Genomic DNA, 144179 nt, shown 5'->3' on the forward strand with positions numbered 1-144179 from the left:
ACTTTGGGTAGATTTTTCTTTATTTGGTAGTCTTCTCATCATAGGATTTGTATGCGTTAATAGTCTATTTATGTGTCTTCTGCTAGCGCTTTGTATTGTTTCATCAATAGTATCGATGTCAAGGTCGCGATGAATATCTGTGTTAGGTATGTACCAAGGTGCATTAGTTAAGGTCCTAAGTATTTATGAAAATAATGTTTCAATTCAATTGAGCAATGCTTTCTTTGACCAATTCTATGTGGAAATGATGCGTTTGCAAACGATGTTTTCGGCTATGAACAAATGTTGGAATCGAATGAAAAAGGAAAGAAACGCGAAATGATAAAAAAAATTCTTGGAAAATTTAAAATGAATGGTGCTTCATTGGAAAAATTCAAAGGTAATAAGAACATACACAAGATAAAGTTAGAATTCGAGTTTTTAGATTTATTTTGTTTATTTCTCATTTTTTCAGAAGTACACCACACAACAACTCATTCCAACTCTGATTTTGAAATCCTGTTGGAATTGGTGATCGATAATTTTGTCACTATAATGGTCAATGGAAATTTGCGTGTATCAGACCCTGCATATTATTTATCATATCAACTTTTTATGGAACATATGGACCAAATGAACACAAAAAAATAATTTAGTTTTGTTTTGATTTTTTGCAACATTTTGGTTTTCAGTTAATACAATAAAAACAATACTGTTTTTTCGTGAACACAAAATTCTAAATTTATTACGTTGTTTGTTTAGAATTTTTTTAGAAAAAAGTAAATTTTTTGGTTTTGAGGAAATTTGTTTATTGTTGCTATTTGTGAAAGCGTAGATATTTGTAAGTATTTGACTATAATCCTAAAAGTTAATGGAATACCACTATGACACATAGAAAACATTTTTTCAAAGGGGTGTTTTTCGAAAATTATAAAAAAAATTGCTTTCAAAAATTTTGAAGAAATAAAGTAAAATAAAAAAATTTCGAAAGCATGAAATTTTTTCAAAACCAAATTTTCCTCAAAAAGATAAAAGAAATTTCTTCGAAGAGGTGTTTTTCTAAAATTACAAAAAAAAAATTTCAAAAATTTTAAACAAATAAAATAAAATAAAACTTTTTCAAGGGTATGAAATTTTTTCAAAACAAAATTTTCTGAAAACCAAACAAAATTAAAAAAAAATGGTGTTTTCAAAGCATTTCATATTCCACTACTAATAGAGAATACATTTTTTCGAGGGGGTGTTTTTCAAAGCGAAAAAAAAAATCTTTTTTAACAAATCAATTTAAACTTTTACAAAAGTATGAAATTTTTTCAAGAACAAAATTTTCTCAAAAACGTTAAATTAAAAAAAAATAGTTTTTTCAAAATATTTAATTTTCAGCAATTAACTGAGAAGAAATTTGTTAGAGCGAAGTGTTTTTCAAAACTTCAAAAAACACTTTTTAACCAAAAAAAAAAATAAACCTTTTTTCAAAAACAACAGGAATGATAACATTGCCTAACAATTTCTGCACTTTTGCACAGTCTAAGAGGCATTGATACAGAGTGTATTTCCAAACATAGTTCAACACTACAAAAACCATGATTGACTTAGCGAAAGAGCAATTTTAGCTGGGAAAAATAAGGACGTCAATGACATAAATTCAGCTATTTTAGATCAAATACCTGGTACATAGTTGCGTATAAGTCAATGGACACTATTACTGATCAAGATGAGGTCGTAAATTATCCAACTGAATTCTTAAACTCACTCGATTTGCCAGGCTTACCACCTCATAATTTACGATTAAAAATTGGAGCACCGATTATTATGCTGCGCAATAGTAATGTGCCCCGACTTTGCAACGGTACCAGACTCGCTGTGAAGAAGCTAATGGGTAACGTTATCGAAGCAACAATTTTGAAAGGGAAGTACAAAGGAGAAGACATTTTGATACCCTGAATTCCACTGATTCCGACGGATTTACCATTCGATTTCAAACGTTTGCAGTTCCCTAGGACAGTCTCTACAAATGTGCGGTATTAATTTAGAATACCCAATTTTTTCTCATGGACAATTGTATGTAGCTTGCTCACGAGTTGGCAAACCATCGTCATTATTCACGCGAAAGATGAAAAAACCAAAAACGTTGTCTACCAAAAAGTGTTACAATAAAGTTCGAATGAAATTGTATCAAAGAATTTGCTTTGTTTCGTATTAATTTTATTCTCTTTCAGCAAATCATTGAATTTATCGTCTAGCGAAGCGGGCGAGGGTACGCTAGTAAAGATATAATTTTCAAAAATAAAATATTTTGTTTATGCGATTTTATTTAATTATTTCAGATTCATGCGGTCTATGGAACGTATCTATAGTTATAATATGGGACTAGTGCCCTTTTTTTATGCGATTTTATTACATTATTTCAGATTTATGCGGTTTTTAGCACTTTTGAAACGTATCTATAGTTTTACTATAGAACTAGTAGCTTTTTTATGCTGTTTCTTGCGGAAGGTATCTACCGCATAAAAACAGAATCTACTGTACTTTGAAAAACTCCATAGCCTACTTTATTTTCTAGTTTGGTTCCATCCGTGTAAAAATTTATTTTCACTTTTCTCCATGGTATTTGAGTTTGCCACTTCTCGCCGGGATGTTAGTCTTGAAGAGCCTGTCGAAGGTGAGTTTAGAAAAATAGTATCCGGGTCTTCCATAGCGTTATACTGTTAAGTCTAAACACTGAAGCGGCGGATTTAGAGCAGGCAAGTTGCCCTCGAACGCTTTATTAGGGGTGGTCCTTAAAGTGCCGGTGATGCATAAAAAAGGCAGTTTTTTTGGAACTTCCTCGACAGTTTAAAATAAATTGTCTTTTGATTTCATAGTAACCTATTGATGATGAATTCCTAGGACGAACTAACGTCAAAACCACAGAGAATTGACACAGAATTTTTTTTGACAATTTAAAGTTTTCCGCCTCTAATAAATTCTTTATTGTGTGTGTGTGTGTGCACAAATGCTTACTTATTTAATTTATTTTGCCTGCAATCCTCGCACTGTGTGTTGCCACTAACACTTCCAGCATGGCCTCTTAATGGCCCCCTCCCTTGCTTAAGAAATTCGAGTGTAAATTGATGTTTCCTTAATCGGATCCACCAGCAACTTTAGCCAAAGATATGTACGCACCACGCACCCCGTTGCACTCAACCCAATAAACTATTTTTAGTCATCAAACTTGTCGTAAAATGAATGAGAATGCATGTTCTCACTGATTGTATGTGAGTATGCGGAAATGGGAGCGTCGCCTACAATATTCCCAAGTACGCTACCCATGGTGGATGGATTTCATAAACGAAAGGAATGCTTTGAATGGGCCAGAATTCTATGGGTGTCAAAAAAATGTTCCATGTTCGTAACAATAATATTGCTTTCGGTGTGCGTACGTAGCTGCGAGCTGTTATGACGAGCCAGTCACTACCCGCCGCCAAGCGTGTTGTCTTTTAAATAATTTCAATACAGTTTCCAAATATCGGCCGCATTGCGTGCAGTGCTTTTGAGAACCATTTTATTTTTTTGGGCATCACAAAATAGAACTTTTGTTCAAGTTCGCTGCATTACGATTCGCCTCAGTAGTTCGCTAGGCGCTCGCCACTCGACGCTTGGTTTTTGCTGACTGTCACAGTGATTCTGTGGCCGAAATAAAGAATCGTTAGCCTTTGAGTGGCAGTTGGCGCGTGTTTTTGTGTGCGTTCGTATCGGATCGCGTAGCGCGCGTGTGTGTGATTTAGTTGGCAACGAAAATTAATTATGACACAGGGTCAGTGTGCAATAAGAACAAAAAAAAAAATGTTGCAATAATTGATAACCCACAGAACAGCAGTTGTGTGTGTGTAGCTGAGTGTATTGCACTCTTAGTTAAATATGTGTGATTAGGATTTGAAGTTTTCTAGAGTTCGTTTATTTAAAAATTCCACGGTTCGTGTTTCATAATTTTAAAAGTTTTCGTTTTCGGTGCGTTTCATTGAGAGAAAATTTATGTAAAAGTTTGAACTTAACCGTAAGATTTTCTCCATTGTGAAAACGTTTTTTTTTCGTTGTTATACAAGGGACTGTAACTTGCTTCGGGTGAATGGGAGAAGTTAAATATTTTGGCATTTATAATGAATACTTCTGTAGGAGGCTAGTTCCGAGGTCCCGGTGTTTTTCAGGTCCCGTAGTTTAATTCAAGCTAGTTTCGGGATAACGAACAATTTTAAATCTCGTGAACTTTTCCATTTCCAAGAAATTTGTTTTAATTTACTTGAGGTGCAAATTGATTTGAACTGAAAACTGCATCATAAATATTTGCACATAAATGAACTCATTCTGTCGAACTGAGTAAGCTTTTCTTTAAACATTTTTACCTATTTAAGCACTTAAATACATGGTCTTTCAAACGTTCACTCGAGTTTCGGTTCTATGCTACCGGAATGACCCGGATTTATATCCGGCCAAGAACTGTCACTTCAGCAGCATTTCCCGTGAATGTATGGGGAATCTTTATACTGATACAACAACAACAAGTGTTTTTCAAAAGTGGCACTACAACAATAAAAACAATGGTATATTTGGGCGGCCGCCGTGGCCGAATGGGTTGGTGCGTGACTACCATTCGGAATTCACAGTGTGCACGTAGGTTCGAATCTCGGTGAAACACCAAAATTAAGAAAAACATTTTTCTGATAGCGGTCGCCCCTCGGCAGGCAATGGCAAACCTCCGAGTGTATTTCTGCTATGAGAAAGCTCCTCATAAAAATATCTGCCTTTCGGAGTCGGCTTGAAACTGTAGGTCCCTCCATTTGTGGAACAACATCAAGACGCACACCACAAATAGGAGGAAGAGCTCGGCCAAACACCCGAAAAGGGTGTACGCGCCAATTATATATATATATATATTTCAGAAGTGACGTCTAGATGTTAGTAGGGAATAATTCCTAGACCTTTTTTTATGTTATCTTTGACATTTGTTAAGTAGACAGATGCACAATTTTAACCACCGACACTTAAACGATAGAACAACCCGTGAAAATTATTATGAAAATGGTCGATCTTTAAGCTGGGTTTTCACGCAAAATTCTCTTTAGTGATGAAGTTCATTTCACACTAGATAAATTTGTCAACAAGATCGCCGCATCTGGGTAAACGATAAACCTCGAGTAATTTCAGAAAAACCAATACATCCACTAAAATGTACTCTTTGGTGTTATTTTTGGTGCTGACTGGTGGAACCGTTTTTTGAAAACGAAGATGAAAATGAAAGAGCTGTTGTTGTCAATGTGCAACACTATAAATTTTTCCTGGCCTGAGCTTTAAGGAATAGACATAGACGATCTTTATTTTCAACAGGATGGAGCCACAAATCACAAAGCGCAGCAGAACATTGCATTATTGAGATCTAAGTTTCCTGGTCGATTAATTTCACGTAATGGTGACATAAACTGACAATCTGACCACGATCTAACTCTACTAGACTACTTTTTTTTTGTTTTCCTGAAAAGTAAATTCTATGTGCGTAAACCAACAACAATTTCAAAGCTGAAGTACAACATTCGGATCGAGATTGCTGAACTCAATGTGATAACGTGTGAGCGAGCCTTTGAAAATTTTAATTCTCGTATAACAGTCGGTAGGCGTGCGCTCATGGTGTACATTTAAATGATGTAATTTTACACATATCATTGTTAAGAGCCGGATTTTCAATAAAAATACGAAATTACTCGTACATGGGTTTTTAAATGAAATTGAAATAAGTTAAGAAGTGCTCAATTTGGTTCAGACCAAATTTTATATACCAGCGTACTTTTTAGTAAAATTTTATTTGAGCTGGCTGTAACCCAACATGAAAATTTTCTCATCTATGAAAATAATATTTCATGGCCGTTGACCGCGTGCCACCGAAGAAGCTGCTTGCACTGTTGAGTCTAATTTTCTTCAAGCGCGTTGTCAAAAGATGACCAGTTGAGCGAGAGAAGGCTTTCATGTAGAGATCATCCCTAATTAGTCTTGACAATGATCTGGTCGATACGTTCATTTCCCTGAACATGATTTTTTGCTTTCTAAGGAGATTTCTGCGAATTCTTTCTCGAACGGCTTTTATGGCTGGCTTGGTTCGAACCACGCCAAGAGCCCACTTCCTCTTCTGTCTGTCACTTCAGGCGTTTGGGAAAAACGATTGATCGTGCGGCTAACAAACATTCTCGAAATATTAAGTTTTTTCAGCAATTCGTAAATCTCACGTGGACTTTTACCACACTTTTGTAATGCAATCACTGCAATATGATTTTCCTTAGCTCAACACTCCATTGATAACAAGCGAAATTTGCCACGAAACTGAGAATAATTTATGAGTAGGCAATGCATTCGAACAAAAGCAAAACTAACGGAATCTTTGTCTACGAATTTGTTCTCGCCGATATGTATACATAGTATATCTATATCTGCCTTGACTTCTTTATTCTGCCGCATATAACAGTTTATCTTAAGTTTTATATATATCATATATAATTGGCGAGTACACCCTTTGTTTTGGGTGTTTGGCCGAGCTCCTCCTCCTATTTGTGGTGTGCGTCTTGATGTTGTTCCACAAATGGAGGGACCTACAGTTTCAAGCCGACTTCGAACGGCAGATATTTTTATGAGGAGCTTTTTCATGGCAGAAATACACTCGGAGGTTTGCCATTGCCTGCCGAGGGGCGCCCGCTAATAAAAAAATGTTTTTATTAATTTTGGTTTCACCGAGATTCGAACCAACCTTCTCTCTGTGAATTCCGAATGGTAATCACGCACCAACCCATTCGGCTACGGCGGCCGCTTAAGTTTTAGATGGTTTTATTTCATATTAAAAAAAGGTATGTCCTTAAAGATAACCCGAAAAATACCCGGGTTGAAATTTTTTTGCTGACATTTTATTCAAGTCAAAGTAAAATATATGTGAAAGTAATACAAAATTAAGAATCAATTTACTTTTGCTCGAAGTGACTTCCTTTTGCCTTTGCTATGGCCTGGAGACGGTCCAGAGCGAATCACAAGCTGCCGAATGTGACTTGCAAGTATTTTAGCCCACTCGCGGACAATGGCTATATTCAGCTCCTCGAGACTGGTGGATCTTTTATTTCGGACCTTGCTCTCCAAAGTGGCCTAAAGAGAATAATCCATCGGATTCGGGTCTGGTGAATTTGAGAGCCATTGTGTGGACGTTATGAAATTCGAAACGTTGTTTTTTAGCCATTATTGGTTCATTCGAGCTTTGTGAGACGGTGCCGAGGCCTGTTGAAACGTCCATGGTCTGCTACCGAAATGTTTGTCTGCCCACGGCTTCAAAGCAATCTCCAGAATACTTTCCCGATAATATGTCGCATTTACCTTGACGCCAGGCTCGATGAAAACGATTGGAGAGCGCCCATATACAGTTACAGCGGCCCAAACTATTACCTGTGGCGGGTGCTGCCTCCTGGTGGCCAATCGATGACTCAAATTATCGTATGAATGGTCGGTCAAATAAACCCTATCAATTTGGGAGTTTACGAATTGCTCAATTTGAGAAATTTTCTCGTTAGAAAACACAATGTTCGGAAATTGACCGCTTTCGGCCAAGCGTGTGTGTGAGAGCATGCGCCTTTTGGATCTTGTAAAGCTTGATTTTGAGATCATTTTTCAGTACGCGGCGGATGCTCCGGTCAGATATCTTCAGTTCTTTCGCCATTTGATTAGCACTTCATCGGGGATTTCCCTCAAGTCATTTCTTCACTTTTTGAACTATTTCATGTGACATTGCAGTCTTTTGATGACCACCTCCATGGAGCTTCGCGATGCCACCAGTATCATTGTAACGAGTAATCGTGCGATAAACAAAATCTTTATTTACTTTAAGGTGCTCGAGCTCACGAACAATCGCTGGTTTTGATTTTCCGCCAAATATAATGCAATCACACTATTGTGTTTGAAATCCATTACTGATTTTCTTTTCTCGCTTTTACTCCCGGCAAAATGCTTCCGCGCGTTTGTAAACAATACTCTGCACTGTCATTTAGCCAACAAACAGACAGCTGATACACGTGCATCAGCTGCGCGAGCGGTCTGAAGTTGTTTACACTTCGAGTGTCGGACCCTCTAATACTGATCAGGTTTGGGAATTTCCATAGATACTAAATAGGGACCTTGAAAACCCTTTGGGATTTCTACAACAAATTATTTCCCAAATCTTACCACTCTGTATAAATAAATCTGATATTAGGGATGGGCCAGTCAACCATTTCAACAAGATTACAGTACAAAATTTGTGCAGTATTTTTTATACAATATATAATATATATATACGAGTATATAATATTAAGAAATGAGTATTTTGGTATTTTAATTAGAGTGTACAACACAAAACAATAACAATGTTTCGGCATTGGATTTTGGGATAGAAGATAAAAATATACGTGTAATGGCGTTTGATGGCGTCTGATCTTGATTGATATTCGTCTTAGGGGTTTAGATGGCAGAAAAAATAAGCCGGTACGGTACACATAAAGACATAAAATTGAGAGGGGCTGCGCCAGAATTTATAATTTTAGTACTTGGAAATTTTCTCCCACCTTTGTTTTTTGAGAATGCAATTTTTTTTCATAAAAATTGCATTGATCGTTAAGTTCAGAAATGCACCTTAATTAATTAATATTTAATTGAACATAAATGAAGTGAAATTTCCCATGCAACACTATCAAATCTGTAGTTTATTATTCAGTCGACTGATGTTCTCAAAGCAAGCATAACCCAGGCCATTGCCCAAAATTCAGATAGATTTAGTTATCACAGTCACTGAACGTCCCGACTCAGTCGTTTGGTTTCTGCATATACAAAATGGCTTTGGTAGATAGATATATATATAAACACAAGTGAAGTAATACTCCTCTTGTCCACGATAGAGTTATCATAAGTGAGAGTGTTCAATGATCCTAGCTCTGGAATATGTGTATGTATGTACAGTGCCTCACTTCCAAATTCGGCTTTGGCATCCTCTAGGGTGTTTGGCCGAGCTCCTATTTGTGGTGGAGGGACCTACAGTTTTAAGCCGACTCCGAACGGAAGATATTTTTTATGAGGAGCTTTTTCATGGCAGAAATACACTCGGAGGTTTGCCATTGCCTGCCGAGGGGCGACTGCTATTAGAAAAATGTTTTTCTTAATTTTGGTGTTTCACCGAGATTCGAACCTACGCTCTCTCTGTGATTTCCGAATGGTAGTCACGCACCCATCCACCGGCTACGGCGGCCGCCGGTTCAGAATTAGTGGGCGGAAATGTGGTCGTTGAAACTGAGTGGTTAATGAGTGACTCCCATTCTATTAGTCACGGGTTCGATACCCACTATGGGCGTGAAGCGTCGAATGATTACAAATGTTCATTCTGATGAAACTTGAAAAATTTTCTCCATGAAAAACTTTCTCATAAAAGCCTCAAAACTGTAGATCCTCTATTTGTAGTAAACGATGGCACACACTAAAAATCGTTAGAAACTTAAAGTTGGATTGTGAATTGGACTTATTGTACGCTCTTGGCCGACGTTGGTTGTTAACTACTGTATAATTTATTAATTTTTTATAACATTTTTTAAATAACGTGCGAGAAAAAATTCCTCGAGAATTTAAATTTTCATCAAATTGCTTCCAGTACGTATACAAAATATGATGGAAAGAAAATTTGGTAGATCTGCCTAATTTGAGTTAAAAATTAACTTGTTTGTACATATGTATGTACGAGTATGTATATGTAGTTATAATGAACATGCCAATGCACTATAGGTCAAATGACTACTTCTTCTGTGCAAAATTAATTACAGCTAGAAAATCATCATATTCAAACCAAAACTAGTCAGCAATTCACTAGTAAGAATAAATCTTAAAAGAGAGAGGTTTAACCCATTACCGACCATAAATTAAAATTAAGCCTTTTGCACCAATTAATGTAAACGTGACAATTCATTTTTATTTTTAATCATAGAAAATATTATTAATTACTTGAATATAATTCATTTTGTAAGTTTAAATTAAATATGACATCTTCACTTTCATTAATTTCATTGTCTTGGTTGTTAAGATTAAATTTTTCGCAACGTAATAGTTCAGTTACTTCTGAAGGAAGTGTGGAACGTTTACGCTTTTGTAAGCTTCTATTTAAGAATAGTGTAGAAATTAATGGATCTAAAGTATCGGCAGCTCTATTAAATACGTGTAACAGGTTATTGGTGCGGTTGTTCTGCGAGCGTGATGCAATTTGTCAGCTTTACGAACTCAGTTCAATGGGCCGACAAAATGTTGCAGATTGCGGTGAGCGATTGTTCCAAATTAGTTTTCCCGACAAGAGCAGTAACCTTTATCGAATAGTAGCAAAAAGAGAGACATCACTGCTATTCGGCAAACCTGGTTCATCAAACGTTTGTTTAAATTGAGCTTGACCAGTGCTACTATCAAATCCATAGCTTAATAATAATTTAGAGCTTAAAAAATCCGTTCTCTCTTATTCCATTACTGCTTGGAAAACTTCTTTTTGCATCTCAACAATTCTTTCAGTCGTATGCTCTAAAATAGATTGCAACGAATCTTTTACAAGGGTCTCATTTACTTCTATACCCTGAGGTCGGCATTTGAATTTAGCGACTGTAATTTTAGAATAGTGTGGATAAATGTCGCAGTTTCTTAACTTATTTTCGCAGCGTATTGCGTTGTACTGCTGTTTTGAAAAATTATTTTCAAGAAGGAAAGCTGAAGCAGAAAGTAGAAAGTTATCGAGCGATCGAAGAAAGTTATCGAGCGTGCGCTGTATATATGTATATATTCATAAAATCTTTCAAGCCAGCTGTTGGCGCATCGTTTGGTAATTTCACACAATGTTAATAAGTTGGTTTGAAAAAAGAAAAAAATATTTTAGTACTTCGAAACTCCTACACACTTCAGAGTAGATATGCATTTAGTAAAATAAATTTGTTTACCTCTTCAATATATCCTAAGCTTAATAAAATCGTTTGATTAGTTTTTGCGAGAGGCGTTTTCGTTTATACAAGGTGACGTTTTGTGTTTGATTAACTTCTTTTTACTAAATCAATAAAAAAAACTATTTTGAGTGATGGAAATCTAAATTTTGATCTTTACGCATTCAATTCTTGTCTGCTTGTATACTGCAGCTGCCTAGTTCACAAGTGCCAAATATAATAGTCATACATATGACGCCATTTACAAAATTTCTAAATCCTCCGATAGCGTGATTAGTTTTGCCAGGTACCTTTACAGATCGCTTTACTCACAATGTTTCGGTATTTGATACTTCTCGCGGGCAACTTTGCCCGATTTCAAACTAGGCCAAAATGGGTGCAAAATGTGGTAATATCCACAATCTAAAACATCGCCACATAATTAAGGGAAGAATGGTATGCCTCCAAATTAGACTAGTACAAATTTAGTTCCATTTACTGCAGGGTATATACTTAAGTAATTTAAAAACATATAGACATTTAATAGCAAAACATATGTGAGTAGGGAGGTTTCCACATGAACTCAGCGAATGTTGGGCGCTCGCGCACTTGACAGCTTCTGTAAATGCCAAAATGCTTAAACTTAAAAGCGAAAATGTTCGCTCATTCCCTCCCATTCACCTGTAACGTAGAACTACGCGACAATACATACACAATTATACAATACAATAATTCCTAGCGGCGATAGCATTAGCCTTTGTGTTCACCCACTCCGTAGCTGTTCGTTGAGAGGCGTGCAATTGGCACACTAGTGACTGATTCCACAATATATTTATATACACACAACTACAAGCATATAAATGTATATGTGCATAAGGCGATATATTTTGAATATCGCACAAACAACCAAGATGTACGAGCACTGCTTTTGATTGTTGCCGCACATGTGCATCCTTCCACCGGGCTGTAATAATGTGCTTTGTGGATGCTGTTTCATAAATTTGCCGAGTAAAAGAGCGAGATACTGACAAGTGTACTTGTAACTGAACATTTTAACAGCGATGGATCTTTTTTCACTCTACGATTGGGTATGTACGAATAAAGCAAAGAAAAATGAATATTCATTGTCTATGTACGTATGTATATGAAAGTATGCTACGTTGCTGTTTTTAACTTTACAAATGGTGTTTTGATTATGTGAAAAGAATTAAAAAAAATGCTACCTGTTGTAAATCAGTAGTTCAAATTATCATATATTTATAAAAAATTCCAAGAAGAAACTCGATCGATTTGGCAGTGCCTCGCTAGAGCAGTATTTTGCCCTGATATTTCGCTGTACGGAAAAGTTATGAGAATCCCACTATAAAATATATTTTGTAAAATATAAAAAAATATTTCTCAAAATTTTTTAATAAAAAAATTGGTTTGAAAAGTATATTTGAACTTATCAAATTAAAAAAAAAAATGTTCAATAGAACCGACCACATTTTTAAACATTTCAAAGTTTTAAACATTGAATTAAATTATTAAAGTTAAAATAAAATGTTGTTTATTTTTTATTTACTCAAGCCTACAAATAAATACATTTTTTTTTTAATTTACGACAATATCCAAAATACCTGGGGTGACTTTCTGTAATTCGATAGTCGACACTCGTTTGCTCGATACTTTAATTCGATATCGAATGCGCGACGATCCCATTTTGGTTCCCATATTTCGATATTTGTACTATAGTTTTCATATTTTCGGAAGTATTTGAAAAGTTGTTTATAGCTGTCAAAAAGTGCATGAAAGCAATAAAAATTAAAAGTAAATATGTACAATTGGCGTTATTTTTTAATTTTGGAAGATTTTAATGAGGTTTTGCCTTCGTCGTCACTCGAAGAATTATCGGCGCTCGAGATTTGGCTCAAGTATTCGCAAACGAAAGTATCGTCTGCCTGAGAAGCCGCAGTAGAACAGCTAGGTCCGTCTGTATGGCAACCATATGAAGTTATGCCTGGTACTCCCGACATATGCTCGCTTATTTTGGCTGCGGCAACTATCCGTTCTTCCCGTTTTCTTCATGCTTTTCATGCGCTGGGTAAGCTTGCGTTTTGCATTGTATGTACTTGTAGTCAGTCCATAACTAGGGGTATTACAAGAATTTATTACCACAAATGAAAAATGTTTAAAAGTAATGGTAAGTGTTAATACAAACTTTCTGCCATTCTTTTGTTGGCTTCATGGGATGCCCGTTACTATTTAACAATTTCGTTAGCTTATCCCATAACTCTTTCTTCTTCGAACGGCCATTACCTGCAATCTGTAAGCTATTTTTAGCTAGTGAATCGTGCTTTTCCATTCCACCATTATCTTTAGTTGAGCAGCGTTTGTTTGTTGCAAATAACTATATAAAACTTAAAATTTAAAAAAGATTTAAATTTTTAACTTACATTTTGAAGAAAGCTGAGAAAATGAAAAACGAGAGCAAAGTGGTGTCGAGCTGTATCTATCGAACGTTCGATATAACGCTACGACATTTTTTGTTACTTCGAGTATCGTTTTTGCTCGATATCGAATTACAGAAAGCCACCCCTGGATCCCTTGACATGGAATCGATCATATGCATTAATATTTTAAGTTAAATGTAAATTTTATACAGACAGATATACGAAAGCGAAAAAGCGGTTAAGACCGGGGCAAAAGTATAACAGGAGGATGTGTTAGAAGGCGTGGGGAAGAAGTTGAGCAGCGCTCTCTTCAATGGAGAGTGTCGGATCTTCCAACTAGATTTCGCTCCAGCATATAAAGCAAAACCCACCCAGCAGTGGCTAAAAACAATATTCCTGGGTTCATAGTCGCAGGAGATTGGCCATCTGGAAGTCCAGATCTGAAACCATTGGACTATAGTTTGCTGTCAGAATTAGAGAACATGGCCTGTCGACGACTTGACAGAAATTTGGAGAGTTGTAACAATCTTTGGCTCAGCTTGTCAGAAATTCCTCTGTCCGGCGTGAGGAATTGTTTCGCTTGTCGCTGACCGATAGAATTTCGCCAGTGTTCAACGAACTTCTTCTCCTCGCACCTACAGAGAAGGTCGTTGATGTGGCTCTTTGTAAGTCCACAGAAAGGTTCAAGACTAATTAGATGGTCCGCTATTTAATTTTCCTCGTTTCTTTCGTGTCCAGGAACCCAACTTAATATAATGTGTTGAAGTTCCCTAGCATGTTAAGAAGATACAGGCAATCATGTACTATTTTTGAGGTGATTATAGTTAATAGAAGGGCTTTCAAAGCCGCCTGACTATTTCAAAGATTGTAAATGTGAATTCCTCTTATTTTTCTACGGAGACATTCCCTCTCACATATCTCGATGGCATGTATTTCTGCCTGGAAGATTGTTGCGTAGAGACCCATTGGAATCGGTTTTTTTTTGAAATTAGGCCCATTGATTCCCGCCCTTGTACTACCATCTTCTAATTTCGATCCATCAGTGTACCATATCTTGGATCCGCGTTTGAAGGTGATAGAACTATGTTTCCAGGCCGTACGTTCATTAATGAGTACTTGGAAGTTCCTGAAGAGAATGGGTTTGGGAGGTAATGTATCCAGGCTATAAAGAATAGGAGTATGTCGAAAGTCTTCTAAGATCTTCAGATCTCCTTTCATATCTCCATGTTTTAGATCGGAGATGCCTTTTATCTTAAAGCGCTCAAACGTGCTTCTTCTTCAATTAAAATGGGAGGCATTGCTCCTGGTATACCAACGCATTTACCGTCTTTCATTGCTATGGAAGCGTAGGTGACTATAGGTTTAACAACTGTAGTGAATGTCCTGTAAGTCATTCTTGGGCTGCGTCCAGTAACTTTCTCAAGATGAAAGTTCCAAGTGAGCGTTTTATCAAGGTTGATATCAAGAGGGTTCGCTTCTGTGGAGAGTTGAAGAGTAGATTCATTTAGGATAGGACATTTAATGTAGATGTTCCTTTTCCTAGTAAACGGCACTAGCGCAGTTTAAGATGGGCTAATAGAGAGCCTTTTGACGGTGCTCCATTTGCTTATTACATTGAAGGCTTGTTGCATGCGGTTAGAAATGGGCGCCTCATGCCAGCCTAATATGTATACTACCAGGTCATCAGCATAACATTGAGTGTGGAATTCTAGATTGTTTAGTTTATGGAGAAGTTCGTCTATTACTAGTGTCCACAGAAGAGTACTCCCCCTTGCGCGCAACCGCTTGTGGCCTCGATAGACTTTACTCTTCCTACTAATTCGGCACTGATCGTTCTGGATTCCAGCATCAAAATAATCCATCTTATGATGGGTTTAGGCACGTCATTTTGAGATAGGGCATTGTTGATTGCCTCATAGGTTGTATTATCGAAAGCTCCTGTTATGTCAATACGAGTAAAAGCGCAAATGCGATATGGTTTGATTCAATAGCTTTTTCAATAATAGCTGCAAGACTGTATGTTGCAGCCTTAGTAGATTTACCTTGTTCGTAGGCAAATTGAAGTTGATGCAGTGGGAAACTAACTAAGTTTCTCTCTCTTATGTGCTGATCCAAGATTTTTTCCATGATTTTGAGGAGCTAAGGCTAATCGGTCTGTATGTCTTAGGCAATTGTTCGGGGTTTTCCCTACCTCAGCCCAAGGTAGGTAGGCCTCGTAGGTATGTATCGTAGCAATAGGCTTGTTTTATATAGTCTGGACAAAGTAGGGACAATGTATTAGATTCCCTGTTACAGAAGACAAGGGAGTATCCCACCAGGTCGAGACGGTTTTTATGGTTATCGGGTACGCATTTTACCCGATTTGAGTAGAATAGCTTATTAGCCAGCTTGAGGCTCTCCTTGTCAATAGAAGTGATAAGTTCTACTAGGGAAATGAGTATCCAGTAAAAGATAACTGATTTCCTCTGGGTTTTTGGTATAACTATCATCTTTCAGGGTACATATCCCATTTGAGTGATCTTTTGATTGGGCTTTCTCGAGACGGATAGCATTCGGAAGGTCCGAAATCTTTCCACAATGATTCCTCCAAGAAGAATGATTGAGAAGGAGACTCAACTCCCTGTTTGCTTAGCTCTGTTCCATTGTCTTCTAGTTTCAATGGGAAGGCTTGAAAGCATTCTGTTCCACCAGTTTAATTAGGTATAACTCTACTCGCTAGCAGCGAATCTTATTCGATAATTCTCTTGAACAGAGCCCAGAGATAGCGAGCAGAGAAGTGGCGAATCGAAGACGTCTATTGTTAAAAAAGAAGCACGATCTGCAAAGACCCTGTTTATTTGTTCATAGAGGCATACGTTATCATGTACACCATTACCGTTTTCTTATAGTGCAGATGAAAACAAATACACTGAACACACTGTGCTCTCAGTGTAACCTCATATACGTTCCACAAAATGATTATAAATAAGCAAACGGTGCACGGAACTGCTTGGAACCGTGGCTGTGGCTGTCTCAGTATCGCTGCTATCGCTACCGCTGACAGCGCAACGCTTACAGCTTACCGCTCACAGCGGCAAAGTCAAGGAGTCAATATGATAGACAAACCAAATAAACGCATATATGTATGTGTATGTAAGCATATACATACATATACACATACATTCACATATTTAGTTCGCTCTAGCAGTGTGCCCCCAATGCGTGTTGCCTCCGCGCTTTCTACAACTCGGTGCTTCTCGGAGCGGTATAAGCTGCCGCGCTCGTTCAGTTGTCTACCCGCCTGCTTTTCCGCCGGCTTGCGCCTGTTTGTTGCGTGCCACCGCTGCTTTGATATTTACTTTCTTCATTCACTTGCAAAATTTCGATGTTCGCCTTACACAAGTTTGGGGCTTGTCCCATGTGGCAGTGTAGTTTATGATGTTGCTGCTACCGTTGCTGCTGATGTCGATGTCGGTGGCGGTGAATGAGTGCAATTTTTGTGTTTATTTATAATAAAACGTTCGCTTTCAATGGTCGCGTTGGCTGGTGGTGGTCGTTGATGCGTTCGCTTATCGTGTAGTACCTTCTAGTGACGTGACGTGACGCGACGACGTTGAACGGAATTGCAGTTAACTACAAAAACTGAAAACTAAAAACTGAATTGATAAAACGCAATTAGCAAAGAAAGCAGTTAAACTGAAATTAATTAAAAACAAAATTTTATTATAACCATTTAATTAAGTTGAGTGCGTTTTTTAAGTAATTAACTAATTGAGGAAATTATTGTATGTAGAAGTGGATTCGCCTCTTGTAGAAATTGTGTGTGATGTAAAAAATTGTGTTCATCGAATGCTCGTAATACTAAAATGCCAAAATTACATGTGAGTTGAAGCTTGAAATGTAGTTTGATGTAATATTTTTTAACAAAAATTGCTTGTTTTTAAGCGCCACTGACTTTTAAGTCATTTTATTATTCTACATATAATAGATAATGTTTTATTTATTCCTCGTAGATGCATTCGTTGTTTACTTCACATGTACATATACATACCTACATATGTACATATATGAAGGTAGAAACTTCTGAACTTATTGCATGCACATTAGAGTGCCTCACCAAAAAAAGTTTTTTTCCACTCAAATCGCAAAGTTTATTATTATTTAAGACTTCTGCCAAAATATTTCGGAAAATATTAAGTCTTACGTGAGCTGAGCGGGCTCGAAAATACCTCCAAAAATCGAATTTTTTACAAGTAATATTAGGTTTTAAACACATTTTGTTTTTAAATAACCCTTCAAAGAGGAGCTTAAGCTGAAAAGGTCTGTATAAAAATGTTTAAACATTTTATCAAGGGACATAAAATAATTTATTTTGAAGTTTTTTTGGAAGATATCGCACCCTAAATACAAAAGGGTCACAACTGAAAATGTACTTCTGCTCAAATATGAACGAGACGTTATCAATAAAACGGTCCGCGGATGACATATGGCAAAAATAAATTTTTTATTTTTTGGTAGGACTGTTATAAGCTTACATGATAAATTTCAGCGTGATATGTCACATAGTTTGTTTTCTGTGCTACTGTAAACAAGTCAAGCTCGAGTGTGGAAAATTTTGAGTTGTGACCCTTTTGTATTTAGGGTGCGATGTAGTATTTACAGGAATAACTAAACTAAATCTTAGCTGTTTTAGGCTTCGAGGGCATCATTCTTCTTATTTCTTAGCATGAAACTCTTGGGTAGACCACTGCTTCCAGACATCATTGGAAAGTTATTTTCTCACTCTTTTATTAACCCGTTTCAGTTTCTTTCGCAAATATCACTATTTTGATTTTGTAAAACTTTTATACATTTTTATGGAGAATTTAAGCTTAAACTATTTATCATCTAAAGTGATTGGAAAAAATATTTTAAAAACTAATTTTATTTATAAAAAACTCGATTTTCAAGTAGCTTTTAATGTTTTACCGATATATTTTTGCGGGTGCCTTAAAATATAATAAATTTACATGGAAAAAAATTTACTAAGTGTTTTTTGTATGGAGACTGACCCAACCTAATGCGTATAGAGAAATGAGGATCGTAAGGGAAAATATTTTTTCTTACAATTTTATGGTATTTGGTTTCATGTTTCCACATTTTTACGAGTTTCTGGGAAATATGTGGGTTGAAAACTTGAAATGATTTTTCAAATATGATGAAATGAAATTTCTGAATCGCTTTTAATTGTATACAATTGCGTTTTTAGGAAAATGTTAAATGTGTGCGAGTATTTCGGACATGAAATGTTTCTTTTTGTCTCGCCTACAGACAGTATCGGACAAATAAAAGAGGACACCTTAAAAATATGTTATTATTTGGACTATTATAGTAGAAGCATGAACGATGACAACATCCGTCCCTTAGATTGTTTGAGAGAAAGATTCTGCGGAAGATTTTTGGACCTTTGCATGTTGGCGACGGGTAGTATCGTAGGCGATGGAACAATGAGCTGTCGCCTTTAACCCCAGAAAAATTCTTCCAGATTGGGGAAATTTACTTTGGAAAAAATAAATCCGTTCGCGAAACTTATGGAGCGAAGTGTTGAAGAAGATGCTGAAATGTCGATTCGTAGTGGCTCTCAACTTGTTGGCCTTTGTTCTTCGTCACCGCTCCCACCAGTGGTTAACAGCCTCTCAGAGAGCATGGAATATATCCATTTTACAATGGTTTGATTAACTCCGTGTCGTTCGGCAGAACATATCGAGCCGAAAGTGTCATTATCAAAAGCCCCTCAATGTCCACGAACACGCCCATTGTGTATTCGTCAGCTTCATCAGCGATCCAGACGATGATCAGAAAGATCAGTCCTCTTCCAAAACTCGCCATTGGTTTCTTTGCAACAACGATATCTCCGGAGCATAGCTCTTTTAACATCGTGTGTTCGATCAACCTCGGCATGATAATACATACTCGCGGTCTCACATTCCCTTCACAATGTGTAGTATTTGTCCCCACGACAAAGCACCTAGACCACAGATACGCTTATGACATACCCATCGTTCTTGTATTAGTATTATGTGTGGGTTTGTTTGCAGTTTTACATGCCTACGGCACAGGAGAGCCGTAGACGCTTTGTAATGCTGCAGATTTATCTGTGTAAATATTCCTTCAGTCATGAGACTGAGTATATTTACGCTTTGTCCTCCACCTTATCCTGGATACGGCAATGGATTCGCCTCAGATGTAGGTGAGGACGGCATCCGTTCTTCGACTTCAGCACCTTGAGAGATCTAAGATCAATACCAGGTACCAGGTGGGAACCATCCTCCGAAGTGGTAGCGGATTTCTGAGTAGTGTACGAGTCGTGTCAAGGCCTTTGTTGTAAACACGGATGCGTGTGAGGAGTTCTGCTGAATTACAGGAAGGACCCGGAATGCAGACACTCACTCGTCCAGCCTTTCTTTGCTACTCTCAACAAGAATGAACTTACTGTTTTCGCAGGCTGGAATTTTTGCTATGTCCTTTTCCACATATTCTCGGGAAGAAGCTTTGGGACAGTGCACCTTTACAATGACGTCCCCCACGCTTTTACCCTGGAAAGTCGGCGCGGCTTTCGACTCACCGATAGCTTTCCAAAGATAGCTGTCAAGGTAGTCTTGTTGCCCTTTGGACAGTAGATCATCTTGTTTGTCGGTATGTATCTCTACCTTCATTGCCTTTGCTGCCACTCTCGCGAATGATTTGCCAGACGTTGACGGAAGAGTGTCATTCGACATTTTGCCTTGTCAGGTAAATGTTTATCAGCCTTGGATTGGGTCGAGGATGCCGGCATTTCCAAATTCCGTCTCTCGATTTTCCTCTTCTTTGCTTTTCTCCTCTTCCTGGTCGTTGGCACAGAACCCGTTTCGTTTCCGAAAGAGTGCAACCTTACAGAGGAATCCTCTGTTCTGCCACGCTTTCCCGTCTCCATTACAGGTGTCGAAGTTGACGGAGCTTGAGTATTTACCTTAGCTGATGCTTTGGCTTTCGTCGCCTTCTGTTTTCTTCGTTTGATCTGCCTTGCGGATAGACCAACACCTGCTTTCGTATCTCCAATAACTTCAGTCCTTTTACCGGTACTTACCTGATTCGCACCACGTTTAACCGTTGTCAAAGACTTACTCGGTACCAGAGATCCATCTGAGTCTACTGAGAGATTGTCCGCCATCTCCACATCGTCCACAACTTGCTCAGTTGCTTCGGATCGTTTCGGCGACGGTGTATCGCTCACACTCACTCGGCTCTCCATTGGCATAGCCAATGTGCCATGTTTCACCACACTTCGCTTCCTCCGGAACCCCAGTTCCGGTCATAGGGGGTGTGGGGTTCGGGCCTACACATCCGATGCCCGAGACGGGAGGATTTCCCGAAAGTGGGTTACCTCGTGCAGAAACATCCATCGTTAACCTCCACATAGTAGAAAAATGCATTTTATACCTCCTGCCAGGTTGTCGGTACGGTACTCTCCACATAGTACTTGGGGGGCCACCAATTCCACCGTTCCGCGGATGGGTGGATACCCAATTCCTATATGGAGCTGCCCTCTTAGTTCGTCATTTTGTCAATAACCTTTTCATATTCAAATATTTATAAGAAACCTTAAATCATCTTGTTTGTCTCAGACTCATCTGATAATCCTGTAGGCGCTACAAGGTTGTCCACCCTCACTCACCGATCGTACAAATATCATACCCAGAATTTTATCAACCATTTCTGGTACGCTGCCCTCAAAGGGGCTTTCGCGCACAAAAAAAAAAAAAAAAAACAAAAAAACGAAACTAAAAATGTTTATTGAACAAACAAAATTTAAATTTCTTCCATTTTTTCGAAAATATTTCCTATGCATCTGTTTGGATTTCTTTGACATATTAGTAAGAAGGCAAGGTGAGTTCCTTCGAAAGATGGCTCTTGATAAACGAATTGTTGGACTTATTTATTTATATCTTCGAAATCGGCGGGAAGTAGGTCGGAATTTGTCGCCATTAGAAAATACCTTGTCGTTTATAATTTATTATCTCTGATGTGCTTGAAATTCCCAACTTTCGATTTAAAATACGATATGTCACATACAATCATACCCATTTACAGCATTTCCTGAATTGTCGCCATATCCGGTTACGCAGATCGATTTGATTCAAAAGTATTTCATGAGTCTTAAATAAGCTAAGATAAGGAAAATCACTTTCCTACCAGCTTTAAGTGCATTTTAAGGGACCAGATTGTCAGAGTATATATTTTTGAATAAATTAACCCGAGTTAAGAGTTATACGGCCGCACCATTTGCAACAACAGAACTCTGTTGAAATACGCTTAGAGGTTAGGAAGTCTAACTGCTAGCAGACTTATCACAAAATATCCCTCAGATCTGCCTATCCTCAAGGAATAAAATGATCCATGCTAAGCTCGGCACACCCAACTTTAGTGGTGCTCCAATATGAAATACATTTACCAATACCCAATAAGAGATAATGGCGCGCATATTTTAACCAAATCCAATACGATAAATTCAGAACCTAGATATATGAATTTAGAATAGCGCGGCTTCCGCACATTTTTCTTTTTTCTCTATAAGCCCCGTTGATATTAAAAGAATTGTTAGATAGTGAATGCATTTAACTGCACGCACTTCGGTTAATTTTTTTAGCACCTTGAAGAGTAAGAGTGTTCTTTTTTACCTACCAAGCCCAATGAGGTTTAAATGCCGGCTAAGAAATTAATTATTTGGGATGATCCAGTTTGTTGTTTAAAATAATTTATCTATCAGCGATAAAGACGGAATTGGTAGGCTTCAGTGCAAGTAACAAATTAAATATATCTATGAGCTTTTTCCCTGATGTCAAAACTATTGTACTATTACAAATCTGCTTCTCAGCTCTACTGATTCTATGATACTATTCTATGAAAATCTTCGAAATTATCTAAGCTGGAATCAAATTACTTTGAGGTCTTATCTTTAAATATTATATTTGAGTAATTGTGAACCTCTAGTCGGAAAGGTTTTGTAACCATAGACTTAATAAATGCAATGAAAAATTAAATAAAAATGAAATGAAATGAACATAAAAATGAAATGAAAGTGAAATGAAAAGAAAATGAAATGAAATCAACTGAAATAAAATAAAAATGAAATGAAAATTAAATAAAATAAAATGAAATGGAATTAACCTCTGAACAGAATTGCAGCGGATGCTTTCCATTTCAATTCAATTTTTTCAAGATTTATCGGCAATTTTGTTCTTCGGCTCAAAATCGATTTTTTTTCATTATATAAGATTTTTTTTTTAAATGCTCATTACTTAGTCAAAAATGAACCGATTTTAATGATTGTGGAAGCGAAATGATCGTCATTACTTATACGAGCGACTTCACGTAAAAACATTTGCAGAACAGTAATTGAAAATCTTTTATTTTCCAAAAAACAAAAAGTGCGAAACAGGTTTTTTACTCAAAAATTCATTACTCAAAAACAACTCATTTTAGCTACTGGGCTTTCACCTCAATTGAAGTTTGAGGTGTCCTCTTGATTTGGAAAAAGTTATAAAAAAAATACACTTTTTGAAATATTAAATTTCGAAAAAATTTCAATTTTTTCTCTTTTTTGCTAAATAAAAAATGTTCAACTACTTTTTTGCAATTGTTTATACATTAAGTCGCTCGTGTAAGTAATGACGATCATTTTGAGCCCAGAATTATTAAAATCGGTTCTTTTTTGACTAAGTTATGGGCATTTAAAAAAATTTATTTCTTATATAATTAAAAAAAATCGATTTTGAGCCGAAAAACAAAATTGCCGATAACTCTTGAAAACATTTTTTTTCGGGCGAACAAAAAAATACGTGTCTCATTATTTTGACTAGAGAGCAACATATTTCAGTTACATCGAAATCGAAGAACATGACCCGAATAGCCCGGTTGAATTGAAATGGAAAGCATCAGCGGACAGCGGGAAACGGGTACTCGGTGTCAAAATTAAAATACATGTAATAGCATGAAATTGCATAGAATTGCGAGGGGAATTGCGGATTTGTTCTCGTCTGTTTTTTTACAGTGCGAAAATATAGGGTTTTTCAGTAAGAGCGCTTCAACTTTTGAACTTTTTTGAATAAAACACAAACGGTTTGACTTTTTTAACTATTTTTTTTTTTATTATCGAGTTTGAACATATACATTTAAGTATGAAATTCGATTTCTTTTGCATGACCACCGCGTGCACGTTTTACGAAGTCCAATCGTTGAACCCAATTTTCGACCACTCTTTTGCATAAATCGGCCGAAATTCCAGCAATTTCGCGTTCAATATTGGCTCTGAGCTCACAAATCGTCGCCGGTTTGTTACTGTAGACCAATGACTTCACATAACCCCAAAACGGGACGGCTTGTTAAATGGCCGTAATGCTCTTAAAGTAGCAGCAACAGAACGATTATTTTCATAAAAAATTTGCACGATTTGCAATCGTTGCTCAAGTGTGTAGCGTTCCATGATGAAATGTATACTAATGAAGTTTACAAATGACAAGCAAAAAATAAAAAATATTCCGTCGTTCGCCCTCCCTATCGGAAACAAGTTGAAGCGCACCTATTGAAAAACCCTATATTTAGATTCATTTCCATTTTCTGCGCCGGATTAGAGGCTCAGGGTTGCTTTACTGATCATATTATGACAATTTGTCTGTTTACAAGCTGCAGCAGGCAAATAACAAGCAAATAATATTCGATTTGCACAAGAAAACCCCCAAAATATCAATAAATTATAAAGAAGCTGATTTTTCTAATAATGTGCTTCAACGAGTTGCAAACGAAAAGATTTCACTACAAAATTAATTTTATTGCAACCACAAAATATCATCTGAAAACTGTTCCGCAATTGTGTTTAACCGACCGAATTTTCCGACGGAAACAGATCCGCTGTTCACCACCCATCAATACCAAATACCCGCTGCCTGCTCCAATTCTGTTTCGGGCCTAAAATGAAACGAAATGAAAATGAAAATTAAATGAAATAAAATCCTTTGTAAGCCGCTGCATTAGCATCATACCATTTAATTAAAAAATAAATAATTGGCGCTCACAGCCCCTTTGGGTGTTTGGCCGAGCTCCTCCTATTTGTGACGTGCTTGATGTCTTGCCTGTCTTGATATCGCTTCACAAATGGAGGCAAAAGGCTGACCCTATTAGAAACAACTTTTTCTATTATTTGGGGTTTCAGGCACGGAGATTCGAACCTGTGCACTTTTGAATGGTAGTCACGCACCAATCCATTCGGCTACAGCGGCTGCATTAATTACCTAGTTCATAATAAACAAATTTAATTCTGTTTGTGGATAAAATCACCAGTTTTGGACTAGTGCAAAAAGCAACTAAAAATTGATAAATGAAAGTTTCAAAAATATTATAAAATTTTTTTTCTTTAAATATTATATTTAAAAACAACAAAAATTCAAACAAGAAACATTCAAACAACAAAAATAAAAGTATAATATCTGTTTCTCATACAGCTCTAACCCTCCATTGGACACCTTTTTTTAGTTTCGGTTGAGCACCCGGGTCTGGCCGTTTTTTTGTCCTGTTCGAGGATCCTTTTTAAATGGTTATATCCATAAATCGATAGAAAATTAAATTTTAGAAACCTACTTGGAAACTCAAGTCGTTAGCTATAATAGAAATATGTTAAATTTTTGTCCAAAGTCGAAAAAGTCAGTCTGGCCAGAGCCGAGTGCCCAACGCAGGGCTAATTCGGAACTTTGCAACTGGTGCGCAATTCTAGTCTCTCTCAAACTAGTACGACTTCTTCCGTTAAATACCAGTTCATACACTAGAATATTTGCTCACTAGTTTGGCTTTTCACTGTATTGTCATTTTAACTGATGGCGTCTCAGGTTAAAGTTAAGCTAATTCGCATGTTTGCCGCATATTTTCAATAAAATTGTGTCAGATACACATAAACAAATGTCTTATAGCTTATCACTCCCTGAGCACTAGAAAACAATCACCTACATTCGAAAATTATCACTGCAAGTTGGAAGCCACTTTCTTTGTATTCTAAGGAGTGTCAACGCTTTCCGGTCTAATTTTATTTAAGGTTAATGAAAGTGGATTCGTTGCCTAAAAGATTGTGTTACATTGTTGTTGTGCCAGTGAATTTATGTATGTACATATTTGCCAAATGTACTCGTACAAAAAGTTTTTATACTTTCATTTTCACTCCCTCTCCTTTCGCTAACTACGTGCCTACCTGTTATTTTCGCAGTTGCCATGGATGCAGTTATTGGCTTTGGACGCTTCAGGGGTGGAATGCTTTTCAGCAGGTGGCGGATGACAAGTTCAAGGACGTTCGTTAGTTTAGTTATGGGTTACTTTCTTCTTTATCCTCATATATTCTAATTTCTGATATCGTAATCAATTTTCATGATTCCACACTGGCGCCACAAACTGTATTCTAGTTTTCTTTGGATTAATTGAATCTGGCAAAAGTGACACACAAATCCCACATTTCTTCTACTTGTCTTTGTTTTGTGAAACATTTTGTGCGTAGCACAAATTGCATTAGATACGAGTCGTAGGAAAACAATTTTGAAATTTGTAAAATTACATTAAATAAAGCACAAACACGCATTTTGAGGTATGTACACCTATACACTTGTGTTCACAATATTAGCAGCGGGACATATTACGTTTCCACAGCAGTTGACTCTACGTTACCGGAACGACTCGGATTTGTATCTGGCCAAGGACTGTCACTTCAGCAACCTTACCCGCACATTTTAATCCGAATTTTTAGGAAGATTTCGAGTATGCAATTTTATGGCCCATTGCATTTTGGTGGGGGCCTTTTTCATTTTATTAATTTTTTTGTTTTTATTATAGTTTAGTCTGCTACAATATCCAGACTGTGATTGAGCCAAAGTTGCGCGTGTCTCACGAGGCAGTTGAAGCTTTACGTCTGCAATGGGAGGTGGTTGGACTCCGACAATGGCATTCGAATGTCGAGAGTTTAGGAAGGTGATAAGAGGCTCCCGATGAATTCCGTTTTCAATAAGGGCGGGTAGATGTTGAAATCGTCAATCGTGGCGTTTGCTGTGTGGCGCGCAGCGCCGTCCTGCTGGAACCACATGTCGTCTAGGTCCATATGGTTCAATATGGGTCATAAAAAATTGGTTATCATCGTTGTGTAGCGCTCGCTGTTGACGGTGACCGCCTCACCAACGTCGTTTTCAAAAAAGTACGGATCAATGACGCCGCCGGCCCAAAATCCACACCAAACGGTAACTTTTTGAGGATTCATTATCACCTGGTGAGCCTCGTGTGGATTGGTGTCGTCCCATATACGGCAATTTTGTTTGTTAACACAGGTAGTCATCCAAAAATGCGCCTCGTGACTAAAGATGATTTTTCGCCCAAAACTGGGGTTCTCTTCCAAATGATTCGAAGCCCAGTCAGCGAACAAACGGCGTTGTCTATGGTCATCAACTTTGAGCTCCTGGATCAGTTGGATCTTGTACGGGTGTAGACCCAAGTCCCGACGCAAAATTCGACAAGTTGAAGTCTGCGAAAGGCCAAGTTCTTGTGCACGGCGAGGAATAGACTGCCTCGGGTTCTGCTGTACACTTTCACGGACCGCGGCAATGTTCTCGGGTGATCTTGCGTTCCTTGAACGTATGGGTGTTGGCTGATTGTTTACTAACCCGGTCGTCTCAAATTTGGCCACCAAACGTTGAAGAGTCGACTTTGAAGGGCCACCACGTCTACCGAAAAATGGGCGCAATGCGCGCAACGTTTGCGTTAATGAACACTCATTTTGATAATAAAGTTTTATCATGTGAACGTTGTGTTCAATTGTGTAACTTGCCATGATGATTTGGCATAAACAACTGAATAATAAACAAAAGATTTGACAGATGTCACCAAAACAAAATGGCTGCCACAGGGCGCCAAAATCGACCCGCGCCTATTGAAAAACCCTTTATATAATGTCGGATCCAGTACTTGTGTTTGGTCTTAGATCTGGTCTCCTGACTCGCCTAGAAGGTGGGTCGGGCTCTAGCAAATGTTGGCTGGGGTGGCTCCTATGGTAAGATCCAAGCAAAAATTGCTTGCTGAGCATTTTAATGTACTTCTTGACCGGGAGCATAAAAGCCTCGTTGTGAAGGTGTTGCAAGGGAGACATCAGGAGGCGTCTCGTGGCTATCCGGGCAGTACTTTGACAGGTCTGGAGTTTTGTCACTGCGAGTCACTATCTTATGTATACAGTTCTATATATCGGGTTTTTACCGACTAAGGGCTGCCGCCCTCGTCAAATCTTTGTAATATATCTCGTTACTGTTATTGTGAACACAGGTGTAATTATGTAGTTGGCATGGAAATCGCCTGCTGTCTTACAGATAAAAAAAAGTCAAGCATTTTCTAAAGCGTGTTTATGCTGACGATGTTCAGCTCAGCTGGTGCATAAATTGTTTTTTGTTTGTTTTTATTTTCAAATTTTCTTCGCTTGAAAATTAATTTTTATGTTGCGGATAGTCTATGTTTTTATGCACATATATACATACATATACATAAATTTTTGTTGAGCGATGCACTTGCCTGCCTGCATTTTTTTAATTGTGACAATGCAATGCTCTTGTTCGGTGACATCATTTGCGAGCGTTTATAAATAATCTGTAAGAGACTTTATTGTTGGCATTTTGGGGTCATGTGTGAATGTTGATAACTGTATATTTCTAGGTAACTTTTCCTGAGCTTTATGGGTCGGGGTAAGCACTTGATCTACCTTTTCGAGACCCTTGTAAGATAGTGAGTTTTTTGGTTTATTTCGCAGAATTTGCGCTCTCAAATGCCACATAAGGCCGAAAATAATATAATATTATATTTTTATTGATTATCTCACCTTTTTTTTAATTTTGATAATCCCCTTACGCGGGCTTTTTAAATGACTTTCTGACAGAATTATAATTTAGAATCTATAATACATAAATTTTATCTCAATTAAACCATATGCTCCTAGATATTTCAAGATTATCTTAAAAACAAGAGAAAATTATATTTGATTCTCCATCCAAAGTAGCATAACTTTCATGTATGTAATTATAATAGAAATATTTCATATATGACCAAATTCGTTATGAAATGATTTTTCCTTTTCAATATAGCACTCTTCTCTAAACCTTATACACTCCGCAGACTTTTCAAAAGTTGATACCATGCAATTAAGCATGAAGCAGATTTAAGTTCATCATCATCAAAAAACTTGTTTCCTCAAGGATAATTCAACACTTCCACAAATTATAACAGGTGGCGCTAAAGTAATCCTCCTATCAGAAAATGCTATAAATTTTGCGATTGACCCCTAATGTCAGTTCTGTTTTGACATTTGTGTAGTAAACACATGCGAAATACACGTTAATAAACAATGTTGCGCTACACTGCTCCAGAACGCGGAATATTGCTGACTATTTATTTGACCAATAATCGGTCGGTGACTTTGGCACAATGTGAATTTCGTCGCAGATTTCCTCGCCGTTCAACGCCTACTGGTGAAACACTGCGACGTTTAGCCGCTCGCCTCGATGAGACTGGCACAACACGAGATGTAGCAGACCCCGGAGTAGCCGTTCTGCAGGGAATATTGCTGCTGTAGCCGAGGATGTCATGGAAGCGCCGTCGACATCGACCAGACGACGTGACACGCAAATGGGTATCAGTCGACGGTCTTAACAGCGAATTTTGGTACAAGATTTGAAGATGTTTCCGTACAAAGTCCAGACGGTGCATCAGCTGTTAGCTGCTGACCGCCAATCGCGTCTAACATACGCTCAAGCCATCCTTAATCACCACCAAGAGGAAGATGATTTTTCATCAAAAATAATCATGAGTGATGAGGCCAATCCGCGTGTAACCCACGAAGAGCCATTACACCCGCTCAAAGTCACTGTATGGTGTGCTGTTTTCGCTGGAGGATTCAACGGAAATTTTTTCTTCGAAGACGTCGCGGGCCAAACGGTTACTGTGAATGGTGAGCGCTACAGAGCAATGATCAACGAGTTCTTTTTGCCGCAACTTGATGAATTGGGATTGGAAAACATGTGGTTCCAACAGGACGGTGCAACGGCACACACTGCACGTGCCACAACCGATATGCTGAAGGATACATTTCCCGGGCGCCTAATCTCCCGTTTTGGCGATTTTCACTGGCCAGCAAGATCGCCTGATTTGACGGCTCCATGATTCTTTTGTGGGGCTTTTTGAAGTCGCGGATTTATGTCAACAAGCCTCAGACTCTTGCAGCTCTTAAAGACAATATCCGTCAAGAATGTGAGGACCTATCGCCGGAAGTTTTGGCCAAAGTGATGGAAAATGCCATAAAAAGGGCTCAAATAGCAATCAACTGTGGCGGCGGCCATTTACATGACATCATATTGTCGACTTGATGTAAAAAAATTAAAAGACCAAATAAAAAATAATCCACAAGAAGAATCTAAGTTTTTCATTTTTTTTTAAATTACAGTAAAAAAAAATCGTTACTTTTGCGCCACCTTGTATATTCAATATAATATCACATATGCACCCGTCGACAAAAAAACGCCACGCACGCCTTGTGATTATAAATTTTGATATTTTTGAAATTTAATGGTCTACGCGATTTTGAGGAACTTCAAACTTTAAATTTATGGGCTATAAAAATGCATAATCAAAAGTATTTTAAAACACAAAGATTGAAAAGTTGGATATTTTGATGAACAATTTATGAGTTTTTCTGAATTTCGCATACAATGTAAAAGTTTGACCCATATGGCTTTGAACTCTATTTTTATTGTAAATAAGTTAACCCTTTGCGATCGTCAAATTTCTCTGATGAGAACAGCAGTTATTCAGAGCAAATAAAAGTTTTTGGAGTTGTTTGTCCCTTATTTAAAGCAAATATATGGATAATAGAAAACACAGAATTAATTGAAATTTATTTATAGTGTTTAATAGTACAGCTTTCTGCTGATCTCAACTCTACTCATCCCGGAAATCTTTCCTTCCTCTTAATGACATCTTAATGCCACAAATGTTGCAAATGTCGCGACGGCATCATTCACAAAGGGATAAAATTAAAAAAAAAAAAAAAAAGTTTTTTGTCGACACGTGTATATACAGTCGGCGAAAAAATATACCACCACAACATTTTGACAAGTCTTGTATGTATTTTTTACTTAAAATAATATTTTTTAAAAAAATACACTTAATTTTATAATAAAGACCATACTAATCCAAGTTTCAAACTTTTTACAAAATTTATAACATTCAACAAATTTTCAAAAATTTTAATTACAACTAAATTTGAATATCTATACCATAGAGCAAGTTTGAAATCGCTAAAAACTCGCGTTGGCCTTACACATTTTTTTTGTTGCGGTCCTGTGCATGTGTTTTTTTGTATGTGGAAAGAGAGACACCCAACAGCGTCAGTAAAAACCTTGTCAATACTCAACGCGATTTTGAGTCATTTGGAACTTAAATTTTATTATAAAGGGTTTTCCAATAAGAGGTGTTATTCCCGCAAAAGATCAATGGTTTCGTTGCAAGTGTGGCACGTAGCGCCGTCTTGTTGGAAATAAACGTTGTCCAGATCCATACCATCCAATTCCGACCATAAAAAATCGTTAATCATCTCTCGATATGGCAATCCATTCACCGTAATTGTTGCTCCAGCTTCATTTTCGAAAAAGTAAGGTCCAATGACTCCGTCGGACCATAAACCGCACCAAACAGTCACACTTTGAGGATAGAGAGGATTTGCAACAATAACTCTCGGATTTTCTGAGCCCCAGATCCGACAATTTTGCTTGTTGACGAAGCTACCGAGGTGGAAATGGGCCTTATCACTCAAGATGATTTTTCGATGGAATTCCGGATCATTTTCATGCATTTCAACGACCCAATCAGCAAAGACACGACCTTCTTGATGATCGGCCGAGTTGAGTTTTTGTGTTAACGATTAGCTCGCAGACCGGCGGCAACTTCCTTAGACATTGGCGAAAATTGTATCCTGGAAGGTGCATGTTTGAAGAAGAAACCGAATTGCAGGAATGCTATCAAGTATCAACTAATGGTGTTTTCTTTTCTAGTAATAATGTCGCATTTATTTTGCTCTGCGCCAGGACAGTAAAACTTCCGTTTTTTTTTCTCAAAATGCTGCACGTCGCTCAAGAACAGCCGAAAATATTGCTGTTGTAGTCGAAAGTGTTGAAGAAAACTCAGGTTTGTCCATTCCTCGTCGTTCTTTGGAATTAGGCATTCCACAAACGTCATTACACCGTATTTTGCATAAATATTTGTGTCTAAAGGCGACTTTATATGCCTTTCTTTGGTTTCTTCTTCAAAGGATAAAATTTTCGCCAATGTCTGAGGAAGTCGCCGCCGGTCTGAGCGCTAATCGTTTCAATTGTTTCTCTATTTTGCTTGAATGCTATTTATAAATAATTCTTCTTTCTTCAAAAAAGTGCTCTAAACCGAATAAGTCTTTTCCCCTGTGACTTCTTTGCTTGGTGATGAACTTGTTTTTTCTCTATGGCTCCTATCTTTTTCCCGTTTGATTGGTTTAGCCGGTGCTATCCCAAAAGTTAATAAACCAATTTGAATGAAATTTTGAATGAGTACTGAGTTACTAAGTAAAGCTAAGTAAAAAAAATTGCTCCTCAGCTCTCTAGCTGATCCATTTCGCCAAGTTTTAATTAACAGTTCTGTGACCCCAAGAATTTGGTTTTTCATACGAGTGAATGACAAATTAATGCTACGCTTAGCTTGCTTTAAATCAAATATATTTCAGTTGATACCTTAAGCTTGCTAAACTGGAGCATAAAGTAGTTGGATAAAATTCTTAGCAAAGCAGGTACTTTTCATACTCATTAATCATAAATCCAAAAATCTTCTGCCTGCAATGTTTTTTCAAGTAGCGCCGTCTGCTTCACTTGTGGCCACACAGCTGTGATTTGTCAATTTCCTAATATTGTTTATTAATTTTTCGTAGATATGCGCAAATGCTTATTGCTGCATATTGAGAAATTTGGAATTTCTTTCGCTCTTCTGTGAGGAATTAAAAGAGTTGAAAATCAGGTCAATTCAATAAAATGCATCTGTTTTGAACTTCTGTTCGTATTCGTTTGCTGCTGATTTTTAAGAGGGAAATTTGTGCTTGTTGTTGTACTACATGTCTGTCATTGCAAAAATAATAATTGGTGAAATTAGTTCTCCGACAAAATGTTGCTTATTACCATAATTGCAATAAAGAGAAAAAATCCGAGGTCAATTAGTTTTTAGCTGCGAATGCGCTGTGACTGGCTCCCACATATGATAAGAGTCTTAGTAGTATACATTTATGCCGTATAGGGTTTGGTAAACTTACTATACTATATGTAGCAATAACAACAAACAACTGTGTTAAAATAAAGACACCTGGAATTTGCAATAAAGCGATAAAGGTTCAATTATTCATTGCCTCAGCGCTTCAGTATGCACACATAATGCTCCAATGCACTCGTATTCTTCTGTTTGCGACAGTGCTGCACCTGGGATTTATTGTATCTGAATTTTTTATCTACTACAGCCTGTGTCAGAAGAAAAGAACAGGTTTTTTTTATTGTAACATCAAGATATATTTCGTTCTGCTTTTTACTGCGTAATAGTCCCACTCAAGGGCTACGACGCCAGCGCTAACTCAGGTTAGTGTCGTTCGAAACTTTCCCGTAAACGCAACCAAACAAAACTTAGTGAGAAGTAGATGAAGCGTCTCGAGGCGGTATTTTTATGCACACATTCGAAAGGGCCGAAATTTTCTTACGGCTGCAAAAGTGAATAAAAAATCAAAAAAGTTTGTTGTGATATGGAATCAGCGGTATAAAGTGTACAAAAATGTTGATGACTTTTTCGAGTGCGGCTTGAAGCGAGTGATGACAAAAAAGCCGGATAAAGTGATCGTCCCACTTTTTAAGCGAGACCCTTCTTTGCGGCTTCGCCGAACACACACAATTCCTACTAAAAAGAGAATAGGTGTAAGTATCAACACCATCGAACGACCACTGAACACGAACAATTCCTACCGTCCCACATTATCAAAACCTCTGCTCTCAGAAAAACACATTGAGAAACAACAAAACAAGAAAATCGCGTCACAGTAATGGACTAGCCTTCCCAGTCTTCAGACGCCAACCCCAATGAAAATGTGTGGGGAACTATGAAAACGCATGATTCCGGAAAGCCTGTCCACAATTTATTGCAACTCGTTCGTCAAGTTTGCAAAATCTTCCTCTTTGTCGACGAGCTGCGCAGAAAAGCTGGTTCAAAGCATCCGGGAAGATGCCAGGCTATACCCGACAACGATGAAGACTACACGGCTTATTGAGTAATTGCGACTCGTAGTAGTAGTTTTGTACATACTTTTATGTAAAAAAGGATTTTAAGTATATATCTTTTGTACTTCATGAATAATCGCTGTTCCTTTTTTCTGATACAGACTGTATATTCTATTTTTGTTCTTTTGGCTAAGGGAAATCTTGAAACTCGTAAGGGTTTGAAGGCTGCTTCCTTAAAATTCGTCTGAAATAAATTATCAAATAAATTATCCATTTTAAGATTTTTACTCATCCTTTTGAAAATGTATATCAGGCTCGTTTTTCTATGTGAAGAAAAGGATATCGCCGATATTTTATTGAGCAGGTAAATATCAAAATTCTCTAGATGAGCAGTTGGTGCTGTCGTAAAAGCATAAGCATTAGCCAAATGTACTGGTAAAGTAGAATGGGCTGTCGTTGGAACTCTGGATGAGGGGCCTTCAATTTCCGTTGGACAAGATATGGATTATTAATCTTTTTTAAAGTACTTTTAATTTCATGCCGACCTTTACAGCTTTGTTTTTGTTTTCGTTTTTCGTAAAAAGTGATGTTCTGAGGAATTTGCTTACTTACTAACTGCTATACTCTTTTCCCAGTGTAGCATAGAGCTGACGACAATGGTTTAAGAAAATTAAGAAATTTTAATTATGCCATGACATATATTTTTCTAGCATATCTGGATGTTTCACTAATTCCAATATAGTTTTTGATCTAAAAATAATTATATTTGCTGTTTAAATTATTTATTTATAGATAACTTCCCTGCTGCGACCGCGTGGTCATTTCAAACCGATTGAAAATCAACGGTCAGAGCCATCGGATGCTATAACTGATGAAAGCACTGAGGCAACGAATTGTATTGCCACAACAAAGACTACATCTCCACAAGTCGAACCACCTAAACCACCGACAAAGAACGTAGAATTTATACCGACATTAAATTTCGTGACACAAGAATCTGTTACTTCTGAGTTTGACGTGCAGCATGTGGCCGATATACTGTCGCAGCTTGAATTTGATACGTACAATGATCGAAACGATGATGACGACCACAGCGATAATCACTCCGGGCACACATTTGTAATTGAACGTAGCTGCAGTGCAGAACTTTGCAGCAGCAGTAGCACTAATACTGAGGAATTATTGCGGCAGGAGATCGTCCATTCTTTCCGCACAAATAGTACAGCAGAATCTTCACTTGTCTACGAGCCAACTAGCTCGATATCTATTGAAATGGACAATTTAGGAAAAAGTGCAACAACAGGCACAACGGCAACGGCAACAACGACACCGACAACGACCGATGAAGTGCCTGGGACGACGGCCACCTCGTCTCGTAAGAATAGTAACCCAAGTGCCATCACTTCAGTCACAACAGCCAGTAGTGGCGGTCATAGTATGGAAGAGGAAATTGAAGAAGCCATTGAAATTAGTGAAGAGGACGCTCCAGATTTGTTGGCTGCACGTTCGTTGGAGCTGTCTGAGGCAGCAGGCTATATACAGCAAGTTTTACCAAAGAAGGAAAAAACGAAATCACTTCAGCTTTTTGGTATTGAGACATCCGAAGAGGATAGTTTAGTACAGCCAATTAAGAATGCGGCAAAAATAAATAAGACCAAACAAAATTCCAGCGAAGAAGACGAACTATTCAAGATTGACGACGATCAATTGTCTGGTGGGAAATTAGCACAGCACTTTGTGTTGAATGAAGAGGAAGATGATGACGATTTTGATGTAAATGTACTATTAGTCAAGACTCAAGCACATGCAAATCATGAAACGTCTAGTGATGTCAGTGTTGAACCCAGCAAGAGTGCGACTGATTCAGCTGAGGTGGATTTCGAAGACTTGGATGTGAGCTTACCGCTGGAGAAGGGAGTGGTACATTCGCGACACGATGAAGAACTGATGAGTAATTTTGAAGCTGAACCACGGGAGACGAGCCTAAGCAATGAGAGTACAGCGAATGATGTCTCAGATCTTGTGGATGAACCAAGGCAGGGAGAGGACTCGCTCAAGAGTGAAGAATTACTTATGCCAGGGACTGAATCGACACCGAAATCGTGTGAATATGAGCAAAATACTACAAGTACGTCATTAAATAAATGTTGGATATCCAAGAATGAAAAAGTGAGTGGGCCTCTAAACAATGTTGAAGTTGAACCAACCGAGAGAACCTCTCAAGAGCTCAATAAGCCGATGACAAGCGTATCGCCGGATCACAGTGAAAAAGACCACTCAATTGAAGAGATTGTGGAGAGTAACCATAGTTTCGAATATACTTTAGATGACAAAGACTTGAGCTCTCTAAACCCAAGTTTCGTCTTACACAATGAATCGTTAGTAAATCGTTTGCTTGCGGACACAATGGAAGACCAAATTTTTACTGAAAAGAACGTCACTAAAGAAAGTGCCAATTTAGCTTTACTGGACGATCATAAAACTGTGGACTACGCACGTATTGTTACCGACTTGGATGCAAATGTCACAGAGGCAATGATGAATGCTACAGAATCTGAAACAGTGTCGCAACAGAGAAGCACTAAGTTCGGAGCGCAGAAAAATCAGCAAAAAAGCGCCATAGAATCCAAAACTGTCAACCTAGACGAGACTAAACTCCCAGCATCCTCTCATATTAGTGGGAACAAACAAAATGTGCCATTAAATGAAGCAAACTTGGTGGAAACAAAGCTTGCAGTTATATCAGAAACTTTGCAGCTGCATGGGATGGCTGAAGTCGAAGTGGAACCTTTGGAGACTGTTGTTGAGCACGTGGAAACAAATGAATCCTCCACATTTGACTTAGCCACTAATGCGCTACGAGAGGCGCTGATGAATTTGATTGGCAGTAAAAATCAAATTACTAGTGTGTCACCGGAGCTTGAAGTACCATTCAACGATGATGATGACGATGACACGTCATTAGAACTTATGAAATTACGCATTATGGCTATGAAACACCAAAGCAAAGATCAACAAAACTATATTTCCCTCAATGATGTAGCCACTGTGAGTACCAACGTCGGTGGTGAAGTACAGGTCATTAAACCAATGGAGCGTGTGCCCTTAGGTGACTTTACAAAGGATGTACTCGAAGATATTACCGAAGAGAGCGAGCGAAATTCGCTTTCGACAGCTGAGGAACATCGCTCGTTGTCAATGGAACGCTCAGCGACAACTTCAGACGAAAAAGATGATAACAAAACACTACTTGCCGAAGTGGAGGCCCAAACGGCAGACTTAGCGACCACTTCGAATAGTATAGTTAGTTTGAATATGCTGCAAATGCTGGAAAACAAGGTATCGGAGTTACAAGATATGGTGGCGGGCAAAGATGCCTGTCTGGCTGCGCTTAACTTTCAATTAGAAACATCACAAAGGCGTGAATCAAGTGGCGCTAATTCTGTCGAACAACAATTAGGCTCAGGCAGAGACACCAACAGCTCGCTGGTGACAAATTCGACTGAGTATCGCACGTTTCAGGAAGAATTTGGGGGGCCGGTAAGTGCAAAAGCAAATTCAAATAAATATTTTGAAGTAACAGCTAAAACTTAAATTAAATATTTTCAGGCCATGGATATATATATGGAATTATCGAGGCGGGATGAGCTAATTGCAAAACTGACAGATTCTCTCCAACAATCGATGAATGTTCGTGAACAGTTGCAAACGGACAGCGACAAACTCACTAATGAGGTTCAATTGCTCCGCAAGCAACTATGTGATGCACTGGATACACTTCGTCGACCCACCTGGCCCCGTGCCGATCTCGATAGCAATTGTGGCCAACGCATTTCGGAGATTTCGATGGATTTGATCAGCGAGAGTGATGACGATTTAGAACGTAATTTCTTCACAGACAACGAAGATAAATATTCACGTAATTCGCGTGAGCGTCAACTGTCAGTGCCGCGTCAAACAGCGGAGATGTATGGCGGTGCTGGTGATATGGAGGCGCCCGAATGGTCACAACCGCCGTTTAGCAAGCAAATTGAACAATTTCAGAAATACCTTAGCCCCGGTGAGGTGCGAATTTTTTTCATGGTCCAAAAAAAATTCGATGACTACTTGAGCCAGGAGCTGGAAAAATGCAAATTGAAGTGTGAGCTTGACCAAAAGGAGATCATTGACCAGCTTGAAGCAGATAAACAGCGAAAAGACGTTGAAATTAAGAAATTACTAACGTTGCGTGAGGAACAGGACTCGAAACATGCTAAAGAAGTCGAAGAGCTGCGCAAATATTTTGAGACTAAATGTGCAGAATTGGAGAAACAGTGAGTTTTTACTTTTAAAATTGTTGACTGCTTTTTTGATGCTAATAATATGCATGCCCCTTACAGGTTTTCGGACGACGTGTTTTCACAAAAATCGCAACACCATACCGGAGATACCTCTTCGTCAGAGGGCTCAGATCCAGAGCCAATGCCCGAGGAAATTGCGCCAGTACCCACTACATCACGCTCAAAAGAGCCTTCGCCCCGGAAGCGAACTCGTGCAGCGCTTCTGCTTAGTCCCAGCCACCGTCAAATTACGCCGTTTACGGATACGTTCAATGAGGATGCCAATGTAAGCTCTTTTAAATATTAATCTTTATAACATTTTCATATTCGTTTTTCACAATGGTTTCGTAGGGCTCCGTGGAAGCCACAGAGTTGAAGGCTTTCTATCAACAGAAAGTTCATGAAATACAGCGCACGCATGAAGATCAACTGCGTAAAGTTACTGAAAAATTAAAGTATTATGAAAGTCGCTATCCGGAGGATGAATTTATGGTAAGTATTTTAGGCATGTGTATGCACCTAGCGTGCTTTGTATCTGTTATTGTTGCAACAATGCAAAGTACTAAAGTACGCAGAACGCTGAAAACTGCGTTATATAAAATGGTTTTTGATGATTACTAGGTTGATTCCACTGTTAGGACCTGAAGTTGCTCTTAATACTTAAATCTTAAATAATTTGTGTATAAAATCCGAATTTAGCTGCGAACGTGCAACGAGAAAACCTCATTAGAGAAGTTCTGATGATACCCAAGAAATAAGTAAAGTTTTTTTTTCCCAGAGAGGTAGTGCATCAAAGTGCAAGATTTCCATAACGACGAGGAAATACTCGTATCAAAGAAGGTAATGTTTGATGGGATCAAAGCAAAATAGTATACGAGGGTGTTTTAAAAATTCAGTGCGAAATAAAAGCTACTTAATTTTTTGGGGTAAACCTTTTTTTTTTAGTTTTTCGACATAGTCTCCTGTCAGGCTTATACACTTCGTTCAACCCTGTTCTAGTTTGTTGATCCCTTCCGAATAATAGGATTTGTCAAAGTCTGAAAAAATAGCCATTCGTTTCTGTCATCGCCTTCTCGTTTGAATAAAATCTTTTTCCCGCTAGCCGTTTCTTCAAATTAGGAAACAAATAGTAGTCCCAGGGAGCTAAGTCTGAAATATAAGGGGATTCGGATCGAATTGGTCGCTACATACACATTCTGCTTTCTTGTCCCAAGAAAAATGTCTCCTTATTATATTCCCGACATTACGAAAGTATTGCTATACGGCCTATGAAAATGCTGAGTTTTACATATGAGAGTAGGACAAGAAAAATTCAACAGCTTCAATGTCATTTTTCGTAGAGGGGAGAAGTGCTATACGTTCGCCTGCTTAAAGTAGAACTTTGTTTTTTCGATGGCTGAAGTAAGATTCAAAATACCTTCTCACTTACAGCGATCGCTCTCTACTGCGTTGAGTGGTGTGGCCACTAAAACAATCCCTTCTCTCCTTCTGGAAGACGCCTTCCCGAGAATACTTTCTGCATTACCTCGGAAGGGCCTAGCTTTAATGCCATAGGCTCATCTTCTTGTGTCTTTGTCTGTTAGGCTTCGCTTTGTTTGAGTGTGTCAAGGTATATCTTTTTTTTTTCGAAGAACGTCCTCGATGAATCTACGCGTTCCGCATTCCAGTTGTTCTCGCGTCCGAGCATTTTGCTGCTTATGTTGCTTGGCGCGATGTCGCCAATCTGCATCTCTTTCCGCGAGCCATCTGTCACAACTAAAAAACGTGTTTTCTGTGTCATCGCTCAGAGCTTTGCAGTATATAGGGATCGCGGACCTTGCCCATGCGGTATAGGTATCACTGGGAGTATCCGTGGCCTGAGAGGAACTGAGTTAAGAAGTAATTCACTTCCACGAAGTTCCTTTGGACCCATTTGTCTATTGAAGGAATGAGTTTCGTCGTCCATCTACTACTCTGTTCAGTGTCCCAGAAAGTAAAGTAGTTTGAGAAAAGAAAGCGCCACCCTATAAATATGGTTTGCTAGCTAGAATAAATGCGACATTATTCCGTGACATTCAATATTCAGAGAGTAGACAAATAAAATATGATAAGTTTCTGCAATGCAACAATGGAAGTCAACAAAGAGAAAATGTGATACATTTTACAGTTTTTCTTTAAAAAAGGCGAAAATGCAAGTCGGGCCGCTGAGACTGTGAATGGTGTTTATGGTCGATTCCGTTCACGACGTTTCGATGTTAAAGAAAATGTTGATGATGTCGATAAAATCTCAGTAATAAACGAAGTTGGCCGGCATGTTAGTAATCGTTGTATCGTCTAGGAGCTAAAGAACTTTATGGTCGATCTTTAGCTCCTGGATGCAGTTTTAAACCATTTGTGCAAAAACTTTTCGCAAAAAGAATGCATTTCTTTTCCCAAACTAATATTTCGTTGCCACCCAGCCAACTCGACTTCTGTCTGGAGTATTAGCTGTCGGCCCCAGCACCAGAATCGAATGCGGTAGGCCAATCACCTGCCGATCTTAAAACCACCTGTTTACGGAGACCGTTGAAGCCATAGGAAATAGTAATAATATTGCGTTAGACTTTTACCAATAAGCATTATAGGGATAAAGTTGTACACATGTGCGGGAAGCGGACTTTCGAAGTTGGCGCACACATCAATATTTGTGCGAATGTTACCATATCGTGCATAAAATACCACTTCCCTTTGAGTCTTATCATCTCAGTCTTCATATTCCATAGTAATAGTTTTATATGCATAGAAATAAAGTGTAAGTATTGAAGTTTTAATATAATTCTAACCGCATGTCTTTTTGCATCCTTTTTGTGTTTTAACCACATAATTCGAACACATCCATATGTACATACATACATGCAAATCAATCGACACGCAACACGCATAACAACAAAACCAAATATCATCTTATACTCAGTCCGCCCATAAAACAACTGCTTCGTCCACTGATGCTTCTGCAACAAAGATCGCTGCTAAATCGATGGCTGCCAATACAACGACCAATTTGAACACCTCGCACGAGAGTCAGGTGAATCAACGAAATTACAGCAATGCTGCTAATCAGGAATCAGTTTCACTGCAAGTACGTGATTCTAACACATCTTTTATTATCATCGACAAAGATGAACTGAATCTACACAACGAATCGCAAGTTATACAAAAGATAATCGAAGAGTACGAGAGGCGGTTGCAGGAGCAGTTGGCTTTGGCACGCGAAGATATTGTGCGTGAGTTGGAAGTGCAAATACAGGTAGGTGCCGTAACAAAGCCAAATAATCACGATTAATTTTGTTACATTTCTATTTAATATAATATAAAAATGTATGTCATTACCTCATGGAAGGAGGAGGATGAACAAACTAATCTCATCTAATCAAATAACTGATAATCCAAGTACTAATTTTTGCGCTAAGGAAATGCCCTACCAATCGCACACACTTACAGTGGTGGCCTTATAATTAGAAACGAGATAGCAGCATTTGATTTAACTAATACAATTTTAAAATTTATGTCGCCACATCATTTTTTTTTAATAGAAATAATACAAAAACAAGTAGTCTTTCAGTTTAACATACTACAATCCTAAAAACAAAAAATAAACTTAATACTAAACACAAATTCATCTTGGTCAAATAATTAGAAACGACAAGGAAAACTTAAAAATATCTTCAAAAAGTTCTACAAAATTAGCATAATTTTAATATTTTGTGGGATAACCCTTATTTTTTATAACATTTTGCAGTCTTCTCGGCAAGCTTTGTATTAAATTTTGGCAACTTTCAACAGATATACTCTCCCAGCTTCGCTGCACCAATTGAAACAATTCATTATTATTTCTCGGACTTTTGTCCTTGAGATCTCGTTTCACAATTGCCCATAAGTTCTTAATTGGGTTGAGATCAGGACTTTGCGGTGGCCAGTCCAAAACATCAATATTTTGATCCAAAAGCCAACGCTTTACTAACCGTGAATTGTGCTTTGTGTGAACCGGCATGTTCTCAAAGGAATATGGTTCCATTACATTTTCCAGAATGCTTTTATATTGATGTTGTTCCATGATTCCGTCAATGCGCGCAATTGGGCCCACGCCACGCCAAGAAAATGCTCCCCAGATCATAATAGATCCGACACGGTGTTTCACTGTTTTCACAGTATACCTGGGGTCCAAAGCTTTGCCTGGAGGAAGCCTCACATATGTTTTTCCATCAGATTGGAATAAATTGAATTTCGATTCGTCACTCCAGAGAACTCTATTCCAGAATCTTGAATCTATTTTGAGCATTTCCTTAGCAAACCCTAACCGCTTCATAATATTTTTTTTGACACATGCGGTTTTTTTTGTGCGATGCACCCACGTAGTCCCGCCTCTTGTAAGCGCCTTCTTATCGTCCGAGCGGAGACTTCTACGTTTAATTGTTCTGCAACTTCGGCTTTTATATCATGCGAAGACATAAAAGGGTTGCTCCTGCTGGTCCTACAAATATGCCTATCGTCCGCTGGAGTTGTTTTTCGAGGTCTAGGCTTCCTGGCTGGGGTTTCAAAGTTCCTCGTTTTTTTGTACAAATGAATTGCTCCGAATACCATTTTTTTGGAGCAGCCAAACCTTTGTGCGATAGCCGACATTGAAATTTTTTCCTTTTTGAAACACTGTACAATTAGCTCCCTCAATTTCGGGGAGCATGACTTTTTCTTACCCATTCTAACAATTGAGATGAACTAAAATTAGAAAAGCTAATCTATGGATTTTTTCAGTATACTTACTTTAGCACTAACTCCAAGATAAATATAGAAAATTTAAGAAAAAACTGCGCGTTTCTAATTTTGTGGCCAGCCAAGAAACACAATCAGAGAAACAATGTGAATTTTTTCAGGAATCAACCATCAAATATCAACGTGTTTTTCTAACTACAATGTTCATCGCCTATTCTAAGAATAACGGTGCTCATAATTCACAGCGCACGTCTTCCAAAAATATGCACAGTGATTTTATTTTTCTTAGCACATCGTTTCTAATTATAAGGCCACCACTGTATGTATGTAGATGTGTAAATATGTATATGTATATGCGTGCTTGCTTGTGTGCAATTCTGTACTTGAAACTTAATTTTAAAACAAATCGCTTGCTCATTATTTTCAAATTTCGTTTTTGTTTTTAGTGAATCATCATTTTTGTTGTTGTCATTACAAACATATGTACATATAAACATATTCACCCATAGGTCGCCATGCTTCCTTTAACACTGCTCGTGATTCATTTAGCATCCCATGCATCCACCTTTCCCGTTTATTTGCCTTTTTTAATGCTTCTACTCACACATCTAATTATTCCCTTTATATTTTTTGTTTTAATTGCGCTATATTTTTACAGCATCTTTATTTGAGTGCGTGAGAAATTTGCGTTGCGCTGTGCTCGGTTAAATATTTATTTGATGTGTTGCCAAAAAGTGTGGCGTTACGTGCGGTCACCATGACTTTAAGAATTGAAACGAAAACATTCTTAGTGCTAATGTCTTCACATGCGATGGCCCCGATCTACTTTATCTCAACTGGTCGAGGGCTATCTATTTATCTTATCTTAAACGCCGGGGGAAAAACTGGATGAACTACTTAATATCGTACTGACTCAACCAAGCACATCACATGAGACGGCGCAAAAATAACAGCCCAGAACCATGTCCGATGGAAGAGTTTTGTCGACGCCCTATGTTTCCGAGCGGAATGAACAACCATATAAAAAAAAAAATTAAGCCTAAGTTATGTGCGTCTGACGAGGTAGTTGAAGGTCTTCGTCTGCAGTGGATAGTGGTTGGACTCCGTTAACGGCGTTCGGAGGCCGGGAATTAAGGAAGGTGGTGAGAGTCTCCCGATGAATGTCGTTTAATGTCTGTCTATATACTGCCGCTCCAGTAGTTGCAGTCAGGTTTGGTGCTGGACATCGTCAGTGTAGTCGAAAAGATCCCACCTGATTAGTCCTCCTTTGTGGCAACTGTGATTGTATGTTCATTTTCGGTGGGATACCGTACCCCAAACAGACTGGGGCGGCAGCCCTTGGTCGGGAAAAACCCAAGTCATTCCGGTAACGTAGAACCGGCTGCCATGGGAATGCCTATTTTCGGTCTTTTGGAGTGCTTCAAACCTGGTTGATTGTTCTATTGTAGTTCCCTAGAAGCTCATTTCTCTTCCTTTGTCAAGGTGGACCGGTATGAACGCCTTGGTATGAACGAAGAATGTTGGAAGACAAGATTTCGTTTTATGCCCAAAAATAAAAGTTTATTCAAAAGAATTCTAGCAAAAAAAATTTTCTCTGCCTTAAAATTTGAATTGGTATATCTTTTTGGTCCATATGCCGACTTGATGTGCGTTACTATTTAGATAACGAGTTATAGACATTAACCAGCTAAAGCGCCATGAAAATCTATTTCGTAGTTTCGGTCCATTTTTAAAATGGTCCAAATTTATTCCATAACATTTCCTTTCTTCGCCTCCGGTGAGTCTTCTAAGGAAATTTTTAATTTACCTACATGACTTTTTTTATTATACTTAAGTATCATAGTATGCCATATACAGCTATGGACAGAGAAATAGCGCACCTACCCACAATAACGTATCATGATGATTATTTTTACTGAATGACCTAGTAAACAGTTATTTTCGCACAAATTTGTTCTTTTATTTCAGTAAAACCAAAAAAAAGAAACACAAAACAAATAACAATTTGATATCCACAATTGTAGGGAGCTCGAAAAAACCGAATTTATTACATTTTGAACTGAACACTAAAATAGCGAACTTTCATCAATCTTCACCGAACAGAAATTAGATGTTTCAAATTGGTAAAATAAGCTTATTAATCACTTATCTGATTAGTATTTTGTTGAGTATTCATTATTTTTTAAAATCGCACACACTTGAGATCTAAACTTTTCATTAACTTTTTGGAATTTCTCCAAAGGAATAAAGTTCCATGCTTCCTGCATTCCTTGTCATAGTTCATTTGCATTTTTGAATTTTTTTTTGCCAACCTTGGCTTTAATATCGTTCCACAGCTTTCCAATGGGGTTAAAGTCGGGGTTACTCCATAACTGTATTTGTTTTTGTAAGCCAATTTTTCTTTTCTTTTGCTGTATGCTTGGGGTCTTCATTATCGATGAGAATATCAAGACAAGCAAACTTATCTATATTGACATTTATTCTCACTATTGGTCCAACTCCATTCCAAGAAAATTAGCCCCAAAATTTTCAATTTACCCTCACCATGCTTTAAGCTCTTTTTTGTGTACCGGGGATGAGATCTAGTTTTTTTTTCACTATGAGTAAAATTCTTCCCATCAGGACCAAAGATATCGCACCCTAAATACAAAAGGGTCACAACTCAAAATTTTCCACACTCGAGCTTGACTTGTTTACAGTAGCACAGAAAACAAACTATGTGACATATCACGCTGAAATTTGCCATGTAAGCTTATAACAGTCCTACCAAAAAACAAAAAATTTATTTTTGCCATATGTCATCCGCGGACCGTTTTATTGATAACGTCTCTTTCATATTTGAGCAGAAGGTACATTTTGAGTTGTGACCCTTTTGTATTTAGGGTGCGATATGAACTTTAGTTTTGTTCGCAAAAATGATATTTTCCCAGAATTTTACGTCTTTGCTTTTATGGGCATATGCCTTGACAGTAGCGTGTTTTTTCTGCTGACACGCCCATATAATTTATTTTCATTAAGACGTCTTAGCACAAGTCTGCTTGACATATTCAGGCTACATTCCTCAATTATTTTCAGCGTTACCTCTCGAGAAGACTTAAAAGGGTCCAGGTTACGTTTCTTCTTGATGGCCTTGTCCTGCTGTATTGTCATTTCGAGTCAATAGTGGCAAGAAGAAACATAAAAAAAGGCATAAAAATATATACATACATACATATAAATCTTCTAAGACACCATACACCATAAGTGCGTAGTTTCCCTGTCCATAGCTGTATCACGATTGATTCACTTGTATTTTATCTGGCCTCGTGAGACTCGCATAACATTGGCTCAATCGCGATCGGGCTAGCTTATACTCCTACTTATCGAAAATCCACCTCAACATACTCTATAAATGTGAAGGCAACCCGTCACCACATCACAATTCACCTAACACCCCTCTTCCTCTTGACCCAACCTGAGGAAACAGCATGTTTCCTGGGCCTACGGTTAGATGAGTTAGACAATGGCGATCGGTTACTACAGCGCACTGGCATAACCTAGTGAACTGCTACAAAAATAACATTGTTTTCTTCTGAATCTTTCGTAATTTCATATACTGGAATGACATCCGCTATATGCATCTGATTATACTCCGATTGTTCAGTGATCGAATGCATTTTATAATTCTAAAATTCTTTTTATTATTCATGTTTTTTATTCTTACAATTTCTCAAATACAATATTTCCAAGAAATCGTTCGAAAAAAAAATAGTTTTGTGAATTTGAGGGGAATACTCAAGTCAGACAAACCGGAACAAGCAACAGAAACTCTTTCAACTTTTTATTATTTTCTAGCGATTTAACAACATCAGAAGTGCATTAAACTTTTATTTTTATTAGATGAGTGACTCTTCACAGGCAGTAAAAAAGCATAATCAAATGCTTTACAAGCAGTTGCTCCTAGGATGTTGCGGCAGAAATCATCAAAGGCAATAATGCTGCTGCTACAAAAACAACTTTGTTGTCAAAACATTAACACTTGCATTGACGCATAGAAATTGATTTTAACTCATCCACTGCTGCCGAAACAAACATACCCGTCGGTTATTTGCCTCGTGCATGGACTTTTTTTGATCTAAAAGAGAGGTGTTTATTTCCTCTGTTCCCTTTAAATTTTTCATTGCTATTATTTTGGACTATTTTTGGTATTCAAGTTCTCGCGTGTTATCTCCTCATTTACCGAAATTTGTGTGCAGCAATCCCTTTTTTAGTAGTACATACGTACGTTATATATTTTATTTTACTTTATTTATTTATGTTTTTGGTGCCAGTAGCGCATATCAAAATATTTACTATTACTTATTGTATGAAACAGGCGAGTTATGCTCCAGTTTAGTCTTCGTTTATTTATTTTTTTTGGGTAAATTCAAATAGTTGAGTGCTCGATCTAGAAAGAAAGGCGTCTAAGTTATTAAATTCGTTTGACAAACATTAAACAATTGTAAAAAAATAGAAAATAAATAAAACAAATAGGTATAGAATTGGAATTGAGTTACAGGAGGCAGAGATTATTTTTTGTTAGGAGTATTTATCGAGCTCAATGAAACTTAGAAGAAAAACATTTTAAGTTCTTACGTATGTAACTTAAGGGGGGACCCTCATTTAGACGGTCGAAAAATGCATCATTTTTGGGAATTTTTTTCTCAGGTAAAATAACTTCAAACGTTTTGTAATTCATAAAGTACTTTAATAAATGTCTTGACTGTCTACAAAAATTTTCGGAGAAGAAAAAAAACATTTTAAGTATGGAAATATACACCTCGTCCATGGCACCTCATTCTATCTGTGTACATTCTAGCGCTCTGAATTTTTTTCTGAAATAAAAAAACCAAATTTTTTTTAAAACTTTAGGATAATACCTTCGATGTGACATTTTGATTTAAAAAAAAAATTTCGAAATTGATATTTTTTACCCAGTTTTATGTTAAAAGTGATTTTTCATGCATAAAAATTGACTTTAAAATTACAAAAAAATATGAAAATCTTTTTTTAAAAAAAAACACTTAATGTCACATTGAAAACAATTTAATTATCTTTAAAATGAGCTATTGTAAAGCCTGATTGGTTCAATACAGCGTTCTCAATTGTGTACACAAAATCGAAAAATGATGTTTCGAGAAAAACGCGTTTAAAGTTTTGGATACAGGCGATCAGGCCATCCGTCGCGTCCTGTTAAAAATTTTGTCACTCCTTCAAAAATACAGATATCGACTTGAAATTTTGAAAGTATATTCTTAAATAGTTGTAGAATAGATTAAAATTATTTCCAAAAAATCGATTTTTTTGACCCGATAAATGAGGGTCCCCCCTTAAATCTGCGATTAGTGGAAATCATAACCGTAACCATAGCAATTAGCTGGTCCGATCAAATACATGGGCGTCACTGTAAACGTTTATAGGTGCCGCACCATAACGCCATAACCATAACCGTATATTGAATTTTGGTTTTTCCCGGCAACCGTAAGCAGCTGTGAAATATGGTACTTTACATTTCTTTTGATATTTGCGATAAAATCTAAAATATCAGAAAATAACGACGAAAAGTGAATTCACTTAGTGAAAATTATCCGTGTAATATTGTCATTAATTATATAATACTTCAGTAAGGCTGCTTATGGTTACGGGGAAAAACCAAAACTCAATAGCTACATACGGGTACGGTTCTGGTAAAGTGCCGAACTGTTCAACAAACATGCCATTTATAAGAGAATACGAAAGCCAAACATTGAAGTGTCGTGTAACTGTTGCCAATTTCTTAAGTTGAATTAAGTCTGCGCTAATTAAGTTTTAAGTAGCGACGATTTTATCAGACCCTTAATCAGGCTCGAATTGTTGTTAGTAGTTCCATGCACATATGAGCATACATTTAGAGTGTTTTTAAGAGCATGAGAACTTAAAATGATGATGGAAAACAGAAAAATTGTTTGAATGGAATGCAATTTTATTATAATCTGGTATTTAATTCCATGGCATTTATTTTCTGAATTTGATACCAAGCATATCGCACCCTAAATACAAAAGGGTCACAACTCAAAATTTTCCACACTCGAGCTTGACTTGTTTACAGTAGCACAGAAAACAAACTATGTGACATATCACGCTGAAATTTGCCATGTAAGCTTATAACAGTCCTACCAAAAAACAAAAAAATTATTTTTTCTATATGTCATCCGCGGACCGTTTTATTGATAACGTCTCGTTCATATTTGAGCAGAAGGCACATTTTGAGTTGTGACTTTTTTGTATTTAGGGTGCGATATGTCTATTCGATCAGTTTATTTTTTTACTACTTTTTCCAATAAAACTTAATGAGCCCAATAAGCCAAAATGCGCCGCAAGTGATGCTCATTTGGGTTCACGAGCTGTATTTTATAAGCACGTAGTCGAAGGACAAGGACGGGCCGACCAGTTGAAAATGACGACGAATCGACATTTCGGCGACTTCGTTAACACTTCGCTCCATGAACTTCGAGAATAGACTTATTCTTTCCAAAGTAAATTTCCACAATTTGGAAACGTTGCTCTGGCATTAATCGATTCATGATGACTTGCCAAGCTTTGTAGCCTAGACAAACGGCGGGGTTAATCGGGATAAACTGGTGCAGTTAATTCTGATTAAAATTGTAGTGTGACAGACGGTTGTTACTCGGTTTGGTAAACAGCGCATTTGTTTATTGGAGGATAGGTTTGTCAGTAAAAGATGGATCGCAGGCGACAAATACTGGTATTATCTGCTCTCATACCAAAAAATAATTATTTATTTTCTCCTTCTCGCCATTTGGTTATGAATGCCTGTTCGTTTCTCTTCGTCCAGGTTGAACGGTTCTTTCAGCTTGCCATCTGAAATTAGAAAAACGCGTTTTTAAACTTAAAAATCAAACGAAAATGGTATAAAATACTTACTCCTGTTGTAATCATCATATTGTTTTACAATTTTGATGCTGCAATGATTGTTTTCAGTCTTTCTTGTTCTTCTCTTTAAAAGTGTCATTATTTTTCATTCAAAATATATACTAACTGTCATTTTTTGGCAAAGTTACCATCGAAAATTCTTCTAGTCCCCTTAAATTATAAGAATTAAGTCCAATTGTCAATCCGCTCAGTTTCATTTAATTCCTGAAATAATTAAATCGTTAATCCTGGTTAACGCCGCCGTCTGTCTAAGCTATTACTTTACGGGAACGTTAAAACTGTTTGCCATTCACAGCTATCAAACCATAGTAATAGATATGGGCAGTTCTCATGCAGCTAAAAAAACACCGGATACATGCAAGTATACACATGTACGTGTAAACATGACAAAAATTATTATTATTTGCAATATCTGACCTTTATACTTTTACTTTTCAATGGCCTGGCCACCTTTCTACGCTCTATACACACATGGATGGTATTTGTGGATTACAAATGGCTTAACATCATCCCCCGGCAATTGATTTTCTATTTTTCTGCTAATGATCATTGCAGAGATCACCAACTTGCTCTGGTCTTGCTCAAAACTGTTCTCTTTACTCTCTCTCGCGCTCGCTCTCTCTCTCTTTCACTCACTCTCGACTTTTGCGCTCTGTTATCATCCAGTGCCAACGCTTTGAGTATTCCTCTCACAGATTCTGTGTGCTATTTTTCAATTTTTTTTTTCATTTCACTTCATTAATAAAAGTTTTCGAGTCTGAGCAAACAACATCAGTACATCGTGAGTTTTGTTTGCGTGCGTGCAAACGTGTTTGTTAAAAGCCGCGCGTACAATTTTAAATGTGTTAAAAAAAGCGTATACGAATGCTTTGAATGTCGATCAAAATAGAGGACAACAAATCGTGTCTATGTCATTTGAAAGTGTTTAAATACATTTTAATAGAATCGCGTGCGGTAAAAAAAAATATAAAATTGTTTTACAAAAATAATTTCATTGAAATAAATGGAGATAAATTAAATATTCATCTTCATAAAACAAACAGCTTCAGAATTTATGTGTAAACTGTGTTCAAATATTGAAAATAAAAAGTTTTATAAAATACATATAAATACGTACATACATACATGTACATATTTGTGGAAAATTGTGGGTGACAGTTCTATAAATAAAACCAAGTACCGGCAAATTCGGCAAAGCGTGCCGATGAATTCTAGTTAACAGCGACAATTTGGCTACGAATTGGTAATATCAAAATTTCTTGAAATTATAAATTTTATATAAATCTAGTTCGCACATTTTCTCAGTTTTCCTTCCAAGGTGATAGTGAATTTTTCGACTGGTTTGCCTCATTTGTCTACCTCTAAAATCGTTGATAGAGAGTTTTAGCTCAAGAAAAATATTGGGCCGTATCATCTTTGGAAATTGTAGTTGATTTTTCTAAAGGTAATCAATTCTAGTCCTTGAGCTCACATAACTAAAATATTGATAATATCAACAATTAAGTATGAAAATGCATGCGTGGGTGATTTTCTGCGTTAGAGATTTTCAATAGGTTTTTCCATAGACTTAATATGTACAGTTGCGCCTGATAAAATTTTTTTGGAGTATTTGTTTTTGCATTAAAATGGCAAATATTACATATTGTTTGCCAAAATAAAATAATATATATATATATATATATTAGGGTGGTCCAAAAATGCATGGGAAAAAATTTATATTAAAATTTGTATGCTGCCGCCCCCCATAATGGTAAAGAATGAAAAATAAAAAGACCCGTATTTTTTTTTTTTTTAATCAGACCATATTTAATGGTGCCGCCGGGGCTTTGAAATATCCCATGTATTTTGCATGGGAAAAAAATACTTTTTCGTAGATTTCATGTAAAAACCTGGAAAATGAATATATTTTAACCGGATACCTCAGTTTCTCTTCATAATTGGTCAGGGAATAACAACCAATTATGAAATAATTAATTTTTTTGTATTAACTATTTTTTATAGAACCCCAAAAAGCCCCCATAAAACGAAAATCTAAGAAAAAATCGAAAAACAATATTTTATATTACTTTTATGAAAATAGTTAATACAAAAAAAATTAATTATTTCATAATTGGTTGTTATTCCCTGACCAATTATGAAGAGAAACTGAGTTATCCGGTTAAAATATATTCATTTTCCAGGTTTTTACATGAAATCTACGAAAAAGTATTTTTTTCCCATGCAAAATACATGGGATATTTCAAAGCCCCGGCGGCACCATTAAATATGGTCTGATTAAAAAAAAAAAAAATACGGGTCTTTTTATTTTTCATTCTTTACTATTTTGGGGGGCGGCAGCATACAAATTTTTTTTTGGACCACCCTAATATATATATATATATATATATATAATTGGCGCGTTTGAGCGCCTTTTTTGGGTGTTTGGCCGAGCTGCTCCTCCTATTTGTGGTGTGCGTCTTGATGTTGTACCACAAACGGAGAGACCTACAGTTTTAAGCCGACTCCGACAGCAGCGCAGCTTTTTCATGGCAGAAATACACTCGGAGGTTTGCCATTGCCTGCCGAGGGGCGACCGCTATTAGACAAAACGTTCTCTTAATTTTGGTGTTTCACCGAGATTCGAACCTACGTTCTCTCTGTGAATTCCGAATGGTAGTCACGCACCAACCCATTCAGCTACGGCAGCCGCCGTAAATATACATATCTTCTGCTCAAATATGAACGAGACGGTATCAATAAAACGGTCCGCGGATGACATATGGCAAAAATAAATTTTTTGTTTTTTGGTAGGACTGTTATAAGCTTACATGGCAAATTTCAGCGTGATATGTGACATAGTTTATTTTCTGTGCTACTGTAAACAAGTCAAGCTCGAGTGTGTTCGTCTCGTTCATATTTGAGTAGAAGGTATATCCTTCATAATTAGGAAAACGTGCAAATAATAAGTAGAGAACTGGAAAAAAAATGTATAAATAAATATGTGGGAAGCGAGACATTTTCAACGGCAACTGTATTTAAAATTTAAAAACCCATTAATTACAAAATACAAGGACTAAATGAAATGAGCTAACGCAAAGTTGGCCCGCTTGTCTTTCCACTACCCCTTCAGCGTGTGATAAACGTCAAGCTCTCAAAATACGCTGCTTTTAAATTGTACTTGCCATATAAATATGATTTTTGGATTCTGTAATATACTCGTATACATACATACAGAAGCAATTATTTAAATAAATTTTTTATATAGGGTTATTCAATAGGTGCGCTTCAATTTTTTTCCGACAGGGAGGGCGAACGACGCAATATTTTTTATTTTTCGCTTGTCATTTGTAAACTTCATTAGTATACATTTCATCATGGAACGCTACACACTTGAGCAACGATTGCAAATCGTGCAAATTTTTTATGAAAATAATCGTTCTGTTGCTGCTACTTTAAGAGCATTACGGCCATTTTACGGTCCATTTAACAAGCCGTCCCGTTTTGGGGTTATGTGAAGTCATTGGTCTACAGTAACAAGCCGGCGACGATTTGTGAGCTCAGAGCCAATATTGAACTCGAAATTGCTGGAATTCCGGCCGATTTATGCAAAAGAGTGGTCGAAAATTGGGTTCAACGATTGGACTTCGTAAAACGTGCACGCGGTGGTCATGCAAAAGAAATCGAATTTCATACTTAAATGTATATGTTCAAACTCGATAATAAAAAAAAAAGTTAAAAAAGTCAAACCGTTTATGTTTCGTTCGAAAAAGTTCAAAAGTTGAAGCGCTCTTACTGAAAAACCCTATATAAAGCAAATATTCATGCAAAAGTTAATTCAAATAAATTGAAAAGTGGCAATTTTCTCCTTGGCAATACATTTTCACAATATTTTTTATGCCGCTTCGGGTTTTCCCCAAGTTGGCTTTCTGCAGTCATTGTTCGCCGTTATTCGTTCTATTTATCAGCGATATTTGAAAAGAAAGCCAATTTTCATTTATGTGCAGATGGATTCAAAATGTATGCAGTAATAAGACCTGACGTGATGCGCTTGTTGTTCAAAGGGGCTTTGTTGAACTTTATTTATGGAATGTGAAGAATGTGTGAAGATATGCTTCTTTTTGAATTTAAATTATATATACAAGTAAATAATTTTCTAAAGTTTAACTCTTCTTTGAATGTTAAGAAAACGACTAGTTATTTATCTATTAATTTATTTATTTACATGAGAATCAATTATGAATAATTAATCCACAGCCAGCTTTCAGATAGAGGTTACTTTAAATTTAATAAATACTTACGCGCACACACATCTAAAATGTTGCACAACTTTAGGAACTTGAAGATATCACTGATGCTTCTAGAAGGTTGGACAGCTTCGAGTTACCGCATATCGTCAACATCCATACCTTATAGGGCCTCTTTGTTGCTTATGGAGGGCATACAAAGTTGGTTATATTAAGCGATCAGCAGTTCAATCAAGTTTTCCTTAGGCCAACAGTTTCTACTTTAAAATTTGCAGAACCCACTCCACCATACTGTTAAATATTTCCCTTTTTTATTATTTTTATATATAGTATATGTATATTAGTTTGGGGAAAAAGAAATCCATGTTTTATGGTCGATCTTTATCTCCTGGGCGATGCTACGACTACTAACATTGTTAACACTCTGTAACTCACACTCAATGGAACAAACAAAAAACAGCAAAAGAATTTTTTAGTGTGAAATGTCACCTTGATAAAAAGCATAAACTTCAAATAGATTGATAGATACTTTACGAGATATCGACCACTACAGTCATCGACCGAGAAAGTAATGTATTTCCTTTTCACAAAACTAATATATAAGTATGTATCATATCATACATCAGCTATGGAAATAGCGTATTTATAGTGTCCTCCATGCGAATTGTTCTTTCTTAGAAGACTAACTGATATTCGTATTTACCATATTTTTCTGTTAATGTTATGCTATGAATAACTTCTCTTTAATATCGGACAATAAGTCCTGCTAACATTAATGTTTCGATTTGCTATATTTCACTCGAAATGCATATTAACGCCTTTTCATTCATTTCAATCATTAGTTAAAGAGTTACATCTAATTTTTTCGGTAAATTCTTAGTTGTTATAATTGCAAATATAATTGCTTCTTTTAAAATCGATATTGTGCACGAAAATGGAAAGAAAAATTGAAAAGAAAAACATTATTTGCGACCTTTACGAAAAAGGTACGAAACAAACAAAAATTGCAGAAATAAAGGGTTGTTCAGGTAAAATGGTTTACAATGGTATTAAATGTATTAGTGCAGACAAAAATATGCTTAAAAGAAAGAAAGTTCGAGAGAATCTAGCGCGAAATACTACAATACAGCAGGACAAGATCATTGTTAAAAAATGTAGGCGAGACCCTTTTAAGTCTTTTCGAGCGGTAACGCTGGAAATAAATGAGAAATGTGGCCTGAATACGAGTATATCAAGCAGACTTGTGTGAAGACGCCTTAATCAAAATAAAGTTTATGGGCGTGTCAGCAGAGAAAATCCGCTACTGTCAAATAAAAATATGAATATGTCGTTTGCAAATGCCAATAGAAGCGAAGACGTAAAATTCTGGAAACGAATACTTTTTACGGACGAAACTAAAATTAGTATGATTTAAGCATGGACTTTACGATGGAGATTTTTGCTCATAGTGGAAAAACCAGGAGTTCGAACCCCGGCACACAGCAAATCGCTTAAAGAATAATGGGGGTAACTTGAAAGTTTGGGGATCATTTTCTTGACAGGAGTTGGACCAGTAGTAAGAATAAATGGCGGTATAGATAATTTTGTTATCTTGATACTCTAAAAAACTTGATGGAGCCATATTCCTTCGGCTACAAGTCACTAAACAGGTTATTCATGGCTGATAGCGATCTCAAGTATACAGCAAAAGTGGTAAAAAATTAGTTTTCCAAAGAATAAATTTCAATTTTGGAATGGCCAGGGCAAAGCGCCGAACTTAACTCTATTAAAAATCTGTGGAACCACACAACCTGTGGTCAAGGTTGGGCAAAAAAAAATTTAGATGAAAATGAATGAAATGAAATGGCAAGGAGTACAGGAAGCGTCGAACTCTATTATTTTGGAGAGGTGGCAAAAATTAATGGAAAGTTTACCAGACAGGTGAATAAGAAATTAATAAAAAAAATTACCAATTTGAAATAACTAATTTCTATTTATCTTCTCCAGTATCCAATTCAAAATGTGATCAATTCCGATTTTTCGAATTCCTTATAGTTGGAGATACATATTAAATTATTAATTATTTCCCGTTTTTTTTTTTTTTTGATAATAATAAAGTAAAATAATAGAGTTGTAAAAATAACTGTTTTGCTAGGTCATCCAGTAAAATTCTTGTGGACATCATACTTTTATGTTATTGTGCGGAAGTGCGCTATTCTCTATTCATAGCTGTATGTGGAGTAGGTCAATGTCAAGCATAGATAAGTAGAGTTTAACCTATCCACAACGCAGGGAGCTAAATCTCTTCATCTGCTAACGATGATTCTTTGACTCCGAGCTAGGAGTCGACTGTTCGACTCGCAAGTTATATAAAATACATATTTCATTCACTAAGTCATACATTTTTTTAAAAGCCTCATATATTTAAAGCTGCAATTAGTGATGCCGTACCTTAGCCATAACCATAACCGTAGCAATCAGCTGCTCTAATCAAACACATGGGCAACACTGTAAACGTTTATAGGTGCCGCACCATAACATCATAACCATAACCGTAGCTGTATGTTTCTATTGAATTATGGTTTTCCCCCGTAACCATAAGCAGCTGTGAAATACTTTACATTTATTTTGATATTCGCGATACAAATTTGAATATTAGGAATTAACGACGAAAAATTAATTGACTTAGTGGAAAATGTTTTTGTGACAAAATGCAAATGTTGTCATTAATTATATATTCATCAGCTGTATATAATCAGCTGTTTATGGTTACGGCATGACTAATCGACAGATGCTGTTATGTTGCGGCTGGCGTTATGGCTACGGCAGCATAAGTAGATAGATCTTAGCAAAGCATTGGTATGTAACTTCACCTAAATCCACTCATTTACTTAATTTTAGGTTTTTTTGATATGTCCGTTGTTTTCAGAAATGTTCAGTCCATTTCGTTGGAATTCTTTAATCCGAGTTATGCACCAGTTTGAGGACGAGTGGGTTCTCATATCTTTAATTTAATACAAAAACCATCAAAGTGCGTTAACTTTCATTGAACAAAATTCTCTTTTCAAGTCGAACTTGATTCATTAAAATCACTGCTGTTATATGAAATCTGGGCGCTAACAAAACTTGTACGGTAAAAAAGGCGCAAAGTCAATAAAACCTTCGTGTCTTGGTAAAATATCAAGCAAAAATTCTGAAAATACAGTTCTTTATCGAAATCATTCGATGGCACAGCCAGAAACACTCAAAATTATCTCCACAGAAGTGTTGCTGTTATGTCCAGCTAAAAATAAAACAGAGACATCAACTAAAGTGCAACGCTTGCCACAAAAATAGGTGTAAGGCAGGATGCAACAAACTGCTAGAGGCGAGAGACAACTTAACTTGTTACAGTATGCTGAATGTGTATAAGCGTATGTGCGAGTATGTATAGATAACATATACATACATACTTACGTATTTGCATGCTATAAATTTTTTATGCTGTTGGTAAAAATAAATCCGGCAGCAATTATTTAGACACTCCAAAGTCTGTGAAATTTACGGGAAATGATTTGCTGTGAGGATATTTAATTTTGCCAGCGATTAAGAGCATCAACTATATATTTATGCGATGCTTAAACGGCAATCGATCGATTGTAATATAGTTATCAATGAGAACAAGAATAAACAAAAATAGCAACAACTGATAAGCAAAACACAACCGATTATATAAACATACATACATATGTACATAACTAATACGAAAATACTACGTGCACATGCACTGCAACGAATGCGTTAGTTATATGTGTACTTATATATATGCCTATGTATGTACATATGTGTAACTGACGCGATTCGCATGCAAAAAAACTCGATTGTGGATTGATGAACGATTCATTAGTTCTGTAATCACAGTAGCAATTGGCCTTTAATCTCTCATTGGCTTCTTTTTAGATTCTTAAACGAAATGAGAGTTTTTTTGTTTTTTTAAAGTAAGAGCGAATGGCTGCATGCTGCTTGGGAGATAATAGCTTATGTTCATTGCCAACAACATGTCCGAAATGTATTGATAAATAATTAAAATGGAATTAGTGGAGCGTTTGAAGAATATTTAATTGCTGCCTTCAATTGGAAAATCTTATCTGATATCTTAAGTGCTGAAAGTGGTATTGGTTTGATCGCTTTTTTGTTTGAGATGGAAAATTTGGAAAATTAAAAGCTTGTACTCAAAAGTTCATTATACCCAGTGTATGACTACTTCACTAGTGTGATGTAACTTGCGTCGGTCTATACGTAACTATGTTCGTCGTACTGACCATGACTCAGGGTTTTCCCGACCTGTCTGGTGCGCTGAATCCTCCTCGATAAATTACACGTACCATAGTTAGCACAGGATCGACTTTTTTTGACAACGTCAATTTCGGTAGTTGGTTAAACAACACAAAAAGCAGACTAGAACTAGAGAAGAGTGACTTTGTTTCAATTCAACCAGAGAATACAGAAGTTCTCTGCTCTACTCTCCATGAATTTCACAAAATCAGTCGTTGAGCTGACATTTTTGTTGTGGCTGATGGAGCGTGAGCTGACAATATTGTAATTTGCTCAAAGACGCTTTCTTTCTATTTTCTTCCCAATTTTGCATAATTCTAACCTTACTTGTCAAATTTGTTCACAATTCTTTATTTTTCTCATACAGCTCATCTACAATTATGTCTTGGGAAAGTTAGGCTCACTTTTCCTTTTTCTATCATTCTTGAAAATTAAATTTATTAGTTCCGAGTACAAGGCGAATTGAATACCCAAGGTGGCGCCTTTCGAAAACCGTTACTTCATCTTTCGCGATTTTGATAAGGGCAGTGTCATGCACAATAACAGTGTAAGGAAATAAACAAAGCAAACAAAAGGAGGAGAAATTACATGTTTTTAAATTTCAATGAATGCCTTCAAAATATAGTAATTTGAAAGTTAAAATTAAACGAACTAATGAAAATGTAGAGCCAGATCTCTGCCTTCCTATAGGACAACACACCATAAAGGAGAAGTTTAGGAGTGAAGTGCTAAGGCGGAGAGGAGTTAGCTCGCACCAACTTATGGGACTACGCCAGTCGCAATTCTAACTGGGGCGATACAATCAGAATAGATTTAGGAAACTGATAACTCTCCCTAAGGATAAACTGAGAATGCTCACGTGCATTATCGCAGGCCACTGCAGACGGCGAAGCCATCTGCATATTGTCGGGATTTGGCCGCGACCAATCACAAGAGACTTCAATGTACATACATTCACCTTGAATGCAGCGCCATAGCGCGGAGAATGTTGAGACATCTCGGCCAATCACAGCGAGAGGAAAGGTACATACGCTCAGTCCAACCCAGCTCCATCTTAGGGGAACTGAATTTCGATAAGATAATGTGGTATGTAGAGACCACAAAAGACCTTGAGGCCAAGCGCACATCAAATCTAATCTAATCAAAGAGCCGGATGTTAAATTGTGAAAGCACAAAATGAAAATAAAGCCTCCAAATGTAGTTTTTATGCGAACGACACCGTGACAAGATAGCGTGTGTGTGTGTGTATAACTTCTTGTGCTTGGCAGCTTTTATTGCTTTCGCATACTCTTCTTTACATACACATTGTTCTTTCCTTTTGTTTGTACTTAGTCCTGCCATAAGTTCTGTTACAAATTAAGCCCGTTATAGATAAGAAATTATAATTTCTTTAAGGGGGGATTCTACTGTAAAAATCAAATTTTCATGGATTTTGTTTTCATACTTGTATTAATTTAATTAGTAAAAAAAAGTTTAGGGTTACATAAACACAGGTCTTGAGTGTACAAAAAAATTTTTTAAATTTATTTTCATTTCAAAATGGCAGCTGTACAGCCGCTCCCCCGAAACGCCTTTTGAAATCTGCCCACACTGTCGCGCATTTAAAAAAAATCTGAAATGAAAAAAACCAAATTTTTTTTATTATATATCATTATTTTTAGTTGTTAAGCCTATTACTTGCAAAAAAAAAATTTTTTTGTAAAATTTTTGAAGTTTTTTAAAAAATCAACATTTTTTTGTTGTCATTTTGTTATTAAAAAAGGGGTTATAAATAATAAATTTTTTCCCACCATAGCTTTAAAAACTAGTAAATATTGTTAAAAATATACTATCAAAGTTTGAGCTTGATATGTTAATTTTTCACGGAGCTGTGATGTGGGCAATTTTGAAAACGTGGTTTCGAGAAAAACACGCTTAAACAATTTTTCATAATATACTTACAGCTTAATCAGCTATTCCTGCCCCATATAACATTTCGTCTGCTCTTAATATTTCATTATCCTCTTCAAGAAGAGCCTCTGTACGAGCTTTTCGGGCTTCGTAGGTGGATTCAGAGCGACGTTTAACCTTTTTCTTCTCACGACGATTGTGGACGAAAATCGCATATTCATAGCTGCGCTCGCCAATTTCGATTTTTAATTCTTGCATAATCCACAATATTGCTCCCCTCTCTTAATGCTTTATTCTTTTATCCGAAATAATATCCAATGAGCATTTTCAAGGTCAAAAGAATCTATAGATATTCTGACATGGGTAACCAAGTAGAAGGTTGGAGTAGGGAACGTCTTATCTCTTGATCAAGCGCATATGACCGTAAACCGCTCGAGCGCTCAGTTTATACCTGCTTTGCTAAAACTTTTATAACTTGAAAACTATTCAAGATTTCTTTTTAAGATTTTCATGGAACATTCTGGAGTTGTTTCTGAGTATGTTACAACAAAAAGTAAAAAATCGATTTTTTTTTAAGTTTTACAGTAGAGGCCCCCCTTAAAGAAGCTAGTTTTATGTAAACATGTAAATATTAAAAACACAAAATTTAAATTTTCATTCGAAATGGTCACCATTTGCTTTTAGGCAAGTCTTCAACCATTAGGTCATTCAGCTATTGCACGAACAGCTTTCATGGATATTGACGGTGCTGCTCGAACCAAATATTTTTTGAGACTCCAAATTTCTGCGAGGCCAATTTTCTTCTGCTATGAACCCAGGAATATTGTTTTTCAGCTACTGCGGGGTGGTTTTTGTCCTACGGGCTGGAGCGGAATCTTTCTGGACGATACAATGCTCTCCATTGAAGAGATCAATTGCTCCCCGACCCCTTCTAAGATTTCCGCCCGGTCTTAACCCCTTTTTCGCAGAAATTAAGATATGTAACGCCTTTACAAGACACTCACCACCAAACCATAACGGAGGCTGGATTGTGGCCACGCTGAACACTTGGAACAACAATTTTTGCGTCTTTAGAAGTATAGATTTTGCCGTTTTGCTTATTAAAAAGTTTTTCAACTGTGAAAATTTTCTCATCTGTGAAAATCATATTTTCATGGCCGTTGACCGTGTGCCACCGAAGAAGCTGCTTGCATCTGTCGAGCCTAATTCAAGCGCCTTGTCAAAAGATGACCAGTTGAGTGACAGAAGGCTTTCATTTGAAGACCATCTCTAATTTGTCTTGACATTCATTTTCCTGGACATAATTTTCTGCTTTCTAAGAGGATTTCTGCGAGTTCTTTCTCGAACGACTTTTATGGTTGCACTGGTTCCAACCACGCGGGGACGACCACTTTTTTTTCTATCTGTCACTTCAGACGTTTGGAAAAAACGATTGATCGTGCGGTAAACATTCTCGAAATATTAAGCTTTTTCATCAATTCGTAAATCACACTTGCGCTTAGAATCCGGGCCAACCGACAGGTAGTCACGTGCAAACCAAACTCTGTGGTTGTGTTGTTATACAAGCAAATAGTTTTAAAAAAATTCTTGAAAAAAAATTTTTTCTTCAGGTAGGAAGTTGTTTTTCCGAAATAGAAGATTCGGCAGTTGCCTGGCTTGGTAATACCCTAGATGTAAAAATGTAAAATATGGAAAAACTAAAATATTTCTGTATTCAAGTGTACACACTTTTTCAGAAATCTTTTGTACTAATTTTACTATTTATTATTTAAAAAGAATTATTAAAACAATGGCATATAAAAAAGTATTGTAATACAGCAAACAATTCACTTTTTCGTGTCCGGATTACATGAACTCAACTGTACACTCACCAATGCTTCTGTTTATCATAATTTACGCACTGTCTACTCAGTGACACTGGCTTACCTGAGCACTCATTCATACATTGAAAACAACCATTCTGTCCAGTGTTTTTGTTTATGTCACTACTTCGGGCTGTGGAAAGAAATACACATTTCTCTTTGTATACAAACATATATGCACACATTCAAATGCATGTATGGATGGATGCACGTGATCAACAACACTTGGAAATGACAACAAATATACATAGTTACATAAGTGAACACAACACAAACAAAAAGCCGACACATTTGCCTTACATCTACTTAAAGAGCACTGGTGCTGACAAGGATGTGCTGACGTGCAGAAACATTCACACACCCATTTACACACTTATTGATATGTCAATTTATGGCACGTGGGCAGGAGCTGTGTAAATGTAATGTGCGGGTTTTGTTATTGTAAGTGTTGAAAGTAAAAGTATTTTTACTTCCTTCTATTGAGGCAATTTTCCTACATTGTCTCTTTTTATATAAATATTTGAGATGTCATCACTTGCCATTGTCAACAACTACCGGAGTTTTCAAGCTGCGTTAATCCCTTGTAAGTGAAAATGTGCCAGGCCTGAAAACAGGAATGTCTGCGGTAATCCATTGGCAGCCACTAATTTGGTGAGGAATTAATGAAAAATCTGACAAATGCCGATAAGTCGCAAGTAACAATAGATCCTCGCGAGTACTTAGCAATGGTAAACAAAAATCTCGAAAAACAAAGAAACGAAGTTGTTAACCGATAGTGGAAATATTTTTCTATAATTTATAAAGGCTGCTCTTTCAAAAACATACCTGAAGTCAAATGTATAAGTACACTTGTGAAGAGAAAAACTTAATTCAGTACAAATTCATAAGAAAATAAAGAAAACTTGCCTGCTTTCCGCTGCTTCAGCCCTTTCGTTCCCTTTTATTTTGATTTTGAAATGTCAAAAGCACATTTCACTCCTTGCTGAACTTTCAAACTATGCGGTGTTGCCACTGATTTATAAAATATTGTAACAATTGTTTTAGAGTTCGAGGTGCTGTAAATACAAAATTAACAAAATTTACTTTACCCGTAACAGTGGGAATAGGCGTAATGCCTGTAGTATTACTTCACCCCGTCGCTGTATTCTCTAGATGTTCTTCGCCTTTGTGGGTCAGTATTGCTTTGTATTTGCTTCTTCATTTGCCGCAGTCTTTTACCTACTTATGCTAAATATAAATTTTTCATGTGTGTACATACAAATATGTCACTGTTGCTAGCATCCCCCACAGATGAACTTTTTGAAACCAAATAGTAGCTTAACGGACGTTTGTATTATTTCGGGTACTTAACTATGCTCGTATTTATTTCTCTTATACACACACATATCTACATCTTGCGTAAATTACGTGTGTATGTATGCATATCAAAGCTTTAATTTGATTTATCTTTGGCCGTTAGAAGCTTTTTGTTAGTCCACCAGTGGGCTTGTTCGTTAACTTAACACATTCATAACATAACACATGCATGCATATGTACATACATATGCATATGTGTATACTCATTTGAATGACTACATTGCGCCAATTTGTGGTTAATTTAGATTTTTGGAATTGAAGTTCCCAACATAGAAAAACTGCTGCCTCTTTACATATTGAAGTCGATACGAGGGTTGCCTTTAAATGGAACACTCACATTGCGCCTAATAATGGAAACACAGTAAAAAAGTAATGAAAATGGCTTTGTTTTCGGAAATATTCTTCCTTCGCTTGAACCAATTTTTCAAAGCACTTTTGCCACTCAGTAAAGGGTACCTCTAAAACGAGCTGCTTAAAGACTTTAATGCCCTTTAGTTCGATCTTAGTCTCGAATCTCCGTGAAACACCAAAATGAGGAAAAAGTTTTTCTAATAGCGGTCGCCCCTCGGTAGGTAATGGCAAACCTCCGAGTATATTTCTGCCATGAAGTTCTTAAAAAAAAAAAAATATTTGCCATTTGGAGTTGGCTTAAAACTGTAGGTCCCTCCATTTATAAAATAAACATCAAGACGCACACCACAATTAGGAGGAGAAGCTCGGCCAAACATCCAAAAAAGGTGTAAGCGCCAATTATTGGGTATGGGAATAAGTTTCCGCCCTCGTAAAAGGGGTGTCGCTTCTGATACTATTTTTGTTTTCGCTCTAGTAATATACTGGTGATTTGAAGGTGTAGGTATATCTATGTTCGTCCCGAAAAAATATCTATGTTCGTCCCGAAAAAACAGCATTTGCAGGAAGTCATACTTCATTATTACCCTTTAAAGAAAAGTGCAGCTGAAACGTGTCGTATATTGATAAATATTTATGGTAATCACACTCATCAAGTACAACTTGCAAAGAGTGCTTTCGACGCTTCCAAAGTGGCAATTTCGACGTGAGTGATAAAGATCGCGAAGTGGCCCCGAAAAAATTTGAAAATACTCAACTACGATAATATGTCTAAAGAGTTAGATTATGACAGATCAACCGTCGGTAAACGTTTGCATGCGATGGGAATGGTCCAGAAAGCAGGTAACTGGGTGCCACATCAATTGAAGGGATATCGAAAGACATTTGGTGACGTGTGAGATGCTTCTTGAACGGCAGAAAAGAAAAGGTTTTCTGCATCACATCGTCAGTGGCGATGAAAAACGGATATATTTAAAAAAAAATGCATGCTTCAAAGGTTATGTTGTGCATCTGGTGGGGTCAGAAGAGTGTCATCTATTATGAACTCTCTAAACCATCTGAAACCATCACTGGCAATCGTTACCGCCGAAGAGCCGCCAGTTGTCATTTTTTTCTTCTGAGGACTGAGAGAGGAGTGAGAAAAAAAAATATGGGTAATTGTATCTGGAGCTTCTTGAACAATAATTCGTATCACGAGTTGGTATGAAGATGGATAAATATTTACCACAAAAAAAATAATAATAATAAGTTTGCGAAATAGGGTTGAGAAATAATGGAGTTCTAATAATATTTTTTTTTTGTTAATAATTTTAATAATACATTATTATGAAATAAACGAAAAATAATATTATTTAATTATTTTGGCTTCACAACGCAAATATTTTTTATAATAGCGTCCCAGCCAACCAGATTTTCTAAACCTCTGTTGACGATTGTCTGCCTCTATATCTCAAATGACTCCAACAATAGCGTCAATTTTGCAAAGCACTCTACAAAAAAAAAACATTAACATTAACAATAAGAGCTGAGTAGGATGGCATATCAATGTTCTTGGTTCGACGCCAGGGGTCGTCAATGCTGTCCACTTGTGTACTTGTTGCATGGCTATTCTAAATTGGCCGCCATATCAAGTAGGGCTTCTGCGAGATTATCATTCTGTTAGTCACGGGTCTGGTGCCCATTGAGGGCTTAAATCAACAAATGACGAGAAAGGTTCTGATAAATATTATTTGCGGTTTCATAACACTCTCCGCAAATCGGCGAGAAGTAATCATTCAGTTAGCTAACAGAGTATATCTCCCCCATACACATGATGGAGAGAATAATGAGATGGCGCCTATCGTGGTACCGTTACTTTGCTCTCAGCAAATTGTTACGCAATGAGTAACGTCGTATTAGCACCAATATGGCCAGATTACCATTTTCGTAACTTGATTTAGCATTTCTTGTTATTTAGTCTCGGAGTTTAAGTTCTTTGTTCATGACATTTTTTTAGCCTGTTTTAATTTATTTATTTATATAAAATTAGCTTACAACATAAATCTTATAAGCTATTTTAAGTTAGGAGCTATAGCAGCGAGGCCTTAAGCTCGATAATTTTATATACATATGCATACTTCCATTCTTAAACTTAGTAGATACAATTTTATTTTAAATCTTATGGTAAAGATTGGTTCTTTTGAGGAATTTTGTTATTAGGGATATTGACTCAAGAGAAGGGACTGAGAGGTGTGAAATTGCGTTTGTGTTAGTGAATATTTGTTCTCTACAGGTAGCATACAGGGGGCAACTCAGTAGAAGATGAGTTACTGTGACTAAGATATCTGTGTTGCAAGTACAATATAATGGGTTTGTGTTATTCATAAGATGGCCATGTGTTATTTTCGTGTGTCCTAACCTAAGGCGTTCGAATTTTATAATGTCTAGTCGTGAAGGTTTTTTATTTGACAATGAGTAACGTCGGGTTAGCACCAATATGGCCAGATTACCATTTTCGTAACTTGATTTAGCATTTTTTGTTATTTAGTCTCGGAGTTTAAGTTCTTTGTTCATGACATTTTTCTAGCCTGTTTTAATTAAAATATAATGTTTATAGTTTTGTAAAATATATATTTTTTAATAATTAGTGCAATAATTCACTCAATTTTATTTAGTTTTTTTACTTTTTTTTAACATCTGGTCGCATTGCCCCCGATTGCGGTTATTGTTGGTGTTCTTCTGCTTTCAGCAGTCAAATCTCTCTTTTGCTACTGCAGTGTTGCCCAGCTTTGGATATAATGCCCATTTAAAGAAAATAAAATTCCAAATTTTTATTAAATTACTTAAAGAACTTTGTATGCGTGACAAATTGTCTTTAAAATGTGCTATTTTTTAAATAAATATGTTATGGTTTATGTACAATTTAATTTATGAGTTTTTTGTTAAGAGAAACTGTTTTGTTAAGAGAACGACTTTTTGGCTATATTTCAGGTTATGTACTAAATAAGGTAATCTTTTTGTAAAAATGTCGTTATGGTTTCTTCAGTACTTACTATGAATGCACCTCTTGATGCCCTATGTCTCACTAAGGATTGAGGACGGAAGAAACGATTACACCAATATGGTTTTAATTCGCATTCAGTAAATTCAAACGCTTTTTAAAATGTGTAAAAAGGTTTTCAATGTTAAGAAGAGTTGACGGAAGAAGGTTTAATATTCTACAATAACATGGCCTTAAAACGAACAAAAAATTAAATTTTCACTATACTCAATATATATAAAATTTTATAAGAACCAACAAATTTTCATTAACACTAAAAACTTTTCAGAGTGATATTTTCTAACATTCTTTTGTTTAATAATAGAGTTTTTTTTTTGAACTTTTGAACTAAAAATTAGAATCAAACACCAAACATAACAATTTTCGCATTTTGGGTATAAAAAAGCACTAAATTTATTGCAAAGAGCAAAATGTTGGTAACACTGCACAACTCAGCTAATGCGTCGTCACGCACTCTCTGATGGGCGCAATCTTGTTTCTGTCATTCTTTCCCCATATATACATATTTGATATAAGTACATATGTATGTGAGAGCTGCCGTCTGTTATTCAAAATTTAATATATTTGTGGACTACCCAGCTCTAGTTGTTTTTCGCTCTCAGTCCTGAAATTATAATTGTTTTTTATGAATTTATATGCCAGTTTCCTGCCTGTCAGCATCGTCAGCTCGCGCATTTATTCCAAAAACGAAAACTGAAAAATCTATTTGTAAATACATCCAAATTTAAAAAATGACCTTTCTATTGCGCGGAATGTACATATCTATATTCATACTCATCCATACATGCATATATGGAAGTATATTTAGTTAGCAGCCGTTCTCTGCTTATTTTCTATGAAAGCCGTAAGCAAATGTCGAAAAGCGCAAGATCATCGGATAAATAAATTCAACGGTTATGCCTTTGTGAACGTCATCGAATTAGCAGAAATATGTTTATAATAAATACGTACGAGTATTTTGATGAATATTTTTACATTAGCTTGAATCTACAGATATATGTATGTTTGTATAATGGCTCTTGATAAATTACCAAATATACGCTTTATTAAACTTTTTTGAATATCTAAGCAATTTTTGGGACTAGCTTCCCATGCGAATACCATAATGATAAATGTAATGTAATGTAAATGTAACTACATAAATTTATTACTGGAAGAATTGGGTGATTAAATGTAACTAATAAACTGACCCTTAGTATCACAACCCCTTATGTTTATTGCACCTAGACTTTTCACTCTTTCATGACCCATATTTGAGTTTTTCCAAAATCGATTACAAAGTTTTCTAGTTGAAAATATTGCTTTTCTGACCTCTTTGAAATTGAAGCTAAGCTACTGAAAGTTCTGTGAAGACTTTCCAATTAGACCCGTGTAAACAAACGCCATTCCATCTGTTCGCATGCCAGCCGTCTGTCAACAAAGAGAACTTTCGCTTTTACATACGAAAAAGGGGAGCTCTAACAAATTATAGAAGAAACAGTTTGCGGCACCACATACCCAAAACGTATTAAACGTCACACAAATAAAACAAAGCTCTCATTGGGCTGCATTCAAACTACACTGCACCATCAAATCCAGCCGCCCCTGAAAATCGTCAGATGAATGAAGGCATTGGAGTACAAAAACATGTTTCACTTCTTTGTTTTTGGCGCCTATGCCATCAATTCATTGTTCCTGACACGTAAACAGTATTTCATTTTGATATATGCACTTGCAAAGGGTGTTTTTGTAGAGCCGCAGAACTTTAGACTCGTAGCAGTGTTTTTTGTAACAGTCGATTTTCTAGTTTTCATTTGTTTTGATTTTAGTCTGGCTCGGCAATTTGTCATGAATACCAAACCAGACGATTGTTCAAAAATAAAAATTTAATTCGAAATGATAATAATTAATGTTCTGAAAAAGTGACCTCTTGGCACGCTTTATAGACCAACCTTGGACGCCACGTTGATTTGAATTCTTTTGACGTAAAGTCCCATACCTCCCCGATAAACCACAACCACCTGATCACTTGGAAGCCTACATACGCTGCGTTATTGCATAAATTTAGCCTGATTTACTGTGAAGATCAGGAGCGAAGAGCAGAATTTCAAATGTTTCGTTATAATTTTATTATCAAAATCAAGTATGCTATGATAAAAGGTATGCTTCCTTTAAAATGCCATTCAAAAATTTATTTAGTTATGATATATATGATTTTGGGTTTTAAAAATCTGGTGGCAAATATTACGTTCTAGTAAAAAAATAAAATACCTACATGTGTAAGTAACTGCCGTTGTAAGTGTGGCCAACCAATACTCTGTTGATAAGTTTTACTTGCATATCTCTAATATCGAACTAACAATTTTTAACGCAGGTCTTTGCTGGCACCTTTATGAAAATTTGTGCAAAAAGTTAGATCGATTACTTCCAGATGACAGAAATCCATCAGAATAATAATTCAAATAAATAATTTTGGTAATCCTGTAAATTCTTTTTCATTAGAAAAAACAGTAAAAGTCTTGCTGACGCAGGATGCTTTCAGTACCTCGCGCATTTTGTGCGGTGACGCAAAAGGGTTAATCTTAACGTCCGGTAGGCTGGGCGTGTCAACGCATAAGCTTTTTACAGCGTCAAAAAAATTCCCAATGTTGGTGTAATGTGTTCAAATACGCATTCACATTTTAAATAAAATCCTTTTAATTAGTCTTAAAACATCTTTTTGGTGGGCGTATTCATACTGAACGTTCACGATGACATACAATATTATTTTGGTCTTACCCATACGATAGCCAGTTTATATTATTAACGATGTCTTTAAATTTGAGTCTGTTTCTCCCGGCCTCTGTTAATGCACCAATTGTTTTATGAGCAGTAGTTAAACCAAGTCATTTTTTTCATGCAAATTTCTCTTCGTTCCTTCTCATCAGTTTTGTATACCACCACATCCCAAAAGCACCTAGTCGGCGTACAGCTTTTAATGTCCAGGCTTCGCATCCATATGAAAAGGTGTCGATCTTACGGAGGATTTTAAAATTTGTGTACTTAATTTAATTGGTAAGACCTGTCGTGTCAGTAGTTTACTAAACTTCATGAAGGCAATAGTTTACTAAACTTCTATTTTGCATCATTTGCAACATTTTTCGTTCCCTACGTACCGCCGCCGAAGAAGAAATCGAATTTCGGCGAGCCCGAAAAAACAGTTGGTACGACGAGGAATGTCATGCTGCCGCAGAAAGAAAGGATGCCGCCTATAGAGCCACGCTGCGAACGGGCGCAACGCGAGCCATGTGGGATCGCTACAGAGAGCTGAAAAAGGAAGAGAGACGTATTATCCGACAGAAGAAACGAGAGGCCGAAATACGTGAGTGCGAGGAGCTTGAGATGCTGGCCAATAGGAACAACGCCCGAAAATTTTACCAGAAAGTTCGGCGGCTTACAGAAGGTTTTAAGACCGGGGCTTTGTTCCGTAAGAACAAAGACGGCGATCTGGTGACTGACATACAAAGCAATCTTAAATTATGGAGGGAACACTTCTCGAACCTGTTAAACGGTGACAGCTGCGCATGTCATAGAGAATGTGAAGATCCCGATACCCCAATCGTTGACGACGGAATTGTTGTTCCGTTACCCGACCATGACGAGGTGAGAATAGCAATATCACGGCTAAAGAACAACAAAGCCGTGGGCGCCGACGGACTGCCGGCTGAGCTATTCAAACATGGCGGCGAGGAGCTGGTAAGGTGCATGCATCAGCTCCTATGCAAAATATGGTCGGATGAAAGCATGCCTGCCGATTGGAATTTAAGTGTGCTCTGCCCAATCCATAAGAAGGGCGATCTTGCAATTTGTGCCAATTACCGCGGGATTAGTCTTCTAAATATCGCCTATAAGGTTCTAGCGAGCGTATTGTGTGAAAGGCTGAAGCCCACCGTCAACCAACTGATTGGACCTTATCAGTGTGGCTTCAGACCTGGAAAGTCTACCATCGACCAAATATTCACAATACGCCAAATCTTGGAAGAGACCCATGAAAGGAGAATCGACACACACCATCTTTTCGTCGACTTCAAAGCTGCATTCGACAGTACGGAAAGGAGTTACCTGTATGCCGCGATGTTTGAATTTGGTATCCCCACAAAACTAATACGGCTATGCAAGATGACGTTGCTCAACACCAGCAGCGCAGTCAGAATTGGGAGGACCTCTCCGAGCCGTTTGATACCAAACGAGGTTTCATACAGGGTGACTCGCTGTCGTGTGACTTCTTTAACCTGATGTTGGAGAGCATCGTGCCAACCGTAGAACTTGATTGCTCAGACACAATTTTTTATAAGAGCGTACAATTGTTGGCGTATGCCGATGATATTGACATCATCGGCCTTAACAACCGCGCTGTTAGTTCTGCCTTCTCCAAACTGGATAAAGAGGCAAAGCGAAAGAAAGATTAGGTGGAGAAGGACTTGGCTTCACTTGGTGTGTCCAATTGGCGCCGGTTAGCACGAGAAAGAAACGACTGGCGCGCTTTGTCAAACTCGGCCAAAATCGCGTAAGCGGTTATCGCGCCAATTAAGGAGAAGAAGCCTCATATTTGAGTAGTCTCTGCCACTTTTATTTACAATAATAGATTTGGTATTATCGATATTCATATTTAGCGCAAAGTCTTTGCTGTCTTTTGCATTTTGTTAATCATTGTTTGGAGATCCTGCCAATTATTTGGCATCAGTGTTGTACCGTCTGCGAAGCCAATATAATTTATAAATGTTCCATCAACTTTTATTTCTACGTCTGCTTCTTCAAAAAAAAATTGTCTACATATAGCTTAAATAATAAAGGTGTTGATGCAATTGATAATTATAATTATCATATATGTATATTATCTAACTTAAAGTGATTACAGTCCCTGGTGTGGACTGTGTGAAAATTAGATCTCCATGTCCGAAATCTTATTCAAAGATTGATTCTATAAATTTACATGCCACAAAAAGCAAAATTCACGGAATCTGAAAATATTTTTTATTTTATTTCTATTTAAGCCTTTCGTCTATAAAAGAAACACCCAGTATACGAAAAATTCGTATTAATTATTAACATATGTATGTATGCCTATGCTTTCCTAGTTGAGGAAGCTGAACTTTTCTCTCGGTCATTACAGGCAATTGACTCTATGCATTTCCTTACATGCGTACATATGTATGTATGTATGTGTGCATATGTCAGAAAGCTTCTCACTCCCCCATTTATAATTTCTTACTATTTACGGCTGGCGTACTAATGTGTGCCTGCATATTTGTACATTTTGTTTTTTCAAATATTCAAACGATTTTTTTTATTATGGGCATCAAATGCATTTCCGTTAAAACAAGTTTAAAATCTTTTGTATTTATACGTTTCTTTTTTTATTTTGTGTAGAATTTGTTGTCGGAAACCACGGCAGACGATCAACATTGGCCACCGGAATTGATTTTATTGCGAGAAAAATTTACCGCTAAGAGCCAATTGAAAATCGCGCAACTGAAAATCAAGCATGAAGAAGAGGTATGTATTTAAAAATATTTAATAATGTCGTTTTTTTACCTTCGACTGGCCTATATAGCTCTAACAAGAAAAAAAGAAGAAAAATTGAACAAAAATAATCGATAATAATAATTGGCTTATTCGAAAGAGCAAAAATTTCCATTCGATTTTATTCATTTGCCTGCCTCGGCTGACTTTGCACATACACCCCGTTGCATAATTATAAACGCATGTGTTTTAGAGAAAATATGTTTACATGCAAGTAAGTTATTTCGGCAAGTTCATATAACAAGCAACATAACAACATCATTTGTATTAGGCAAGAAGAGAGCAGGCAAATATGACGTCGCACATCATTTCTGAAGGGTTGAGGCCAAGGCACATTATTCGGGTGGCAGCAGTGGGGTGCAATTTTGCTTCTTTCTATTAATTTGGGCTCTAAATTGTAAAGTTTTGTTTAATTTACTCTAAATTGTCAATCTTTGATAATATATATTTTGGCATTCTACGTATCTAAAATTAAAACAAAGTACACTGCTCTTGGTGTTTTGGCGCTACTTCTGCTACCTGTTTAACTCTCCGCTAGGCACCCGAGTCTGGCCAGACTTTTTCGACTTTGAAAGCGAATTTAACATATTTCTATTATAGCTAATGACTTGACCTTGACCTAATGACTTAACTTCCTAAAATTTAGTTTTCTATCGATTAATGGATATAACCCTTTTGAAAAAGGTCCCCGAACAGGATGAGAAAAGGCCAACCCCGGGTGTTCAACCGAAAGTTTTAAAAAAGGTGTCCAATGGAGGGTTAATGTGCCTTAGTTGAAGCTTCTTTTATCAAAATTATTTTATTAAATTAAGGCTATACTTCGCACATATCCAGTGTAAAAACACTACCTTACCTTGTTTTTACAGATGTCGCGCCTAAAAGCAGACTATGAAAAGCAGCTGAATCGCAAGAATAAACGTCATTTAACTTTCGATTCAGCTCGCGACTTTGAACTGGTAATTAATGATCGCGATAATTTACGAGAGTTGTGCAAAAGTTTCCGCAGCGTTTTAGCGGAACTTTCCAAATGCGTTGTGAATTGCGAAGATGACATCAATAGCACGCTAATGCAGGAGGTACAGCGCCTGGTGGCACATAATCGTACCTTAGATGAGCAAACACTTGACGCGGATATGAATATTTCCCTTTTGAATACATCTCTGAGCTCCAAAAAGCAGGCACGCTACGTTCCCGATGTGCACAGTTTATTGGAGGTAGTCGAAGATCCCATTTTGGTGGATTTTGTAAGCAACAAATGTGGTGATCTAGTGGAAGACTTCGATTTGCGCGAATGCCTGGAACGTTTAAACGCTGAAGCCGTGTATCTATTGCATTTATCGGAAGAACTACATAAACGCCAACGACCTCGATTATCTAGCGTATCCAGTGGCTTGGAGAAAATTGATAGTTGTTGTGAAGGAGATAGCGATGATGAAAAATGTCCGGCAAAGCGCGAAAAACTGCATCGCTTTTTACGTACTTCATCGCTGAATGAACAAAATTTGCCAACATACAGAGAGCACACAAAACAACAACAGGGACAGCTACTCAATTCATTGCCACCCGATTTGAACCGCCTACGTGGTGAAAATTCAAATGATAATGATGAGATTTTTTCCACACCCGATGGCAATGCATCGGAGCTCAATTTCCAGGTGCATGAATTGAAGAATCGACTAATTAAGTCAGAAACTGATCGCGTGAAGTTGCAGGACGAATTGGAGCACACAATCAAGCGAAATGCAGAATTGGGACAGGAATTGCAGACACTACGTGACCAATTGTCTCAATTAAATTCGCTGAACCAGACTGACTATGCGGAGGGCTATGGCCATGGCTCGCTTAGGAGTCCGCAACGTGTTTCCGGTTCGGATAAATCATCGACCAGCTTCACACAATTGCAAGAGAAGGCGCGCAATATACTCTCTTCGCCCACGCAGCAACAGCCCAGTAACGATGCCACTGTTGTGCTGTTGCAAATGATTGAAGACTTTTGCCGCGAAGGCGAGAAGGTGATGGAATGCGGAAAGAAAGATCGCGAAGATCTGCAATTGCAGGTAAGCAAACGAAATTAAACGTAGATTAGTGACTTGTAGAGAAATGGGGTCAGAATGGTACGTATATATAGAAAATACTCTAGCGCCCAGTTAATAAAATATGGCTCTAAAACTGTTATCATTTAACAAATGGGCGCTGCTGTACTTACAAAGCGTTCCTGTACATAATAGATTTTTTTGAATTTTATATTAAGTTCGCAAGTTGTAGAATTTATTTTTATCGTATGTACGAGTATGTGTGTGCATATATAAAAGATAATATTAACAAAATGGGCGTTTAAATAAATATTTACATATGTATATGATTGCTCCTCCATGCACAATACATAGATTGACGCGGCGGATAAACAACTAAAAGCAACTCGTCACTTCCTCGAAGAGCAAGCCGCCGAGCGAGAACAGGAGCGTGATGAATTTCAGCGCGAGATTGAGCGCTTAAAAGCGCAGCTGCGCGATAAGGAGAAGGAGCGCAGCACATTTGAAAATGCCTCCAAGGAGGTGAGTGGAATATGCAAACATTCTGCTGTCTGGTGTTGAATTGTTTTCTTTCGTTTGTTCGTTTGGTGTTTTGGTTCTCCTTCTCTCAATAGATTTTTCTTCTGTTCCTAATGTTGATTAAAAAATTGAGTATTACTTTTGCGATGCTTTCCTACTTATCAAATAATTTCATTTCATTTTCATCGGTGGCACAATTGGTTATACTAACATTTTATTTAATTTTTCTATTTCTAGTACTATGAATGGGATTATGAATTTATTTTCTAGATGGAAACCTGCTTTTGTTTGTTCACTTTGTTTCTTACGAATTTGCATTAACAAGTGACTTTGGAGAACTTTGCTCAATTCCTAGTGTTACTCATACTAACAGCCTTTTATTTAATTTGTAAATATATTCGTAAATCTTATCGTTTAATTGAACACTGGTTTTGTATGTGTTTTTACTAAAAAATTACTAATATTAAGACGTGTACTATTTCCGATGGTTCTACGCTGCTAGTAGTCTTGATCATTGCAAAACTGGTCTAATATAACACAATACAGTGTATTCTTTCTTAAGTCCCTTAAGGGACTGAAAAATTTGTCCGCTTATGAGAAAAGTGTAAAAAAAGTTAATATCTTATGGGAGGGTTAAGGTGTAATGGGAGCAAAAGAGAGAAGAGAGAAAAAGTTTCAAAAAATTCTTTAGGATTTGTGGTATGTACTGACAAAAGTATCCATTTCTGGGAGGTGTCCGCTTAAGAGAGGCTTCCGTTAAGAGCGAGTAAGCTGTACTCGTATATTAGGTGAAGTAAAAAGTTCAGAACTCTTTTCGCCAGATGTCTGTAGTGAGCTATGTCCCACGATGTATTCATAGGGTGTAGTTATTGTTGTTGTAGCAGCATAAAGACATACACATGTAAGGAATACTGTTAGAGTGATAATCCTTGGTCAGATATAGATCCGGGTCGTTCCGGTAACGTAGAACCGACTGTCGTGGGTAAGACGGGCGATATGGTGAAGAAGAAACTTTTTTGTTTGAAGTAGAAACTTGTGCATAACATCATTCCAAATGGGGCTGAATAACAGGAAATTTGGTACATTCCTCAGTACCACTACAGCCAAGGTGAAAAATTGGATCGTTTACAGAACGAATATAGTAGCGAATGGAAAAATTTGTGGAGTTTAATCGGCATTGCTCAAGTGTAGAAAATTATTTTAACACCAAATGTGACGACCATATTTTGAAGCGAATGGCACTTGGCGTTGAAAAATGTGTCACTTACGAGAGTATTAGCAGTATTGCTGAATAGCAACGGTGCTGTGCTGTGTTGAGTTCCTTCAAGACAATTTTATACATTTTTAACGTTGCGTCAAAAAATCGTTCAGATCTAAAAGGCAACTTTCACTTTTTCAAGCAGACACCCTTTAAGACCATACACCTATTAAAAAAAAAAATAAAAATCGTCTGATATATAAAATGGCAATTTGCCTAATTAATTGACCAAAACGCTATTTCTTTTTTGGTGAATCAAATTTCCTGCTTTCGAAAAAAATTTTTCGCAAGGGACAATATATATATATATATATGTGTATATAATTGGCGCGTACACCCTTTTTGGGTGTGTGGCCGAGCTCCTCCTCCTATTTGTAGTGTACGTCTTGTTGTTGTTCCACAAATGGAGGAACCTACAGTTTTAAGCCGACTCTGAACGGGAGATATTTTTTATGAAGAGCTTTTTCATGGCAGTAATACACTCGGAGGTTTGCCATTGCCTGCCGAGGGGCGACTGCTATTATAAAACTCTTTCTCTTCATTTTGGTGTTTCACCGAGATTCCAACCTACGTTCTCTGTGAATCCCGAATGGTAGTCATGCATCAACACATTCGGCTACGGCGACCGTCGTATACTTCACCTTTTTATTGCATACATATTTTACACGCTGTAAGTTTATTTGAGACAATTTTTCAAAGTTTTCTCTTTTCAAATCACTCTAAAGTACGAGATATATACACGAAAAAACAATGCAAATTGAAATTTACATGACCTACTTTGACATAATGAATGATAGCATTGCCATATAGCAAATACTGCAAAAAAGTATCGATACCAAGTAGCAAGCTCGGAAAAAGTATCGACTAAATTTACTACTTGCATCTAGAAAAAGGGAGTCACTATCCATACCGCGCCGTTGAAATAATGGCTCCGCAAGTTATTACGCACAAAAAATTATTCTTCGTCATAGATCGAAACTTAATTTTGACAAAAAAAATTACGGCATTGAAGCATACAGCCGTTGAAAAATATTTAAGAACGATACCCCTACTCTCCATTTCAGACCTGTTTCAATAAAATCACTTAAATGTTTTGCATACTAGGTTTTATTTTATAAATCAATCGGTATCAGTCTTTTTATCTAAGAAAAACATACATTTTTTTACTTTCTGTACAATTTTTTTACTGTCAATACAATTCAAAAATCCTTAAATCCGAAGCAAATAATAGTCAAATAAATAGAAATGCGGTAGTAAATTTTGTGAAAAATGCTAGTTAAGCTGAGTCTAAATACGAAGTTAGAATATAAAGAAGTTAAATCGCTTTTGAGATATGAGTTTTTAAGATCTGAAAAAATGTAGTGAAAAGTGTTTCTTAGATACACAATTATAAATGTTTTAGTTTCAATGTGGATCTGATAAATTAACAAACAGTTTTTATTGGATTTGCGGAGATAGTGGATTTAAATTGGCCGCTCACTTCTTTTCCCGACAACACAAATGTGTAGCTGCTTAAGACGCAATGTCTCGACTTCTATTTGAAAAAATATTATGAAACAGTTTATTATTGAAGGTGCTACGATTCCGCTAATGCAACGCCTTTGCAGTCGTATACAAATACGAGAACACCAAAATGGTCAGAATAGCAAGTCTCCCTTCAAAACAATACCCTATTCTTATAAGAAAACTCTGAATAGTTGAACAAGAAACTGTGAAAACAGACTACTTTTACATACACACATTCACTCATATACTATGTTATATACTGAGGAAATACTTAAACTGCACATCTTTATAGACTAACAGCTTACCGTCAGTGTAGTAAATTAGATATAATTTGAAAGAGAGTTTATAGAAATAAAAATTCATTGCTTATAAATGTTCTTGAGTAAATATAAACAGTTTAAGACCTGTTGAATGTATTTCTCACCTAATCGGATTTCATGGCCCTTAGCTAACAGATTACACAACGAAAAGTTTACATACAGTCGCTGGCTGCTAAAATATGCTTAATAATGAGAATTTGAATTTTAGAAAGGAAGAAACAAACTTGTTGGTGGGTGATAATATACGCGTACAAAATTTACTTCAGATAAACCCAGCAATTTTCAATACGATTAAGAACTGGAGAATTGCGAACCAAGGTTAACAACGGAACGATAAGGGTGAGGTACGCTGCATTAGACAGCCAAATGTTTTATGTAACTAAATTTAAAGTTTAAGGTAATACCAGGATATTTATATTCACAGCCAGAAATAATTCTTATACATTCTCTGAAAACCATAACTTTAGATTTCAACATGTTTACGTTTAGACCCCACTACGTGCAATAAGCGTAAAGATCACCAATCAGTTTTTAAGATCTATCGCAGAATATGCAAGTAAAACAATATCCCCAGCGTACAGCTGTACCTTGACCGCACATAAACTGCAATGTGCTTTATTTTTGACAGCGAACTTTCATGCGAAGAAATTCACTTAGCAATTGGGTTTTGCTTTAATCTTTACTGTTAGGAGAAAATTGCATAGTTAAACCAAAAAACATGAAACACTCACCGGTCATAATTAAGTGGCCAGGGACTGTACAAGTATGTATGTAGTTGTGTAACAGCTTCAGCAAATGGAAAAAGTTGAGCAACTCTCCGCTCGGCCGACCGTCAGTCCAAGGGCAAATTCGTATTTAAGTACTTACTATATATTTACATATGTATATTGTGGAGACATTGGTTGTGAGGAAAATATAAATATATTGTGCATATATATTTATACGCATACTTCAAAAGAATAAATGATGTTTGCTCATTACGAAATAAACTGGCAGATGCCATAAATTTTAGGATTAATGAGCTCTTCGAGAATTATTGAACTCGATATGCAAAGTTATTGTAAAAAAAGATATGCTTATAAATGTTGACCTTTGAATGTGCATTTCCCAACAACTGGACTGGGTGTTTCAATAAGAGCTTTTATTAAAAATTTAAACATGCATCAGCGTGGGATCTGTCACAACTTGACGCTTGATGATGTAAATAAAATACGTTGGACTAACAAATGACGGTATGAATTCTAATATCTCAATCGCTTGACGATCTAAACAAACGAGTAAAGAGTGAAATAAAATATTGCAAAATGTGTATAAGAGGGAAGACACAGAGTGGTTTTTTTAGAGTTAAGAATTTAAACGAACTATTTTTTTCACTTTGATTGCTAAAGTATCTTCACGGTGTTAGATATTAAATATATAAATATTTGACCATGGGTGCCACTTATTAATGGACAAACTCTCTCAATTCCACCCAGCGCAAAGTACTTAGGGATAATCTTGGACTCCAAACTTAGTTTGAAACTGAACATTGAAGAACGGATAAGGAAAGCAGAAATAGTATCTGTATGCCTGGAAGGATACTTTATGGTTGTGTAAGTCGGTTTACGAGCAATTTTAACATACGAATCCGTAGCTTGGTGGAAAGCTCTAGGAAGAGATTACAATATCAAATTACTTGGCAGAATATGAAGATCAGCCTGTGTAATAACGGTCGGTGGAATCAGATGATGTCTTATGGAGGATCTTAATGCACTGACCCACGTTATTCCGACAGATCTGCATATCAGAAAGATGGCAACCATGAGTACATCTAGGTTAAATGAAGCGGGTCACCTCTCAGAGAACTGATTACATCATCCCATTGCTGACATTCAGTATGAATTTTTCCTCTCTGTGTCCATTTCGGAATGAATGCAATAAGGATTCTCAATAAACAACTTCCACACTACAGTCTATGCAGATGGTTTTAAAATATGTAGATTGTGTTGTTTGAGCAGCTATACCTATATTCTCATACACCTAAAATTGAAAAATCTGCGTATCTTCCATCTTGCAGTGCATTCAAGTATTGGCAATAGAGAAAGGTTGTAGGTTACTAATCGCAGACTTCTCTTTTAAGCGCAATGTCGCTATTCTTTCGCAGAGTCTATTCCAGAACCAGATTGGGCTACAACTACGTCTAAACTGGTGGAACAAAGTAGAAATAGCTTTACCACCTTGAGCGAAAACCATAACGTTACCCTAATCTGGGTCCCGGGACATCGGAACATTGAAGGAAACGAAAAGGCAGACGAACTAGCATCCATCTGCCGTTCGGAAGCGGCGTGAAACTGTAGGTCCGTTTGTGGAATAACATCAAGACGCACACCACAAAAATCATACATTTAGGGGTCAATCTTCATTCTCCAATTAAATATTCTAGTTTCTAACCGGTCCAATGATAGGGTACGTAAAGCTGGGGAGAGTGTGTGACGCCACCTTAATTTACCGGAACGTTGACAATTTCTGTTACTGAGTTTTTCTATCGAACTTTCGGTGCCCTAAATGATAAAGAGGCTTTACTCTGTGAGCTAATTATAAAGACTTTGGCTGAGAGCTTTATGCCTACAATGGTAGGTAAGATCGACGCCACAATGTGGACTGAGTGATTCCCTACTTCTGTAAATTGCGTGGAACGCTTCAACGTCGTCCGTTTTGAACTGATTCTACGGTTTTTTCGCTACTTCGTCCATTAAATACTATAGCATTCGTAGCTACCCTGGTGCGTTGAATATTATGACCGACTTTAACAACTTAAAGCTGCAATCAGAGAGACTTAGAGTTTCATTTCGGCAGTAACTTTTAAGGGGTTAGGGGTAGTCAGAAGCCCTTAAAAAATTATGGTTCTCAATAAATTTTTTTTGCTACTCAATTGCTTTATTTTACAAAACTAAAAACATAGCATTAATCCATCACGTTTCGACTTGGCATTAGCAAAATTTCAAAAAAAAAAATTAATTGTAAAAGTTATCGCTGTTTGTGTGGAGCCCGTTTCTCTAGAAATCCCTTGCGGTGATCATTACAAGTCCTTAGAGCTTCATCTAAAATCAATCGGACAAGAGAAAATAGTTTTATAATAGATAATCTTATCCTGACCAAAATTTTTTTTTCTTCAAAATTAACAATATAGCGAACTCAGGAAATATTTTTCAGATTTTTGAGAAAAAAAGCCGGCAATTAATTGTTAAAAAAAATCGACATCTTTAAAAAAAACAAATCCTTCGGACAGCACGAGTTTTTTATGTTTTTCAAAAGCAGTATAAATTTTATTGAAATCTACCAAGCGGTTTTTAAGTTACAGGGATCACCAGTCCAAAAAACATAGTTTTGAGAACAACGCATTTAAAGTTTTGCTATCGAGCTCCGGATCGCCCGAGCGGCCTTTATTAATTGTTAAATAGCTCGAAAAGTAAAGGGTGATTTTTTAAGAGCTATAGGAAAGTGTTTCAAAAAAACACACGTAAAATTCAGAAAAATGCATGCAATTTTTATTTAAATCGATAGTACAGCCCATATAATTTAATGTTTGAAGATTATTTCATGCAAATGTTGACCGCGACTGCGCATCAAATGGTCCATCCGCTTAGTCCAAGTTTGGCATACTCCTTCCAATGTTTCGGCCGGTATCTCACATATAAATGCTTTAATGTTATCTTCCAATGCGTTAATTAAAGCAGGCTTGTCTGAATAGACATGAGCTTTAACATAGCCCCACAAAAAATAATCTAAAGGCGTTATATCGCACGATCTGGGTGGAAAATTGACAGGTTTCGAACGTGAAATAAAATGTTCATCGAACTCGCCTCTCAACAAGTCCATTGTTACGCGTGCTGTGTGGCATGTGGCACCGTCTTGTTGAAACCACATGTCATGCAAGTCAAGCCCTTGCATTTTAGGCAAAAAAAAGTTGGATATCATTTCACGGTAGCGCTCACCATTCACAGTTACGTTACGATTCGCAGCATCTTTGAAGAAGTACGACGGTCCAATGATACCTCCAGCCCATAAACCGCACCAAACTGTGACCTTGTCATCATTAACACTGACCGATAGAGCCGTAAGCGTGTTGGTGGTTTGATGCCCAATAATGTAAATTTGGTTCTAAATTTAGTTACAATAGCTCGAATAGCCGCTTCAGTGGGTCGATTAAACTGACCATAAAATGGAAGAAGCGCGCGATAAACTTTCTTAACAGAACACGCATTTTTTTAATAAAATTCAATGATTTGCAAGAGTTGTTCGTTTGTAAGACGATTCATGGTTAAATTATAGACCAAACTGAAGATGTTTGACAGTGAAACAAAACACGAAACGTGCGTCAGCTGTTTAAACCAACTGTTTAAAAAGATATTAGCTAAAAAATCACCCTTTATTTATCGGATTAACTTCAAATTTTCACACCATATTTTTAAGATATTATACTTTTTTCGAATTTTCAAAGCACTTTTGCCACTCAGAAGTGGATACCTCTAGGATTCAGCAGGTTCTTAAAGTTTTGAAAAACGTTGACCTCGCGTCTTATTTTAGATGTTTGGGAACAAACAGAAATTATTAGGTGCAAAATCGGTGCTGTAAGGCGAATTACCCATTAATTCGATCTTTTGTGTGCTCAAAAGCTCTCTCATGTGAGCCGATACATGAAAGCTCGCATTGGCTTGGAGGAGGCGGTTGGTCTTCTTTATGTCTCTGAAAACTTCTGGCAAACAAACATTTGAGTACCACTCAGAATTTACTGTTTTACCTGCCTGTAGTGGTACAGTTGTCACATAGCCAGATTTTCTGTGAGATTCAACTTCGATAACAACAACAACTTTCGATAAAAATATCGAATTATAGCTCATCAAACGCAGTGTTGCCAAAGCGTAAAATATAAAAGGCTACCCTCGTACAATAAATAGTATTAAATACTTTACTTTAGTAACCGACTTTTTTTTATTCTCAAATATTTATTTTGCATAATAAAGCATAATTTTCTCAATCAATTCTAAGTTTTCTAATTTTCTAATCAAAATTACCTCTTTCTCACTAAAAGTAACAACATTTACCATAAGCTGCTAAATTAATTTGTTTTACAAAAAAACATTGCATCCAAACTTTTTGCCACAAATTACAGGTCGAACAGTTGGAATCGCAAATACGCGAACTCACACAAAAACTCAGTGAAACGAATGCGAAACGTGATAAATTCGAAGTGGAGCTAAAGGCTTCAATTGACAAAATTTTCGTTTTGCGTGAAATTATCACCGAGTTAGAGACACAAGTGGAGACAAAGGCGCTCAACGAACATGTCCTGACTGAGAAGAACAAGGTAAATTAGCGAGTTAACGAAGGTTTAATTGACTTTTAATGCGCATTTTGTTTTTGCTGTTATTGTAGCAATTGGAGGATTACATAAATTCCCAGACACGTTCAAACGAAGCTTTACAGAATGAGGTGCAGACTTTGAAATTGGAGATTGGCGAAGGCTATCAGGAGCGTATACGCTTTCTGGAAGACAAACTGCAAAATATGCGTCCATCCGCAGAGCAAAGTATGGTGTTAGATCAAGTGGTGGAGCAGGTGAGATATCGCTTATTCTTATATAATATAATTTATTTGCTTTTGTTTTATTTTTTAGTAAATTTAATTAAAATAAGTTATATAATTTTCTCTAATGAATTACGCATTTTCAGCTCCGTGACATCGAGAATAATCTCGATCAGAAAACGAAAAATCTCGAATCTGTGCATCATTCAATTTCGTCGAATGCGAATAGCGTCACCGAGGATGTATCTGTGAATGGAGCTCATCCTATGAACGCATTGCCATCAACAGGTGCGCCAAATAATCCAACAGCGACAGCAACAGTACCAACTCCAGGTTCACCGATGCACCCTTCGCCACGTCAGCATTCGCTCACCATGGAGGGCGTACAACGGATTGCCGACAAAGTTGCCAAACATACACGGGTCGAAGAGGCAGCCGTTAAACGTATAAGAGATCTGGAAATGCAAGTGACTCAGATGCGTGACGTCTGTGTGGTGAGTTTAAAACTTTTTAAACGCTTTTACCGCAAGGAGAAGCTCTCTTGGTGTTCGTTAAAAGCAGTTGCGTTTAAAAATTTAAAAATGTGAAGCTTTTATTATGTTTACACACACACACACTTATTCATATTTGTATTTATGTATTTGTGTGTGTGCGTGCGTTATGGAAAACCCCATTTTAGTTCTATGTTACAAAGTGAAACCAAGAGTCCGTGTATTTGTATGCCCTTTAGGAAATCTCATAATATGCTTTTGTTAGGAGTGATGTCGGTGTATTGGGATTGTGTTTTCTCATCATTTTTGTTTGTTTGTTTCTGTTTCAATTATTTCGGCAACATTTGAGTGTGCTTGCCTCAACAACCGCCTGCGTCACATGTAGGAGTTTGCGTACATTCGCTCTCATCGATTGTGGCTGGCGGATCATGGACCAACATCATCGTGGCTGCAATTTAGTTTGCTCGTTGTTGTGATGCGGAGAACGCGTCTGTTTTGCATAAAAGTTATTCTTATGTGTTTGAACTGCTGTTGAAAAGCAAAATATACGTTTGAGTTCATAAGTGTATGCACGCATCCGCCATAGTGCACGGGCAATTGTGGGAGATGCTTTTTATTTTTTACACTGATGCATCCAATTAAGAAAGGCAACATTTCTTGCTTAATAAAATGAATTATTAATATTCCCTACGAATTGATAAACGTTAATAAATTACTGCCGAGATATGTACAATCAGTATGCCAAAGGCAGTTTTGCCTTCAAATTGAGTCCATTGCGGGTAAGCTAGTGAACGAAGAAAAAACACAAAAACAAAAAACGCAAAGAAAAAAAAGCAAATTAATAATAGTGCCAATTTATGTGCTTTTGGAAATTGAACTTTTCAAAACATTTTACGTGAATTTTGTCTCTGTAAAGGATTAAATTTGACAGTAACAGTTTTGTTTTTGTTTTGATGCCGTAGATCCATTTTAATGTTCAATTATTTATATCCCTTATGTTTTTTGTTTAGTTTTCAAAAGTAAAAGTAACATTTTTATTTATTTTTTTACCTTTGAGTTTCGTGTACTGTTTTAACTCTCCTTTGGGCACCCGGGCTTTTACGACTTTGGACGCAAATTTAACATATTTTTATTATAGCTAACGACTTAAGCTTTCAGGCAGCTTCCTAAAATTCAATTTTCTATCGATTTATGGACATAACCTTTTAAAAAGGATCCTCCAACAGGACGAAAAAAGGCCAGAACAGGGTGCCCAACCGAAGATACATACATAACTTTTTTCTTTTTGCCGCATCGTGTCTACATAAATTTGCTTCATCATATTTTTCTTATTGTGCGAATATTTTCATGACTCTTAGTGTCGGCTGTTATGCACAATTTTGCTATTATATGTTAACATCTTGCACTCTTGTATGTGTGTTTGAATTTATGCAAAATTTCTTACGATGCATTTCCGCGTTATTTCAAACTTAATTTTAGCCAAGTAGAACAAACGCATAAAAATTATATTGACCAAAGTGTATGTGTATGGAAAATGTGTTTATTAGGTTGAAGTCTCAAAATAGAATATGCGACTCCCTAGATATACCCATTTACAACATATTTTTGCATTAATACAAAAAATATAAGATTTAATAATTTTCTTCCTGATTTTTACTTGAAAGTTTTTTTTAACCGAGCAAATAGTAGAATCTCAGTTTGTCCTGTCGTTTAGTCATTTCCATTTTTAGTTAACTTTCCTGTCTATCAGCCAATACTCTCCTTTTCGATTTTTAAAAAGACTTAGGAAAGTTCAAAAAATGAACAACAGATTGAAAGCAAAAGAACTTTCTAAACTAAAAAAAAAAACAAAAAAAATAGAAGGTTATTATTATTATTGTTGAGTATAGAGCTTTACAATCTTCTTTTGTTAGAGTGAACTCCTTGCCCTTTGCCTTAGCCGTAGAAGGTTTAATGCGTCCTTCTTCGGGAGTATATTAGCAATTTGATTCTACAATACCAATGTCACCCAGTACCCAAACAATCCATGTCATGTCAAGTGTATTTAGCTTACTTAGGCATTCCATCGCCAGTTTATAGGCATCTAAAGGTCTTAATAGCCATTTCGAGGTCTAACAAGACTGATTTGTTCTGGTCTCGATAAAAGTCTGCCAATCTTTCTATTTCATATACTTCTGGACTTCTGTTTTACATAGCTTCAGAGTTTCTTAACTTCTTCAGTTCATCAGTTCTGACCCATCTGTTTACCTGATTATTATATTAGGTAATAGTTTATCAAGTATACTTCCTATACTAAGGGTTAGGACTGATAATGCTAAATAAAATCAGATCGAAGTATCTCATCTCCTAAATTTCTTCCTTCCGGTACTTTCAGAGGGTTACCACATTGGTCGTTAATGATATCATGTTGTTGTAGTAGCATAAACATTTTCCATACATGCACGGGGTATGCTGCTGGAGTGACAGTCTTTGGCGGGATACAAATTCGGGTCGTTCCAGTAACGTAGAACCGACTGTCGTGGCAAAGATTAATGATGCCATATTTTTGGCGTTGGTGACATCAATATGGTCGTACGATTTCTTACTTATACTTTCCTTTTACTCTGATTGAAACAGTGCATCTGTCGCACCTGGTTTTCAATAATTGTTCCTCAAAGTTTATGGCCTCATTTTGTTCACAAAATTCTCACACATAAAAAAATTCATACACTTGTTTTAATGAATGCATTTTTTATTAAAATTAACTTAGCAAAGTGTTTTATATGGAAAAGGTTTCCTAAAATATGTAGTTGAATGGTGTTTGGTCACTGAACTGCAGTGAATTTTTTTAATTGGATGTAAAATAAGCTAATGATATATAAATTCTTTTATATTCCTGATCCAACTCGCATGTTCCAGCAACAATTTCTTGGTGTAGGTAATGAAAAAATAAAGCATCACCAATTAGTTTTGTTTACATTTACATTCTACATTTCACCCATATGATGCAACTGCGGATGAAACAGAAAATAGCGCCACGACTAGAAGTGCGCCAATAATCCAAAGCTAGAAGGAAGTTGACTTTTTGTTTACACTTTCTCATAGCTCACCTTATATATGTACATGCACTTAAATATACATATGTATGTATGTACAAGTGTGTATATGAGCTTAATGATACGTTGCAGTTGATTATACTTCTTTCACGTTTCACTTTGCATTTGTTTGCCATCAGTTAGCACCAAAGAAGCCATACCATATCTTAGCACATTTTTTGTTCTTTCTTTGTTATGTTAATTTTCAATTTTATCTACGGTGTATGCTCGTTTCTGGATGAATGCAGGCCATTTGTGCTTTTCAATTTGTTGTTTGTTGCTATTATAATCTCAATTGGAATGGTATCAGATATCTTGCATGCAAGCATGGAAACATACAAACATATGTTGACATTAGGGTGGGTCAATTTGTATGGATCGATTTTTTTTCGACATCGTTGTTGTAGCGGTATAAACAATTCCCATATATAACAAGTGGCGCTAAAGTAATCCTCCTATCAGAAAATGCTATAAATTTTGCGATTGGCCCATAATGTCAGTTCTGTTTTGACATTTGTGTAGTAAACACATGCGAAATACACGTTAATAAATAATGTTACGCTACACTGCTCCAGAACGCGGAATATTGCTGACTATTTATTTGACCAATAATCGGTCGGTGACTTTGGCACAACGTGAATTTCGTCGCAGATTTCCTCGAGGTCCAACGCCTACTGGTGAAACACTGCGACGTTTAACCGCTCACCTCGAAGAGACTGGCACAACACGAGATGCTGCCAGGCGTGGCAGACCCCGGAGTAGCCGTTCTGCAGAGAATATTGCTGCTGTAGCCGAGAATGTCATGGAAGCGCCGTCGACATCGACCAGACGACGTACCACGCAAATGGGTATCAGTTGACGGTCTTTACAGCGAATTTTGGTACAAGATTTGAAGATGTTTCCGTACAAAGTCCAGACGGTGAATCAGCTGTTAGCTGCTGACCGCCAATCGAGTCTAACATACACTCAAGCCATCCTTAATCAGCATCAAGAGGAAGATGATTTTTCATCAAAAATAATCATGAGTGATGGATGAGGTCGATTTCCATCTTACCGGGTACGTAAATAAGCAAAATTTACGCAAAGTCATTGTATGGTGTGTTGTTTTCGCTGGAGGAGTCATCGGACCTTTTTTCTTCGAATACGTCGCGGGCCAAACGGTTACTGTGAATGGTGAGCGCTACAGAGCAATGATCAACGAGTTCTTTTTGCCGCAACTTGATGAATTGGGATTGGAAAACATGTGGTTCCAACAGGACGGTGCAACGGCACACACTGCACGTGCCACAACCGATATGCTGAAGGATGCATTTCTCGGGCGCCTAATCTCCCGTTTTGGCGATTTGCACTGGTCAGCAAGATCGCCTGATTTGACCGCTCCAGTCTTCTTTTTGTGGGGCTTTTTGAAGTCGCGGATTTATGTCAACAAGCCTCAGACTCTTGCAGCTCTTAAAGACAATATCCGTCAAGAATGTGAGGACCTATCGCCGGAAGTTTTGGCCAAAGTGATGGAAAATGCTATAAAAAGGGCTCAAATGGCAATCTACTGTGGCGGCGGCCATTTACATGACATCATATTCTCGACTTGACGTAAAAAAAATTAAAAGACCAAATAAAAATAATCCACAAGAAGAATCAAAGTTTTTCATTTTTTTTTAAATTACAGCCAAAACACATCGCAAGGTTACTTTTGCGCCACCTTGTATTAGGAGAATGCTGCTGAAATGACAGTCCTTGGCCGGAAAATTTCACCGGAAATTGAGGTCTTGTGTAAACATCCTCAAATCATGTCTTTGGTTACATTAACACCATTTTTCCTCAAAACTGCGTTAGCCTCACGTAACTATAAGTTCAACTTTGTCACACACAAATGAATGATCTGATTTTGTTTTGGCGAGGTTTGTTTTGTGGCCTCATCCGAGAAGTCGTCAACACTTTGCGAGTCACGCTTCTATTTCGCTCGGGATTTCTAACTGGCCCCAGCGAGTAGAAACAGTTGTTGAAACAGCCACCAAAAAAAACAATAACAAGGTTCCATAACACAGACTGTACAAGTTTGTTTAAAAAAAAAACATTTATAGTACTTAAGGGGTAACACCACTGTACACGCGTAAAATAAACACGATTTTTAAAGAATTTTTTTGTATAGAAGGAAAGGGAAAACAATCACTCTGATTTGGGAAGTTATTACTTATATACTAAAATACAAAACTACAAAGTTTGATCGAAAAATTTTACAAAATGGCGGCATTGGAGACATTTTTGTAATGTAGTTTCTCTTGAAGGAGCTTCGCGGCACGCAGCACAGAGGGTACAAATTTTAATCTGGAACAAAGAAACATTTTTTTTCTTAATCTAGATAAGAATAGCTAGAGAAACACGTAGGGGATTTAAAAAATATTTATTTTTGTGGAATTAGCAAGCATTTGAAGGAAAAAACTCTATTTTGGACTAAAAAAACGGCACTTAAATAATTATAACAATCGTTTAAATTAATCTATCGAAAATCCCCTACGCTCTTCTCTTAAGAAGGTTATTATACAGACGTAGTGAAAAACCTGATTAAAAATATTTAAAATTTGTTTGCTGCGTGCCAATTTCAGAAAACGTGTTTTGAAAAAAACGCGTTTAAAGTTTGGAAATTTGGAGAAGTCGTTAGGTAGCAGTCACTAACGCTTGGTTAAACGCTTAAAATATTTATGAAATAGACTTCGGTAACGTATAAAACTTTTTGTTCTGTATTTTAAAAGGTTCAAAGAATTTTTTAAGCTTATAAAAAAAAGTCAATTTTTTGAAATTTCTACAGTGGTGTTACCCCTTAAGTAAATGTTAAACTTCATATTAACTTTGTATTAATTAAAGGAAGGTTCTTTTACAATTTTTGTAGAATCCGAATCGGCTAGGAACGACTTCGAAAACAAAAATTTACCCTCCCTAGTGCACATACACACATCCATGTACGCATATACCCAGTAGAACTAGAAGATCTTTAGTAGTAGTACTCCTTTTCTTTCATTTTGGTTTAATAAAATAAATGCTTAATTTTAATTTATAAAGTATGAAATTATTACACTTTTGAAAAGAATTCAAAAAACTTTGAAAGATTTTTTTTGTATAAGAAAAGTCTCGCTTTATAGGAAATCTTATAAATTGTGAACATAAGTAAATTTAAAGAAAGGATAGTTTAAATCGTTAAATCTTCATTTTAATTACCCTACCTGTTTTAAACCCAAAAAGGGTTTACGCGCCAATTATACATATATATATATTAGGGCGGGTCGATTTAAAAATCGATCATTGCTCTGTGAAAATCATATTCTAGGGATCAAAATAAGAAACTTTGCCGAAGGAACCATACCTCTAAAACGAATTCTTATGCCCCCCAATTTGGGTCGAACGAAAAATCCCACTTTGACCCAATTAGAGTGCTCCAATCGAGTCCAAATGTATGACCGACCGCCACTAACTTTGGACGGCCGATCCACCCATGCCAGTGGCACACCCCCTGGAACTCCCCTGGGGGGTTCCCCATACAGTCATTTCAAAATGTCGCCATTTTTGGCTTTTACATGAGAAAAGAAACTAAAAAGTTCGACCAAATTGGGGGACATCAGAATTCGTTTTAGAGGTATGGTTCCTTCGGCAAAGTTTCTTTTTTTGATCCCTAGAATATGATTTTCACAGAGCAATGGGCGATTTTTTTGCCTCCCTACAAATCGACCCGGCCTATATATGTATATATTGGTAGTCGAAAAAGTCTTTTCGTATTTTGTCAATAGATGTCGTTGGAGTCATCTATCTCCAGTGCTACCAATCACATTGTGTTATATCATATGGTGTTAGAAAGGTGACATTTTAAGCTTCATTTAACAAAAAAAAATTAAATTCGGAGAAGTTGAAAAAAAGTTATAGCTGTTCAAAAATGAGTAAAAATAACGAAGAAATTCGCTATATTTTGAAATTTTTGTATAAAAAAGGGAAGAATGCCATGCAAGCCACCAATGAAATTTGTGAAGTTTACGGAGACGATGCTGTATCAGTTCGTGTACCACAACAACGGTTTGCTCGCTTCCGTTCTGGAAATTTCGATGTGAAAGATGCACCTCCGGTCAACCTATCGTTGCAAAAGTCGATGAAATTATGGAAAAGATTGACCAGGACCGTCACATAAGCTGCCATGACATCGCCAAGGCACTAAACATTCATCATCAAATGGGTTTGAACCATTTAAAAAAGGCTGGTTACAAAGAGAAGCTCGATGTTTGGGTACCACATGAATTGTCTGTGAAAAATTTAATGGACCGAATTAACATCTGCGATTCTTTGCTGAAACGAAATGAAATCGAACCATTTCTGAAGCGAATGGTAACAGTAGACGAAAAGTGGATCAAATACGACAATAATGTTCGAAAAAGATCATGGTGCAAGGGTGGTGAAGCTCAACAAATGGTCGGAAAGCCAGGATTGACGCCTCGAAAGGTTATGCTGTGTGTTTGGGGGGATTGGAAAGGAATCATCCACTATGAATTTTACACTTTACTGTCAACAACTGATGAGATTGAAGCAAGCAATCGGAAAAAAACGGCCAGAACTGATCAGCAGAAAGGGCATCGCCTTCCATCAGGACAACGCAAGACTACACACATCTTTGATGACTCGGCAAAACCTGAGAGAGCTTAGCTGGGAAGTTTTGATGCATCCACCATATAGCCCTGACCTTGCACCATCGGACTACCATTTGTTTCGATCAATGCAGAACTCCCTTAATGGAGTAAAGTTGGCTTCAAGAGAAGCCTGTGAAAATTACTTGTCGCAGTTTTTCGCCGAGTAACCACAAAAGTTTTACACTGATGGAATAATGTCTCTAGAAGAAAAATGACAAAAGGTGGTCGACCAAAATGGTACATATTTGGTTTAATAAAGTTCATTATAAATATAAAGAAAATGAGTTGAAGTTTGATTAGAAATACGAAAAGACTTTTTCGACTTCCATATATAGGTACATACTCGTTTCATTTGTTTACTCCCTCATTGCTTGTTTAATATTTGACATTTGAGCCAAAGCGAGTGCTAAAATACATAAAAATATAGGAAGTAATGGGGAGTAATCAATACTCGCAAGGGATCACTTGAACGATGATTCCCAGTTCCACTGGGTACATGCATGCATGCATACACATCCACATGTACACTTACGTACATACATAATTACCCCATAAATAACTATAAATATGCGTACAATGCCCACTTCGGCTTCCAGAGCTTGCATTGGTTGAGCATCAATTGATGCATTCATATACAGCTGCGAACAAGTAAGTAGCTACGCAGTGCTATAGAAAATTCTTTAAAATAAAGCTCTAAATTGAACTGCTATGTTTTAACTATGCATTGGCGTTTCAATTTAACGTTGTTTTAAATATTATTTAAGTTGTATAAATTTCGTCTACGCATTTTTTACCCAACAAATTGTAGGGACTAAATTATCCTCACGGTCATATATTATAATTAACAACACTTGGTTTGTAGGCGTTAAAAATGTGCTCTCATTCATTAGGAGTAATTTTTTATTGAGAACCTATTATTTTTAATCACTCCCTTCATTTGATCCTTCATAAGCCGATCCTCGAAATTTCTGACTTTGTACTTTTGAAGTTTTCTCTTTGACAGCTTCCAGAGATTCTCGATAGAGTTCAGATCAGGACTACATGAACGCCACATTTTACTCCTTGCATCCGCGCGGTATTCTACGAATTATTGCTATGTTGAAAGATCCATGTAAGTGGTTTGTTGTCATCACAATAAGGATGCTTGATGATTTAGGGTCATGCGCCTTCTATGATGGGACAACGAGCTTGTGATTTTCTAGTTGCCGCAAGTTTGTTTATTTTCATTTCATACGAAAATGTACTCTGTTTCTTTCTTTTACTAGCTTGTGGTGGTAAACTTTTAGATAGTCCTAACAGCTTCTGCTTTATTTTCTTTAAATGCTTTCAAGGTATTATTCTTTTCTGGAACGGTGCGGAATGACGCAGGCGCTCATTCTGGCAAACATATTTTTTTTGTCATTCTCATTACTATTACTCGTATGAATGAAATTCTTAAAAACAGGAAGGAATGTTTCAATGTACACTTCAACATATTCTGCTAAACTTGATTTTTTAAGCTTAGGACCGATTTTGCTACGCTCGCCATCTACAAATTTCTTGGATCTTGATCTTGCCAATACCGGTTGGTTTATCAGGTGTTTCGATGTTTGGAAGTTTGAATCAATATTTCGGAGTCTATTCATTGCCTTCAATGGTAGAGTAACTTTAATCGTCCATTACACAAATGAAAAAAGAACTGAAGCAAAAAAATCCTGAGAAAGGGCGCTAGTCTCTATATATCTTTTACAAGTACTGACTGATTTACAGGAACTGATTGTGCACTTGCACACCTAGAATTTCATAGATACATATATGTATCTGTAATATACTTTTGAATAGTTTTGCCGTTGACAGTAAGGATGTTGACTTATTTACGATAATTTTCTTTCCCACGACAGTCGGTTCTACGTTACCGGAACGACCCGGACTTATATCCGGTGAAGGACTGTCTCATTTCCCGTACATGTGGGAGGAACTTTTATGCTGCTACAACAATAACAACGACTAATTTATGATACCATTTTATTGATCAACCCACATTTTAATTCTTTAATTTAAGCAGAAGCTTAGCTGCTTTGTAGGGGATATTTCCATCCGCTTTTTGTTCTTACTTCTTTTATATTATAAATAAATTTTTGTAAGTTCATCCAAGAAAAATTGGTCAAACTTCCCATATTTCGTTGGAAGTGAATCATTTTTACAAAATATGCAACTAAATTCTTGTCACTGTAGCTGTCGCTATTGAGTATTTACGACTATGTTTAATATATTCAAATGATCTTCAAGTAAATGATAGCTCGAATAATACCCTTCATCTTCTCTTAATTTGTTTTGTTGATGAGTTTTTTGTTGCACGTGCAATTATAGATGAAACAGAGTAATAATTTATTCACCACTTGTTATCTGAATTATCTTGTAATTGGCTAATATCTTGAAAGGGTTTATAGAAAACCTGACCTGGTCTAGTAGATGGGATTACCTGCATGTCGTTATTATTTTGTTGAGCGCAGCTGTATAAAGTAAATGCAAAAATATGTAATTATCTTTTGGTTAATGTCGCTGCGAATACTTCAAAAAGCTACCACATCACTTTAATGGTCTCAACGACCTCTGTCAACGTTGTGGCACTGTGCGGTTATACTGTTTGGCCTCGCATATGAAAAGCCACTTACTCCTCTACTGTAATATGTCACACTTTCGAATCTGGATACACTTACACTTAAAAGATACAATTACTTCCCGCACAATGCGAGTGCTTGCTGGCGCAGGGTAGTCTACATTTACAGATGCTGCAGTGCCCCAGTAGTCCGAAGTTCTTAATTTTTTTGTTTACTCAGTGCTTAGTTAATGCAAACTCGTATGCACAAATATGTAATACACCTCATTATTCTTCCGCAAACTGAATTTCGTTTTAATTTAATACACTTCAAATTGAAAGGGTTATTCACGGTTTTTGTGGAGTAAAGAAATTTTTAGAATTAAGGGGTTGGGGAGAGGACATAGACATTTAGTTTTACTTAGCATTATTCATTTAATCATCATTATAACCGTATGTATACACTAACTTTTAATGGAATTGCTTCATTAAGATATCGTCAGTTAAACCCGTCAATCAGAAAGAAGATACGAACTTTGGAAGATTTGAATTTTGTGCCGAGATTAAGTTCCTCACTAAACAACGGGAAGCATCACAGATTATTTTAGCAGAGATCTCGTCTGTGCCTTCTCTAGCAAAAAAAATAATGATTTACAAGTTGCATGGTAGTCAATCGAGATAGTCGGCTGGAGAGTCAATTAATGAAGTCCTCAGATATAGTTGAAAAAGTCGAAATTATAGATTGAAATAGAAAAAAATCACAAAATTGGTTAGAGTATCACCCTAGGATTATGGCTTAAAAGGTTTGGCCATCAAATTTGGCCAAGCGAAATTATGGGTATAATTTTGGCTGTTACATCATAGGCGATCTGACAACAGAATTTTGCCCGCTCATTTCACACGTTGTTGTTAGTTTTGTTGTTGTTGCTAGTTTTGATGTTGTTGTTATTTTTGTTGTTCGTATAGATTTAGTTAGTTTTGTTGTTGTTAGTGTTGTTGTTATCGTTGTTGTAGTATTTACCCCATACATCACAAGTAGCGTCAGCAGATAAACTGATTCTTACAAAATCGCTGAGAGCAGGTTAACGATCTGATGTTGGTCACACCTTTTCGAAAATCTTTCATGATCATTTCGAACCACGTTCATGATCATCTTAGTATGTCTAAGCTCAGTGCAAGATACGCACATCACTTTAGAAGCAACACCATGTCGAGTGTTTGCGAGATATTTTGAATCTGCTTAGATAGAACAGGGACGAATTTATGAACCGGATTGTTACAGAATACGAAATTGGAGTTTCGTTAATCGACGCAAAGCGAATCAAAGTGTCGTAATCGGCTGGAAATATCATGTCTTCTTATTTGTCGACAAGAGTTAAGTTGCTATGGCTGTTCTATACACGTTGAGCTTCGAAAATCCAAAAATAGAAAGCTAGTTTTAAGGAATGCCTCTTTGGTGATGAAGCAGCCAAGTAGCCGGTTCCGTCTCCTTTGAAGGCCAAGACAACGCTATTTTTGCTTTTTATTGTATAATTAAACAAAAAAAAAAAAAAAAAAAAAAACCAATTCCAATTGGGATTGTTGGGCTGTGGTTTCGATATTTCAATGTTTCGTCACTAAGACTCTTTTCACAAATTTGGACCATCGGTGCCGTCATTAAGCAATCCCTGGGCCATGTCATAATTTGTTGGTCAAGCTTTTGCCATTTCGGGACACAAATCGCCAATCAAATGGCTGTTAATATCTACTTACTATATGTTGGAGACATACATACCTACATATGTAACAACAGACAAATTCAAATCCGAATCCGAATGTATGTACGTTAGTGAACAAACCTATTTATTTATGTTTTATTTTTTTTTTATAAACATATAGTTAATACTTTAACGAAAGGCGTACAAAATTACAAATGTTTGGAGAAAAGTATAAAAATTCAACAAATTTTCATCAAAATTTCAAATGTTTTAGTCAGAAATTTTATAGTTGCTGCTTTAATTGTGCATTTGCTGCAAATAAAAAAATTTCGAGCATTCGTTGTATGAAAGAAAATGCATAACATCTTTTATATATAAAAATGAATGTTTGTCTGTATGTCATCGATGAACTCAAAAACTATATTATTAAAATTGGTATATATATGTATTTTTCCACGGAGAAGGTTTGTAGAATATGCTCATTGATGCCACTCGCCACCAGGTGGCGCTGCACTGTAGCAACTTCTGTCCCGTTCAACCGATTGTCATAAAAATGAATGAATTGAGTATTTGTGTATTAATTTTCTTAAATTTATTTTAGTTGTTGGTGTAGCAACGCGCGCTGGGTACAGCTAGTCTTGAATAAAAAAAAAATATCAGGAATCAATATTAATTTCGAGCCACCTTAAGTTAGCTGCCCAGATTTATCTGAAAACTCTTACATTTTGATGGACATTTTTTAAATTTTTAAAAATATTGTATATTACAAAGTTTGAAACTTTGAACTATATGATTTTTTGTGCAGGATAAATCACATTTTTATAAAAACAATTAAATAAAAAATATTTGCTTACGCTAAACTTTGCAATATGTTGCGCTGCTATTATTGTGTACACAGGTGTATGTATCATACATTGAACTTGCATCTTATATTTAGCTTTGAATGTTTGATATTTTTCCATTAACCACTTGTGTCGGCAACAACATTCGAATGACCTCAGTGTGAGTATCAGCTCCCATTCTGCCCATTCGGTGTAGTGAATCAATTGAAAGGCAAAATTCATTTGTTGTAATGCAACAGACTGACTTTGTTGCATGTTTATCAGCAGGATCAAAATGAGCAAAATGAAGTGTGTGACGTCATATATTGCTTTCGCCTTACTTCTCTCAATCCCGATCGTAATTCAATACTGTCGGCATTTCTAATTTTTAGAATAAGATTTATCAGGTTTCATATCCTATCAGTTTTTGAAATTTTTTATAGAAATAATTTTAATGCTACTTAGGTGTTTGGAATACAATTTTTATTGGAATCTTGTGTTTTCTTCTGGTATTGTTTGTTGGATGTGATTACTATAATTTCTAGAGCCCAATTGTTGCTACAATAAAGTGTGTTTGAAGTCATGGTGGTTGCTTTGGTATCTGCCTGTGGATGGTTACATCATCCATCTTCTCCAGATTAGATATTTTTTAGCGAGTACCTTCGACAGCATACAACCACAATCACAATCAAGGTACAGATCCACTTTAACCACCTAAGTCAGGCGCTATAGAGCTGTGAGCGAAGTCAAATAAACGCTGCCGCGGCCGACTTATTTTAAAGCAGTCATCATTAAATTTATTGTACGAGTAGAATACCGCAACATAGGACGTAATTAGGTCAAAAATACTACTACCCTGATTTTTTTGCCACTACCTAGTCTAGACGAAGAAGTCGAGCTTTCCACTTAGGACGGTATAGGAGGGTCGTTTGAAAAGTCCATACAAAGTAAGAGCGATGTTACTATTGGCGCATATCGAGATTCTGTTTAGTTAGTAAAGGGTTTTTCAATTGGCGCGGGTCGATTTTGGCGCCCTGTGGCAGCCATTTTGTTTTGGTAGCATCTGTCAAATCTGTTGATTATTATTCAGTTGTTTAGGCCAAATCATTATGGCAAGTTACACGATTGAACAGCACGTTCAAATGATAAAACTTTATTATCAAAATGAGTGTTCATTAACGCAAACGTTGCGCGCATTGCGCCCATTTTTCGGTAAACGTGGTGGCCCTTCCAATTTCTTATGGCCCATATTGAACCATATGGACCTAGACGACATGTGGTTCCAGCAGGACGGCGCTACGTGCCACACAGCAAACACCATTTTATTCCATTTCAACATCTACCCGCCCTTATTGAAAACCCCTTTAGCATCTCTTGGAAGAACATCCACCAAGTTTCAGCCAGATCGGTATATTTCTTTGGGTTTGGCACTTATAATATTGGAATATTTGAATTCGGATTACTTTAGCACCTATACATACAACTTTTCTACAGGACTCCAACATATGAAACATACAGGCAGATGTAGGAGCTCTGAGCGATAGTAACCAACAATTCATGTGCTTTCGTGCTTTCCTAAACCAATTCAGTAAAAAACTAGTGATCTTTAGTCACATTCCATCTATGATCTTCACAAAAGCAATTCGATGGCTCACTGATTTAGTCAGGGTTTAGTATTAACATTGTCAACGACTTTCTTTTTAAGAAAAACGGTTTACTTTGCGAGTTGTGGTTATGTATAAAAACCCAGTGTTTTTACTACTTTAATATTAGATTGAGATTAATTTAGATTCTTTAATATCCGATATTTTCTTTTTCTATTTACGTTTTCCTTTAGGAACTACAGCAAGACCGCGAATCTCTGCAGCAGCGTATGTGTGAGCAAAATCAACGCATTTCCACGCTACAGTCGCGCCTCGAAGAGCAACGAAAGCGCGCCATAGAGTTGGAGCGAGCGGGTTCAATTGACTTGAGTGTACGCGTTCACGACCTACAAAACGAAATACACAATCTGCAAGAGACACTTTCCGTGCGCGACAAACAGATCGCCACAATGAAACAACAACTGGAAAAGAGTAAAGTCGCAATTGATCGCCTCGAAGCGGAGCTGGCAGTGGAACAGCAACCGGACCGTAGTATTATGGAGCGCTTAGAGGTTGAGGTTAGGCAAAAAAATGCAGCCATACAAGTTCTGAAAGAAAAGATCAAGAATGAGATGATAAACAAGCTGTCGTTACCGGATTTAATGGAGACAATGCTAGCCGATAAGAATGAGGAGATCGATCATTTAAGGGAGCAATTAGAATCGAAGGAAAAGGAAATACATGAGCTCAACTCGAGTCAAGGCTTTAGTTTAGGGGGTGGCGCTAGCGGCAAGAGCGTTGGTGCTGGAAAAGATGAAGTGAGTACGAAGCTTAGTGCACGCACTTTGAGCGATATTGTGTCCATAAGCGATTTTGATGAGCCTGACGTGATGCGAAGAGTAGCTGTGGCGCAGGAGGCGACGCCGATTCAACTGTCAGACGGCAATCGCGGATTTGGACTGCAATCAATGGTAAGGAGTAAATTAAATATTAAAACAGACGATTGTAATATTCTCATTTTCACAGGATACTTCAAAGCAGGTGCTGGCGAATTTGACCGACAAGCGTAGTGAGGATTTATCTGGGATTGCCACCTTACGTCCGGCTAATACCTTTGAAAATCCGCATTATTTCCAAGATCCCAATGTGCTAGCATACACAGGCCAGTCAGATGCAACAGCCACACCACCCATTGTGCCACGTCAAATCAATTTCTCTGCATTAACAGAAGACTCGAAATTTAAAACGCCTAGTTTCGAAATGTCTGCAGTGGATAGAAAGGCTACAGAAGAAAAAGAAATGTTCCAAAAATGGGCGTGTGAGGTGCATGAGCTAAAAGAAAAACTATTATTGGTTTCCACCGAGAAAGATAATGCTATTGGTGAGAAGGATAAAGAAATGCAAGCCATGGAGGAAGAATTGGTGGCCACACAACTACAACTAGGTGGCCTGCAACACGATTTGGAGCAACGCCAAACAGAAATCAGCGAGTTGAAGAAGGAAGCACAAAAATGCCTAATTTATCAATCAGAAATCGCTGAAAAAACGGCAGAAATTGAACTGCTCCTAAGTTCCCAAGAACGTCTGGTTAAAGAGAACAGGGAACAACAAGACCGACTGACTAAAAGCGAGAAAGAGCTGCTCAACTACAAGGAGAACGAACAGCAGCTGCAGAGACGCGTTAAAGAACTGGAGGAGAAAATACTAGAAACAACGGAGTATGAAGTTAACCAGCGGGAGAGTTTGCGCAAAGAGTTAAGCGCTTTAAGTGAAATTCATGAGCAGTGCAAGAATACTGTCCGCGAATTGGAGGCCCGCAAAGTGGTTGTCTCGAATCTGAACGAACAACTCAAGGCCAAGGATCAGCGCTTACAGATGCTAACTAATAAATTGGTGCAAGCCGACGAGAATGCCAATGAACTGCAGCAGAAGATTTCTTCGCTGGGGGAGGAGGTGGAACGTTTGCGCCAGCAACCGAATAGCGATAACAGCTCGAAACAGTATTCGGTAGATGAAATTGCACAACAAGTCGAAAAAGAACTAAACTATTCGGTACAACTGGACTCTAATATACTGCGAGCCATCGAGAGTGAAGAAGAAAACAACTTAGATCGCAAGAGCCGCGAAAAAGCATCGCAGGAACCTAATAAGACTGAAGCGCACGGCACAGACGATGAGAATTTTACAGGAGAGCGTGAACTCTTAAACCAATTGGAGGTGTTGAAAGCACAAATTTCTGTGGAACGCGAGCAAAATGAAGAAACACGTCAAGAGTTGTTAACTGAAAAGCAGCACTCACAGGAAATACAAGAACAAGATGTTCTTATTATTGAGGCGATGCGCAAGCGACTTGAGACGGCGCTGGAAAAAGAGGACGAATTGCTCAAGCTGCTTGATATTGAGCGTGAGCGTTGTGAGCGCGTACAAACTCAGTTAACTGCCATGCAGCGTGCTGAATCACGTCGTAATTCATTGCTGCTCAAGTCGCCAAGCGAATCGCCCCGCAAATCGCCGCGTTCAATCGGCACCGATTTCGAGTCGGAGCTGGCAGACCGGCTACGAAGTGAAATCAAAATGTTAACAGCTCAAAATGAGCGTGAACGCGATCGTTGTGCCGATGCACAACGCGCCAGTGAACGTGAGCGTCAACGTTATGAAAATGAGTTGCAAGAACGTGTCGAGTATTGTGAGAAATTAAAGCGTGAAATGGAAAAGTTGACTCGCGACAAAGATTTGGCAGAGCAAGAGTGCGAGCATCTGCAGGAGCGTCTTACCTTACAGACGCAGGAGATAGAGAGCCTGGAGGCAAGACTTGCGACGTTACAGGAGGCAGAAACGCGGCGTACAACGCGACGTGATCGCCAGCAGAAAGAAAGTGTACAGTTGCTGGGTGAGATACAGGAAGTAAAATCGATGCTGTTAGCTACCGAGGCAGAGCGAGATAAACTGCTGAAGAACATTACGCAATTACGCTTCGACGTGGAACGCTCGGGTCATCGGGAAGCCAAACTTGCAGAAGCACTTGCCAATGCAAATATGAGTGCAGCCGAGGTGTCTGTGCCGCAACAGTTTCTGCAAAAGATGAAGGAAATCAATGCCTTGTTGGCGGAGAACACGCAGGAGAATCGACAAATGGCCGAGACGGTGCAATTCCTCGTTGAGGAGCGTCGACAACTGCAAAAGAAATGTGAAGAGCTCGAGTCGCAACTTGGCGGTACGGCCAACGTGGCGGAGCTAGAGGAGCGCTGCAATCATCTGTTAGGTCGATATTTGCGAGTTGAATCGCACCGCAAAGCGCTTGTTTATCAAAAACGTTACTTGAAAATTTCGCTGCAGAACTACCAGGATAGTGAGCAGCGTGCACTAGTAGCGCTCAATGGCGGACACGTGGCGCAGCCACTTCCCAACAAGAAGAAGCTTTTCAAGTAAGTTGTGCGTGGATTGACATAATTTGAGAAAGCCTACAATTGTTTCTTCTTTTTCTTTCAGGACTGTTGCTTTGGCTGTTGTGGCCATTCAGCGCATGAAGTACATTGGCCGCACTTGGCGCACTGGCAAGCGGATCGTTTCGAAGTCAGTGTTTACAATAACACAACAAAAGTAAGTAGAATTCTGTCACATTAAAATGTTCCATTAAATCCCGTGTTGTTTAGCTACTTAATATTTGCGTAACTAACACTTTCAGGAATATTTTTAGTAGTAGCTTAACTGAATCGAGACATAAAGACTCTTCTATTGACCGCTTCTTTGCTCGTATCACTTAAGGAAAAATTTGCATGTGAATGCAACAACAAAGTTATCGAGCAAGATTCGCCCTTAGCGAGTATGATTATACCTCATACATTTAATATAACTCACTATTTTACAAACAAATGTAATTTAAGTCATCCAGCGCTGCCAAGATATTTTCATTTATACCAGTTGCTTCAGCTATTCGCCACTTACTAACGCTTGGCGAAAAGAAGGAAGTTATACATAAATCCGTGTTTATGGTTATAGCTGCGGGGCATGTTGCAAAGTTTTGACTATTTATTCAATTCTTTATAAAAACAATTTCCAACTTTTTAATTGAAATTTAAAAAAAAAATCGAGTATGCAATTTTATAGCTCATTGCATTTTGGTAGCGGTCTTGTGCATTTTCGCCATATAAAAAAAATTGGAGATTCGTTATACGGAAGAAAATGCATAACACCGCCAACAAAGAAAGAAAATTAACCCTAATCGCATGACGTTCCATTTAGTACCTTAATCTCATATCGATGGGTCGGCGGATATTTCTACTATATAACTCCAACAGAAAATTAAAAAAAATTCAAAGCTTTAACTAAACATATCCGAAGAGATTATTTAATTTTTTTTTTATTTCAATATTATTTCATCGTAAACAAATGGTATGTAACATGCACCGTGCAGTAGTTTCCTAAAAAAATAAAAGGGCCGGCCACGAACGAGCATCGGTTAGATGGATTAGTGTTAACAAAAATCAACGCAAATTTTGATCCACTTTAAATTGAATGAGCTACAAAACTGCATAACCAGTTTGCCGTCAAGTAAAATTTAACAGATCTCCAGAAACTTGGTATAAATTTTAGCCTTAGTGATTATTATTTTACAATTTCAAATTGCAGGCATTTCAATGAACTCAAAGAAACAAATACGAATAACTGCAGACTTAGAGAAAAAGGCAAAGCAGCACCCACTTTAATGTGTGTATCTCTAAAACAGTGCTGTCCGTCCCATAGATCAATTGATCACACGTATTCTTACTCACCATCGTTCAGTCGTTAGCAAACCAGCGATGCTTAGTGTATGCAATACAATGCCCTGTGAGAACTTTTTTATGCTAGAAAATGCCTTTGGCGACTTGCAATGTCTTTTATGTTACAAGTCGTTCAAAGGAGGCTATAGATGTAATATCAAAAGGCATTTCGATTCCTCTCACAAAAATTTTCTACTGCAATCTAATATTTATTTATTTTGGTTTAAATTTCCTACTGGGCTGCTCCCATTCTCTCGTTCTCACTTATAGACTCACATTTTTCATTCTGGACAGCACTGCTCTAAAGCCATTCATAAACTATACCAAAACTGCAGTGTTACTAAAAAGAAAATGCCGCCATAGGCCGTGCGAAAATTTTGCATATTTCATATGAGAAAAGAAGAAAAATTCAACCTCCATGTTTTTTGCAACAATTTAATTTTTCGCACAACTATTCTGACGCGCTGGAGTATACACAAATAAATAAAAATCAAATGGGCAACGCTCACCCTCATCCCCACTTTTTGCATGGGGTAGAAAATGTTGCCACTCTTCCCGGTTGCAAATTATGGGAAATTTTTAATGCTGACGGCTCAGAATACGAAAGTGATTCGGTTCATGTATGTATGTTCCAATCGGTTCCACGCAACCGAAAATACCCGAGCTTATATTCGGCCAAGGACTGTCACTTCAGCAGCATTCCACGTATATTTATGGAGAATGTTCATACTTCTACAACAACAACAACCATTTGGTGCTCATTTGCGCCGGCAGAGTGCTTGAACCTTCTTACTCGAGAAAGCGGCTGGCGATACGGGCTAAGAATCAGAAATTGACAAATAAAAGCTGGAAAGATAAAAAACGTTAAGACAAAATTTCATTAAGAACATTTGCTGGGCATAGACTTTTCTTTACTAATCTAATAATCTAACTTTTTGTATCTTCCTAAGCTCTAATAATCACAAAAAGTCTTCTGTAACTGTTAATGTGCAAGTTAAGCTTAACAAGGCAGGAAAGGATAGTAATCAGGCATAGCCTTAAGTGAGTAACTTGAGAATCATAACATTAAGCTGCGTTGCTATATATTAGAAATTTGGGCCTCAACTTCACAGATATGCGTAGATATGCAAGTGTAGTGAGTAATTTTTTTGAAGCGCACCCACAGTTGCAAGAAAGTCACTTTAGTTGGAACACTTTAGCGCACTTTATATTTCATTCTAAACACTAACACGTTCACCATTATCTTACTAATATAAAAACACATAAATTTTAAATTAAATTAATTGATTATAATTCTTTACTTTTATTTTGCTTTCCGTTTATAGGCCTCCTCAACCGGCAATGTTTACGTGTGCTCCGGATAACTCAACTTGTCCAAAATCTCCCCCAACTATGCCATTTTGCAATCCGCCAAATTCGTTGCGGCCTAGAAATCGTCAATTTCAGCCTTTGAAGTCGCCTGCGCTGGTCCACGACTTTGTGAATGGCGGCGCTATTGATGATGACGTAACCTCTACTATGACATTAAGTCCTGTGCCAATATTCGATTGGCCGCGCGTGCAGACATTTCAACAGTAGCATCGAATGCTACCAGAGTCCTGACACTACTCCATAAGTACATACATACATACATACATACATGAAAGTAAATGCTCAAATAAACCCCTCGAAATAACAATGCATTGATAGTCAGTTTAGCCGCGAAGTCAAGCGCATTTTTAATAATCTTCTGTATCATAGGAATAAGAATAATTATACATATGAATCTGAAAAAACATAAAGGTACATATCTAGATTAACTCATGCGCAACAAAACAAAAGCAAAAAAAACTATCAAAAATGTTTTGTGCAGGCTCGTTCACCTGCTGGTTCAAATTAAGTGTACTGTTAACTTGTGTAAAATTAGTCACTATCTTAATCGTAAGTCTAGTCTTTAGTGTTCTTATACTTAATGCTCTAATTTCTTATTGTATCCGCGCAATTGTTATGCGTTGGAAATTTTAAAGGTTATGTATCGTACCCCAGTATTTTAGCCGATCAGACTACAAGAAAACAGTTTTTTTCTGGATTTCTGAGTTAATTTTCATAACATTTAACATTAATTTAAGTTTGAAGCCTGGTGTTCTATTAAACTCAAATATTTTGTTTATAATTCTTTATTCTAATTATTATGTTTATATTTTCATATTCAATACTGGACCTTTTATTTAAATTAAAGTGAATTGTTTAAAAAAAAATCTGTTTTTTTAGTTTCATTTTTCTTTTCATACTTCCTAGCCAAATTTCAATTGAGTCATCGACCACTTCCACAGAATCAAAGTGCCTTAAATGATTTTATAACGAATCAAAATGTTTAAAAAAATAAATTTAAGGTATTTTTAACAAAAAAAGAGCAAAAAACAAAAAAAAAAACACTATTTGAAGTGTTAAAAACGCATTTGTAGTGAGTAAAATTATAAAATGTAATTGTTGATAACAAATAAAATATTACCTAACATTTTTTTTTTTCGTTTGCTTTTGCGTCACAAGAAATTTGCGGGCAAATAACACTACACCACCAAAAATATCTACGGCATTGGATACATCGATCATAGGTAAAATTCTCCGCTGAATCCAAATATGATAGTCTTATATTATATATAATATATAAGTAAATATTTTTCGGAATTTCGGTTTTTTGAGCTTTAAAAAATCTAAGACTACACCCATACCTCGCTTAACGGCCTGAATGGGTTCCGGAAAACTTGGCCGTAAAGCGAATCAATCGTTTTCATATGAATTCAAAAAAATGAAATGAGATCACTTCCAATTAAAAACAAACAAACAATATATAAAGTGTTAAGGTTCTTTTCTTAATAATAAAGTAACTCAGAAACAAGAATACAAAAATTAATTACGAATAGCATTCCCATGACAGCCGATTCTACGTTATCGGAATGACTCGGGTTTTTCCCGACCAAGGGCTGCCGCCCCAGTAAACTAGCCCCACCCCTTACGTCACAGGAGCAACTCCTCGCAGCAACCTTGCTCCAAATGCTTCTCGTTAGGGCTGGAATTTAATCCAACCCAGGGCCAGCAGTATTCTATTGCTGCGTCTGCCATAAATGGCTCCATCCGAATTCCACCTCGGTTAGGTGCAATAAGTGTAACGGGTGGAGCCATCTTAAGACCTGTTCAGGCCTTAAGACTCATAGGGAGTGGTCCAAACGGTATGTGGCGTCCTATGCCTCCACGGCTACTACTCCCCCTGATAAGCCGGCACCAGCAACCGCCACCACATCCCACACCTCCACGGTAAGGAGCCTATCGGAGCAACACAACTGCCCCGACTTAACCCATCCCTTTCCCTCCTGCTCCAACCCCAGTGCGGGGACAAACTAGCAGCTCTTGGCCCCCCGCTCAGTCTGTTCCGTGTATCAGACCGTAATACCTCGGAATCTGGCATCAGTCAAATGCACTTCTTGCAATGGCTGGTGCCATTTTCGGAGATGTTCCGGCCTGTGCACCACCCGTGAGCTGCTGCAGAGCTCTGCACCCGCAACCGCGAGCGAGACAATGGTGGTGCCCTAGCGTTTATAGGCCACCACACAGTGCAGTATCGTCTCATTGATGAAGGGATCGACCGCAGGGACAACACCTTAGAATGTCAAGGCATAGCTGTCTGGACAGGCGATTCCGAGCTCGAAATTTTTAATGTAGTGGGCAATTGCAGCAGCTCGCCTGATCTAACAATAGCTAGCGCGGGTCTGATAAATAGCATAACGTGGCGACCTATGCTATCGTTTGCATCAGGCCACTTGCCCATTATCGTCTCGATTGAGAGACCTGCCGACTTTGTTTCCACGAACCACCGGCCCTATTTTAACTTCAAAAAAGCTTATTGGGCCGGCTTCACGGAATTTACCGAAGACACCTTCGCCGCTCTTCCCATCCTCACCGATGTGCGCGTAGGCGAACGCGCATTCCGCAAGGTGCTCCCAACTGCTGCGGCCCGCTTCGTCCCAGCTGGAAGGTTCAAGGACATCCGTTCTCATTTTCCAGCCGAAACAGTCAGCTTGGCAAACGAGTGTGACCACCTACGCCAGGTCGATCCTGGGGATCCCCGCATAAGGTATCTCAATTTGGAGATCCGGCAACTGGTAGATCAACACAAGCGGACTAAATGGGTTGAGCACTTGAAAACCTGTAACCTCACCTCTGGGGTAAGTAAGCTCTGGTCCACCGTTAGGTCCCTGTCGAACCCGACGAAGCACAACGACAAGTTGGCTATCACCTTCAACGGTTGCACTTCGTCGGACCCGAAGAGATGCATGAGCTACTTTAGCCGGCTTTTAATACTGCATCCTCCGGCCGACAGATCCAAGCGTCGTGCTACCAGAAGGCTGCACAAACTGGCGAACGACAGTGCGCCACTTACTTTGTCCGGTGATGAGGCTCAGGGGGCCATCAACAAATCTAAAACATCAAAAGCGATTAGCTCTGACGGAACAAACGCTCTGATGCTGTAGCACCTGGGACCATTGGGAGTAGGATTTCTCAGAAGAGTCTTCAATCTGTCCTTGGCCACTCTCATCATCCCTGACAAGTGGAATGCACTACTAAAACCTGGGAAACCCGCCAACCAAGGGGAATCTTATCGTCCGATAAATCTCCTTTCCCCAGTAGTGAAGACACTTGAAGCCCTCCTACTCCTACTCCCACTCTTCACGAAACACCTGGCCCCACCCCACATCAGCACGGTTTCCGACGAGTGCATAGCACCACCACGGCATTCACCACCATAAACGCCCAGATAAACCGCGGGTTTAACTAAAACCGCCCCTGCGAGAGGACTGTCCTAGTAGCGTTGGACCTGAAAAAGGCTTTCGACACAGTCAGCCATTCCACGCTACTAGATGATATTTATCAGTCGACACTCCCGCCAGGGCTGAAGAGGTGGTCCGCAAACTACCTGAGCGGTCGTCACTCGTCAGTGATTTTTCGTGATCAAACATCAAAGCAGAGGAAGATAAAGCAAGGTGTACCGCAGGGTGGTGTCCTTTCTCCCTTTCTGTTCAACTTCTACATCTCGAAGCTCCCCCAACCACCAGCGGGAGTCTCCCTGGTCTTATACGCTGATGACTGTACGATAATGGCGTCGGGCAATGACATCGATGGCCTGTGTTCCAAAGTGAACAACTACCTCACCGACCTCTTTCGCCTTTTCACTGCGAGGAATCTCCAACTTTCCCCCATTAAGTCCACGGCGACCCTCTTTACCACCTGAACAAAGGAGGTCAAACTGTCCCTTAAGGTAAAAGTCGACGACACACCAATTCCGACGGTAAACAACCCCAAAATTTTGAGTGTAACCTTCGACAGTTTGCTTTCCTTCTCAGCGCACACAACCGCAATTGCCACTAAAGTCCAAAATCACAACAAGGTCCTCAAATCGCTTGCCGGCAGCACTTGGGGCAAAGACAAAGAACTGTTGCTATCGACATTTAAGGCAATTGGTGGGCCGGTTCTGAACTATGCTGCGCCTGTCTGGTCGCCTGGAACTAGTAACACGCGGTGGATAAAGCTACAGACATGCCAAAATACTGCCATTCGGACAGCGACCGGTTGCCTCCTTATGTCCCCTGTTCAACACCTCCATAACGAGGCACAAATGCCTCAGTAATGGAGCATAACAAACTGCTCAGCAAGCAGTTCTTGCTGGGATGTTACCGCAGGTTTCACCCCTGCAGACACCTGCTTGAGCCGGAGCCGCCTCCCAGGCACGTCAGAAGACACCTTTTAAATTACGCCGACGAAATCTAGGACAAAACTGACCGCAATCTACTGGACCTGACAGTGTTTAGACAGTCAATAAACGACATTCATCGGGAGACCGTCACCACCTTCTTAAGCTCCCGTCCTCTGAATGCCGCAATCGGAGTCCAACCACAGCCGTGAAACACTGGCACAATTAGGTCTGGATACTTATCCAGAATCGACCCCGACATACCAAACATATGTCCGGCATGTGAAGGCACCCCGCACGACACTGACCACCTTTTCACATGCCCCTTAAAACCGATTCATCTAACACCCCTTTCCGTCTGGACCCAACCCGTCGCATGTTTCCTCAGCATGTTTCCTGGGCGTACCTTTAGATGAGCTAGACGAAGACGACCGGTAATATGCCCTACACAGGCGGGGCTTCTATAGCTGTTAACAAACAACAAAACAAACAAAAAATTAATGCTTGGGAGCTGCTGTATTCAGATGAATTGACAGGGCTAGTTTCCTGTGGCGACAGCCCTTCGTCGGAAAAAATCCGAGTCATTCCGGTAACGTAGAACCGGCTGCCATGAGAATGATGAAATGGAGTCGTCGTCAATTTCCGTTGTTGTTGATTGATTGAGCTTATAATATTCGCCCATATTTGTCTACTTTGTCCTCCTTTCTCCTTCTTTTTGCAACGTTTTGTAGCAGCTAAGCTGAGAAGAAGGCTCTAACTCCTCACTAAGTGTTCGTTCACTGACTAAATGTATCAGCACCCCATTCTCTGCCTCAACAAGGTATTGGCTGTGTAATGGAACCCTTTAGACCGTAAATCGAAAAAGTGTCCTAATTGAAAAAGGCCGTTATACCGAAATGCCGTATAAAGAGCGGTCGTATAGCGAGGCAATGGTGTACTAAATTTTCAATATATTCGCCCTTGTTAGAAAGAATAAAATACCCTTTCCAAGAAAATGTTCAATCATTTAAATCGACTGAGAAATAGAAGAGTTATGGTGGATGAAAACTTAACTTTGATAAAATTTTTCACCGGTATTCGGGATTTGTCTTCCTTTATTTGTTTTTTTTTTGCTTGTTTCATAATCGGATGAAAAATGGTAATGTTGTAAGAGAATCTCCAATTGATAAAAAAACTGCTTATTAAAAATCATCTGCAGTTGGTGGGAGGTGGCGTAAAACTATAGGTCCCTCCATTTGCCAAAAAAACATAAACACGCACACCGCTAATTAGAGGAGGAGCAGCCAGGCCCAACACCAAAAGGCCAGCCGAGGTAGATTTACTCAAAATGCCGTAACTTTAACACATGTCAAGCAAGGGAGATACAATTTTGGTAGGAATGTTAATCACAGATGTGGCAACGTAACGAAAAAAGAGAACTCAAATCATATGACTATGACTTGGCGTTTGTTCTGGGAACTTTTTGATTGAGGTATATAAATTAACAAAATGGAACTGCAAGAAAAGAAGATTGAATGTGCCTAAATTCTATAATATTATAATATCATACAACAGTGCCTAAAATATAAATGGTTTAATTTGCATACAATGAAACAAGCTGATTTTTTTCTACAAAACCCTACGAAGATGTGATTCTAAGAACGCGAAAAAATATCAATGGTGAAAGTAAGCTGGTTGAAAATATATTGGATAAGGGGTTGGAAAAGAAACCATATACAATACTCAATAAAACTTCTTTTTTGAGAATGAGAAATTTAAATCGCTAAATTTGTTGCTCTCATGGGGAAGATCACAGAATATAAAAGGTGATCAATTTAGACACTTGGGTTTAAGTTGAAATTAAACAACGAAAATTCAAATTTATCGCTGAACACCATAGGTAGGTAGGGTGGTTGTCGTAAGACGCACTTAGACCTTCGGCAGGTCCATTGTGATACCACTGGAGCTTATCCTTACTCTACGTGTTCCTTTTCAAACCATCCGGTTGCTTTAATAAACGAGCAGAGCTTCGTTAGTTTTAGATGGGCTATATCCGCTACATCGGTTAGAAATGCTGTATCGAGAGTGCACAGCCTTCTCATAGCTAGGCTTTCACACTCACATAAGAGGTGTCTGACTGTTTCCTCTTCTTCTGTATTTAGACAGCTTCTACAGAAATCGAAGTAAGGGAGTCCTAACCTTTTAGCGTGGCTGCCTATTAAACAATGACCAGTTAATACATCTATCATTTTTCTTATAGATTCTCTGTTGAATCTTAGCAAGATCTTCGATCGACCGCTGTTCCAGTTCGGCCATGTCTGTCTGCTTAGTTCGCATGTTGTGAGGTTTTGCCAGATTGTATTTACCTTTGCCAGATTGTGTTTCCCTGTCTATAAGTAATTTACAAGTGGCTATGGGCATGAGTATCAGCGCCTTATCCGGTTCGAGATCGAGCGTTGTACCGGTTCTTGCAAGTTCATCCGCCTTACAATTTCCTGCGATGTTCCTGTGGCCTGGTACCCAGATAAGGTGCGCCTTGTAGCACTTAGATACGTCATCTAGTAGTTTAAAACATTCTAGAACTGTTTTTGACGAGTGCGTTTTTGACTCTAGCGCTTTTATTGCTGCTTGACTGTCCGAGTAAATGAAGACTTCATTTGTGGATAATACTCTCGCTTTTATTTCTTTAAGTCCCTCTTTCATGGCACTGACTTCCGCCTGAAATACACTGCAATGATCAGGTAAGCGAAATGATTGGCATACTTTGTCGGAGTAGACTCCTCCACCTACTTTGTTGTCCAGTTTTGGCCATCTGAACACCATAAGTTGGCCTGAGGGAGCGATGGACACTTTTCACAGAGCGGGAACTTTGGTAATACCTTTGTACGATTTGTAAACGTTGTCTTTCCAATGACTACTGAAAAAAAAAATTTAGTTTGGCAATTGTCACGCGTGATCTGTCAAAAAAGCCCTATTGAAAAGTACCTCCAATCTGATCATCCTTTAGCGCAAGCACGTTTATATCATCTTTCCAGACCCATCGCATTCGAAAAATGTACAGATTACCATACCAACACTGCTCACTATCACGGAGTTTGTTGACTTTTGGCACTGTCTCAAACCTAACCATGAACTTGGTGGACTTATAGTGGTTCTCTTCTATCCGGAAGCAATTCAATTAATTGCAAAGTTTTAGAAAACTTGTTACACAACTATGGTATAGTACTTTAAACACAAATGTAGTATCATTTAAATTTACGTGCTTTTTTGTTGTCAGACATGCATCGGAAATACCAAATTTATATCAAATGCCAATTTAAGCAAAATAACAGACAAATCATTGTTTTCTTTTATTGTTGTTTAAATGCCTAATGCATTATTTTAAATTTTCTTTTATTTTTTATCACGTTAGCTACTTAGTGTACCTTTTTACTACCGTTAGGCAAGAACCAAAAACATTTTTCCCTCTTTCTCCATTCTTCGTAGATGCAACCAGAATGCCAAAACTCCCTTGTTATTTCCTACCTGACTTTCTACAATGGAATTATAAATAGGCCCTAGGGAAAATCATCTGTACGATCCTTGCCTTGGTGTCAACCTTTTCCAATTTCGATGAAATATTTCATATTTAACTTTTACTACAATGAACGTTGATGAAAGCATCTGCATCATTGGTAAATACACCCAGATAGGAGAGGAGAATTAGAAATACATAGCGCATACCAACTTTCATTTTAGTTTTACTTCCAAGAACGACATTCACGGAAATTTACTAATTTGTACCATTAAAACTTATACCGAATATTTAAGAGCGTTGTAAGATTCGCGGAAACGGAAACAGTTTAAGTTGAAGCGGATTTGAAATTTATTTATGCGCATTTGACCTGTTTGCCACGATTAAGCACTGCAATCGTACTCATAGGTATCCGGAGACAAGTTTCTGCTTACATATTCCCAATTGTACATACAAAACATATGTACATATGTATTTACAGAAGTACGTATGCCCCACCGCACAGTGCTCCGACTCCATAAAAACAATAGACAAAAATAGAAGAGTTGTTGAAAGTGGTAAAAACTTTACTCCTAAAAGGGTTATAGAAATATAAATATCTCCTCTTCCTATTTGTAGCTTGTGTTGATGTTGTTCCACAAATGGAAGAACATACAGTTTTAAGCTGACTCCGAATGACAAATGGGTTTTATGATGAGCTTTTTCATAGCAGAAATACCCCGGAGGTTTGCCATTGCCTAGCGAGGGGCTACCGCTATTAGAAAAAACGTTTTCTATTATTTTGCTGTTTCATGTACGGAGATTCGAACCTACGCACTCCCGAAACTCAGCATAAGCTTTAAATGCAAAAGTGAGCTTTCTATTTTTAATTATAAATGCCTTGTTTCACCTACAGTATTGGTAGTTTCAAATTAAGAAAAGACAAACACCAAACTTAAAAAAAAAAAATGTACGCATTTTGGGTAGAAAAAAGCACTAAATTTATTACAATGAGCTGAGGGTTGACAACACGGTTTCTTGGTTTCACACTTTTAAAGCTCTTTCTTTTAACACCGATATTAAAATATTTTACATAACCTGGGCATAATTTAGTTAAATTCTAAATTTCAAAACAGGTGACAACCGTCTCCAAAAATATATTTAAACGAAATTTGTCTTAAACCTTAAACCATCCATACTGTATTGCACTGATGAAATAAGCCAAATTTCACTTTTCTATCTGATGGCAACCCTCTTTTAAAACCTAAAATATATTCGAAATGCTAGTCAGAGTTATAAGCGATATGTGTGCCGAATTTCATCTAAATCCGTCTATAAACAATGTAGGTCTGAGGACATTCACAAAAAATGCTTTCGTGTAGCTGAAACAAATACGAAAAAAGGTCATGGAGGCACGTTTTTTAAAACGATCATCATCACCGGTCAGCCTTACAGCTCGGGGTGATATTTAGCTTCGTTCTAGATTCGTTTCCATGCAACTCAATCCTCGGGAATTGTTCTCCAGTTTCGAGCATACAGTGTTCTCAGGTCCCTTAGAACTTGTTCAAACCATGCTAATCTTGGACGCCTTCCTGCTTTAGGCGCCACGGGGCTGTAAGACACGTTTGATTTCTGGGGGTGGTCATCTTACATGCGCGGTCATCTTACCCGACCATCGCAGTCTTTTTGACTTGACCTATTTCACAATGTCCTCGCCATTACATAATGCAGCAATTCTTCATTGTAGCGTTTCCGGCAGATACCATCTTGCAGTCGTAGCGGATCAAACACCTTTCGCAGCACTTTTCGCTCGAATACTTTTAGTCACGATTCATACTTATAAGTCATTGCCCAGAATTCACAGCCGTATGCAAGAATTGGTCATATTATTGACTAGTATAGACGTAGTTTGCTATATATCGTAAGAAGTTTAGATTCTAATAGTTTGGTATGAGCGAAATATGCTGTGTTTCCTGCCGCGGTCCTGCTTTGCATTGGGTCGTGTGAGCTATTCTCGTTTTGCAGCGTGACACCCAGATACTTAAACCATTTTACGCTCTCGAAGCGGAAAGTGCCAATTACCATGTCTTTTCGCTGTCTTCTCTCCACCTTTAGATATTTGCCATCGGTGTAGGCAATGATTAGCCCTGAGTGGGAAAGGTTAGCAGGTTTTTTTATCTTTAAATTTTCCAAATTTTAGGGTGTTAGCATCTGCAAACACGGACTTAAAGAAAAATATTTGTTTCTAATTTTTTTCATAAAACATATGTTTTGCGCTTCATCATAATTATTTTTATATAAGTGCAACAGTAGGTACATTTTCTTTAAACAAAAATACATTTTTAACAAATTTTTTACCACAACTACTTTTACATGCCAAGCGTGAAAGTGAAATGGTGTGCAGAAATTACTTGCGATTTGAGAGTATGTATAAGGCTGAAGCTCTATTTCACCACAAAATAGTTTAGAACCTTTTCTTGATTGGAGTTTTAGCTTTCAAATGATATCGGAAACCCCAAGTTTCAGAACATACGACTTTTGCATTTTTATCCACGTTCGAAGCACTGTGCGCCAGCTTGAAAAAGGTGAAAAAACGAAAGAGTATGGCTAATATTGCCTGCGTGCCAAATGCCAGAGTAAACAGCACACAGCTGCCGTTGATGGCCAATGAGCCTTCTATTCGATGGTAGAGAGCGCAAGGTAACGGTGCACACCTGCAGTGTCGAGGTCGACAAAAATCCCTAGAACTGCAGACTGACAACTAACAACAAAAATATACTCGTATATAAAAACGGAAGAGGGCGCGAAAGTGTCCGATGAAAATAAATCAAAACAAAAACGTGTCAAGAGCGAGTGCTCTTCAAATTAAATTTGCTTGCAATTTGCGATAGGTAAGGTCGGGTACAGACGCGAAAGGTGCGACTATTATGATCAACAAGTTGGTAAATAAGGGGCCTAAGGCAAACAAAGTACGGTGGGAGTAGGTAAAGAAACTCAGTGGCACTGCTAAGGTAGCTGAACCAGATGGGAGTGGAAGGAGGGTGAGCAATTGAGTTATTAGCGTGCAGTTAGGCGCGTAAACTGACGCGCTTTGAGTAGGTGTTGGTTACTAAAAGTTTTCAACACTGTTTGAATTTCTGCTGAAGCGTCGTTCGTGCCAATTGATAACACCCTCGAAGTCATTCGCCCACTTACTGATAAGAATTTTCCGAATGGCTTTGAAAGCTTTTCGTTTTGCAGCAGCAAAGCCCGCGGAGCTTTTTCTGCTAGAGTTCAACACAAATAAACTTAACGACCATATGGTCAACGATGCCTTCAACTGTTTGTTTGGTTGGTTGCGTAGTTATGAGTCTTTGCCGACACATTTGTTGTCCTGCAGTCAAAGTAGATGGTATAATTTCGGTCTTACAATCGGACAAAGTGTGCGCTTTTTTACATACACACAAAGTAGTTTAAAGTATTTGAAATATAATATTTTCAAGGTACTGCAGATAATACTTAAATAAAGTAAAAAACAAATTTGTGTGACTTAAGTGAAAAAATATTTTTCTAAAATAAAAAGTTTAATACTGGCAATTAAGGTTGAAAATTTGAAATAAATTTGAATAGTCAACAGTTGGCGTGCATTTTTATCACAATTCAAACAGCAGTTGGAAAGAAAGTATTGTTACAAAATAAACCAGCCTACCCTTGTACTCAAGTGCTTATTTATATTTGAAAACGTATTTGGAGTACTTAGCATTTTTTATAAATATATTTACTACATACATACATACCTACATACGTACGCAGTAGTGCATATATATTGCGAAGCAAAAAAACAAAACGGCAACTTATAAATACGGTAAGCCTTTGAACACGCAATATTGAAAACTTTTTTATTTGGTGCATTTTTCATACCATATTTTATAAAATTTTCTTCAATATGGCGGTATTTCTCACACAATTTCTAAAAGTTCGCTTCAAAATAGAAGATAATTATCAATGCGCTACAAAAATACATACATGTATAGTTCATACACACATGCTAATAACTATATTACCATGGCTTTCATAAAAGACCGATACCTAAAACCACATAAAGTGCGTGAGCAATTAAAAATGGGCATGTGTGTATGTGTGCGTGTGTACAGTAGGTTCTGTTTTTATGCGGCTTTTTTTTATGCGGTTTTGAAATAGTGCGGTTTTTTTTTTAAATTACAAAATGCATGTCGACCTATCGGGAATTGTACATATAAACAAGATTCTAAACCAGCTAAGCAAAAACTCATCACAGATTACATCAGAAATGCTAACCCTACAAGTATGGAAGATATATAAAGATATAATTTTCAAAGATACAATATTTTGTTTAAGCGATTTTATTTAATTATTTCAGATTCATGCGGTCTATGGAACGTATCTATAGTAATAATATGGGACTAGTGCCCTTTTTTATGCGATTATTTCAGATTTATGCGGTTTTAGCATTTGAAACGTATCTATAGTTTTACTATAGAACTAGTAGCTTTTTTTATGCTGTTTCTTTTTTATGCTGTTTCTTGCGGAACGTATCTACCGCATAAAAACAGAACCTACTGTATTTGCATTTGAATTCGCTGCTTGAAATAGAAAAGATTACATGTGCGATAAATGTGAGTGAATTGCGTGTTATCTCTTCATGCCTGAAAGTAGGCAGTAAAAATCAAATTGTCAACAGGCACCATTTAGACGATATGGACATATACCCACCCAACAGGGAAGTACACAGGTATCAACTGGCTTGGAATTGGTAGAGCGTTTCAGTGAAGTAATACATATAAGTAGTAAGCTCTGTATGACTCCAAAACTAAAGAAATATGTAAGCAAAACTGTAACTCAGCTCGCGCTGGTACGCTGGACGTCCAGTTTTGATTATTCGGAAAGGGCAATTTTTTCTTTGTCCTATCCTCCTCGGTCCCGAGAAAAAAAAACATTCACTTTCTTTAAAAATGTGTTTTTTATAACTACAGCGTCAAAATTAATAGAAAAATTTGTTTCAAGTACATAAAGGACGAAAGGATTATGACATACAGGTGCAGTCCGCTGGACATTTGTAACTAAGTTGAGTAAAAAACGTTGTAATACCAAAAACGTAAAGCATTCATTTTATTTAATTCATATTACTTTTAAATTCATAAATAAGTGTAAACTTTCAATACCAAGTTAATTAAAATGGTATTATAAAATTATTCTGGTATTAATAGAACAATAATGAGCACTTAAGAGTGAAACTCCATGAATCAATGCCGATCGTTATTGATGCACAGAAATATGTCACAAGAAATGCATTCAAAACGAGTCTTTTGATTGCATCCTTCTTTACGGCAACGCATAAACTTGTTTTTGTCAGAGACGGCACAAATTGGTAAATGTTTATTCTACGTTGTGCGTACATCTTTCTGCGGCAAGGGTTTCACTTTTCTTTTATCTTTTTTGGTCGGAGGCTCATACTCTATATCTGATGAGGACTCTCCCTCCTTATCTATGGTAGCATCAGCAATTAAACATTCTGCGATATAGATCTTGAAGTCAAGCAGATCCATGATATTTTTTTTTGTTTTCACCACATGCATATTTATCACTTTTATACAAAATCCAAGAGTTGCATGCAGCGACATCGACAAAGTGCCAAAATAGCTTTAAAGGCCACTTTTTGGTGCGAATAGCAATCCCGTAATAATAGACGTACCTATCCGCTAAATCTACTCCTCCCATGCATTGATTATAACGTAAAATCGCATTTGGACAATCGATGTTGATGTATTTTCTGCCTACTTTATCCCATCGTCGAGCGGATTGAAGAGGATGTGATCCACTCGATGTTGAAGCTATTAATACAGAGCGACTATCCATCCATTTAACAATGCACATTTTATCATCTTCTCTTATGAATTCTTCGAAGCTACCTCTTCCCTTTTTTAACAACGCTTTGTCGTTCGATAACTTTGCCCGAAGTTCCTTAGGCACTCTGTTAAGTTGAATAGCACCTGTTGCAAATATACCTTTATCCAACAAATACTCGAGAATAGCTATAGAGGTAAAATAGCGGTCAATGTATATCTCACAACCTTTATTGAGGTGTGTAGAAAGTTTTTTAACACCGTACCACCAATTCCCAAATATTTATCAGGCTTTCCGTCGGGCCATGTATTTGCCCCTTGGTATATAAAAAAGTTCAGTATCAAACCATCAGTCGATGCTAAAACAAAGTTTTTCAATCCCACTGGATTTGGTTTACCTTTTACTTTTACGTATTGTTTAAGACTCGTTTTTCCTGAAAATGGAATCATTTGCTCGTCGATGCTACATTTATTGGGCTTAGGTATCGATCTACACTTTCCCAACGAAACGCCTAGTACTGGTCGAATTCTCCAAAGTTTATCTTTTTTAGCCTCTTCGGTAACTGACATATTGTCAACAAAATGCATGGCATTTCTCAACTTGAAAAATCGATCTCTAGGGATTTGGGTGATAGCTGGAACTTTTATTTGAGGTCGATAATACATACGTATCCTTGGAAGTTTCATGCACCCCGCTATAATATGAGCGCCTACAAGCTTTTTGTGCTCAGAAGGAGTTGCCTTTAAACAGTTGTTGTTTTGATGAGCGTACATATTACTTTTTTCTGAAACCAAACTCCAGAAATCGTCGTTGAAATATTCACAAAAATAATTATAAGTTGTCCACATCTGTCTATTTTCAACATCCCATTCAAGTTCGTCAGGACAATCAGAAGAATTAGTAAAGTTTTTTGAAAACCATTTAAATTTTCTGTTTTGTGTTTGCTGCAGAACTTCGGGTATGGAAGGTTCTTCTTCATCGATTAATTCCGAGGTTGCTTCCTCCTCCAAATCTAGCCCAATTTGCTCCTCCATATCGTCTTCATCATCTGAGTATATCGAGTATATCATCAAGAGTATATCGAAAATTTGCTGCTCTTAAAGTTTACTTGCCATATTTATACTAATACGTTACAAATGTGCAGCTGGCTGGTCATGAGAAAAATTGCCAAAAATAACGGTATTAGAAGAAAGTAATTGAAAGAATTTATACATTACCTTGTTAACTGTAGTTTAAACAATAATACTAAATATTATTTCGATTTTTTCTGCTTCACAATTTTGAAAATTTGAAATATTTTGGCTTACTACTTTACTAAAACTGTTTTTCGTTCAGGTGATGAGACTCAATGTGCTTTATTTTACAGTATTACCAGCTTTGAGAAAAAGTGTTTACATTTTAGTACAAACAATATGTGCAGCTGGTGGTCTCAAGCTCAATAACTGTTTTAACCCTTAACTGGTATCGTGGGGGCCGCGCAGCCCCCACGCGTTTTATTTTTTTGAATTATGATTATTATAAATTTTATTTTATTGAAGTATATGAATAAAAACTTATTAATTTCATAAAACAAGCTTGTTATTTGTCCTATCAAAATAATTCTTGAAAAAAATTGTAGACATTTGTATCCTAGAATCTAATTTTAATAGTTCACTAGTTTCGTTAGTCAAATTTACGATACCAGTTAAGGGTTAAAAACGTTTCTACGAGCATTTAAAATTTGTCCAGTAGGCTGCACGTGAGGAACTAGGAGGCTATATTTTAACACTAGAACTTCCGTTGTTAAATATGTTCAGTCACTCATATCTTATTTGATACATATACGAGTTTTTTGTAAAGTGTTCTATATTCCACAATATTTTGAGAAAATGGAAAAACAGAATATACTCACGCTGCAGCTTAGATGATACAGTACCGCTACTCATGGTGCAAGATTCAACAAACGAAATTGTACTTTTTGTATGCGAGAGTTTGTAGAATGAGTTTGACATAAAACAATATTAAATTTTATGTACGCTAGTTTTGTTTTTAATTATTGGACCGCGTACTTCGGTAGAGAAGCGTGAGTTCATTCATTTCAGTTGAACAACAGTTCATCGCATTATTGAACGCATTATGGATGAAAATCGTGTGGCAAATAAGGGAGACATGATTGAAATAAAACTTTCACAGAGAAAGAGTGTCAGTGGTTAATGCGCCAGGTGAAGAAAAATCCAGCAACGAGCGCTCTAAAGTTAACTAAAGTGGCCAAAGAGGATTTAGGAAAGACCGCCATTCAGAAACTGTTCGAATAGTACTGAGGAAAGCAAATTTAAACGGCGCGTGACCATCTAATAGAACTCCAGCAATTCGGAGAGCCGCACTTTTTGCAGACGAGGTAAAAATAAACTTGTTTAGACCAGCTGGCAGACCCTTTATATGGCACAAGTCCAATACGGCGGTGGCAACGTCATGGTTTGGGCATGCATGCCTTTAAATGGAATTGGAAATTTGAAGCACTGTTTATTTATTGTAATTCTTTTGCAAAAAAAAAATTGTTCAAAGCACTAGAAAATTACAAACTGAAGATAACTTTCGCTGCTATCAAGATAAAAAGTCGCAAATAATACAAACAGGGTTAATATATAATATAAATGCCCTCAGGTGGTTAAAACTCCTGTACAATCATCGGATTTGAACGTCATCGAAAATTTGGCATCCATAACAAATCTGATCCTAAAATGGCGATACTTGGAGAGTGGAACCAAATTAGTCCAGAACACAGAAACAAATTAGTTGACTCAATACTACGTAGGCTTCAAGCTGTAGTTGATTAGTTGATAATAAAGGATACCCAACGAAGTACTCTATATATAGGTATATAATTAGCGCGTACACCCTTTTTGGGTATTTAGCCGAGCTCCTCTTCCTATTTGTGGTGTGCGTTTTGATGTTGTTTCACCAATGGAGAAACCTACTGTTTCAGGCCGACCCCGAACGGCAGATACTTTTTCATCATGGCAGAAATACACTCAGAGGTTTGTCATTGTCTGCCGAGGGGCGACCGCTATTAAAAAAACTTTTTCTAAATTTTGGGTTTTCACCGAGATTCGACCCTACGTTCTCTCTGAATTCTGAATGGTAGTCACGCACCAAACCATTCGGCGGCTGAACTGCTAACTACCTTCAAATTTAAAATATTAGAAATAAATAATTGCTCTATTTTATCTGTATCATTTAAGCAACGGCGTGAATTCTCTATATTTTTGTTTTGTTTTTTGCATTACAATGAAATTAGTGGACACTTTTTTGTATTTTATGTTGAGAAACAAAATAAATAAAATATCTGCATACCCTGTTTTTCCTTTCACATCGTGCCACTAAATATATTTATTGATTTGACGCCCTGCTTTTTACGCCTAATTAAGTAAAAAATAAACAGACATTGGTTAACAGTTGTAAAGATACAGATTTTGTAAATGGGTATTAGTCTTCGTATGTAAGGCCGTTCAGAAAAGCGTAGATAAGTGCGAAGGCATTCCGTTTAGCAATACGTTTTTAAGCTTCAACGCATTTTGATGTAAGATTTTGGGTGTGTTCGAATGGCATCAGGTTATGAGTGAAAATTCCGGCAACATGGGCAGCATCTCGGATTCCATAAACAAAATGTCTTTAATCTGCTGCTTGTGACCAGCGAACCAAACACAATACATTTGGTTCATTTATTGGTTTTATCGAAGTAATACCCGAAATCTACTGGATTGTTGTCAAGTGTCGGTTGTACCTGAAAGATGAATTTGATTTGAAAAAGAAATATATTGAAAATTTAAGACATTTTTTTAAAGATTGGAGTAAACTGGGAGATAATTGTATAAATAACTGCTATGGCCTTTTTCTATTACATCAACTGCTAGGTAAAAATATCTATTGGGAGTTTTTTTTAGCTTCATGAGAACTATAGATCTCGATAACTATCGTTTGGCAACTGAGAGTGGCAAACTGTGTTGGCATTTCTGTTCAGTAAGGTTTGGTAAGCATAAATAATAAGATGCGAAACTCTTTCATTTTGAGTGAGAGCGCACCCAGGAGCTCGTTTCAAAACTTGCCAGCATTCACACATTGTGGGATGATGAACAACTGATGGCGAAATGGCGGCCTTCCAGAAGAAAGGCGCCAAAAATAACTGACGAAAACAAGTCACGATTGAAACATTTATAATTATATAATAATTATTTGTCTTCAAATTAATTCAATTGAAACGTAATAATTCAAATTGAAGTGAGTTTTTAGAATTTTCCAAAGCCTCTTATATCCTTTTCGGCTTCTACTTTTAATTCGTCTTGTGTACATATTTGAATATATTTTACATACATGTAATTTTATTGAAAATTGTGTGTTGGTGTGTGCCTATAAATTTGTATATACATAAATATTTCATTGTTGAAAAGCGTAGGCAAGGGAATTGAATTTGAGTTTAAGATATTTTACAAAGATTAAAGGTTAACTGCTTTAACTTATATATATATATATGTATTAGGCCGGTCGATTTGTGGGGAGGCAAGAAAATCGCCCATTGCTCTGTGAAAATCACATTCTAGGGATCAAAATAAGAAACTTTGCCAAAGGAACCATACCTCTAAAACGAATTCTGATGTCCCCCAATTTGGGTCGAACTTTTTAGTTTCTTTTCTATAACTCACTTAAACTAATTTTTTCATTTACATATGTTCTGATTAAATAAATTTCTTAAGAGAAAAAATAGATATTATTATAAATAAATAATAAATATTCTTATAAATAAATAAAAAAAGAAAAAACATAGCCATTTAGCTGATTTTTTCATGTAAAGGCCAAAAATGGTGATATTTTTAAATTGGGGGACATCAGAATTCGTTTTAGAGGTATGGTTCCTTCGGCAAAGTTTCTTATTTTGATCCCTAGAATATGATTTTCACAAAGCAATGAGCGATTTTTAAATCGACCCGCCCTAATATGTAGATTTATAATTGGCGCGTACACTCTTTTTGGGGTTTTTTTTTAACTTAAACTGTTCGCTATTTCCGATTTTGTTTTTCTTTTTGTTTTTTTTTTGTTCTTCCCTTTTTATGTTACATTAAAAAATCGCAATATTTTATATATTTATTTATACTTATGTTTTTCGTGTTAATTTTTACTATTATTATTTACCTTTGTATTTCAATTTTGAATCATTTCATTTATATATAATTTTTTGTTGCTTATTTATGTACAAATTTCATATGGATTGTGCTTATTTTTATTATATGTAGGTGTATGTGGTATTATAAGGCTACTGGGCAACCAAATACCAACCTCAATAGCGGTGTGGATTTTAAAAGTTCGCAATTTTTGTTTAAAAAATACCCATTCAATGTTTCATCCGGTGTGGCATTACTGACGAATCTTATAAAAAAATGCACATTTTTCAGCGCTCTCACGAGAAAAAGAGTTTCGCATCTAGTAATCTATGTTGGTAAGTCATCAAGAATTGTTTAACGCTTCCAAATTGTGAAATTTTACTTTAAAAAATATAATTCTGTTCGTGATGTTCTAAGAGCGAAGTGTTGAAGGAGGCACCGAAATGTCGATATATCGTCGTTCTCAACTCGTTGGGCTTTGTCCTTTGACTACGTGGAAAATTTTGCGGAAGGATTTCAGCTTACGTACCTATAAAATACAGCTCTTGCAAGAATTGAAGCGAAAAGAGCACGGTTGACGTCGCGTTTTTGCTAATTGGGCTCCTTTAAATTTATTATTCAGATTTATTGGACAAAGTAATAAAAAATTTAACTGATCGAATGGGCCATGTAACTCGTAGCCGCGGCGGATATATGCATCCGGCATCAAATTAAAAAAGTAAATGCCATAAAATTATCTTTTTCTTCTTAATTGGCGCGATGTGGGCCGAGTTTAACAAAGCGCGCCAGTTGTTTCTTTCTCATGCTAAGCGGCGGCAGTTGTGCACACATAAAGTGAAGCCAAGTCTTTCTCCACCTAATCTTTCCAACGGAAAGGAGGTCTTCCTCTTCATCTATTACCACCAATATCAATTATCTACCAGATTATAATAAAAAAATGCATTCCAATAATATTTCTGTTTCGTTTTATCATTTTAAGTTCTCAATCTCTTAAAACAAGGACAGTAACGAAGACATAAGAAAAGTTCCAAAATCAGATCAGATTACACACGAAATGATAAAGTACGGTGGAGAAAGTGTCCTTTCGGATCTTTCCGATTATTTTAACCTCATTCTGCACGATCGCACAGTTCTTTCGGCCCTTGTGCTTCCACATCTACACGACTCCTATCTTGAAAAAGGACGATAAGAAACAGCTAGACAACTAAATATCAGGAATTACTTTGCTTAGCTCCGTGCTAAGACTTTTTACTAAAATATTAGCTGACCATATACGGAAACGAAAAGGCTATTGAATATAAAAAGTTTTTTTATGTTTTATCATACCTATTTATCTTTGCTCAAATTAAAATTCTCGAAAAACGCAATATTAACAACAATTACCTGGCAGTAATTAGGAATCTCAACACCGAAAACACTTCTTCCGTCAAGACTAATAATGAAATATCAACCTCAATACCGGTGGCAACAGGGATAAGATAACGCGACAGCTTAAGCCCTGTACTATTTAATCTGATTATGGGCGAGATAGTACGAGTATCTGCACGGGCAAGAGGATATTTGCTGAGAAATGAAATCAAGATATTGCTCCACACCGATGACGCAGTTTTAATGTCTTATAACGAAGGTGAACTTCAGCGGATGTTGTATGCCTTCGAGAAAGCTGGTTCTGCATTTGACATGCAGATATTGGTAGCCAAGACGAAGAGCATGCCAATATCTAAACAACCGCTCAGGTGGAAGCTAGCAGTATATGGAAAGAGTATCGAGCAGGTTTGGAGTTATGCTACCTGGGTACCATAATTACATCATCGAAAGAATTAAAAGCCAAAGTAAACAACCACCCAATCTGTAATGACGAGAAAACCGAAGACTACGAGGCCACCCGGACGTTGGACTGAGTGTTGGACATCCAGCTCTAGCGATAATTGATATTTATTTACTTATTTTTTATTTATAACCAAACAAATTGTATTTCTTGTATAAAATTGTTGATGAACCGGATTTAATCCTATAATAAAGAAGAAGAGAATAGGTGTTCTAGAGTTTCCCTCACTTGAAGTTAATTCCAAAATCTACAGTTATCGTTGTTTGAGATTCCTTCCATGTATGCGTGTGCCGCTAGAAAATTGTGGTCTGTCAGTATGACTACGATAGTTCCGCTCTCCTTTCTAGACAGTGCTAGTACGAATATGGCGTATGTATCTACATGGTTTTCGCGGTTTTGCAAGTGGCTAGATTGTTCCGCCTCCTGTCTATCCGTATTTTCATGTCCGCAACGACGTCATTGTATAATATATCGTATTTAAAGGCTTCAGCATGTAATTTTCTAATTCAAATGTTATGGCAATCTCATCTACATTTTTTTTTTCAAATGCCCTTATGTCCGGGTACCCCAGAGATGTGCATCCGTCTGCCTGCGTTCAGTCTCTCTAAGGCCTCCCTGCTCTTAAGAACGTTTTGACATGAAATTTCTTACAAGTTTATTGTTTTTATCGCTGCTTGACTATCAACGTACATATGTATATATTTATTTTGGAGTTGCTCTTCCCCATAACAAACACATCTGCTTCAAAAATACTGCAGTGGTCAGGGAACTTTAAACACCCTTCTTCTTCTATTGTTGTTGGGAATTTCTTCACCTAGCTGCACTTCGGAGTCATATAATACGTATTGGCCCTATTACTCCTACCGATTAAGCTATGTCCGATTGTTTTACAGGTGAATTAATCCATAAGACTTAACTTACGGCAGATTTAGCTGCCAGACATTCTGCCGCAATATCGGGGTTGAATATTTTTTCAAGCGCTGCCGTTGGAGTAGTTATCATTGCCCCTGTAGCTCAAAATGCACCAAGATGATGAATACTTTCCACAGGTATTTGGTATGTCGTCTTTCTTAACGCAATCCTCCATTCTAGAACACCGTAGAGTAATATTGGCTTTACTACAGCTGAGCAGCATCAATACTTTATATACCTTTATATATTTTTCTTTACTAGCCTTTTTCTTCGTTTCTAATATATTGCGCTTCCATGACGGTTTGCTATCCAAAATTACTCCAAATTACTTTACGTTGTCTTTATGAGTCAGTTCTAAGCCATTTAGCTTCGGAGGCGGCAATACAAGATCTTGTACCTTCTAATAATTAAAAAGTATCATATCCGTTTTGTTAGCGTTTATCTGCAGGCCTACTTGAGTTACCCATTGATGCACTGTTGCGCGCTCACGGTATCTGAATATTTGCCTGCCACTACTATGGCTATGTCATCTGCATAAGATGCTAAAGGGTGATTTTTTAGCTATTATCTTTTTAAACAGTTGGTTTAAACAGCTGACGCACGTTTCGTGTTTTGTTTCACTGGCAAACATCTTCAGTTTGGTCTATAATTTAACCATGAATCGTCTTACAAACATAAGGCAAATGGTGAGCGCTACCGTGAAATGATATCTAACTTTTTTTTGCCCAAAATGCAAGAGCTTGACTTGCATGACATGTGGTTTCAGCAAGACGGTGCCAGATGCCACACAGCACGTGTAACAATGGACTTGTTGAGAGGCGAGTTCGGTGAACATTTTATTTCACGTCGGGACCTGTCAATTGGCCACCCAGATCGTGCGATATAACGCCTTTAGATTATTTTTTGTGGGGCTATGTTAAAGCTCATGCCTATTCAGACAAGCCTGCTTCAATTAACGCATTGGAAGACAACATTAAAGCATTTATATGTGACATACCGGCCGAAACATTGGAAAGAGTATGCCAAAATGGACTAAGCGGATGGACGATTTGAAGCGCAGTCGCGGTCAACATTTGCATGAAATAAACAAACATTAAATTATGTGGACTTAACTATCCATTTAAATAAAAATTTCATGAATTTTTCTGAATTTTACGTGTGTTTTTTGAAAAAATTTCCTATAGCTCTTAAAAAATCACCCTTTAGTTTCCATGCTGTACCTTCAATTCAAAGTGGCGATAGAACACCACCTTGCGGCGTACCCTCATATGCTATTTTGGTGAGTTTAGCTTCGTTCCATTATTTATTATTCTACAACCTAAAAGTTTCTTTATCCATGTATAAACAGGGAGTTCTGTATTTGGTGTACCTAAGCGTTCCTCCTGTCATAAATGACTTAAAAATTATAGGCCTCCGGAGCGTTCGGGAATACACCCCTCTATCTCTTTGCATCCTTTTCAATAAAGCGTGCGGCATTATACTCAATATTTCCCTTAAATTTTTTAAATATTGAAAATTATTCTTGTTTTAATAGGGAAGCAAGAACTATCCAAAGTTGTAAACGCTTTCTTTACAACTACGAATTGAACTTTTCACTGCTGGGTACACATATTTACACACATACATATACACCTACATTAGGTGCGCATTTTCCAGTATTTGTAATAGTTACACAAACACATGCATGCATATGTACTTATAATGATAGACATCACAATTAGATGATTAAATTGTTGACGTGCTCAACGGGGTCTTAATTTTCTCGCCTTACAGCTACACCAAGTACTGTTTATTTTTGGGTGGCAGCTCAGTGGGTTATTGTGCGGTTACTCGTGTTGGCTAATCCGATCTATCTTACAATACGTTTCCGCCAAAGACAAACCCTGGGTTTGCAGGTTTTTGGATTTGAGAGAATTGAAAACTGTTGCATCTGTGTGTTTGATGGAAATTGTGTTTAACACTTCTTTTGTATTCAACGAACATTTCTTTATAGCTTTTATATTATATATGAGTATGAAACTTTTTATATTTAATATTTTTTGGAACTAAATTTTAAAAATGTTGGTTTGTTGTTACACCTTCCTTTGTATGCGGCGACCACCGTAGCTGAATGGGCTGGTTCGTGAATTCCATTCAGGAGAGCCTAAGTTCGAATCTCCGAGCATGAAACACCAAATGAAGAAAACGTTTTTTTTTAAAAGCGGTCGCCCCTCGGCAGGCAATAACAAAGCTCCGAGTGCATTTCTCTCATGGAAAAGCTCCTCATAAAAACCTTTTGCCATTCAGAGTCGGCTTAAAAGTGTAGGAACAACATGCCATTTGCGGAACAATATCAAGAGACCCGTAATTAATAGAAGGAAGAGCTTGGCCAAACGCCTAACAGAAGTGTGCGCGTGTGAGTACGCACGTGGGCACACATTTTATTCTTAGTATATTCCGCAAATGAAAACTCTGATGTTTTGTACTTATATATGTTGGAAACTTTAAGACTCGGTTTTTTATAGCATGGTCCTAAATTTGAATTATTCTTAAATCAAATTTCAAAGAAATCAGTTTTTCATTAGATATGAGATTGACATATGTGCATATTTATTTTAATTCAATATATTGGCAATGGATACAAAATTGAATTGTCTTAAACAAAATAGGACAAGAAAACACAAACTAGTCAACAATTCATATAAAATTAATATTCGGTTTTTAATACGGTAACAAAATAATTCCACAAAAATGCTTAATATTAAGAGAATTAATATTTAGTACTAAATCCATTCTTTCTAATAAAATCGGATAAACGTTTTGGTATGTTTTTAAAATATTTTTTGCATATAATCTGGCCCGATTTTCGCCCATCCGTCCTGTAATCTTTCTTTTAGTTGCCTGGGAGAAGAAATTGTTCTCTGTCACATACCCCGTTCCAACTCGTCCTACAACAAGTTTTCTATAGAGTTTAGATCCTGTTGATTAGGGAGTGGTAGTAATAACGTTTGGGCAATTATAGAGCAGCCGTTCTCATACAAAGTGGGCTTTATGGGTAGGGTCTAATCTGGGTACAATTTTCTTCCATTTTCTCTGCTGGCTGTTTCAAATTTTGCCTTAATATCGAAATGTATTTCCGGTTCATAATCGTTTCTATTAAAATTAAATTGCCGATTCCTTTGGATGAAATACACTCCCGAACCATCATCTGTCTACGCCGTGTGTTACCGTCGGTTTCTGGGGCTGTCCTTTCAGCTCCTCCCAAACCATGACTTTCCCGTCACTACCGAATAAGGTAATTTGCTCTCATCTGGAAAAATGACATCATTCCAACAAGTTTCATCATGTTTTATGTGCTCTTTAGCAAAATACGAGTATAACCGCAGTTTTCTCATACTGATTACGCGTCGAATGGTTTGGGGGTGTACGTTCTTACCAAATGCTTAATTTCACGCAAAAAATACTGCTTTTCGTAGGAAGATAATTTTAATTACAATAATTTAGACCCTTTTGTTCAATGTAGTCAATTCCGCCTCACGATGAGTTGGAGATCAACTGTACTCGCCATCATGTTTCAAATCTCCGCTATTTCCTTGCAAGTTTTGCGTTCCACGTAATGTTTCATAATAAGCTTTTTAATTTCCGTTGACGAATTTTTAGTTTTGCGTGCCATGATGTGCTATTATGAATTTCACACTGTTTGAACATCCTAAAACTTTTCTTTCATATGTTGGACAATATTGACTCATTAACTTCACATATGTTTCTTTTTATGAGTACGGGATTAGCGTTAATTGTAGTTTGTGTAATTCGTGTAATTCGTGTGTAAACTTTTTTGCATTCTTGTGTACGCATATCTATCTATGTGTACGCAAATTTAAGACGCCGGCAGCCAATGAAATTCTCTCCGTATTGTCAAGCTGCAAAACATTGTTGCCCTGTTTCGGTAAGAATGCAATAACAAAATTGAAAAAATCACGCAAAGAAAACCCTATTGTCATCATTTAAAATTAAAATTCATTTAAAATTTATGATAATTGTATGGGACTTGAAAAGTGCTTTGGCCGGTGTTTGCGCTTAAATATGCTAGTGGCAGTAAACCCAAAAGTAAACTGCGGTAGAACCGCTAAATTATGACAGTGTTGTGAAAATAAAAAAAAACTCATTTGGGAAATGGTAGCGCGTACACATTGGAAATAGATTGAATAAATGTAGACCATGAACTAATTTTTCCTAATATAATTGAAAACGACTATAAATTTTTTATTTATGGGAACATAAACATTTTCTATATGGCTCACGGTATGATGTTCAATGATAAGTGATAAGGTATATTTATGCAAAGGCATGCAAGCAAACTAAGCCACGATATACCTGAGGTGCAACGGAAAGATGTTTAGAAAACTCATAACCCTCCCTAAGGACAAATTGAGAACGCTCACGGGCATTCTCACAGGCCATTGCAGATTAAGCCGTCATCTGTATTAGCATATAGTATAGTCAACTGACTCGTGTCGTTTCTGCGACCGATCCCCAAAGGGTCTAATACACCTTCTCCTTTTATGAAGTGATATAGCGCGGACAAGGTTGAGACATCTCGGCCAATTGCAGCCAGTCGGAAGGCATATACGCTCAGACCAACGCAGCTCTAACTTAAATTTAATAAGGGAAACCTTAGGATTTTTGATTGTAGCCGTTGCATTATTTTACGGTTTGATTTGCTTGCTGTTCCCCATAGTTCGATGCCATATTTCCAAATCGGTGTTATAAGAGTTTAGTAGATTAACAATTTATTACCAAGTAAAAGTCGCGAGCCGTTTCGTAGTAGCCAGTAGAGTTATCTGAATCTGTTTTTTAATTTCATTCCTCTTTTGAAGTATATGCTCCTTCCAGGTCAGTTTTGCATCAATTATTATGCCTAAATACAATATTTGACTTTTGTATCATATTTAATGACTTTATTATTTATAGTCAATATTTTTGGATCATACATTCTGTTTGTGTACATTACTTGGATAGTTTTATCTGTGGTAATTTCGATTCCCCATGTATTAAACCAAGCCAGCGTTGTGTTAAGTTGCTGTTGTAGTTTATTTGTGGGAACATTTATGTTTCTGTTAGAGGTTATTAAAACGGTGTCATCAGCAAAGGTTGCAATCATGCTATCGTCACTTGGGCGGGGTATATCGCGTGTATAGATAATGTATTTATAAGATTGGAGCCAAAACGCTTCCTTGTGGAACAACTGCTTCCACACGTAGTACATCAGAGCATTCGTCCTGATATTTAATGTCAAAATATCTTTCATTAAGGTAACTCCGCAAAAGTAGACAATAGTCAGTTGCTGTCAACTCCCTTTTGTATTTTGTTTGTTACTCTGTGTACCTGTTGTATCGTTGAATGTTTTCGCCGAAAGCCAAATTCATGAGAGGGAATGATTGTATTAGGGGATCAAGGCGGTCAAATAGCTTCGACTAAATAGGCAAGAGACTTATCGGCCTGCCCTTCCAAGGGAAAGAGATATTTGAGTTTATTGACGAGTTAAATATATTCCTTAGATACTTAATTCCATTGTCGGGCAGATTCTTTATAATTTGTCCATTAATTTTGTCGCGGCCTGGAGATTTTTTATTGTTCATATTCTTAATTTTTGTCAGTATTTCATGTATGGCCACTTTTTTGATTTTTCCATCTTTGAATTCAAATGTATCAGGTAAGTTATTTTGTTGTCTATTTTTTGTGTTGTAGAAGGTATTTTTGAAGTGTTTCGCAAGTGTGCAAGCTTTATCCAAATGTGTTTTTGACCACGTATTATTTTCGGTAAGAATTCCATGTTGGTGAAGTGTTGTTTTGTTAATGTTCCTCGTCGCTTTCCATAGTGAGAATTTGTCATTTTTTATAGGGTCTAAACTTGCCAGATAAGATTGTAGCTTTTTATTTTCAAATTCCTTTAACATCTGTTTAATATCTTTAGCCATTTTGTTTAAGATTGTTTTGTCGTCTGGATGTCTTGTTTGTCATTGTTTCCTTAATTTTCTTTTAAGTTTTATCTTCTGTCTAATATAGTCCGGAATATATTTTTTTTTGGTTGTGTGTTTGACTGTTGGTGTTGATAAGGTTATTGCGTGAATGATTGCATTGGTAAAAAACACAATAGCGCCGTCGATTTGTTCTTCAGTTTTAAGTGGTGCATTGCAGTCATTTGCGCTTTTAATAGTTTCTCGGAAAATATCCCAGTCTGTGTTTTTATTGTATAATTTTAAGAAATGTACTTGGAACTCAAGAGTTGCTTGATACCATAAAAATATTGGCGAATGATCTGATGACAAATCGAAGTTAGGTTTAATTGTAAGGTGATTCCTATATAACCTTTGTACATAAAAAGTCGATAAGATCTGGCCAGTAGGTAGGGTCACCTGTACTTATGTAGTCGCTTTTACTTTTTTGTATTGCATTCATTAGATTTTTTCCCTTGGTGTTTGTCAGCCTTGATCCCCATGCTGTGTTTTTTTGCGTTATAGTCACCTCCGCAAATAAACCTGCTGCCGAGAGTTGTGAGATAGTCGAAGTATTGTGTCGTCGAGTTGTTTTGTTTCGGTGGACAATATGCAGCTGATATCCTCTGTCTTTGAATATTAAAAAAATGCTTGCATTTAATATTTCGAGGCGCAGTACCTACATTTTTAACACATGCTACACTATTTCTAATAATCACTACAAAGTGTAGAGAGCTTAAGAATCTAGAAGTTTTATTCCTCCAGTGGTCAAATTAATTTTATTCTTTCAAAATCATTCTCGGTTATAGGCTTCAATTGTCGCAATAAATCTGAATTTTCTGATCCACATACTTATAAACTTTGCGATTCTTGTTCGTTCTCACTTAGGGTAGCTGTTATCATTCGGAGACCTTGGGACTAACTTTCGATAAATAGAGTTAAGCGCATTCAAAAAATACTTCTCGAAAAGGCATTACATTACCTACGATTTCGGACCGCTATTATTAATCTAGAATCTCTAGTAAAGAGAAGGTAGTCCTTTCACTTTCGCTTATTTTCGGTGTTGTTAATGGCATCGCCGGCTGTCTACTGTTATTTCAGTCGATAAGCTTTAATGTTCCACAAAGAAGTCTTCGCAATTTTTATCCTTTTTATGGAGAAAACTTTAAAACTAAATTTACAAGTAATGCACCCATAGCTCGCGTACTTCGAGACAATAATTAAAATTATTTTTTGTTAGAATTTTAAATTTAGTTGCTTAATATTGTATTTATATTGATTGTGTGTGTACTGGAGATTATTAAAATAAATAAATAATTAAAATAACGGGCTTAGCATCACTCTTTGCCCAGGAGCATTTCATAAGTGTGAATACGGTAAGAGACTGGGAATAAATTATACACATGGACATGCAAGCATACCATATATTATATTTGCATGTGCAAGTTTCCGACTGCAAGTCATTCCAAAAATGGCTGGTGATAGTTCATGCATAGCCACAATTCACACATAGCCACCGAAAGCGATGAAGCTTCGCAGGAGGCATTGCCGGTGACTTGTGGCAGCAGTGATCAGGACTTTGCCCCAATAGGTGGTAGCTGTGCAAGCCACAGAAACCAGCAATTGTAGCTTATCGGCAAGTCCTTTGGCGTTTCTTATTTTATAATAATCCGAGATAGAGAACGTCCAACTTAAATTTTCAAACAAAGATCTCAAGAACCGGAAATGGGTGCAAAACTTTTTTTCTGAATACGTCGGTACTGTTTTTGCTAATATATATAATGGAATACATAATTTTGACAATTTATTTCGCTCTAAAATAGAGGTATGTCGCTTGATATATTCTATATACATATATACATATATACATATATAGTATTGGCAAATTAGTTAATAACCAAGAAGATACCTTCAATGCTTTCGATTGGTATTTCGAAAACTGCTGCTACGGTGCCCTGGAGGCTGTGGTTCAGAAGGGCATACCTCGTGGCCTGTTCTTACCACCCTGACACTTCCCAATTAGAGCCGTTTTACTACCATTATGAGACCTCCAACAGACACGTATCTACAGTCCGCCAGAGCTGGTGATGTAATGGAGAAGATTGACGAAATTTAAGTTGGCGCACTGTGACAGGTTGTTGAAGAAAGGAGGAGGTCACTGGCAGCAACTTCCTTCTCTGAAAGGTCCCCACGGCTTCTGCAATGGGGGTCAAATGGTAAACCTAACTTTACCGTATATGTGCCGATCGTCCAATGATCGGTAAACACAGCTACGAGTTTGGAAATTGAAGGACGTGGAGTCCCTAGGACTTAGCACATGAAAAATGGAGCTCCATCTTTTCTGCGCTTGCCTGATAAGGAAGTTGTGCAATCCCCTTTTTACAACACTCAGTGGATGCCGTTGACCGAGTGAGAGGTTCTTGATACCAATTAAGTCCCCTCCGGGCCAAGCTCTTCAGCAATTTGATTTCCATCTATGTTCCTATGTCCTTGAATCCTAGTCAGAAAAATTGTATCTGCACGCCCATTAAATTTGATTTCTTACTTACAAGCGTTGACTAGTTTGGATCTGCACCACGGAGTGGTCAGAGACTTGATCGGAGCTTGGCAATCGAAAAAATATTAAGGAAGTCTACTGTGAATTTTTCAAAAAATCGATTTTTTTTTTTATTAGCTTAAAAAATACTTTGAACCCTCTTAAATAAGGTACAATATGTGTTACAGCTGGCTAAATTTTTCTTCGTTGAAATTTCGACCTTTTCCCGAAGCGCTCCAAAGCGCGTACCTGCGGCACATGAAACTTTAAAATTTAATTATATATTCTCTGTAATAGTGTTTCTCGTCTGACATAGGATTTTTTTGATATCGTTATTTGTTAAATTGTTATAAACAATAGTAACATCAATTTTAGGCAAAAAAAAAGAAAAAAATTTCAAGAATTTTTTTTTCAACGCCAAAATTTTTTATCGACATAATCCTACGTCAGACGAGAGTCAATACTATGTATATGATAACAATATTTTGTTTTTTTTGTTTTAGATCACCGAAACGTAAGATTTCATGTACACCGTTTAGGCACCTAAGAAAAGCGGACCTGCGCTTGCAGAAGTGCCAAAGCGGCCATTTTGAATATTTTGACTTAAAATTTTTTTTTCAAAAACTTAAATATATAATACAGATAAGAGTTTAAATAGATATTATGTACGAGCAATATTTTGTTAGAAATAAAATCCGGAAAATAAGCCTGTTTTTCCCCTTGTCACAGTAGACTTCCCCCTTAATATCTCCCTTCAAAAAACCTTTATAAATTTTATCTTAAATATATTTACTTACACTCTCCATTTTAATCACCATTTTTATTTAGATTTTGAATTTTGACTGTAATCGCAAATTTTAATTCGTGTTTATTTTTACTTTACGAACAGCTGTTTTTCACGTACAAGTAAAAATTTATACAGTAAAAACTTGCAGCTGAATCGCATTTTGCTCTCTCACTTTCACCTACCTTGCAAATTTTGTGGATACATAAACACCAAAACTTGATGATTTATAACAATTGTTAAAAATTATTTGCTCTTAATGAGCAATATTGTTATTTTTTTTTTAACTTACTTGCTTGAAGTTAATTAAATTCCATATTCATATTCATATAAAATTGTTTCCTGGATTTTAGTCACATTTGCTTTTACTCTCAAAGAATGATTGATTATTAGATTTCCAAAGTCATAAGCAATTTCCGACAATGGCAGAAGAATATTTGATAGGAATTGATATTGATGTTAGGACTTTTAATGGTTCAAGTTATCAAAATTCGTACTACAAGGTATTAATTTGGTTCTGGTAGTAACAAAAATTTTTATTTCAATGGAAGTTGCAGTTGCTTTATTGAGGATCTACGTTTGCTAACTGTTGCTATAAGCTGCCTATTTACAAGTAATTATGTTAGTTCATTGCCTACATCCAATTTCGAGAATGCAGTTTTCAGAAAATCCTTTCTAAGAATTCAGAGACACATTAAATTCTATACAAAGAAAGCAAGTAAGGACGTACTAAATTCAATCCAAACTGAACTGTCTAGAGCCGCGCACATTTTAGTAAAATTATATGGGTACGGGTGTGATAAATATTAGGAAAATTGCTTTAATTACGCCTTGTCTCAGTTTGTTTGATTACAAAAATAGCAGCCACTCAAATTATTGTATATTTCACTAAAATGTGCGCGGGTATGAGATGTTTGTTTCCATGAACCTTAGACAATTTTTACACGGTTAAAAATTACCTTTATATAAGAGGATGACATGGCTATTAACCGATTTCCAACATTTTGAACTCAGACTTACCTTTTATAAATATTAATAATTTTTATTTCTGAGTTTCGCAAAAATATCTAAACTTTTTCTGAGTTATAGCCTGTAACATCGGACAGACGGACGTACGGTAATTTAGTCTTTAATATATGTATAATGCGTACATATTTATGTTGAATTCAAATGTGGTGTGAAGCAATATCTATACAAAGTCTGGGCATTAGTATGGCATGAGTATTATTAGGTACGGCCCATTTTTTTAAATTTTATTCTCACCGTATATATTTTTTACGTACATAATTTGTAGTAGATTTTATTAAATTGGAGGTATGGTTTTTGATCGATATTGCACATTTTTTAATGCCAACATAACTTGAGTAATACCAACATAACTTGGGTTTTTAAGTTATCATGTGCACGGACGGACGAACAGAAGATAAATCGGCTCCTCTCATCATTCTGGGCATTGGGACATTTATATTCGTACGTCTTCATCTGTCCAGACTGCCTTATACTTTTATGCGAATACAATTTTAATATCCTTTTCCAAGGGTATAAAAATGGTGTTCCACTCCACCGCAGCTGTCGCATGTGTAATGGCTGTCATGGCAGTACATTGAAAATATATACATACATATATATGACTTTATTATTTTTTTATCTTGTTTGCTCTTATTTACGGGTTTAATTTAATATGTAATATGTATTTAAAAGCGACATAACAACTTAATTAATTTGAATAACCCAGCATTCAAAAGTGATGTTCAACTCTGGCGAACCATTTTCTAATTTAGACCTGGTACGATTTCGCCCTTTTGTGAAACAAAACACGTAAAATGTATCAAATATGTACCTACAGAGTGAGCAGCAAAATTTCTTAAAATGATTTTTTTATTTCATCCTTCTGTAATAGCGCAATATGCGTTAAATGCCCATCACCACTCCTCTGTCCACATAGAACGGGCGTAATCCAATTTCGGTCTCTATATCAGATATAACGCGTGCGACTTCGTTCTTCGGCTCTGGAATCATCTCGGGCTTGTTGGCACGCGTCCCTCATTTGGCGTAGTCCCAGAGAAAGAAGTCATGTGGTGCTAAACTGCAAGATCTCGACATTTGAGCTCGTTGTTTCGTGAGAAAATGCATCCTGGGATCTTCATGCGCGATAGGGTAATTGTTTCATATGTTGTGTGACAAATGACACCATCCTGTTGAAACCAGATATTGTCCAAGTGCATATCATCAAATTCAGGCCATACACATTTTTGTATCATATTATGATAACGTTCACCTTTGAACATAACAAGGTTACGGTAAGAAGTATGATCCGGTTACTCCGCCAGACTAAAAATCACACCCAACAGTGGTTCATTATGGCGCATAGTTAAGTGCTTTCTTGAATGAAATGTGGGTTTTAAGTACCCCATTTACATATAATAATGCAATTCGTACTATTCGTACTATAATAATTCGTAACAAGCACATCGAGTGACAAATGGCATTTCCTAGGACGTCGCCGTGATGCCATGCATATGAGCAGCAAAAGAGAAGAAATGCGATTTAGTCGCGGTGCTAAATTTGCCCGAAACAAGCCAGTTCGGTACCAGTTGATTTCCCTGCAGGGACTGCTCCAAAGTTAATACGGCCTCTTTTTTACCGCAGTGTAAATTTAAACATCCGTATGTGAGTATATGCAAGTAGCCAATCTCCGGTAGGTGCAGATATATTGTAGTGCTTCAGGAGCAAACGAAGCGATTGGAGTTACGTTACTACCTTTCACTTCATAAGGTAAAAAACTAAGATAACTTCGAATAAGCTTAAAACTAAAAAAAAAAGTTTATAGATGAGGTGGCGCCTCGTAAAAAAACGTGTAAGGATCATCAGGTGCAAAATTTACATTTAAATTTTTTTTTGTTCGCTCGAATGTTATAATGTTCGAACTACATACATTTTTTTTAGGTACTTGAATACTTCATAGCTGCAAGCCACATTTAAATAACAACGAAAGTGAACAACCCATAGATCCGCTATCGACACGCACGTTGCTCACAGACGTTCGATTGCCCGTACATTCCTTTGGAAGCTCAGAAAAAATCACGAATTTATTAAAACTATTTTTTTGCTTGTTAGAGCTTAAAAATATAAAAATCTGGAAAAAAATGTAAGTAAGCAAATTTTCCCTTGTGCTCACATAGTTGAGTCACTTCACCTTTTTAAAATATTTTTCAGACGTTGAGAAAAATTTTCCTCATAAAGGCTAGTACTAGCTTCAGTCCAAATATTGCCAGCAACAAGCATTTGGCTTGTCGTAAAATGTTGCTGGCAAGATACATACGAAATTGTGACAGGCATTTAGCGTTAAAAGCTAACTTAGTACGATGCTTTAAGCACACTTTTAATTATTCTTCTTCAGCCTTCTTATTTGAGTTCAATTTCTTTTCATATATTTATTTAAATCTATGGTTATAGTAACCTTACAGACTAGAGTTATAAAATGAAGATGATACTTATAGATATGATTTAAAAGTAGTCTTACATTTAATTTTCAATTTAATTGACTTTGTATAGAAGCATGAATTACAGACCAGAGGTGCACATTTTCACCTAAAACTAATATACATATAAATTATAATTTATATTTGAATAACTATCCCTTCAAAGGGCAATAAAAGCAGGGCAGCTTTGCGTTGAAGGAATACAGTAAAAAATTGTATTTTGGAAGTTTGACAGGATGTAGGTTTCTTGTATGGACATAATTTGAGGTATGTATGTTTTTAATAGTAGTAATAATTCATTGTAGTTGTCTATATAACAGTTCATATTCCATTGTATTTGAATTGTAATATCAGAGGAAATTATAGTGTAAATAATATATGCATATGTACATTCTTGTGTTTGCATTTGTTTATTTATAAACACCTATACAGCGGCTGCCGTAGCCAAATGAGTTGGTGCGTGACTGCCATTCGGAAATCGGAGATCGTAGGTTTGAATCTCCGTGAAATATCCAAAAGAAAGAGAAGAAAGGTTTTTCTAATAGCCGTCGCCCTTCGGCAGTCAATGGCAAGCCTCCCAGAGTTTTTCTGCCATGAAAAAGCTCCTCATAAAATATCAGGTCAGTCCATAAGTTGGTGCGTTTTTTAAGTTGGTTTTAAAATTAATAAAAAAGATGTTTAAAGTATTTATTAATCAATAATATATTTTCCTTCATTATTTACAATGTCTTCCCAACGTTTAGGCAAATTTTTAATTCCCTGCTCAAAAATTTTTTTGTCCTTGAAGCCCAAATTCGCTTCGATATCCCTTTTTATAGCTTCTTTTAAGGAGTAGTTCTTGTTACTCATATGGGATTGAAGTGCACGGAAAAGGTGATAATCAAAAGGTGCAATATCCGGAGAGTATGGTGGATGCGGAATTAGCTCCCATCCGAGCTCGTTCAGCTTGCCTAATGTTTGCCTTGCGGTATGAGGTCTTGCGTTGTCGTGGTGAAACAAAACTTTGCGTCTATTCACTGAAGACGGTCGATTTTTTTAAGTGCCTCATTCAGGTTTGATAGCTGATGTGAATAATAATCAGCAGTTATCGTCTGGTTTGGTTCCAGAAGTTCATAATAAACAATACCGACCATATCCCAACAAATAGACAAGGGAATCTTCTTGGGGTGAAAGCCATCTCTAGGAGTCGGTTCTGGTGTTTCATCTTTACCTAACCATTGGCTTTTGCGAACAAGATTATTGTAAAGGACCCATTTTTTATCACCATTAACGATACGGTTCAAAAAACTTTCATTTTCAAGCCGTCGCAGTAGCTGAGAACACACATTCACTCTCTGCTAAAGGTTGGCGACGGAAAGTGTAGGCGGAACCCATTTTCCCAGCTTTGAAACCTTTCCCAACTGAACCAGGTGCCTGTGAACTGTTCCATGCGATGAATTTAACCTCTGAGCTATCATATCGACTGTCAAATTTGGCTCAGCTTCCACGAGTTCGAGCAAGGCGTCGGAGTTAAAGACTTCAGGACGACAAGCGCGCGGGGCAGCCTACACGTCGCAGTTACCACTTCGGAATTTTGAAAACCACTTTTGCGCAATCCTTACACTCACGGTAATCTCTCCGTGAACAGTGTTTGTTTCTGCAGCAGCAGTTGTTGCATTTTTACCACTTTTATAAAAAAAAATACAAAATATGGCTCTTAACAACACGTGCTTCTATCCGCGACTAAAATCACTTGTTGAACGCACAATATATCAAAGAAAATATAAATAGTTCCGTTATATTCCGCGAATATGCAAAAATCGTACAAAAGTGAAATTATGGGTAAAATACGCACGAACCTATGGACTGACCTGATTTCTGCCGTTCAGAGTCAGCTTAAAACTGTAGGTCGCCCATTCGTGGAGCAATATCAAGGCGCACACCACAAATAGGAGGAAGGGCTTGGCCAAACACACAAAAAGGGTGTAAGCGCCAATTATATATATATATATATATATATGTATATATATATATATATGATCTCATAGAGGGGGAAAAAATGTCGGAAGTTTTTTCGTTTGGACCCCACAAAGCCATTTCCCTTTTCAGTTATTGAGATAGCCAAAATTTAAGCTCGATTAAATGACATTAACCCTCATCGCTCAAAGTTTGAAAAAATTTAAATTTTTGGTCAAAAAGCTGGCATATGGACGGTAAATAATAAAAACACACACAAAAGAAAGCTAATGTTGTTCTTGAAAATTTATATTCTATGCATAATTGTTGTTATTTTAAGTCAAGAGTTACAAAAGCCTGGTACCACTAGGAGCATACTTCTTATATTTTGTTAGTAAGTGATAAGTTTTGCTTTTTTTGGTATATTTTTGAGTTTAATTTTTTCTTTTTGAATATTTTTCATTTTTCAACCAAAATCATACAAATCAAATTTTTAACAGAATTAAAAATATCTACAAAGTTTCATTTATATTGTAAACTTTTTACTGTAAATTTTTAGAAAAAATTTGTGTATTCAATTTTATAGTCCATTTGAATTTTATTACAGTAAAGTGCAAGTTTTAAGGCTCTATAAAATCGGCGAATTTTTTTTCGTTGATGGCGTTTTGCATATAAAATTTAATTTTTTTTTGAAGAAAATGTGCTAGATCCCTTGCAAAAAAAATTAAAAATATTATTATTATTATTATTATTATTATTTATTAGAATAATATAAAATATTACACTAATTTAAAAACAAAAAAAAGAGCATACTAGCTGCTTGGGCCTTTGGTGGCAAATAATTATATTTCTATTAATAGCAAATCGATATAATTGTGAAGTTTTGTTGTGGAGATATGTAGTTTCGGTGTGAGTGGAATGAGGGTTAAATCTGCTGAATGTGGAAAACAGAAAAAAGTATTATTAGTTAATACCATATTTGCTACGTTTACTGTTATTAAAGATTTTGCCAAATTATGCAAATGTTTTCCTTATCACTTGCATTTGCATTTTTTCCAGTTTGGCTTTTTTTTTAATTTGACTTACTTGCTTTGTGATTGCTCGCCTAAAGGTAACATATTATTTTACATTTTCCTGAACTGCTGCAGTAAGCGAAAAGCTACTTGCATATAAATAATAGAGATTAGAGATAGAGACACAAATATTCCAAATATACACCTAGAAGATGTATATATTTATATACATATATAGTTGGCGCTTACACACTTTATGGGTGTTTGGCCGAGCTCCTCCTCCTATTTATGGTGTGCGTTTGATGGTGGCAGATATTTTATGAAGAGCTTTTTTATAGCAGAAATACACTCGGAGGTTGGTGGCCGCCGTAGCCGAATGGGTTGGTTCGAGACTACCATTCGGAATTCACAGAGAGAACGTAGGTTCGAATCTCGGTAAAACACCAAAATTAAGAAAAACATTTTTCTAATAGCGGTCGCCGCTCGGCAGGCAATGGCAAGCCTCTGAGTGCATTTCTGCCATGAAAAAGCTCCTCCTATCTGGCGTTCGGTAACAGCTTAAATCTGTAGGTCCCTCCACTTGTATGATCTAAACCTAATTGCCAATTAGGAGCCTATTTGATCAGAGTCTAAGCGTGTAATTTAATATAATATATAAGCACTAATTGAAGCTTACGGCCCCAGGCATCGATTGCATCCAAAATGCGCTACTAACAACCGGTTTTTCGAAAACTTAAATTAATTAGATTTTCGGTTGAAATATTAGCATAAATACTTCCTTCTGAAAGTAACTATATTACGTGCAGTAGTTATATGCGACACCTTTCCCCTAAACACTTTATTTTAATCTTATTACTACGTTTACAGAGGCTGGAATTTGACAAAAACAAATCTCCACGTGAATTTCAATCAAACAGGAGCTCTAAATCACAAGCAGCTTTTGTTAATGTGTGCGTAAAATTGCATCTTAGAGGAAAGTTTACCAGTAAAGAAGTGGTACACCTGCAATGAAATTAGAATACTAATGGTTAGGTTATCATTACATATGAGCAGGTGAGGAGTTTTACATGATTAAGACTTGGGAATTGTCAATTGGTACTCGCTTCACCTCTATTTCAATACTCTTGAACCGTTTTCACATTAGTCGATAAGGCAGAATGGAGTAGATACGGCATAACATGGAGTACCAATCAATATTTGCATTTAACTTTATAAATTTAATAATAAATGCGGCACAATCTACCTATACATACATGCATATGTGTGTATTAAAATGCATATAACTTTGTACTATTTGCAATCGTCAGCTGTTATCACATGCAGGGAAATGGCATAATTAAGGAAAGTGAAAAAATAAAGAAATAAAAAATCGATCAAAACAATGACTACCAAAAAGGCGGGGAAAATTTTAAATACAATGACAATGCATTACGATGATAGCAACAGCAGTTGTCTGAATATATGACTACAAGATGATCCTTCAGATTAAGGCGAATAATGGAAAAAATCACTCACTCAAGCCAATGCCAGTATGCACACATATGCAGATTGTGCATGATTTTAGACGCACATTTGTATATCGTCGTGTTGTGACTCTTCATAAAATATGGTGTCTCTTTCAGTGATGCACGAAAACTATCTCACGAATATCTTTCTTTGCTAACAGGTCCTTCGCTTATGAATATCTAGAGGAGAATGCAGAAAACCTTGGATATGATTGACACTTGGCGCTGTACGAGTGGGCTATCGACAAACCCTATTGTCCTCTTTACCGGAATCTTGATGGGCTCGTTCTGCCTAAGATAAAGAGAGTCATAATCCAGCTATCCAAAGAAACCAATTATATTGTAGTAATTCTCGATAGTAAACTCCTTCTGAAGTCACTCGTTGAAACGTGGGGATTTTGACCTAGCAAGATCCTCTGGATCTACACCGCTATGCATGGGTTCGCCCTTTCTTCGGGGGAACCTATTTATCAATATCTGGAGACTACAACGCAAAGTGGCTATCTGTTGCACCGGAGCATTTCCGACTACTTCAGGCCCCGGCATTAGATGCTCTGGTTAGTCTACCATCACTGGATGTGCTCATCCAAGGACAGGCCTTGATGGCTATTTGCAGGCTGAAATACAATGGGAATTGGTACCGTCCCCATCCGGCATTGTACAACAGAAAAGACATGGACTTCAATCCAACGATCTTTTCCATGCCCCTTGACTCAAAGCCACGGTTAGCAAATGGGTTACTTCAACTCACAAGCATGAGAGAGGGTGCAGATGGACAAAACTGATGTTACCTGTCATGTCTCACCTACTATCATTAAGTAGAAGAGACTGAAGGCGGCTGGACTGATGACAGGCCACTTTCTATGGGCGAAACACATGGAAAAGGTAGG

At 37.1% G+C, this 144179-nt stretch overlaps 1 protein-coding gene across 7 annotated transcripts; it reads left to right on the top strand.

Annotated features, from left to right (window-relative positions):
• Positions 1-11880: 11880 nt before the first annotated feature.
• On the top strand, positions 11881-105185 carry LOC129241850 (pericentrin). Of its 7 annotated transcripts, none has more exons than XM_054878384.1 (16): positions 11882-12037; positions 34501-37248; positions 37318-38021; positions 38088-38313; positions 38379-38519; positions 40960-41292; positions 72104-72229; positions 73123-74313; positions 74644-74811; positions 83045-83239; positions 83308-83490; positions 83604-83951; positions 98620-99336; positions 99392-101790; positions 101855-101965; positions 104451-105185. In XM_054878384.1, the coding sequence occupies exons 1-16, from the start codon at positions 12011-12013 to the stop codon at positions 104701-104703; spliced, it is 9870 nt and encodes a 3289-aa protein (XP_054734359.1). In that variant the 5' UTR covers positions 11882-12010; the 3' UTR covers positions 104704-105185. The 7 variants fall into 7 exon arrangements, with proteins under 7 accessions (XP_054734361.1, XP_054734359.1, XP_054734363.1 ...); XM_054878385.1 differs by lacking the exon at positions 11882-12037 and adding an exon at positions 17000-17241; XM_054878386.1 differs by lacking the exon at positions 74644-74811 and having other exon boundaries at positions 11881-12037.
• The last annotated feature ends 38994 nt before the right edge of the window (positions 105186-144179 follow it).

The sequence above is a fragment of the Anastrepha obliqua genome, chromosome 3, assembly GCF_027943255.1.
Source record: "Anastrepha obliqua isolate idAnaObli1 chromosome 3, idAnaObli1_1.0, whole genome shotgun sequence".
Lineage (NCBI taxonomy): Eukaryota > Metazoa > Arthropoda > Insecta > Diptera > Tephritidae > Anastrepha > Anastrepha obliqua.

What these genes read in the sequence shown, in the direction of transcription:
- LOC129241850 (XM_054878384.1), top strand. Translation starts at nt 12,011, where the DNA reads ATGGATCTTTTTTCACTCTACGATTGG. An exon ending in AGGAAGAATTTGGGGGGCCG is followed by an intron (nt 37,249 to 37,317) that starts GTAAGTGCAAAA and finishes AAATATTTTCAG; the next exon opens with GCCATGGATATATATATGGA. An exon ending in AAATCAAGCATGAAGAAGAG is followed by an intron (nt 72,230 to 73,122) that starts GTATGTATTTAA and finishes TTGTTTTTACAG; the next exon opens with ATGTCGCGCCTAAAAGCAGA.